This window comes from Barbus barbus, assembly GCF_936440315.1.
Source record: "Barbus barbus genome assembly, chromosome: 24".
Classification (NCBI taxonomy): domain Eukaryota; kingdom Metazoa; phylum Chordata; class Actinopteri; order Cypriniformes; family Cyprinidae; genus Barbus; species Barbus barbus.
The window spans coordinates 1,675,720-1,819,898 of NC_136752.1; the positions used below are offsets into that span (position 1 = coordinate 1,675,720).

The 144,179-nt window shown below is 39.6% G+C and overlaps 1 protein-coding gene across 9 annotated transcripts; it reads left to right on the plus strand.

Annotated features, from left to right (window-relative positions):
* The first annotated feature begins 8,952 nt into the window (after positions 1-8,952).
* Positions 8,953-113,046, plus strand: LOC306844069 (protein 4.1-like). Of its 9 annotated transcripts, XM_079375931.1 has the most exons (24): positions 8,953-9,111; positions 48,424-48,562; positions 52,043-52,432; positions 54,103-54,318; positions 63,721-63,825; positions 65,141-65,183; positions 68,816-68,891; positions 68,986-69,204; positions 70,870-70,957; positions 73,501-73,653; positions 73,737-73,834; positions 80,215-80,387; positions 85,988-86,073; positions 90,553-90,627; positions 90,749-90,778; positions 91,447-91,506; positions 93,700-93,858; positions 97,257-97,310; positions 98,465-99,022; positions 99,878-100,006; positions 102,949-103,047; positions 104,528-104,608; positions 106,382-106,493; positions 112,052-113,034. In XM_079375931.1, exons 2-23 carry the CDS (start codon positions 48,437-48,439, stop codon positions 106,484-106,486), a joined length of 3,123 nt encoding a protein of 1,040 aa, XP_079232057.1. In that variant the 5' UTR covers positions 8,953-9,111; positions 48,424-48,436; the 3' UTR covers positions 106,487-106,493; positions 112,052-113,034. The 9 variants fall into 9 exon arrangements, with proteins under 9 accessions (XP_079232057.1, XP_079232058.1, XP_079232059.1 ...); XM_079375932.1 differs by lacking the exon at positions 97,257-97,310 and having other exon boundaries at positions 112,052-113,045; XM_079375933.1 differs by lacking the exon at positions 97,257-97,310 and having other exon boundaries at positions 80,215-80,357; positions 112,052-113,045.
* Positions 113,047-144,179: the final 31,133 nt, after the last annotated feature.

Sequence of the window (144,179 nt, forward strand, 5' to 3'; positions counted from 1 at the left end):
ATCTTTGTGTCTTGAATTGATTTTTTTGTTCTTTGTATCCAGCACTTCCTTCAGTCCACACTGAGGCCTTTATCTCCAAACACAATTCAGTCAAAACCGTCAGCCTATAGTCAAAACATGACGCAGACAAAGGAAAAGATTTGCCTCACAATCCAGTGATTATCATGCTATTGAATATACTTCTTCTTCTTCAACTCACCAACAATATATGTTCAAAGAGACAAACAGACCCATACAGAAGTTTAATATGACATATACTGCTCTATATCAAGAGTGATATTTCCATATATTTGACCTATAAGGAGATACAGTGGGTACGGAAAGTATTCAGACCCCCTTCAATTTTTCACTCTTTGTTATATTGCAGCCATTTGCTAAAATCATTTAAGTTCATTTTTTTTCCTCATTAATGTACACACAGCACCCCATATTGACAGAAAAACACAGAATTGTTGACATTTTTGCAGATTTATTAAAAAAGAAAAACTGAAATATTTTTGACATTTTTTTGGAAAAGTGTGTGAAAAATTGTGTTTTATGTTCAGTCACAATATATATAAAAAAAATCTGTATCTGTATGCCTTTTGTAGTTAATTATATATAATCAACATGTATAAATATATAATCAACATGATTTAGGATGGATATACATGTACATGCCATATATGTCCAAAAATGTTTTACACATAAACATACATATTTGGATGGGCTGGATATATATGTTCAATTCAATTCAACTTAATTTGTATATAGCTTTTCACGATGCAAATTGTTGCAAAGCAGCTTTACAGAATATGAAAGTTTCTACATTATATTTATTAATAACTTATCAGTGGTCTCAAGTTGATGTCCATATGGCAGAAATGTACAGTAAAAATCAGGCAGTTAGTTAATGTCATGTAATCAAATTATACGATTATATAAATATATGTTAATATATGAAATTGTTCCAATGTAGAAAAAGGTTTCATATATGTTTTAACTTCATGACAATATAATTCATAATGCATGTGCATTACATTTGTGTTTGGGGAACAACAAAACAGAACAAGCAGAACAAGACAAAGCCAAAGTTGAAATCATGCTGTGAAAGCCTCGGTGAGCGATCCTTTTTACTTTCACGAATGCTTTGGGAAGAAACGCACACTGTATGAGTTTGCACACATATTCTGATAACGCAGCTATTGTTTGCAGTGCTGTAGAGTGGCTGTGTTCTGCTTCTCTCTCACACCCTCGTTTGTGTTGTGTAACACTAGACCCCTGCTTGGGTTTCAGGCCGTGGTGGGCGAGCACGACGATCCGGGCCAGGTTCACACAGCAAACAGGTGTAAAGCAAGGACCGGTTCTCCGACCCGTTCGTCCGGGTGACACCGACGTTTGCTCCCTGATGTTTACCTGAGAACCTTCAGCCTGGAGTTTGAGGTGAGCACCGGGGGCCTGTTTAATGGGGTCAGGGCTTCAGTTACACACTATTCTCTCTTATCAATGTACTGCTGGCTGTATAACAAAGCAAGAAAACCTTTTTCACTTCCAACAACCAGCGTAATTACAAAGCTCTGGTTTCACGGATGCCGTTTTGTCAGAGTTGTGCTGAACAAATATTTAAAGAATGACTCAATCGTCATGTGACATGCTAACCGCAATACTGTATGGCCTTTATTTTCATGCCTTCACAGCGCATCATGTTTTTAGTTCTGTGGAAATAACCAGGGTGCTTTCTGAAACATAATCTCTATTTTCACACCCTCATTACAATTCTGTGTACTTTAATTTTGTTCCTTGGAAAACAAAAGGAGAGTTTTTGAATAATCAGCTAATGCGCAGGACTGTTAGAATGCAAACAGTCATTTTTTATTGTAAACAAAAGTCATGCAGTAACTCTGTGTGTTAAAGAGGATGATTTAAAGTTCCTCCGTAATCATATTTCCTTTGTTTTGTCCTCTTTTGGAGCTTGTCATTGTATTGGAAGAGCAGCCTGAACATTCTGCAAAATTTCTCCTTTTGTGTTTAATTGAAAAAAAAAGGCCGTTATTATGAATCATTGTCTGTCTATACATTTTTATTTCATTTTTAGTACATCAAGTTAAACTAAATGAAAATGAAAATGTTGCTTTGGCTGAAAAGTTTTTTATATTTTATTTAATTTCAATTAACAAAAAATGTTTTGTAATGGTTTTCATTTTAGTTAACTATTATAACGGAGTATATATTTAAATGTTACCACATACTGTTTGTTCTAATATTAATAAATATAATACATAAAATAAATATTAGTGCTGTAAAACGATTAATCGCAATTAATCGCATCCAAAAAAGTTTTTGTTTACATAATATATGTATGTGTGCTGTGTATATTTATTATGTATTTATAAATTCACACACTTTTTGTATGCGATTAATCCTTTGACAGCACTAATAAATAATATTAAATAATCACTTACGATGAAGGAATTTGAAGTAAAAATAGTGCTATAAAAGCTTCTGTATGTGAATATACTGTATATTGATACAAACACACACACATCAGCATTATTTTAGAATCATTGAAATACTATTATAGTTTTTAATATTCAATTCATTTTTTACTTTTCTATTCACAGTATATATATATATATATATATATATATATATATATATATATATATAAACACGTGTGTGTGTGTAATATATATATAATATATATGTGTATAAATATGTAAAACAAAATTACACACACGTGTATATATACACACACACATACACATACATACAGTGGTGTGAAAAAGTGTTGGCCCCCTTCCTGATTTTTTATTTTATTGCATGTTTGTCACACTTTAATGTTTCAGATCATCAAACAAATTTAAATATTAATCAAAGATAACACAAGTAAACACAACATGCAGTTTTTAAATGAAGGGTTTTTTATGAAGGGAAAACAAAATCCAAACCCACATGGCCCTGTGTGAAAAAGTGTTTGCCCCCGCCCCCGCCCCTGTTAAAACATACCTGTGGTTTATTACACCTGAGTTCAGTTTCTCTAGCCACACCCAGGCCTGATTACTGCCACACCTGTTTGCAATCAAGAAATCACTTAAATAGGACCTGCCTGACAAAGTGAAGTAGACCAAAAGATCCTCAAAAGCTACACATCATGTTGAGATACAAAGAAATTCAGGAACAAATGAGAAAGAAAGTAATTGAGCTCTATCAGTCTGGAAAAGGTTATAAAGCCATTTCTAAAGATTTTGGGACTCCAGCGAACCACAGTGAGAGCCATTATCCACAAATGGAGAAAACATGGAACAGTGGTGAACCTTCCCAGGAGTGGCCGGCCGACCAAAATTACCCCAAGAGCACAGCGACGACTCATCCAAGACCCCACAACAACATCTAAAGAACTGCAGCCACATTGGAGGGTTTTCGAGCATGAACCGCCTTTTTAAGGTCATGCCACAGCATCTCAATAGGATTCAGGTCAGGACTTTGACTAGGCCACACACCTTCCAAAAAGTTCAACTTTTGTCTCGTCAGTCCACAGAGTATTTTCCCAAAAGTCTTGGATTCTTTTTGCTCCGCAGCGGTTTTCTTCTTGGAACTCTGCCATGCAGGCCATTTTTGCCCAGCCTCTTTCTTATAGTGGAGTCATGAACAACACTGACCTTAACTGAGGCAAGTGAGGCCTGCAGTTCTTTAGATGTTGTTGTGGGGTCTTGGATGAGTCGCCGCTGCGCTCTTGGGGTAATTTTGGTCAGCCGGCCACTTCTGGGAAGGTTCACCACTGTTCCATGTTTTCTCCATTTGTGGATGATGGCTCTCACTGTGGTTCGCTGGAGTCCCAAAGCTTTAGAAATGGCTTTATAACCTTTTCCAGACTGATAGATCTCAATTACTTTCCTTCTCATTTTTTCTGAATTTCTTTGGATCTCAACATGATGTGTAGCTTTTGAGGATCTTTTGGTCTACTTCACCTCTTCTTCTGTAAATTTTATTGGCAGCTTGCAATCATTGTGCATTACCGCCATCTACTGGGCTGAGGTGTGACCACATTGGGACGTCATCATTCTTAAAAAAAAATAAAACTAATCATTAACATCCTACAGGATCAAGGCCCAAGCTTCAGCTGTCGCTGCGTGTTCAGCTCCTCCAGCTTCCACCTTGAGCTCCTCAACCCCCAGGAAGAAAAAAAAAAAAAATTACTAAATTCTACTTGCTAGTTGGGTTTCTTTAATAAATGTTATAACCGCCCTAACTGTAGACTGTGTGCTGGTTATACTCAATACATTTCCCATTGTTAAATCTTTCTTTACCGCTCTCTTCATTTATTTATTTATTTTTTTTTTTCCCTTTCTCTGGTGTATTGTGTACAATCTAAAAGTATGTGTTTTACATTTTCTATTACTCCACAATTTGTGCATAATCCAGTCTGATGTTTCCCTATAATATGTAATCCACTATTTAAACGTGTATGTCGCATCCTCAGTCTGCTAAACCATGTTTCCTCCTGCCTTTCCAATCCACTGATTTTACTAGCTGTCACCTCTTTGTGTATTTTATACAAATGTCTGCCTTTTACCTCCTTATCCCATCTCTCCTGCCACATTCTGTTAATTTTGTCCTTAATAATACTTTTAATTTCTGACCTGCTTAATTTGATCTCCAGTTCAACCAGTTCTGATGTAACAGCTTCCTTCACCAGCATGTCTGCCTTCCCGTTCCCCTCCACTCCCTTGTGTGCAGGAACCCATAGAAACACTACGCTTATGCTCTGTTGATTATTTTTAAAAATGAGTTGATTAATTTCATCTAATAGATACTGTCTACATATAGACTTTCCACTCTGAATGCATGCTAGTGAGGACATTGAGTCTGAACAGATGATCAGCTTATTGGGTTTTACTTCTTCCACCCATTGTAAAGCCAGAATTATTGCTAACATTTCTGCTGTAAAAATGGCCAAATGGTCTGTCCTTTTTTTAATATTAACATTATACTTTAAAATGTGGACTGCAACCCCTGTTTTCCCAGTCTGATCTTTTGATGCGTCTGTGAAAATCTGAACTGTGTCATCATAATTTATGTCAATATATTGCTGAACTTTTTGATATATCCCTGATTTAATTATATTCTTAACTTCCAAATCTACCCTGGGAGAATAAAACATCCATGGTGGGATTGTTGGTGTACTAACAGTTTTGCAACACGCAATGCTGTCAGTTTCCATATCCTTTGCCTGCCTATTCCCATGCCACCCAAAACTGCATGATGGGCGCCCATACTCCCAGCAATCTAATAACACCTGCTTTGTGGGGTGTGTTTCTTCATGACCTTGCAGATTTGTCCAGTAAGACATGGATAGTTTTAATCGCCTTAGGTCTAAAGGCATTTCTCCTACTTCTATTTGTGTCTACTTCACTTTGTCAGGCAGGTCCTATTTAAGTGATTTCTTGATTGCAAACAGGTGTGGCAGTAATCAGGCCTGGGTGTGGCTAGAGAAACTGAACTCAGGTGTGATAAACCACAGTTATGTTTTAACAGGGGCGGGGGCGGGGGCAAACACTTTTTCACACAGGGCCATGTGGGTTTGGATTTTGTTTTCCCTTCATAAAAAAACCCTTCATTTAAAAACTGCATGTTGTGTTTACTTGTTATCTTTGATTAATATTTAAATTTGTTTGATAATCTGAAACATTAAAGTGTGACAAACATGCAATAAAATAAAAAATCAGGAAGGGGGCCAACACTTTTTCACACCACTGTATGTATGTGTATGTGTCCCTGCAGCATAAAAGCAGTCATAAGTAGCACAGATATATTTGTAGCAATAGCCAAAAATACATTGTATGGGTCAAAATTATACATTTTTCTTTTATGCCAAAAATCATTAGAATATTAAGTAAAAATCATGTTCCATGAAGATATTTAGTAAATGTCTTACCGTAAATATATCAAAACTTAATTTTTGATTAGTAATATGCATTGCTAAGAACTTCATTTGAACAACTTTAAAGGAGATTTTCTCAATATTTAGATTTTTTTGCTCCCTCAGATTCCAGATTTTCAAATAGTTGTATCTCATCCAAATATTGTCCTATCATAACAAACCATACATCAATGGAAAGATTATATATTTAGCTTCTTTAAGATGATGTACAAATCTCATTTTCGAAAATTGACACTTAAGACACTTAAGGTCCAGGGGCACATATAATACACACACACACGTTCAATATACTGTATGCCCTAATATTTATAGAATAATTGTTGTAATATTATTATTAATTGCTCTCCACGTGTCAGTGGCGTAATGGCTGAAGGTGCATGTGTTTATGTGTGTGCCTGCGTGTGTGTCCAAGGCCAAACTTAGCATCAAGAGGCTTTGAAAGCATCAGAGTCACTGTATCCTCTCTCCATCACAAATCCCTTTTACAGTTAACACTGTCCACTGGCATTGGTCAGCTGTCACATCAACAACACGCTATTTACACCCTGCAGGTATTAGCCGAGTTTGCTCCAAAGCGTTATTAGTTGTGCGGTGAGCGTCAGAGTGACTCCTCGCTCAGCCGTCAGGCTCAGGAGCATTATTTTGTTGGATATCTGTGGGCCAGGTGCAGGACTGTGATAAAGCTGTAGCTGTAATCCGTTCTGAAATCTGTACAGTCATGCTCTGGGGTTTCAGCAGGAGCGTCAGCACTCTCGGGCGGAAGGAGAAGTTTTAAATGCGGAAGAAGAGCTTCCAGGCTGAATCAGGCAGAGCTATATCAGGATAATCGATTTCTTCCAGGTCATCAGAGTCATCTCAGCTGGACAGACTGCTGGAGATCACTGGTACACAGGTACACACGCTCTGCTCATGTGCTCCTGCTGCTGCTCTCGCTTATAAATATACACAAAATATGAGTAAGCCTGCCCTAAAACTCTCTTTGCTCTTTCTTTCCATAAACCACACTAAATGCGGATGGATTATGACCGTATTCTCTTCTGGACATCTGTTCATCTTCCGGTGAGTGGAAAGTTTTGTTCTGACACGCACTACAAGTCTAGAGTTTATGTTTCTCATCATCATAAAACCTTCTGATCTGTGGGTTTCTTCCTAAATGCTTGAAAATTAGTTCTGTAGACAAATGCAGTTGCGATTTTCTTTACAAAACTAACATTTTAGTGGTGAAGGAGAAGCATCATGAAGTGCTCATGAAGCTGGTAGATGAACGCCGATGCTCAAAGTTTTCATTTGAGTCACGTGTTTGGATCACAGCATCGTTCCCAGACGTGCATCCGTGTGTCCAAACTCTGGACCGGTGCTGTATGCCGTCACTGTAATATCAGAATGTAAAGTTGCATTGGCTTTCTGATTGTGGAATATAAAATGTGTGTTTGAACAGCTTAAAGTCCGTGTGAACTGGAAGTAGCAGTTGCCTTTACCTCAGCATTGTGACGTGCTTCCATATGAAATGGAATATTGAATAGAGGGCAGAGCTTGATTTTTTATTAACTTGCATGGATTAATTGTTCACCACAAGACTAGTGATGTGCGCCAACAGAGTAAATCTGGTTCATTTTGATTTTATGCTGACTTTCAATCAGATATACAGCACACAGTGATGTTGGATAATGTTTTTTTTTCATTAGTTGTTTTGTTTTGGATAGTTTTGGAGGTTAACACACAGTACTGGTACATTATGTTTGTGGTCAGTGGTCATGTTCAGGTAGTGTTTCTCATCTTTAACTCCTGGCATGATAGTCTCACAGATCCTGACCTTGACCTTTACTTCAGGTTACAGTGAAGCACTTTAGCTAAGAAAATCCTTCGTTTATAAAATATGATGGTTAATTTGATGATGCTTTCAGCTGTCCATACACAGATTTCTTCAAATCTTCCACTAAAACCACTGCAGAAATTGCAAAAATAGCCTGCAGATTCCATCTGGACACACTAACGGCCTTACGAAAATGCCAAAATACCATAGTTATTAGCAGATGCTAAAACTCACAGGGCCAGGGAGAACATTTTTATGAGTGGGCCCCGTTTGCCAGCACCTGGAGAGCAAGTTAGACCAGGCAGAAGTTCTCCTAATGATAACCCTTTACGGACCTTTTTCACATTTCTGGGATTGTCAGAAGTGGAAGTAGTCATAGTTGGTAAACTACTATAGTGATGAATGCAAACTACAACAATATAATATATACATTTTGTGTGTTCTCATTTGCACCAATAGCAAAAGAAAATTCCATGATAGCATTTCAATGACTTTCCCAAAGAAGAAAATGATTATGAATATGGAAAGATTAATTACATTAATCAGAAGAGAGAAAGATTTCAAATTTACCATCGCTGCCTCCGCTGTGTTAACTAGTTTTCTGTAATTTAATGCCAAGGTAAGAAAACACAAAGTATAGGGTTATGAATGGACATTATTTTTTTTAATGAAAATCTAAAATAAAAAGTAATTTACAGTGTTAATAACTGTAGAAACGCATCATCACCCTCTGTGAAAATGAAAGGGTCCAATACTATAAATATGCATGCTATTTACACCATAGGCATTAAAGAAATTAAACAGAAGGGTTTTTATTCAGTTTGGACGAGATTCCATGTTTAATCTGTGTTTATTTTACAGTTACAACAACTACATGGTAAATTCAAAACTGTATAACAACTGTACAAATACAAAAAAAAAAGTTACCTCAGTGCTCAAATGAATAACTTGAGCTGTGAAATTTGTTAGGCAGTTTTCTTTACCTAGTTTTCTTCTCGTGTGGCTTTAATCATATCCGCTAGTGTGCGCTGTTTCTCTTAAACGGTCTTCGCCGTGTTTGCTTTTGACCGCAGTTCTGTAGTCAACATCCTTATTATAAACTACTGTCAGAGCCCTCCAATAGAAAGCCAGAATTTCGAACAGGCAGCGCGTCCCACCAATGACATCTCGAGTTCGATATCCGCCAGCCAATCAGCGACGCAGAGGCGGGCTTCGGCGGGATCGTAGAGGGGAGGCTTCGCATGTTTCACTACGTTGGCTTTTCTCCCAGAAAGATTTCGCGGTGGGAATTTCAATTTTACATTTCTGCGGCGGTCAGAGGCTCTTTAACCGGACACCACATCCTCAAATTTCGCTGAGCGCGTCTAGACTGAAAAAGGTACGGCGATTTTGTCTGTTTTTAATCATATGAGCAGTGTTGTGTGTATCTTCGCTATAGGTGATTCCGCAAGGAGCTGATTGAGGAGAACTTTATGATGAGCCGTTAGTCTGATGTCACATCTGTCAAAAGATAACGGCGATAGGTGCGATATTAATCCTGGATTTGCTTCTTTCTGGCGGGCAGTGTCTCGAATGAATCGTGTAATGATGATTTACAGCCTGTCGTGGGTTATTCCCACTGGCGCTGTGTGATGCTCGTTAAATGTGTGTGTTGTGTATGTGACACATGGACAGGTTCTCTGTAACCCAGCCAAATCCCATATGGCGTCTTTATGTAACGTTAACGATATAATCTCCAGTCGTGATGTTTACACCGATCACTGCTGTCTGTTTGCTTTAACAGCTCTTTACCCGCCTGAACTCGACCTGATTCACTCATCTGGATGTGACGCTGCGTAACATCAGCCCATTTCAAGCGACTGGAGGCCGTTAAAATCATCTTAACGTGTTTGTGTTTGCCGTTAAAATTCAGTGGCACGTGGCTGGCGCGAGCTCACAGCCCTCTGTGTGTGTGTGTGATCACCTTTACACGCCCCAGTACATCGCTGCGTGTCGTCCTTTGACGGGTTTTGGTCTGGTGTCGTTTTTAACGCGCGTAAAACGCAATAAAATTGTGGACGACGCGGCGCCATCTTCTGCAGCGCTGCGAGCGTTTTTCTGACGCCAGAGCGTCAGTCCAGATGTGCTCGTGTTACGTCACACACTGCGAGCGACGCGACGAAAACTTCCTTTTATTCGCGTCGCATGCACGCACGCTTCAAAGCCTATTGTTATTTTTTCTCTAACGTTACGCTAAAAATTTAGTTGCTGCAAACCTGTTAGTAATAATTTTGCCATCATAGCATTGGAGATTTTTAAAAATCGCAAAAATGCTGGAACGCGCCAAAAATGTCTTGATTTTCAGTTTCCGGTTATTTTATTCTGATGGCTTCATACTCCGTTTAAAGCTGTGGCAGGCTTACACGAGTTAAAAACAATAAAGATAGGAACTGTAGAATTTTGGCAGACACTATGAACAACCTGGCATTTTTTTGAAGGCCAGTTATAATTTATTAGTTTGTTGACACTTTACCGAAGTGATTAAACGGATAGTTTCACCCAGAAATTAAAAGTCTGTCATATTTCCTCACCCTCATATTATTTCAAACCTGTATGAATTTTACATCCCACTTTATATTAAGTGGCCTTAACTACTATGTACTTACATGTAGTACAATGCACTTATCGTGTACATACATGTTTTTACATTGTACTTATATTCTAAAAAAATCTTGCGTGTAGTTACATCTGTAATTAATTACATTCATAATTACACTGTTGACTCATCCCTTACACCTTAACCCACCCTTAAACCAACCCATACTACCAAACCTGTCCTTAACCTTACCCGTATCCCACCTCAATAGCAGCAAACGTGTGTTGCGATGCAATATGAGCGCAATACGTACATTATTTTATGATGTAAGTACATAGTAGTTAAGGCCAACTGTGACCGAATCTTATTTCTGCTGAACACAAAAGAAGACATTTTGATTAATGTTAGTAACCAAACAACAACTTGTCCACACTGACTTCTAAAACACATTTTTTCCATACTATGGAAGTCAATGGGTACCATCAACTGTTTGGTTTCCCCTGAGTCGTTGAAATATCTTTTTTATGTTTAACAGAAGAAAGAAACAATGTAAATGATGACAGAAATGTATTTTTGGGTGAGCTATCCCTTTTAAGGCCAGTGATTTTTGTCAGCCGAACCCTTTTGATTGAAAATATGTCCTTGAAGTCCCACTGAGATCATAAGTACTCTGTTGTTGATTAACGACATGCAGGTAAACCAATACGATATTTCGTATTTTTCAGTACGTGTTTGTTTTCACTTTATTATTAAAATAAATTATTTTAATATAAACGTTTGATCGAATTAATCATTATATTTTCTTTGATCTAGCTCTGTTTTGTGCACCAAATCATAATGCAGTGCACGTTTGTGTTGCTGGATGCAGCCCTGGATTTTAAGGGAAAATCCACTGCGATGTCAAACAGAGACTGCATTGTATACAGAGTGATACAACAGATACTCTTATCATACCGTACACGCAGTACTGTATGAAACACTTCTCAAAGTACATTTGATGGTGTGATGCAGAGTGAGCACAGACTGTTTTTTCCTGTGTGAACCACACTGCTGTTGTAAGGCTTATTTAATGCATGTATCGTGGAGTGAAGTAGATTTATCAGCATGCATGTGATGAAGTAGCAAATATTTGCATTTGTAAGTGTGGATCATGTGATGTGTGTAAGTGCTAACATTTGAGAAGAAACAGCTATTATAAAGAGTCGGTGCATGGTTTCATTCCCATTGAACTGTCGTAGGATTTCAGGGCTTGTTTTGACAATGCCAAACAATACGTCATGTGAAACGCGGCGCCCCTCCCTGCTGCGGCCGCTTAAAGCCGTCGCCAGCGCTGCAGGGATTAGCGTGTGCTCGAGTGTCAGGGTTTTGGTGGAGTATGGATCTCTATTGGATGAGCTGTGAAGGTTTTACTTCCAATTGGATGGTTTTCTGCTGGTCACTGAGTCCACCGGTGTAGCTTTATCCCCAGACCATCTGTCAGATCCGTGCAGCGTCTCTATCAGTGCACAACACAAACAGACAGCATCGGGATAATTTCACATCATCTTTACTTGTGTGTCATAAGTGCAGCATGATTTAAGTGTGAAAATCATTCACTGTTTTTGTTTGTTAGCTTGTGTTTTGAATTTCTGAACAAGAGGTCTTATTTGACCCATGTACGGTTGTTCACTGCATATATATAATTGAAGTTAGTTGTTGTTACCACCCTTATTACTTTGGGTTTCACTCCGTTACACACAGTATCATGTTCTTTGGATTGACACACATGCTGCTTTGTTTTGGTCTCCCACATGTCACCCTGTAACACAAACTTATAGTTTCATCAGCGCATCACTCAAGCTGTTTTCATCCAAATTTATGTAAAACATTTAGCATTTCTGTGCCATGAGTTTATTTCTTGATGGGAATAGATTTGGAGAAATGTAGCATTCCATCACTTGCTCACCAATGGAATGGGTGCCGTCAGAAAATGCTGGTGAAGTGACGGTTTTAAACTGTTGTTTCCGGCTAAAATACGAGTCTATAATCCATCTTCCTCCAGTGAAAAAGTGCATCTCCTGTTGTCTCTCGCATCAAAATCCAGCCTCATATTAGTTTAGAGCTGTTTTGTCTTGTAAACGCTGCTTGATCTGCAGATTTCTCTCCTGATTCAGACCAGAACACTTTTCACTGGAGGAAGTGTTATTATGGATTATGAACTCGTATTTTTAGTTAAAAACATCTTAATGATGGATTTGTCTCAGCTTTTGTCTTCTCCAGATGTTAACTGATGGACTGGAGTGGTGTGGATTATTGTGATGTTTTTATCAGCTGTTTGGACTCTCATTCTGACGGCACCCATTCACTGCAGAGCATCCATTGCTGAGACACTGATGCAGAGACACATTTCTGCAAACCTGATGAAGAAACACACTCATCTAGGCCTACATCTCGGATGGCCTTGAGGGTGTGGTCATTTTCAGCAGATTTTCATTTTCGTGTAAACTATCCCTTTAATATACAGATATTTTCGGGAGTTGGCTTGAAATGGTCAGGTGACCGCAGCGAGTCATGGTTAGCAGGCAGTAGTTGGAGTCGTGGGTGTTTGTGGCCGTGATCTTGCAGTGCTCTGGGTCTCTGGGGTGAGCTTCAGCAGGAGTGAGTTGTTTTCCTGACGGTCCCTGTGGAACTGCAGTCTCTGCGTTACAGCTGACATCATCCTTTGAATAATCATTAACTCGATACCGTTCACCGTGTCAAAGACAGAAGCAGCGCTGCAGAGGTACACGCCTGACACAAACATCATAAACTAGAGCCCTGGGATTCCTGCAACGTCAGCTCAGTCACATTAGCCATTTTCTATATAGTACGGACTGTCATAGAATTTGGCAAGAATTGTACATTCATCAAATGGTGACATAAACTAGTGTGTATGATTATTAAAGCGCTGCAGTGTAAATGTGAAGTCTGCGTGTTGTGTGTGTCTCAGTTTGCTCCACTGAACTGAAACACGTGACTCTCGTCTGCTTCTCACTATATGAACACATCAACTTCAGAGTCACTTCACCTTCATTTTCACCATTTCGTTTGAAAAACATTTTCATCAGAAACTCAAGGCTCTTCACTTCAACCCACCAAATGATCACATATCTTTTTCCATTCAAAACTACTGTATAAACCTCTGTTTTGCAGCATTTTGTTTGCCAAAAAATAGGAATGTAACTATTCACTCAACTCATGATTCAATTCACCATTTAAATTATTTTTTAACAAAATGAGATTTAAGACAAATGATAAATTAAATGTGTCTTTATTATTTCTTGGACAAAATGCTGCACGTTTCTTTGTGAAATATAACACTATAATAGTATATTAATAGCTGGTTTTGATTGCTTCTATTCTCCTCATTTGTAAGTCACTTTGGATAAAAGTGTCTCTTTCCATTTAAATTGAGAGGCAACCACTGCATTTTAATCATGATCCAAACAAAGATGCATTCATATAAACTCCTACCCCTAATTGAATCACGATTTGTTTAGCATCTTCTCAAGCGATTTGAATCGTCACATATTTGAATCGATTTTCAACCGGCTCGCCATTAATTGTTACATCCCTACCAAAAAATGAAAGTAATTTCATTTGATTTAGATTTTAAAAGATTAATTAAATCTTTTAAATGTTATATGCATTCAATGGACTACTTACACTGAGCCTCGTGACGCACTTCCGTTTTGAAATATTACGGCTCAGTTATTTCTGGTTATGTATATTTTCAGTGTGCTGTAATCATCTAGTTGACTTAAACGCCTAATAAAATGAGTTTGCGGGATGATTTCAAAATCAGACAGAAGAAGACATTCTGATGATTACTGTGTGCTGAATTTTCCAAGTTTTTTTAATCCAACATAACCCGATGTTTCTGAGAAAGCGTTGGCTGTTAATCACACGTGATTGTTTCAGCGCCGGGTGTCAGTGCTCTGAACTAGTGGCCTAAACGCGGCGCTGCAGTGAGGTCTGATGAATGAGATCTGAATGAATCTTTATTTATCTGTATGTTAGTCACTATTCTGTGTCATCATTTCACTGTATTCCAAAATATGAATATTCAAAGTAGTCGCACTGTCAACGTGTTACTGTTAAAAATGATTTAAATGCTTAACATCATTAAATAAGGCAGTTACCGTACATTCATTCAGCCGTTTTAAACACTGGAATAAGCAGCAGGGGCTCTGAATAAGAGCATCACAAACAGTAACAAAAACAAATTAGCCATGCTTTTACTACAAATAAAACACAAATTAACTCAGATTTTACTACACTGACCATAGTTTAACTATGATGGGCTATTTAAAGTAAAAGTGTTGTTATACAAATGGAAAAAAACATGGCACTTTTACTAAAGTAAAACCATGGTTAATTTTCGTAAGGGTGTTTATCAGTCAAATTAATTTAAAACCGTACATTCAACAGGTATGAAATATGATCAGTTCATGAGAAGACGAGCGCTGATGCGGCAGGTTAGTGGGGAAATAGCCTATCATTTTATTTTATTATTCAGAATGCACATTTGGAAGGGAAATATATTTATAGGAATATTTCAGCAGGTTGAAGATAATTTTTTAAAGAAATAACACCCCTAAAATGTAGTAATAATCTGCGTTCTCATGAGAAACTGTCTGTATGTAGCTGCGCTGAACGCTAACCGGAGACTCCCAAGCCGTAATAAGTAGAACGCGGAGGTAGTTGTGCAAGTAGTCCATTGATTTTCTCTGTTTTTGATAATTTGTATAAATCATATAACACAGTCAAGAGAGATTAAAACAGAAAGCAGACATTTCAACTGATTAGACACCCATTTTAATTAATTATCATTTAATTAAACCTTTAAAAAAAAGAAAGAAAAGCAATTTTGGCTAATAAATAAGACTGATTTCAAAGTGCCATAATAAACCACCATTTTTATAGCAAACTTTAAAACTGAAACGTTTTAATAGCAGGCTGTTGGCCACTTTAAAAGATCAAGGCAGTGCCTCCTCTCTCACATCACTGCACTGAAGCGTTCTGCTGTTGTTTAATACCGTGGGTGGAAATGGGGACAGGTCTGAGGGTGCGTTTCCTGTCGGAGCGCCTCTGACTGTGCCCTCCTAATTCTGGGGCATGCTGGGACAGCGATTGCTTAACCATTCGGAAGGGTTGTGGGAATATCTGTGTGAGAGCTACTGGACCTCAGAGACACCGGCGTTACATCATGCAGCAAGACTTCAGTCCTCTTCAAGTCTCACCAAACCAGTGGATCTCGTATGAAGTAAATGGTTTCTGGTTTTGAATTGTGTTACGGGTATCTACTGGTAAATGTCATTACTGCAGCATCCCGTAAACTCATAAACAGTGGTTTGCGTGAGAGCTGATGAGCCGTCTGAATGACATTTCCAGCTCACTCAGCAACAGTAAGACCATACGAGAGCGGATCAGCTATTCCTTTCAGACTGATTAGAAGGAGAGTGGAGGAACGGCCCGGGGTTTGGCCTATTCCCAAGCGTAGTTAAAAACGGCTTATCCGCAGGGCGCCAATTTAGAGAGCCAACCTTTCACCTGAAGCCCAAAAGAAGAAGTCATTTGGATAAAATGCGCTGCTCTTCAAATCACGGTGCTTGATAGCAGTCGAAACAGCGGCTTGCTCATGTCCTGTAGAGCACTGCTGAATTTGTCTTGCAAATCTGTCTCTATGGGGAGCGTTAGCCAACTATAGGTGCAATTGTTACTAACCAGTAACTGATTACATGCAATCTTGATTATGATTATTACATTATTAAATGCTCATAATCGGACTAGTTTCTAGTTACTGGAATACATTATATGTTATGTTATGACAGAAAGAAACATGAACATATTTTGAGCTTGCATTAACCACAAACCTTGTTTTGAGTGTTTAACCAAAACTCATTCAAAACCCATCAACACTGGAACTGCAGCTTCAAATGCTACTTGTTTCTGGGAATTGACCTACAAAACCCCATCATTCCTGCAGCTCTCTCCAGAGCAGTGATAACAGGATGATCGTAGTATGTGTGTTCAGATCTGCACACCTACATCTGTTCTCCATCATTGATTTCAGCAGGCTCTTGTGTGTAGGGATGCAACGATACCATTTTTTTCAGAACTGATCTGATCCTGAAAATTCTGAGTATCTGGCGATACGATACAGCACACATAAAAAAAAAACAGTGTTGAATTTCTATACTTCTGTGTGTTGACCTGATCATTATTATTTTGTGTTAAACACAATCTGCTAAATATAGACAACTTGGTTTTAATGAAAAATAACAACTGAAAATAATAAATAATCATAATCGATGACAAAGATAATATTATAAACTAGGTTAGTGGATAATTCAGCAGCAAAAGATACTCCGGTAAAAACATAAAAGTTAGAAGTGTAGGACTAAATCTGGTAAAATTATACACATTGCTCTTGTTGCAAAATACATTTCATGAAAAACAATTAAATACATTTATATATAAATATATACTATAACATTAAAATACATTTTTTAAAATGTATAGCACAGTAATGGAGGCAGCAACATATGATATATAAGATGAGCAAGAAAGACTATTAATAATCTTTCATTGCACAAAAGTATTATAATACAAAGGCTCCAATAGAGCGCGTCTCAAAGCGCTTGTGTGCATCCCGTGTCAGAATGATGCATTGAAGCAGCACAGAGTCACAACGCTCTGCATAGCAAAGGGAAAAGATATGCGTAGTGCATTATATATCTGTGCCATAGTTTGAGCCTTTTCTTTTAACAGTTTTACATCTCAGTTATCGATAGGACTGGGTATCGTTCAAAAATTTCCGATACCGATACCTTGAGTTCGATACCGGTTCCTGAACGATACTTTTTTCGATACCAGTTTTATGAAATCAGTTTTAGTAAGATTACATTATCTCAAAAAACTATTTTTTAATGTTGATATTTATACAGACTCAAAGCCTCATCTCCTGAGCCACTGCACAAAGGAACAAAATATATCCAACACAGTAAATAAATAATTTTAATAAAGTTCAAATAGTTTTCAGTTTACACATCTGTTAGGCTACGTTTACATTAGTGCGTGTTCATTTTAAAACACATCATCATTTCTAGGTTGTTAAAGACTTCAAGAAATTTAAAATCTTCATCCACTTTCATAAGTGGGTGTTTTATTTTCTTTCACCATATGTTTTATTGTTATTAAATTCTGGTGTAGTATGTCTAATTATTTGAATGCATAAAAACAACTTAGTTTATTCAAATTTATTCTTAAAATAGTCTTATGAAAGGTTTTATTTTTCCTCAGAAATTCTGTGTTCTGTATCTGGTTTTCAAATGAAGACATAAAACATTAATTTAATTGATCTTTAAATTATTGAAAATCAAAGTTTATTTATTTTGGCAAACAAAGGGAGTTTACTATTAAAATTAAAACATGGAATAACTTGTGTGATCATTACTAAAAAAAAATAATAATAAAGTTTTAATAATTGTAATAGTAGCCTAGTATTAGCAGTATGTACTGTCTGCTGAACAATATTAATATATTTCTGCCGCAGTGTCTTCCAAGTTAAACCGCACTTTTATTTTGACAGGTTGCCTGGAATACCTTTACAGTTCTGTGTGTATATGATATGAGTTAGTTTTACTCGAATCAAACGGTAAAATGCTCATGAAGTGACTCTCACAGCAGTTCTGGAGATGTTGTTCATGTGTTTATGTCCTCATTTAGAGAGACGGCAGATGCTGAAATCACCGCGAGCTTCAGTCTGTGTGTAGTAAACAAACTGTGCGATATAAAGAGCGGACTGCTCCATACGCTTTCGAAACGCTCTCGCGGATGTCAAACACTGATCGATCAGCGCCGCGCCGCTTCTAGTCAAACACACCTAGTGCTGCAGGATTATTGGCTCACTGACGGTGATTAACCCCTTAGGTAGGGCTGTGCAATTAATCGAATTTCGATTTCGGGTCTCAACGATCACAAAAATGGTGTAATCGAAAAAAAAACGATTATTCACTTTTTTTTTTAAAGTTATTTTGACCTGCGTTCTGACGCGCGCGCGCCCATCTGCACTTTCGCCCTTCCAGAAGCCCGAACTCTCTCACTCTATACTGTCAGCGAAGAAGTTGCGTATGTGGTATCTGATCGCATTTAAAAATCAGCGCGAGTGAAGATGGCAGAAAAAGAGCAGACAGAGACACTGGATGCTGAGGAAGACCCACTGAAGTGGTGGAAGGAATCTCAGAGAATCTTCCCACGTCTTTCCAACCTGGCAAGGAAATATCTTTGTATTCCAGCCACAAGTTCTTCATCAGAGCGAGTCTTTAGCACTAGCGGAAATATTGTCTCCTGCTTGCGTTCATCACTGAAACCAGATCATGTGAATAGGCTGGTGTTTCTGGCTAAAAACCTTTAAGGTTTAGATCTGTAACCCTATCAGCATTTTGGCCATGTTGAGACATGTTTACATAGGCTAAAGTTGAAGTTAAACATATTTGCTGTTAGTTCTGAGCGATAGTGTGCCAGCCTTAAAATATTCTTGGACTGAGTTACTGACCGGAATTTTATTGTTAATTATGTTTAAAATGTAGAATGTTGTAAAATGTTGTTTTGCATTTTTCAGTTTGTTAAGGCACATACGTGAGCAAATTTATTTTGGACTAATTTATTTATTATTTTATTTACTATTTATATTTTATTTATTACTTGTTTTCAAAAGATTGTGGAAGTGCACTACATTGTTGATCTTGTTTGCCTTTATCTGTTTTATCTGTCTTAATCTGTTTTAAGGAGAATTCACTGTTCTGTTCAATAAATGCAACATATTTCCAAAGTCAATGAGTAATCGTGTAAAATAATCGTGATTTCAATCATGACCAAAATAATCGTGATTATGATTTTTTCCATAATCGAGCAGACCTACCCTTAGGTATCGAAATTTGGTACCGAACGACAAGACGTTTTTCGATACTCGGTGGTATCGAGGCAATTCGGTCGGTGCCTAAAAAGTATCGAACTCAATACCCAGCCCTAGTTATCGAGCACTCTTTAAGAGATTTTCTTTGTCTTGACTGTCATTACTGAATGCGACACACAGTTTGAATGTTGAATGGAGGATGACAGACAGCTGCAGCTTTCAAAGAAGAGTTTACATACTTGGGTTATAATGCAACTTAGCAGTTCTAAATTCACATTAAACCACGGCTTCATGGGTTTTTTGCTCTAATTTATGTTTGGTTTTGTGCTGGTTTTGGTATATTTTGCATGCTAGTGATAGTAATCGATCCCTTGACGTGATTGGTTATTGGTTGGTGACGTAGCAAACCGAGGGCTGTTTCATACTGTGTTTCTGGGTCAGCCTTTAGGATACTACAGTTTTAAGGAGAAAATACTCCGCAATGGTGTTGATTAATGGACTGGCACACGGTTTGTCTACAAACATATTAAAAACACCACATAGACAAATAAACAACATAAGAAACCTTGATTTTCACTACAGGGGGACTTTAATTATGAACACACTGGTTTGTAGTGCAAGCAGTTTTATCGTTTACTGCACTTTGTTATTCTTCTCGTTATTTCTCTACGGTGGCTTATGAACCGGAAGTCTCGCACATTCACAGAAAATGGCTTACTTCCATGTTGAAGAATAAGGTGGATACATTCTATGGTTGTACCTGCATGAATAGTGACTTGACGTGTATTTTTGGTTGAGTAGTGTAGACGGAGATGGTTTCTGAAACGCAGCAGAAACACTAGTGTAGACGAGGATCGATTTCATTCTAAACACCGTTTTAAAACGAAAACGCACTAGTGTAAATGAGGCCTGACTATCAGATCGATGCAAACTCTCTGTGAGAGCGCACTGCAGGACCTTCTGCACACTGATCACTGTGCAAACAGCATCTCCGAGAGTCCTCCTGAATCATGGAGATTATGACAGTCTTCATAGTGTTTTCCAGTCACGTGAGCTTCCCTCGCTCTGATCAGGGTCTCGTCTCTGGCTCTTCATTGCAGTGAATGCTAATTGGTCCTGTTCCCGCTGATGCTGTTGAGTGCCATCTTTGGCAGCGATCTAGCCGGCGGTCTGCTGTCTCCTCTCCGGTTCAGCTCTGTAGGTGAGCGCTGACACAGAGCTGGTCAGGACACACTCTCTGTGAATGAGGCATTGTCCGCCGGGATTTAATGGGCCACTCCAACTCCTGACAGCAGGAGGAGCGACTGAATGAGGGGACGAGATGAGATGAGAGACAGAGAGGAGGAGCGGATCGGACTGACACACTTCCTGTTTTATAACAGGACACGACAATACTTTATTTAGCGTTTATTTTATTTACAACTTGCATCTAGTAATTATGAATAACAGAACCGTTAAACGAGTCCATTTAAAAGACAGTGAACTAATAAAGTCGGAGAGTCTAGTGCTTCTGTTCAGTGCTGTGAAAATAAAAGTCCTGCTTACAACACTCTTTTTGGCAGAAAAGAAATCGCATTGTGCAATGCCAAATTGCCAAATATGGGCTGATTGTTTTTTTTTGGTCTACAATTAGTTGAGTCAGTGTTGTTGTCGTGATGCTCCAGCAAACAGATCACAGAGTCGAGGCCTGTTCACACTAGGGGTGTGCACGAATAGTCAAACATTCGAATATTCGGTCTGTAATTATTATTCGAACAATAAAAACACTTCGAATTTTACTGTGTGTTAATTTGCTGGCCGTAAATGCAGGGAATCCATGATAAATCCTAAGCAGTTATAACTACATGCACTGGGTGGCGCTGTGGAGCGTGTTAAGTTGATGGCATTTGATCACAGAACGTCGTCATCTGCCTCGCGAAGTTTGGATTTACTTTGATCTAAATGATCTTACTAAATGTAATTACTTCTGATCAAATGAATTAGTGAAACTGATTTATCATGATATCACCACCACAATGAGAAATCATGAAATCCAAACACAGTGGACTGAGGAAAGACAGCTGTCCATCACTGCATTCACGACTGCAGGTGAGCGCAGCTGTACTCCGATTGAGCCGAGAAGAGAGCGCATCTGATTTGAAATTATCTTCAGACTAGGGCTGTGAGCTTTTTAAATTTTGTTCTAAATATTATATTCTAAAGTTACTGTTTTCCAAGTGCATGTCATTTCATGTGATTTGGGAGTGAGTGTCACATTCGATTGCTAGTATCTGCAGGATGGCTGCTTCACATAGCACTGAGATTGGACACATTTAAGTCTCCTGTGTGGGAACACTTTGGTTTTCCAGTGCAGTACAGGAATGGAATTCGTGTCGTAGACAAAGCGCACACAATCTGTCGTAACTGTTTCACAAAACTCTCTTATACGACAGGAAACTCGTCATGGTGCGTTCACACCAGATGCGAATGAAGCGCTAAGCGCAGGTGATTTACATGTTAAGTCAATGCAAAGACGCGATTAGACATCCTGTGGCGCGATTCGCATAACGTGTGATTCGCGCGAATCACGCAAGTTGAAAAATCTGAACTTTGGCAGATATTCGCGCCGCGTTAACCAATCAGGAGCTTGCTCTAGTAGTGACGTGATTACGAGCAGAGGCAGAAATCCGAAACAACAATAGAGGACAAAATCATCATCCTGTATGTGGATACCCGGAGCTGTACGATAGACCAAAGATTACCTGTTAGATTAACCAAAACAAATTATATCTTATGTTTATCCACTACAGAGACATCAGAGCCAGCGGCAAATGTCAGAAGGACTAGCCGAGGTTATGCTCCTCTCTTCGGGATACATGAGCACGAGCGCCCGGTGATCGCCTGGAGCTCACGGCTCCGAAATCGGCGAAGCACATTTTCAAATAGGCGCTGTTTTTATAAATAAACCGCAGATTTGAGGTTTAAACAACTACATTCTCGGCTGAAATACACGCATCCAGTGTTTCCATAGCACATAAAGTACAGCTACCCTCTCAACAAAATCCATGCCAGCCATTTCTCAACGAGACTGGAGCCACCTGCAGAAGCCCCTCCCATGACACGAATTCGCGTCTGAAGTGAATTTCCCGCTCGAATGAAGCGAGTAAACTCAAAATGTTCAAGCGTCCAACTACACGCGAATAGCGTGATTTATTCACGCAAGTCGCGTCTGGTGTGAACGCACTGTAATATGCAAGCGCATCTCAGGAGACATCACCCCAACATTGATATAAGCGGCACACGTAAGAAGCCTCAAAAACAGGAAACTTTTCCTACTGCCTTTAGAAGCTAACTCCGACCGTGCTCAAACAAGTACAAAAGCAATAGGTGTTTTCATAGCGCTAGATATGCGGCCGTTTTCCGTTGTTGAGAACGACGGATTCACACATTTGCTAAGTGTGTTGGAGCCAAGATACCTATTATAGAGCCGACCGCATTTCAGTCAGAATGTGCTGCATGATGGTGTTTTAGAAAAAGATCTTAAAACTTAATTGAACTTCCAAATGTTTCTTAGAGTGGACAAGCCAGTGTTTATTTTTGACTAGAGTACATTGGAGTTTATTTATTTCATTTTAGTTTACTTCAGGGAAGCTGACTTCACTAAAGAGACAAATGTTTTATTCTGACTAGTCTACATTGGAGGTATTTATTTCATTTTTGTTTACTCCGGTATGCTGACTGCACTAAAAATGTGAAGCCAAAGTTAATAAAGAAAAAGTTAAGTCAAGTTATTGTTATTATTGAGTTAAGTGAATCTATTGTTCCTTAGCATTGCTGGTAAGATGACATGATCCCTACCCCCACAGCAAACCGAACCGTGGCTCCAAAACCGTGAACCGAACCGAACCGAACCGTGTCACTGGTGTATCGTTACAACCCTACTTCAGACATATATAAAGTTTTCTCGAGGGAGAGTGGTTTAACACAAAACGCTAAGAAGCTGTTAGCACACGTTATCTTTGTCAGCACGTTTTTATCAGACTGAGGAAAAAACTTTCATCCTAGCATGTGGATATTATTGTTTCTCTCAGAATTAATATGTGAAACAATTTTAACACCATAAATATAGGCTGACTCGAGTACATGTAGCCTACATTCTGCTTGATTTTTCCGTTTGCTCTGCTTGATCTTGAATGCTTTTTTTAATGTATGTTTTGTTGTTGTTGTTTACACGTTTTCAACCAAAATCAAACCTTGCGAAATAACTTAACGTTGTTGTAGAACATTGTTGTGTCAAAAAAAAAAAAATCATATCAGTTGACCAGTAAATAATATATAGTCGCTGTCGGGGGGGAATCCTTGCATCTCCAAAACCATTATTTTTCAGAAAATACAAAAAACTGCATATTTTTTGAGTTATTAAACATTGTATCGTTAAAGTTGGTATTATACCTTATATTGCTATCATATACTGTTGTGTACCAACATTTAACACAACAGTTCCCCAAAATCATGTTTAATCAGAGATACAAGATTTATGACTTGTCATTGATAAGAGTGGTACGGACACAGACGTCGCTGCTGCCAGCAGTGTTCATCAAAGTCTGCGGTCACGTTGAGCCTTTTGACAAGAGACAAGGCTTTAAGAGCTAACCAAAGCTAATGACTGTGGATACATACATCTTCCTAAACTCTATTTTAAAGGTTTAAGAGCTATAAGTGATGCAATACAAAAAAACGATGAGCTGACTAGGCTGCCTAATGGGTGGAAATGAGCCTAATCTGCTCGCAAATTTACCTTCGTGGCTCACAGGCTTCCATCTGCACCAAAGCATTACAGCTATCGATTTTTAACAAAACAGGCCTACTCCAATGTATCTAACCTAACTATCTTCACTCGTTATTGTCTAAAAAACAGACAGAGTTATCCAAAGATAGGCTTACTTGGAGCCAGTAGACAGCCCTTTTTTCTCCCATAAATAAAAACGGATCGAGACAAAATATAATATATAAACTCTTATTATATAATTCATATAACTGAATCATCAATAGCCAGTGTTTTGAGGATATTTACCTCAGAGGACGTGTTGCTCGACGATGATTCGTTGCGACTTTCAATCTTGAGGAGACATAATGCCGCGAGGCTCCCGCGGAGTGAAGAAGAGGTGGAGTTACGAGACTTCTCAGACAATTGAAGTGTCCAATGGAGTTAAGAGATTTGCTCTCAAGATATTTTCAACACTTTAGATTGGTTAATCATTTGTAAAAATAACAGACCCACGTGGAGACTGACCAATAGCATCGATTTGTGAAAAAATATGAAATTGACAGAATTTGGACATCAGCGACGATATAATAGAGTTGTTGATTTGCTTCAGGTGCCTATTCTTTTGATTTCTGTCATGTTTATATTAAACAGGAGAAAATCCTGAAGATTTCAGATGTCATGTAGACACAGATGTCTTGAGTTGTTGTTGTTTTGAGAGTGAGCTGGTTTATTTCTGCAGCTCCGTTTGGTGATGTTGGTGTGGCAGAAATGAGTGCTGTGTGTTTGTGGACTGAGCCGGATGTCTGCAGTAAAGCCGAGCTCACGTTTACCCCGGTGATGGGTTGCTGAGGGGATGTGTGTGCACCTGTGTGGCAGTGAAGCCCTCCCAGTGAGACCAGTTCGTTCCGCCCGCTGCACTAACGAGAGACTCGAGACGAGCACAATAGTCATTCAGAGCAGAGCAAACAGCACGTCTCAATCCATGCTCTACATGCGTGCGTGTCATCTCTTTGTCTGATTTCCTCCTGGTCAGGGCTGATCTGGCCTCTATATGAACAGCTTTATTCTGCTCTTCCTCTCTCAGTTCCCAGTCCACACACGCAAACCATATTTATTTATTTATTTATTACTGTAAATACTGTGTACTGCATGTTAAGATTAGAGAGAAAGACAAGAAAAAACATGATATTTTCAGCTTGTCAAACTTGATCACGAGAATCAAATCTTTTTTGTTGTTTTGTTTGTTTGATGTTTGATTCAGTGATTTTTGAGTCAAACCCAGCAGCTTTCTGTTGGTGAATTTGCAAGAGTGACTCAAATATATCAAACATTTTTCATCCTCGTGTAAAATTCCCAGTCATGAGAATTCAGATTTCGCCTGTGAAATTTCACCAAACTTCAGTAAATATGGATGCACCTTGCAGTATGTAATATTGACAGCAGCTGAAATGGGTATTGCAGTCCAAATTCAAAATATTGTTTGTCCCGCCCCCTCCTCAGACGCGACACTCATGCGGGTTGCCAGATTGAGGAAACGCAACTGCCTTATGCTGGAAGTTGATGAGTTGATTTATCCGTGTGAATCCTGAAGCTTTTTAGATCATGTAGTCTCTGGGACCGCTGACCCAGTTCGTTTACTGACTTCAATGGCTGCAGTACGCTGTGTTTTCCACCAACTTAGCAACCCGGGGTAAATTGGCATTGGGCGAAGTCCCACAAACCAAAACAAAAAGAGACATTCCGACACAAAACACACATTTCAAAGCAGAATAAGTGGCAAGAAACAAGTATGCGATCTTAGCGTGTTTCCTAAATACCTGCAGATATATTATGGTGTTTTTATGCAAACAAATTACACACAGCAGCTGTAAGACATCTCTGCTGTTAGTGAAAGCTGAAGCGTGTCATCTAGGGCTGGGTATCGTTCAAAAATTTTCGATACCGATACCTTGAGTTGGATACCGGTTCCTGAACGATACTTTTTTCGATATCAGTTTTATGAAATCAGTTTTAATAAAATTACATTATCTCAAAAAACTATTTTTTAATGTTGATATTTATACAGACTCAAAGCCTCATCTCCTGAGCCACTGCACAAAGGAACTAAATATATCCAACACAATAAATAAATAATTTTAATAAAGTTCAAATAGTTTTCAATTTACACATCTGTTAGGCTACGTTTACATTAGTGCGTGTTCATTTTAAAACACATCATCATTTCTAGGTTGTTAAAGACTTCAAGAAATTTTAAATCTTCATCCACTTTCATAAGTGGGTGTTTTATTTTCTTTCACCATATGTTTTATTGTTATTAAATTCTGGTGTAGTATGTCTAATTATTTGAATGCATAAAAACAACTTAGTTTATTTAAATTTATTCTTAAAATAGCCTTATGAATTTTTTTATTTTTCCTCAGAAATTCTGTGTTCTGTATCTGGTTTTCAAATGAAGACATAAACTTTGATTTTCAATAATTTAAAGATAAATTAAATTAATGTTTTATTTATTTTGGCAAACAAAGGGGGGTTACTATTATAATTAAAACATGGAATAACTGTTGTGTGATCATTACTAAAAAAAAAAAAAGAAGAGTTTTAATAATTTTAATAGTAGCCTAGTAGTAGCAGTATGTACTGTCTGCTGAACAATATTAATATATTTCTGCCGCAGTGTCTTCCAAGTTAAACCGAACTTTTATTTTGACGGGTTGCCTGGAATACCTTTACAGTTCTGTGTGTATATGATATGACGTTAGTTTTACTCGAATCAAACGGTAAAATGCTCATGAAGTGACTCTCACAGCAGTTCTGGAGATGTTGTTCATGTGTTTATGTCCTCATTTAGAGAGGCGGCAGACGCTGAAATGTCACGCGAGCTTCAGTCTGTGTGTAGTAAACAAACTGTGCGATATAAAGAGCGGACTGCTCCGTGCGCTTTCGAAACGCTCTCGCGGAGGTCAAACACTGATCGATCAGCGCCGCGCCGCTTCTAGTCAAACACACCTAGTGCTGCAGGATTATTGGCTCACTGACGGTGATTAACCCCTTAAGTATCGAAATTTGGTACCGAACGACAAGACGTTTTTCGATACTCGGTGGTATCGAGGCAATTCGGTCGGTGCCTAAAAAGTATCGAACTCGATACCCAGCCCTAGTGTCATCAAACAGAATTACATAATGACAGTTTTGGAGCACGTTTACAGATCTGAATTGTGTTTGTTGGCTCGGGAGTGACACACAGGAGTTTCTCTCTCTCTCTCTCTCTCTCTCTCTCAGTCTTTGTCTGTTTCATAATGTGATTGATGCTATGTTGGTCTCCTCTGTGATCTCCTGATGTTGGAATCAGATGGAAACCGGTTTTTTTTTCAGCACCCAAAACACAAGGCCGTGTGGGACAGATGGCAGCACAGATTACATAAAGCTTTGTGTTTTCAAGCGTTTGCTCACGAGACATTTTTCCACTTAAACCTCATTAACAAGTGTCTGTATGTCTTAATTAGGAACGGGTGGATGATGAACAAATCTGAGCTCTACTGGTAGTAGATTTCTTGAAAATAAAAAGTGTTTGCAGATGAATTAATATGCAACATGGAGGGCTTTAGTGTGCTTAAACTCTGAGAATCTCCCTGTCGTGCATCAGATGGGTGTCTTTGAGCTGAGCTCTGTCATATCTGATCTCTGTGCTCTTCCTGATGCACATCTTCAGCTGATGGGTTCGTCAGCGTTGAAACTGTGTGAAAGTTAAAAGCATTTTTTTTTTTTTTACAGAATTTTGATTCATTTTTGGATTCCATTTCAAAACTCCCGTTTCTCTCCAAGATACTGGAGAAAGTTGTATTCTCAACTGCACTCATTTTTAAATTTACATGGTCTCCATGACATATTTCAGTCTGGTTTTAAATCCCTACACAGCACATAGACAGCCCTGTTGAAAGTTTTTAATGATTTGCTTCTTGCCACTGACTCGGGTGACCATGCTGTTCTTATGCTCCTAGATCTCACAGCTGCATTTGACTCTAGACCATAACACCTTGATCTCTCGTATGGAGCATTGCGTCGGCATTAAGGGTACTGTGTTTGAGTGGTTTTGATCATATTTGTCTGGCAGAATCTTTTCTGTTCGCCTTGGAATTTATGTCCTCTTCTGCATGTTTATCATGTGGGGTCCCCCAGGGCTTCGTTTGGAGGCCTATTGTCTTTATATATACTTCCTCTAGGATCCATTTTCAGGAAGTATAATATTTTGTTTCGTTGCTATGCACATGATGCACAATTATATCTAACATTGAAACAAAAACATCCGAATTCTGTAGATAAACAGATTAATTTGGTAATTAAATCTTTTTTTTTTTTTTTTTTCAGCTAAGGCAACTCTCTAAGATTAAATCTTTTCTGTCTTTTAAAGATTTTGAAAGAATTATACACATTTTTATTTCATCGCGTCTTGACTACTTTAATGGACTTTATGTAGGCATTAGTCAGGCCTCCCTCACCAAACTGCAGATGGTTCAGAATGCTGCAGCTCGTTTGCTAATGGGAACATATTACTCCCATTGTGGCCTCTCTTCATTGGCTTCCTGTTCGTTGTAGAATTGATTTTAAAATTTTAATCTTAGTTTTTAAATCATTAAATGGTCTGGCACCGACATATCTCTCAGACTCAATACAGACATATGCTCTGCCAAGGGGTCTTGGTTCCGCTGACCATTTATAGTTAGTTGTCCCTCATGTAAGGCTGAAGAGCAGGGATGACCGTATGTTTGCAGTGGCGGGCTATAGACTTTGGAATAATCTGCCTTTACATGTTAGAAAGGCCCAAACACTTATTGTTTTTAAGTCTATCTTAAAAACCTACTTTTATAGTCTGGCGTTTAACATGGTGTGAGAGCTGCTATTTCATTTTGTTTTATTTTATGTTATTCTATAATATTTTTTACTTTATTTTATTTGTGATATTGTCTTGTTCATGCTTGTACAGCACTTTGGCTAAGACTTGTTGTTTCTAAAAGGTGCTTTATAAATAAACTTTGACTTGACTTGCTTTAAAACACGATCAAGTTCAGTGCGTCCGGTTTCTGCTGTCAGTTTGCCCAGAACTGATCTGAGCTGTGTGCCTCTGGACTCATGTTGTTCCTTGTGTTTGAATGATGGTCCAGTCCTCTGTGGATCCACGTGTGTCCCTGCACAGGCCTCGGGTCCGCCTCGGATGGGTGGGAATGCCATGATGTCATGTCAGATACCAGTTACATCCAAACAGCTGGAAGTGTTCGGCCGCTGATCTCACGCTGGAGCAGCTCGAGTGCTGATGTCATGATGTATGGAGATCGTGTGTGTGTGTGTGTGTGTGTGTGTGTTTATATCGGTCTTCCTCTCATTGATCAGCTCAAGATGTCCGCTGAGATCAGTCCAGCTGTCGGCTGCAGTCTCTAAGTATACCTCACTCTTCACTAGAGCCGTGTGAAGCAGTTCAGGGGGGTAAAATTTCAACAATACAAGTCCTTGAACGAAAGCAACAGAAGTGTCACTAAACTTTGGATCTAAGCCCAGTTTAATAATGTTTCTCCATAAAGAGAAATGCGTGGTCTAGGGCTGGACGGTATATTGAGTTTGTACGATATATCGATATATTTTTTATAAGTGATATGGTATGAAGCAATACCGTCAATATTGATATACAGTAGTTTGATATGAAGACATTTGAAAAAATATCTAAGGAGGAGACAGACTGAGCTGCTGCAGAGAAAGTGCATAATACAATTTGTTCTAAACATGTGACAAGCTTTATATGAAGGGCTTTAAAAAAACTCTTAAGATATAGTAGCCTATAGTAGGGTTGTAACGATATACCGGTATGATGGTCTATCGCGGTTTGATCGTACACGGTTATCATACCGTAAACATTAGCATATCTACGGTTAAAAAAAAAAATAAAAAAATAAATATATATATATATTTAATAATCTCACCCACGTATATGCAATTTATTTCGGCTGCTTCACTCTGCTGAAATGACAGAGATTGTATCTAATCTCCATCCCCTGCCAAAAAAAAAAGTTTAAATTTGCAGTATAGGAATACTTTGGATATTAAAAATAAAAAAACACGAATGTGGGGTTGTCCTTGAGGATTTGCAAAATATGTGAACGCAAAGTGGCTGCAAAAGCAGGCAATACATACAACATGTTCGCTCATATTCACAGTATCCCTCCGTGCAGATAAAGGTATGTCGCATTTATAACACGTTATAAGGCCGTATAATATCTGTGATGCAGAGGAATCCCAGAGCAGTCGTGAACATGGGATTTACAGTATAATGTTAACGAGGCTGCTGGCACTTTAAACACGCAATCTGACGGATGGATAAATCAAAAGTAGATATGAGTGGTGCCGTTTTATCTACTACATACTGAAGTATGCATGCATGACACTAATGGTGTTTTCAGCATCTACAGAAACATGAACATCAGCAGAGCTGCTCTGAGAGAAAAACAGCTTTATTTGAGAAAAACCATCAAATACACTAAACTCAAAGATCTGATACAGCCCGTCAAAATACAAGTTCAATTTAACTTGAAGTCCTGACAGAAATAAATTAGCATTGTACAATGTACTTAAGTTATGACAACAATAATATTCTTTATAATAATTAATTTAAACATTATTTTTAAGGAATGTCATGTTTGTCCATGTTTTAACTTAGAATACCTCTGTTGTGCAGCACTTTGCCAAAAATAAAAGTTGTTAAATTTTCATCTGATAACATTTTAAAACATTAATTAAAATGTTAAAGTGTGATATAGATATACATAAGGCTTATGGCTTTATTTTGTATTTAATTTTTTTCCTCAGAAGGGAGGCTTACTTTCATTAAAATGATTTCAAGTTTGTTGCAATAAAGGATTTGTTCTCTCAAATAACTTGTTCTTATTCTTTTAAGAGTCAGTGTTACTGATAAGAATTATTGTTTAATATATACCGTGCAACCGTGATATTTTCTGAGACGATTATCATATCTCATACCGTTACAACCCTGGCCTATAGCCTAGTTTATAGTTTGAGTTTAAAGCGGCTCTGACAGAAAGGCTGCTTGTGCCGCTGTTTCATGTGTTTGAGATCTGCTGTTTTCCTAAATGCATAACTTACATTTCACAGGTATATTCTCCATCTGTAAATGTTAGAAAGCCATGGAAATATTTCCATTTTTCTGTCAGAAGTGCATGAGCTTTTGCTTTGAGACTTCATTTACCCCACCGAGCGCATGTGTGCCAAACAGACAGCGCAATGAAATAAAGCGCAATAACCCTAAAATATACATTTTGCTGAAATATTTGTAGTTGGACAATAAATGTGACACATGTAGAATTTTAAACCTAGAAGAATGTGTATTTGTATGATAGCACTAACTGTAAAGTGTAATGGGGTCATCAAAATGGCCTTTTTACTCAATTAGTCTGTGCTTTTTTTTATTACTTTCATTTCTAATTTAGTAAATTTAACTTCTGCTTTAAAAACATTGTTTTTGTTTTTAGATTGCAATGTTACAGTGTTAGAGTGAAATGTGATTTTAACCCTTTTTTGCACATAATATTAGGGCTGTGTATTGGCAAGAATCTGGGGATACGATACGTATCACGATGCAGGGGTTGCCATACGATATATTGCGATACTGTAAGCAAGGCGATATATTGGGATATTTCTTATTTTAGGAATAGGATATATATTTTTTAGGAAAGCTGACATTAAGAACACACCACCATATGCAAACCTTAGCAAAAAATAAATAAATAAAAATAGTTTAACCAGAACACACTGGGCTCTGCATTTGCAATAATCAGTCCCTGTAACACTCAACATTACTGAAGCACTTTTTGTGCAGGACGAGTAAAGCGGGAAATATTCAAGTGCTTGCATGATTCTTTAGTTAAATGCATGTATAAAATGTATTTTATAAAAACAAAAATATATATTTATAGACTCTACTTTAAAGGTTCACAGTTTAAGTTTACAATTGTGACATGCAATGTCATAAGATTTGATCTGAACAAAAAATGACATCTGCTTAATATCAGTGAAAAATAAAGTGCTTGCAGGATTCCTAAAGAAAACAAAACAAGTGTAAAACAATCAAATAAATACAGATGCTAAACTATATCAGAACTTGTCACCTTGGATTTCACAGGTTTTTCAGTTTGTGTTTATGTTCCGCGTGGAATCGTTGAGACCGCCTCAACTGCACAAAACACCCCTGAATTAGGAGAGAAAGCTGCAGCCGCGTGGTGACTCTACCGCCCGCCGCGCAAAGACTCTTCAACACGGGACGCGGCAAGCGGCAGAACCGATGTTGCGCTCGCGCCGCGGTCCCGGGGCGGACATTACCACAAAAGCCCAAATGGTGCCACACTTCAGCTTTGTACACCGAAACGAGAGCTGGAACAATTCTTTCATCCTCCATTACTGGCAGCGAACTATATTAACGCTAACATTAGTGGAGTGCCCTGATGCTAGTGTTTCATGTCACTGTTTAAGTTCAGAGACTAGCGGTCGGGATATGAACTCAAAACGAAACAACTGCCATGAATCTTCTATGATTTTTAATTTTTTTTAAATATCGATATTCCGTTTTGGAGAATCGATACAGTATCGCCAAACAAAATATCGCGATACTCACGTGTATCGATATTTTCTTACACCCCTACATAATATATGTCTACATGTCACTTTATTTGTTTAATCCAAACACAAAATACAGAGATAGACCGCAAGTCAGCCCAAAAATACAGAGATATGAATGTTTGCTCATATCGCCCAGCCCTAGTGTGGTCACACATTCTGCTCTGTGCTTTGAATCCAGCAGGACAACATTTCTTGTTTCCTCTGTCACATTGGATGGATTTTTTTCCACTGAGCTCATTGCACTGCCGTTTTCGGGTCACTGTCCTGGGAAAAATGTCATTGCTTCCTTTTTTTTCTCTCTCGCTTTTTGGCAGTGATGGCTATAAAGGCAGTCTTCATGGGCATCTCACTAGGTTTTGGAATGTAAACCACATGAAACTGCATTTGCTGCATATTTAGCCCCTCTAATGTCTAGAAGCCCCAAATATGATGATTATGATGATGATTGGGGGCAAAACATGCCCCTGCACAACTGAACTACATCTGTTACGATTGTTGTGGTTAAAGTGTAACAATTTAAATGTTAATGTCATATTAAATATTAATAGAAAGGTTCATTTCTGACCCTGATGTTAGTCCAGTAAACCTATAAAAACAGATTTGATTTGTATTTCTTACAATCTAAAATCTAGGGCTGTCAGCAGAATGAAGACAGTCTGATTGCTGAGTGGTTTTCAGACAGTAGAATGAAATCATAATATCAGATTCAGTATTAAAAATCATTGCATGTAACATTATATAATTCATATCTTGAACTTTCTCTGCAAATGTTTGATATGATGCAGTGATTCTCCTGATGGCAGTGTGTTGGAGCTGCAGGTGGTGTTTGATGAGAGATTGTGAAACACACTGTGTATAATGTGCTGGTGAGCCACACACACAGATGTGCAGGTGTGTGTCGCGCAGAGGTCGTAGGACACTTGCTCCACAAATGCACTTGTTTAAACGCGTCATGAATAATTCATTACTCGCCGGAGTGGAGTGTATTCAGGGATGTTTCCAGTTTATTTAAAACTCTTAAATGAGGGCAATTTGTTCCAGCCCAGCGGGTGCGATTGCACGAATTCAGTGTGTGTGTGTGTGTGTGTGTTCAGTGCTTCCCTCTCGCTTTGACCTTCTTTATTGCTGCTGAGTTGACATGACACAAACTGCATGCGTAACCAGGAACTGCCCGTCTCCGTAGCAACCCTGAGCCCTGGCAACTGGAAGGGGCAGCAGACAAGGAGAAAAAAAAGAAGACATGAAAAACAGTTTGTCTCTGAACTGTCAAACACTGACCTTAGAGTCAGAAATGGCTGATGTTTAAAGAGAGGCTCATTTAACCTGCTGAATGTGAATGTCTAGTTGTGTGGCAAATGACGCACTGAACACTAGTGATCAGCCACAACGTTACAAGCATTTGCATTATAATGTGCTGCCAAAACCGCTCTGAAGCATCAGTGTCTCAGCAATGGATGCTCTGCAGTGGATGGGTGCCGTCAGAATTTACCTATCGGTAAGCCCCGCTCCCCGTGCAACTGATACTCGACTGCCATTGGCTAGTCTGCGTTCAAAGGGAGGGGCTTACCGATAGGTCAATTAGAGTCCAAAAAGTTGATAAACACATCACAATAATCCTCAAGTAATCCACAGCACTCCAGGCCATCAGTTAGCATCTTGAGAAGACAAAAGCTGAAACACATCCAGCAAATAAGACATTTTTTAACTCAAATACCATGGAGTTCATAATCCATATTCACTCTTCCTCCAGTGAAAAAGTGCATCTCCTGTTGTCTCTCGCATCAAAATCCAGCCATACGTTAGTTTAGAGCTGTTTTGTCTTGTAAACGCTGCTTGATCTGCAGATTTCTCTCCTGATTCAGACCAGAACACTTTTTCACTGGAGGAAGTGTTATTATGGATTATGGACTCTTAGTTAATATCTTAGTTAAAAACATCATAATGATGGATTTGTTTCTTACAAACAGAGCTTTTGACTTCACAAGACAATAACCGATGCAGTCAATAAATGCAGTCTTTTTTTCTTCTTTTTTATGTAATTTCCTTTAAGACTTTTGTATGTAAATAAGCTGTCATAATTAGCTTACCTCTGTTTTTTTAAAGTCAACATGAAGTTCACTAACCAGTGTACATTATTGTAAAACCTCTTCAGTTTTTCATCAGCCTGTCTGCTGACATCATGAGGGCTGAGTCTGAGACTATTAACCAATAATATCACAGTCTGCTTTAATAATCCAGTCAAATCCTGATGGATGAGCTCATGAATACTGCCAGGGTTTGTGTTGGAGTCACTAGCAGTCTTGTGTAAGCTGATTTACACATCCTTGAACACACACACACTAGTGATTGTGGTTATGAATGAGTTACACACACACACAGTCACACACAGCACAGAATATGTGCTCACATTCCTCTCTCCAGTGTCCTGCAGCCTGAGTTTATTTCCTCATGAGTGTGTGTGAGTGCTGACCCAAGCCATCTGTCCCTGATGTGTGTGTGTGTGTGTGCGCGTGTTTTTGTGACACATGAGGACAACATTTTTTAGAATGACATGGGTATGACAAAGAGAAGGTGATTTATGAGGACATTTCCCCATGTCCCCATATTTCAAAAAGCTTATAAATCATCCAGAATGAGTTTTTTTTTGAGAAAGTAAAAATGCAGAAAGTTTCCTGTAAGGGGTAGGTTTAGGTGTAGGATTGGCGATAGAAAACACGTTTTGTACTGTATAAAAACCATTACGCCTATGGAATGTCCCCCACAATTCACAAAAACAAACCTGTGTGTGTTAACGTGCTGGAATCACTTTTTGCAGTTGAAAGCATGTACATACTTGGCTGAATGTCACTTCACTTCACACCTTATAAACAAATATGCTAACTATTCTTTTTACAAAGGCTTGTTAATAAGGCTTCATATTAGTAAACAATATTGCCCAATTAAACTCATTTCATAATTGAAGAGCTTTACAGAGGCTATTGGACAGAACTGAATGAGCTGTCTTTAAATGAACAATGATATTTAGTCAGTTGCACTAATTGGAAAGAGTGATATATTAGTTACACTAAGTGCAAATAATGATCAATTCTACAATAGCAGCATTTTCTTTAGCAACAGGTGTGTAAATAGTAGTTAGGTGGCAGATATTTATACTTCAGTACTGTAGTACATTATAAAACAGTATGCAATAACATATTGAGTGCAAATTATCATGAATTATCATTATTTGATGAACGCCACTTTATTGGGACAAAAACAAACCTACAGCTAAGCACACTGTATTATTTATGAGGCGTTTAATCTCCACTTTTCAAATATTTACTTAATTTTTTATTGAAAATAAATGCCTTTCTGGTCTGGTATAGAAAAGCCGAAATGGAACTCGTATCGCTCGCATCAGCAGCAGCTTGCATCTTTTACTCTCAGCGCCACTCAAATTCAAATTCAAAAGCACTAATAATCATGCAACACATGTAACTCAGTGGCAGAGTGTAGTGAATGTAGTTTTCTGAAGAGCCTGTCTCATGTTTCACGGGCTGTCTCGTCGTTAGATTCAGATGAGAGAGGTTTAGTGTGTTTGAAATGAAACTGCTGGAGTCTTTCAGATCGTGAACGAAACACAAGCTCTCGCTGCATCTGTCTGAGAGCTGTCAATCAACCAGCAGACGAGTGTGCTGCTCTTCACGCTGTTTGCATTATTACTAAATGATGCTCCGAGGTACTTGGACGGTGAAAGTATTGTTCATTGCATTTTCATAATGTTTTTTGGCCACATGATGTGTGGATGTATGATTATGACAGTCAACATTGTGCAGGTCTCATCTAGGTTCTTTCAAACTCATCTGAAGTCCAGACTCAGATGTCAGGTCCTCATACAGTATCAAGTCCTAATTTTAGTGACTGGAAATTAAGATAAAAGAAGTTTGCATCCTTCGTTGATGAAAGATGCAAACCTTGTAACAAGGTTACAAAGAAGTTTGTTGTATCTTGTGACCATTGAAATGGATAAAAGTTCTCTAGTGCATCAATTAGTTATGAACAACTTATCAACAAATTAACAAATGTTTATAGAGATTTTTTTTTTAATGTCAACCAATGACAAAAAAAAAAAAAAAAACATGTCAAGGCTTTAGTAATATTTGAAATATTACAGTAATCATGAAGTCATCCTGACGGCAGCGCTCTCTAATGTGTGTTTGCTCACATGCAGAGACAGACACGCTGCTGTGTGCTTATCATGAGAAATGTTTGCTTTCAGAGCTTTAGTCACACACAAATATGAGATCCAGTGCTTTAGATGTCATTCAGACCGTGTCACACAATAGATGCCAAAGCAGGACACCTGCACAGATCTCACACACACACACACACACGCTCACACTCACACTCATGTTTGTTTTTGTGAACTGTAGGGACTCTCCATATGCGTAATGGTTTTCATACTGTACAAACTGTATTTTCTATTGCCCTACACCTAAACCTACCCCTTACAGGAAACTTGCTGCATTTTTACTTTCTCAGAAAACTCATTCTGGATGATTTGTAAGCTTTTTGAACAATGGGGACATGGGGAAATGTCCTCATAAATCACCTTCTCCTTGTAATACCTATGTCATATCCATGTCATTATACAAATTTATGTCCTCATTAGAGATCGACCGATATATCGATTTACCGATATTTTTCCCGATATTTAAGCATTTTTCCATAATCGAATATCGGTTTTGTAATATCAGATTCCCCGATAAACACTGCCATCTTGTGGACGTTTTCAGAATTGCGCGCAGGATCGCAATTGCAGCGCATCTGAGGGGAGAGGAGACAGCAACGGCGTGCAGGTACTTGATTTGCTGTAGTTAGTAAACTATTTAATATTACAGGCATTAATGCACAAATCAGATGTATTACATAAATGCCTGATATATAGTTTAAATGCAACTTGGCTCTAAGAAATATGATAAATAAGATACTCTGTCAAGCCCTGTCCCTATAAAGATAGGCTATAACTTTGCCTGAAATAACACAGCCATGAATTAGCACATGGTGGAAATAAAAGCGCTGAATTTAATTCTCTCTGTGGTCTATTAGTCTCGTGAAGTCGGAGTCACATAGATAATCCGTCAAGTCCTCTCCCAATAAAGATGTAACTTTGCATGAATTAAATAATACAGCCATGAATGATTGCATGTTGGAAAGAAAAGCATTGAATGTAATTCTCTCTCTGTTGTCTATATGCTCATCATTAGTCTCGTGAAGCCGCTTTCATATTGCAGTTCACTCAGCGGTTGATGCTCAAGAAATGCTCAGCACGGCCACCGCATGTAACTTAACAATATTCACTTTTTTGAAGCACCCTAAATTGTATTAACACTTACTATATAACCATTATTTAGTTTATAAACATCTAAATTAATACAACTCTATGGAAATTAATTATTTATTATCTCTGCGATCGATCGCAGTTTGCCTATATTTCTGTGTAAAGGCATAGATAAACCGCGCTGTCAGCAGCATAATTTAGAGCATGCCAGTTGAGAAATGCAATAAAATACAATGCTTGTTATATTCCAATATTCCAGAGAATATTATTCCGTGAATTAACATTATCCAGTGAATTATTCTTCACTCTTTATCCTATTAAACAGCTTATAAACCTACTAAAACTGTAGTTAAAAATGAAGTTGATATGACTCCTTTCCTTTATTTTCTCCATTTGAAGACATTAGACTTTCTATGTTCATTTTGCTTACTGCTAATATTAGTGTTGCTGCTAAAGCTTTTTATAAATAAAATGTTTTTTTATTGTTGTAATACGAAGATTAAATTGAACATGACAGGGCTCTAGACTGCGACCAAAATGGTAATTGTTTGCGAGTTAAAATTTGACATGGTCGCATTTGTACGAGTGCCAGGTCTGCGCTACTCCAAAGCGTCTGCTTCATACAGCGCGCGCTGCCAGCCGCAGCACATTATAGCAGGAGTCAGATTTCACTGATCACGTGAAGAGAGGAGCTTTCAGCACGAGCGCTTCGTGGGTAGAGCCTGGTTTATACTCGCCGCGTCAGCACGAGCGTGAAGGTGCGCGTCGCGGATGGAGCGCAACGGATGGATTTGTTTTCAAACTAAAGTAAAAGACCGCTTCTTAAACCAGAGAAGGTGAACGTGGTGGTATTCTTGTAGAAAAAACATGCAAGTCCTGTCAGCTACAGCCAGTTTAGTTTTACTTTTCTTTTTGTTTTCGTTTTGACAAGCTTGTTATCTTTGCTGTTTACCTCAGGTTATGCTGCTTTCCTTAATTAAAAAAATATATATATATATTTTAATAGTTATTTGCTTCCTCAGAGTTTGCTAAACATTCTGTAATATACTAGGTATATAGTACAGCATGTGGTGTGTCCTGTGCCATGCCTGGTCTTATTCGTTTTTGTTGATAAATGTTATGTAAGAGTTTGTCATTGTCAACGTACTGTTTTATTGTTGTTGCGCTTTTTAATTAAGAATAACAATGAATCCATCTTTTGTTTTAGTCTTAAAAAGTTAAAGGTGTATAGATAAGCAAAACAGACAATGATCTTTTCTTGTAAAATGTGACACCAAGATCGCAAATTTGAAAGTAAAAAGCGCACGAAAAAAGGAATTCCTGTTCACAAAATATAAATCACAAATAATACAGATGAAAAAGAACGAGTTGAATGTTGAAAACTTTCGTTACCATATAACTATAAACTATGATAAAAGTTCATCAGCATGCATTGATTAATCAAATGTTGTGGCAAAAACAAAAAACAAATTGCAACCAAATTATGTGCTCGTGCGCAAAAGTGAGATCAGTGGGAAGAATGAGTCTAGAGCCCTGCATGAAAGACTGCTAATTCTCAAAACATTTTTTGTTAAGATGACTGAAAGGAGGTAAAACCAAAGTGAAGTATGGACTTACTTCACGCAGTCATTTATTTACTTTATAACAGTAAATAAATATCGGTTCTGCATATCGGTTATCGGGCACATAGACATGCAAATAATTGGTATCGGTTATAAAAAATCAATATCGGTCGATCACTAGTCCTCATATGTCACACACAGACATACACACACACTGATAACCATTAGAAGAGGGCTGGGCTATATGGGCAAAAATATTATTATAAAATATTATTTTTTTCCATATCAATATTATCACAATATTCATTTCCCATTAACAGGGAAGGAAATGCTTTTCCTTCCAAAAGATCAAAATGGTCGCATTTCACTGATCACATGAAGAGACGCTTTCAGCGCGAGCGCAAAGGTGTAGAGCCTGGTTTATACTCGCTGCGCCAGCACGCAGCGGACGGAGCGCAACAGAGGATTTGCTTTTCAAACTAAAATGAAAGACCGCTTCTTAAACCAGAGAAAGTGAACATGTTGATATTCTAGTTTCAGTGTGTATTTGACAGTAGTTTTTCTCAAAGTAAACAGTGTAAATCTGCTGAGGTGTCTCAGAGCAGCTCTGGAGGTGAAGTTCATGTCCTCATACAGTGAGACGAGTGTCACGTGTGTACGAGTTTGTGTAGTAGATGAAACTTTCACACAGAGAACATACACTCATCACACATGCACTGACCGCTGCTGTCACATTTATTTCTGCTGATAGATTAATGCATGTGGAGTAAAAATGACCAGAGCTTCTCATCGTTATCAGCATAAATTGTATTGTGATCTAAAATTATATTGCTTATGTCTCCCCTTTTCAGCTGTTACTGCTCTCAGAATATCAACATCAATACTCGCATGTGGCATGTTTGAGACTGACAGACAGATGGGTGGTTTTGTGTGGCTCTGGATCCTGATTAGTTTTGACAGCTTGTGTTGATTGTCATCTGCAAGCATTGCAATTTGGGGATTAGTGTGTTAGGACACACACACACACAGACGGTCAATCCATCCGTCTTGGTCCTCATTCAAGATTCAGTCATAAATTATGATGATGATGATCCTTGTCTATATGAGGTTTCTGAAGGAAGTCAGCGGAGGTGCTGAGAGGAAGTGAATGTTCTGTGCTATTAAATAATCAGCTTTATTGTCCTGCAGTGGGTTTGTGAGTGAAAGAGGTAAACGTGCTGTGACACATAAGGATGCACCAAATGTTCAGCAACAAATGATAAGCGAAAAGACCAAATAAATTGACGTGACACAATCAAATAGAGGAGCACACTAATGCAGCAAACATGTGGGCAGTGTGGAAGCATTTAAATGTGTCCAAAAAAGATGCAAAAATCATTACAAGCACCAACCACGAGAGACCGTTTATCACTGCATCGCATGTCTCTGATGAGAAGAAAAAGGGGTGGTTGTTGCTGGTTACTGTATGATGATTGAAATGGCCTTAAACAATTAAATAAACTACAGAATGTTGTTTTCTAAAAAACACATGTATTCTTCTGACAGCGACGCCCGAGGAAAATCTGCGCTGAAACAGTGTTACTCGTCAGCTGCTCAGTAACATTTTTATGCATTTTTAAAATAAAATAACAGGGTTTCCGCGGGGTCTTAAAAGTCTTAAATTTAGTTGTATCAAATTTAAGGCCTTAAAAAGTATTAAATTGTACAAGAAAGTCTTAATTATGATTTCTGGAGGTCTTAAATTGGGAAACGGATAGTCCAGATTTGCGATATGGCTGAATGTGACGATTAAACTTCAAAAGGCTATGATTTCATGAAATAAATATAAGCGCTGCAAGTTCAGAGTCCGGTGCTGCACTGCTTTGTGTTCTGTCTTTACCGGGAAACATATATTTCAAACCTGCTGGCAGAGAATGGATCAGTTAACACAGGTTAAACTAGTGCACGTATGAGTTTCACTGCATGATTCAGTCTATTAAAATACATTTAAAATGATCACGTAATTTAAGATATGGGGGCAGAAAATGTATAGCCTATATTTATATAATTTCATATATAGTTAATATCACACGAAGAGTGCCATTTTTTTTCTCCAAAAATCAGCATCATTACAAATGTGATATTGATTTTATGCAACAGTTCAGTAAACAAGAAGTTAATGTTAAGAGACTTCCGTTTTAGACACCATATTTCCTGCCTTTGCTCTATTTCTACAACAGAAATAATTCCAAACACAGTCACAGCACTGTTTTGCGTATCTGAGCAACATGACGGTGTTTTGTTTCGTTGAATGAATCAATCAATCAATCTCAGCATGCTTTAATTTTGTGTCGCTAGTGGTTTGCGTCAATAAACGTAAAATGTCATTGGTCTGCGCTCAACTTTAATTACTAAAACGGAAACTAAACTGTATAAAAACTATAGGATAGAAAACTGTTCACAAAATTAAAAACATAAACTAAAATTAACCAAATATTTTAAAAATAAAAAAGAAACAAATTTATAGCGAAAATTGAAAGCAATATTATTTTAAAAATGAATTTAAAAATGCAAAACTGTAATAACCCTGACACGAACATCTTTCATTGGAGGAAGGGGATCCGCTGAGAGGATCGGAATTCGGAGGGTCCGGATCCGGACCGGGTTTGTTCAGATTAAGCCCTGAGTACTAATAGCTGTGCACACACCAGCTGTTTTGAGCTGCTCACTGGGAATTCTCCCAAATCTTCCCATGGCCACTTCAGGCTTGTACACTTAATTTGCGTTTGCAGCTATACTAGTGGTTATTTATTTATTATTATTATTTATTTATTTTTTTACGTTGGATCATCCAAATGCTCTCTAGCAAGCTTCAGACGGGCCGGACATGTACTGGCTTAAGCAGGGGGACACGTCTGGCACTGCAGGAGTTGAGTCCCTGGCGGCGTAGTGTGTTACTGATGGTAGCCTTTGTTACTTTGGTCCCAGCTCTCTGCAGGTCATTCACTAGGTCCCGCCGTGTGGTTCTGGGATTTTTGCTCAGCGTTCTTGTGATCATTTTGACCCCACGGGGTGAGATCTTGTGTGGAGCCCCAGATCGAGGGAGATTATCAGTGGTCTTGTATGTCTTCCATTTTCTAATAATTACTCCCACAGTTGATTTCTTCACACCAAGCTGCTTGCCTATTGCAGATTCAGTCTTCCCAGCCTGGTGCAGGTCTACAATTTTGTTTCTGGTGTCCTTCGACAGCTCTTTGGTCTTGGCCATAGTGGAGTTTGGAGCGTGACTGTTTGAGGTTGTGGACAGGTGTCTTTTATACTGATAACGAGTTCAAACAGGTGCCATTAATACAGGTAACGAGTGGAGGACAGAGGAGCCTCTTAAAGAAGAAGTTACAGGTCTGTGAGAGCCAGAAATCTTGCTTGTTTGTAGGTGACCAAATACTTATTTTACAGAGGAATTTACCAATTAATTCATTAAAAATCCTACAATGTGATTTCCTGGATTCTTTCCCCCCATTCTGTCTCTCATAGTTGAAGTGTACCTATGATGAAAATTACAGGCCTCTCTCATCTTCTTAAGTGGGAGAACTTGCACAATTGGTGGCTGACTAAATACTTTTTTGCCCAACTGTATGCTTTGACCCAGTGGCTGCTCCTGCACACACACACTCATGTCACACGTGTGTTTGATGATGATGTCACGCATGTCTTCTCTCTCTCCCAGCGTGTTTGCTCTGCTTGCGTCAGTGGTTTTCCCCTGGCCGAGGGTCAGCTGGACGTCTCTTTGCTGTGTGTTGTAACAGCTGTGTGCTCTCAGAAACTCCCACAATTCCTCCGGTTCTTCTCTTTCAGCCCATCTTGAGGGAACGTTGCGCTCATGAGCGTCCTGATGAACCTGAGATGTGTGTGAGATTGATTTGAGAACACATGTGCAGTGGATCTTATTCAGGAGAGTGCCGTGTTTCATTCTTGGCCGGAATGAAAACGAGGCTGTGAGGGACTGAAGTACAGCAAGTTCAGTGGACGTGAGTGTTGTTTAACAACATGCCAAAACAAAAACCTCTTAAAAACAGTGTTAAGAGTTGTTAAAATGCCATGTGATCTAGGACTGAGTTTTCATTTGTGTAGCATTGGTTCCGGTGTAGATCCTGACTCAGGCCTGCACTGACATTTATAGTGTTGAGTCAGTGGCTCAGGACGGGATCTGCAGATGTTTTCACACACTGACCTGCAGATTTCTGTGTCGTGGTTTTGACGTGGAGGATGTGAGTTATTGACCGGTTTCAGTGTTGCTGATTACATCGAGCCAGCAACTGATTGGTCTGTCAGCTGCTGCTGATGTTCCTGCAGTGCATCGTGGGTCGTCTCATGAGCGCTGCATTGAGTGTGTTTGTTCAGCTTGTGTTGTGTGTCAGTGGAGCTCAGACACACACACACACACTCAGTAATGTGTGTTTGCTCATGGTGGGGTTTGATGGCTGACTTTTTTCAACATGAAAGAGTGTTTTGATGCTTTTCATTCTTCACTGATTCTCTGTCTCTCACAGTCTCAGACTCCCCCACACGATGACAGATATCATTTTTTTTATGACTTTGTAGTTTACACATGCACACACACACACACACACACACCAAGTGTGTCTCACATGTCATGAAAAGTGAAGCTGCGGGCTCTTTGATCGCCCCCTGGTGGCTGGCTGCAGTACAGGTCATAAACCCCGCCCTCTTCATGTAAACGAATGTGACTTGATTCATAACAAAAAAATTAATTACACTTCCAATACAATTTTCCAAAATATGATTTTGGTCATTTAAGGTAGTTGTTATCCCGCTGATATATGTTCAATTGTTCGTTTTTGTGGTAAGTTTGATTTTAGCTAGTAATCTGATGCTATAAAAATGTTGTTATGATTGATTGGGTCAGCGGGAGTCTGGGCGGGCGTTTGGTTCCGCGGCTCCACCTCACGACTCTACTGTGCAGACTCTGGCTCCAAACTATAATAATAATATTAATAATTCATTACATTTATATAGCGCTTTTCTAAGCACTCAAAGCGCTCTACATTGTGAGGGGTGGTGTCTCCTCAACCAGCACCAGTGTGCAGCATCCACCTGGATGATGCGACGGCAGCCATAGTGCGCCAGAACGCCCACCACACACCAGCTTACTGGTGGAGAGGAGACAGAGTGATGAAGCCAATCAGTGTAAGGGGATGATTAGGAGGCCATGATGGTCAGAGACCAATGGGAAATTTGGCCAGGATGCCGAGGTCACACCTCTACTCTTTTCGAAAGACATCCTGGGATTTTTAGTGACCACAGAGAGTCAGGACCTCGGTTTAACGTCTCATCCGAAAGACGGTGCTTTTTGACAGTATAGTGTCCCCGTCACTATACTGGGGCGTTAGGACCCACACAGACCGAAGGGTGAGCACCCCCTGCTGGCCTCACTAACACCTCTTCCAACAGCAACCTAGTTTTCCCAGGAGGTCTCCCATCCAGGTACTGACCAGCTCAACCCTGCTTAGCTTCAGTGGGCAACCAGTCTTGGGCTACAGGGTGATATGGCTAAACTAATCTCTACTGCGCAGACTCTGGCTCCAAACTAATCTCTACTGCGCAGACTCTGGCTCCAAACTAATCTCTACTGCGCAGACTCGGGCTCCAAACTAATCTCTACTGCGCAGACTCGGGCTCCGAACTAATCTCTACTGCGCAGACTCTGGCTCCAAACTAATCTCTACTGCGCAGACTCTGGCTCCAAACTAATCTCTACTGCGCAGACTCTGGCTCTGAACTAATCTCTACTGCGCAGACTCGGGCTCCGAACTAATCTCTACTGCGCAGACTCGGGCTCCAAACTAATCTCTACTGCGCAGACTCTGGCTCCAAACTAATCTCTACTGCGCAGACTCTGGCTCCAAACTAATCTCTACTGCGCAGACTCTGGCTCCAAACTAATCTCTACTGCGCAGACTCTGGCTCCAAACTAATCTCTACTGCGCAGACTCTGGCTCCAAACTAATCTCTACTGCGCAGACTCGGGCTCTAAACTAATCTCTACTGCGCAGACTCTGGCTCCAAACTAATCTCTACTGCGCAGACTCGGGCTCCAAACTAATCTCTAGACATTTTATTTTCCAAAATTTCCATTTTCATTTTTCTAGATTGCATATAATGGTGTACTTAAATTAAGTAGTCAAAATGTATCTCATCCACTTTTTTCAAACAAAATGCTGCACAACAAATTTACTGTTTAAATGAAAAGATATGTAAAAAGTGTATTCCTTTTATTATTCCTTTTATTAGTAATAATAATAATAATATTACTACTACTGCTGCTACTTAGAGAAGTATATGCTACTGTACAGTAATAATATTTGTGTGATTATTTCTTTAAGTCACAGTATATGAAGCTGCAGCCCTCATTCACACAGAGACACTCAGGACAGCTGGACTTCATATTCAGTAGCAGTGTATTTGAGCTTTAATATTCACAGACACTAGTCCATATCGCCAGACTCCATGACATTCCATGCTGTATTGTGAATTCCATTCTGGATTCTAGACTGGATTCCATTCGTGTTTTCTGTATTGTGGAAATCATAGGGCCCTGGTCATACAGACACACATTTTCTGTCATATCCAATATGAAATACAGCTGAACCAGATATATGCATTCTAACGATCATAACAATCACACATCGGGGATCTGGAAATAAACACCTGTTTCTAACAAGGAGATTCATCAGCATTAGCTGGTATGTTTTTCTTGTTTGGCTGTCTTCATCATTAGTTTACAGTCACGGTTGTATGTATTGGTAAATGATGATATTAACTAAGATTAATTAATGCTTAAGAGATTATTTTGATTGTTCATGCTTACTAATGTAGTTAACTAATGTTAACAAATGCAGACTTATTATAAAGTGTTACTACTTCATTTTCTACATCATTCAAAAGTCTGGGAAGTCTGGGTATGTATGTACAGTTGAAGTCAAAAGTTTACATACACCTTGCAGAATCTGCAAAAATGTTTATTATTTTTCCAAAATAAGAGGGATCATACAAAATGCATGTTATTATTTATTTAGTACTGACCTGAATACAGCTTTCCCACGGGTCATGGAATTTCTGGAATATCATGGAATTTTAAAAGGTTTATTCCAGACATTGAAAGTCAGGGAATTTTATATATTTTTTGTCCGGGATTTTTGTTGGTCAACTCCATTCAGTACTTGCGCGCTGTGAGCTGTGTAAACAGCGTGTACAGACAGCAGCGTCTCGGACGCGCGCGAGCCCTGAATTGAGTTTCTCACAGCATCTTTCTTGCGCCTGAATGGACAAATATATACAAAAGTATAAAAATGCCCGTCTTGGCAAGTAACTTTGTAGCTTTAACAATGATTAATCTATATTTAATTAGTCTGTAAACGGCCATTAACAGAGGCCAGAGATGCTGAAGACGGGCGCAAAGAGGAGAAAATACCATATCAGGCAGAACAAGATTCAAAATGTGCGAAATATAGGAATCCTAAACATTGAATTTTATTTGAATGTGTTTCTGAGGGGAACTGGTTGTTTTCAGAAAAGTTTACACGGCGTTTTCTTTTCATCTTGCCTCTGTATAAAGCATTTAAATGAGTGTTAATACGCGCAGCACTGCTGTGTTTATAGTGGTAACCAAGGAAACGCTGTATCACTGTTCCATAAGCGCCACCTGCTGTCACAGAGTGACATTGTGTCTCATTCAGCCCGTCTGCTGTTCCTGTTTCACGTAGCATCATTTCACAAAGATAAAGTCACACCATTCTGTTTCTTCAGATTTTGAAATTATGCAGTCTAAAATAAATTAAAAACATTGCATTTTTTTTTTTTTTTGATTGATTCATGATTAAAATGCAGTGGTTGCCTTGCCACTAATTTCAAATGGCAATGCAAAATCAAGCTGCAACACAGTGAAGAATATGCAAATGTTATTTTAGAAGTAATTATTCAATTTCTGTACCTGAACACCTACAAACATAACTTAAGCAAAAATTAATTTCTATCTTTGTGCTATATATTTAATTTAGCTATTACTTGCAATTTGTTCAATTGTTCTTATTTATCTTTAATGATGTTTGAACTTTATATTAGATACTGAACTTATACTTTTTTTTTTTGCTGTGGTATTAACATTGAAATCGAGATTTGTAAAAAAAAATTGGTATCTAAAATATTGGTGTCATAAGTTTATTTATTAGAATACAAAAATCAAAGTTGATAACAGCAACTATTTTATTTTATTGATTTATTTTTTGTGGCAAGGCTAGTGAAAATATTAACAGGGCAAGTAATAATTTTAACCACTGAAAAAATCCTTAGCATTGAGCCCTGGGCTATTTTTTCAGCGCCATCTTATTCCCTTCCCGCTGTCAACTGGCTATCACGATGTCAAATGCAGTCACCAGGCCACCAGGCTGTACCGGTTAACAAAAGCAAATATGCCAGAAAATGAACATTTTTGGGAGCTTTGTACGGTGACCGAGAGATCTCAACACATTGCAAATAGAAAAAACGCCTGCAAATTAAGAAAACAACTTTCGTCAATTTGACAACATGCACGCTGCAAATGCTCACAACACAACCAAACAAAGAAACACACTGCATATAAAATGTATTTGGTTGTATTGTGAGCATTTGCAGTGTTTCTTTATTTGTTTGTGTTGTGATGTACTATATGAAAACGTATTGTAGCAGTTGGCTTTTTATTATTAGTAACTGAAAAGCAACTGCTATTAAACTTTTCTTGCATTTTATTGTGTGTGGAAGGTGTACTGAGTCTCAGTGTGTTTATCTGAGATGATGAACTCTTTAAAGACTGGCGTGTTGTATGTGTTTCTGTTAGTGTGCCGGGCGTGATGACGACAGAGGTGGGATCAGAGACAGATGTGAAGAAGGAACCGGAGAAGGTTGCTGAAGTCCAGCAGCAGACAGACCAGCCTGACAAACCCGCTGACAGCGCTGCCTCGGCCGACCAACCACAGGTAGGGCTGATGTCAATGCATGCTCTCTAATCAGCCAGAGCAATGCTACACATTGATGTATGGTTTGTTAGGATAGGACAATATTTGTCTGAGATGCAACTATTTGAAAATCTGGAATCTGAGGGAGCAAAAAAATCTAAATATTGAGAAAATCTCCTTTAAAGTTGTTCAAATGAAGTTCTTAGCAATGAATATTACTAATCAAAAATGAAGTTTTGATATATTTACGGTAAGAAATGTACAAAATATCTTCATGGAACATGATCTTAATATCCTAATGATTTTTTGTCATAAAAGAGAAATGTATAATTTTGACCCATACAATGTATTGTTGGCTATTGCTACAAACAGACCTGTGTTACTCATGACTAGGGCTGGGTATCGAGTTCGATACTTTTTAGGCACCGACCGAATTGCCTCGATACCACCGAGTATCGAAAAATGTCTTGTCGTTCGGTACCAAATTTCGGTACCTAAGGGGTTAATCTCATCACCGTCAGTGAGCCAATAATCCTGCAGCACTAGGTGTGTTTGACTAGAAGTGACGCTGTGCTGATAGATCAGTGTTTGACCTCCGCGAGAGCGTTTCGAAAGCGCTCGCGTGACGCTCGCGGTCATTTCAGCGTCTGCCGCCTAACTAAATGAGGACATAAACACATGAACAACATCTGCTCTGAAAGTCACTTCGTGAGCATTTTACCGTTTGATTGGAGTAAAACTAGCGTCATATCATATACACACAGAACTGTAAAGGTATTCCAGGCAACCCGTCAAAATAAAAGTTCTGTTTAACTTGGAAGACACTGCGGCAGAAATATATTAATATTGTTCAGCAGACAGTACATACTGCTACTACTAGGCTACTATTAAAATTATTAAAACTTTATTATTATTTTTTTTTAGTAATGATCACACAAGTTATTCCATGTTTTAATTTTAATAGTAAACTCCCTTTGTTTGCCAAAATAAATAAACTTTGATTTTCAATAATTTAAAGATAAATTAAATTAATGTTTTATGTCTTCATTTGAAAACCAGATACAGAACACAGAATTTCTGAGGAAAAATAAAACCTTTCATAAGACTATTTTAAGAATAAATTTAAATAAACTAAGTTGTTTTTATGCATTCAAATAATTAGACATACTACACCAGAATTTAATAACAATAAAACATATGGTGAAAGAAAATAAAACACCCACTTATGAAAGTGGATGAAGATTTAAAATTTCTTGAAGTCTTTAACAACCTAGAAATGATGATGTGTTTTAAAATGAACACGCACTAATGTAAACGTAGCCTAACAGATGTGTAAACTGAAAACTATTTGAACTTTATAAAAATTATTTATTTATTGTGTTGGATATATTTAGTTCCTTTGTGCAGTGGCTCAGGAGATGAGGCTTTGAGTCTGTATAAATATCAACAAGCTAAAAAAAATTAGTTTTTTGAGATAATGTAATCTTATTAAAACTGATTTCATAAAACTGGTATCGAAAAAAGTATCGTTCAGGAACCGGTATCGAACTCAAGGTATCGGTATCGGTATCGAAAAATTTTGAACGATACCCAGCCCTACTCATGACTGCTTTTGTGCTCCAGGGTCACATTTTGGCAATCAGGTACTGTACTGTACTGCACGATTCAGTTTTTTCCAAGGAAAGAAATCTCTGAACCAATCAGTGCCCCCTTACCCATTATCCAGGTTCCCTCACTGCCCCCCATCAAATAAAACAGTCTAATTGTCTTCACTGAATATTAAAGTTGATCATTATCTTGTGTTTATAATGAGGACTGTTATTATATTTACAGCAGTGTTTCCCAACCTTTTTTTAGCCACGGCACAGTTTTGATTTCACAGAGTAAAAAAATCCCACGGCAAACCACTAAGCAAAAATTGCACAAACATGCATCTAGGGTTGGGCGCTATGACAGTATATTTAATTACCGCAAAATAAAATGTCAACCGTAACAGATTTTTTAAGTTTAATCTATACCGCGAAATGCAAATGAGTGGGCGTGGTTAACTCAGAAGCAGTGCGCGTTGTCAAAGAAACATGGAGAAAGACGAAGGATCAGGAGGATCCACAAAGGATTCAATTTTCTAAAAAACAAAAAGTGCTGTAATAACGTGATATTGTCATAACAAAGATGCAGCAGTTTAGAGCAGCGCACAGGCTCACAACAGTGATAGCGTTATGAATTAAGCTTTCCTGACTACAACAGTTCAAATATCAATGTCGTAACGAATAGAGAGAGCCTGAAATAATGTATAGTTATCGGCATCTTTCCACCTGTTGTGTGTAGAGTTAATTTTTACACGAGAATCTAATTCAGCGTGGACACACAAGAGGTTGCCGTGGTAATGAACAACCTGCCTGTTAAAGCGAATGTACCTCTGTATCAAAATGACTAAATATTGAGAATGCAACAGCCCGTATTATATTTTTAAACTGTAAATGATTGGACACTGATCGGAACCAGCTGATAACCTCTGATTCGACACGCCTCTCGGCTTGATGCTTAAAGTTCTACTGAAGTGCCTTGAAAAACACAGCGTTGACGTCAGTTTAACTGAAACAGGAAGACAGGGCGGGACATACTGTATCAAGCAGCCCCGCCCCCTTTTTAAATAGCCAATAGCGTAAATCCCAAAAACCCAATGGAAATCATATTTACACTGTCTGATTCGTTCCCTATTCCCTATAAAGTGGACACGCAAGTACAGCGTATTGCCATTCACCGTACAGAAAATACAAATCCTGTGAACAAGTGACCGATCTCAGCCGTAGCTTCAGCATCTGTTTATAGTGTAGGGAGCGGGCGCTTCGCATTCTAGAGAGCATTTGGTCATGATGAAGTATGAGGTGACGTCAAAAACATCGTTGATCCATTTTGTCGGAAGTGACGAAAGGTTGCCAGATTCCAAGAAACAAATTTAAACTAGTATTTAGACATAACTAGCATTCATAAATGGTATTCTACAAAATTTAAATAAATGCAATTTATTGTGAATAGAATTTTTCGATATATCAAATATTTAGATATTATAAACTGATTGAAATAAAAAATTAACGACATGTAAAAATAATTCAGAAACACCTTATTTAAAGTTTAATTGACCAATAAGTTTAATTTAATTGACTATAAGTTTATGGACATTTTACATGCTGTATTATTGGCATCTTAAAGCAGCGATCTTATTATCAAATACAGCGAAGAGCAACAAAACCTCATTTATAGTTTGCATAATTTCATAACACAACTGACAGAATTTGAAAGCTGAGACTTCTTCATATCAGAGGTAACAAGGCACAAAGCCTATCGTGATTTGGGTGGGATGTGCACTAGACATAAAGCTTTGTTCACACATCAGCAGAGAACAGCATACATTTATTCTTGGAATTTAAGACTCGATATCGGTTCATCAAAATGAGAACCGATTAAAGTCCAGGATTGTGCATGTTTCCTCCTGAGCAGGAGGAGAGCCAGAGCGCCGAGGCCAAGAGCGATCAGGAAGCGGCTGCGTCCCCGGAGCCCAGCAGTCCTCCTGCTGTCGGTGGCCAGAAGAAAGACAAGGGCATCTCCCGCTTCCTGCCTCCATGGCTTAAACGACAGAAATCACAGAGCCAAGACAAGCCCGGCGAGAGCACAGCGCCGCCCAAGCAGGAGAGCGTGGAGGCTGTGAAGGAAGAGCACGAGGAGACGAGCCAGCCGAAAGAGGAGGCAGACGGAGGAGGGGCAGCGGCCGCCAGCACAGAGCAGACAGAGGAGGTGGAGGAGGTGAGAGAGGAGAGCAGAGCAGAGGACGTGCAGGTGGAGGAGAAGGAGAAAGAGGAGGAGAAGTCTATCGGCAGTGCTGACACACAGGTGAGACAAACATGGACGAGTACGTCTGGGTATATACACTATTATACACAGACACAGAAAGTATGTACACTTTTTTAAAAGAAATTAATGCTTTTGTTCAAGGATGCATTAAATTGATTGAAAGTGACAGTAAAGACCTTTCTGTTTTGTCAAAGAATCCTGAAAGAAATGAACCACAAAAATAAAAAAATAAAAAACTGTTCATCATTGATAATAATCAGAAATGTTTCTTGAGCAGCAAATCAGCATATTAGAATGATTATTAGATATTAGATTAACATATATTTAATTGTAATAATATTTCACAATATGACTGTTTTTACTGTATTTTTGATCAATCAAAGCAACCTTGGTGAGCAAAAGAGACGACTTTCAGATGCATTACAAGTCTTGCCGACCCCATTCTCTTGAGTGGCAGCATGTGAGCGATTTGCTTGAACTCAGGAGACATGTGACTAAATCTTGGACTGAATCAAATGAATTCATTTCACACTGCTGGATAGGGTGCAGTGTTTATTTTCACTCTTTTTGTCTTTTGACAAATATATCATTTAAATTTAGTTTGTATTTTGTCATGTCATGTTCATTCATTTTAATCTTTCACTCTGACCTAATTTTAGTTTTAAAAGGACATTTTATGTCAAAATGCTAAATTAAGCCAATTTTTAAACCAAAGATTTTTATCAGTTTTTATCAATATTTTATTAAAAGAAAAAAACACTTGCAGCTCACTGTTATTGGATTTTTTTTAAACAATTTCACTACTTTTAGATGTTTTATTTTTCAGAAACGTTGATGCATTATAATAAAGCAGTGTTTTATTCTTGTCATATTTTCATATATTCAACATATTTGAATTGAAATCAATAATTATCATCCTGATGTGCATGCAGTGCTTCTTTTCATGGGATGAATTCAAGGCAAACAGCCCAGTGCACTTTGTCATAAAGGGTTGTGTTTGAACAGATGTAGTGCCGTCACACCCTTAACCCTACTCAGCTCACCTGATTCAGCTCGCTCTCTCTCTGATTTCACTGCACTTGTAATTGTAAACATGCCATCAAATACATTTAAAGGTCTTCCTGCAGTTTTCTGCCAAAATAAAGGCGTGAGGGTTTAACTCCTGCAAGTGATGAAATTAAATCATAGGCATTGTGTTAAAAACAAAGGAAAAATAATCAATATACTTTTTATGAAGTATTCACATGTCTTAGAATTTACCTTTTAAAAATTGCATTGAATATCAGTATTTTGCAAGGTATTGTGTTGAAGTTAGAAATTCCAGTATCATGCACACTAGCGTGAGCTCATGGTCTTCCCTACACTGCTGCAGTGCTGAGACGCACCGGAGCTCGTCTGCATATCTGCTGGTTAAGCTGATTGCTCACTTCCTGCAGCAGCTTATGGTGTTCACTGCAGATCGTTCAGGCATCATCACCTCAGAAAAACCTGCATGTGATGGGACTGTAATCCAGATTCAGATCAGCTCGCGCTCATGATGCTGTCAAAATAAACGCTTCCTTACGCCACACGCTTCAGCCAAAACCCATCAGTCCATTCCTTCAGCATCCGCCCAGTGACATCATCTAGCAGCCATCCGCTCAACTGGAAAACACGAGAGCGCGCATGTGTGTGTGTTAAACCTAAACTGTGTGTGTGTGTGTCTGCAGCCTGTGAGAGAGGAGAAAGAGGGTGAATCGGAGGTGAAGGAGAGCGAGGAGAAGGAGAAAGAGGAGGAGAAGAAAGAGGAGGAGAAGAAAGAGGAAGAGCAAGTGATCCCGCAGGAGACGAGTTTGCTGTCAACACTCAAACTCAACAAGAAGATGAAGATGGTGGTGTGTCACGTGACCCTGCTGGACGGCAGCCAGTTCTCCTGTGAGGTGGAGGTAAGACACATCCATCCATCCATCTGTCTGTGGATGTTAGCGGCTGGATGTTGTAGTCGTTCTACTTCACAACAAATGAGCTGGTAACTTGCATGAGGTGGATGGATGTTAAAGTCCACATCACAATCTAGTCTGGTTCCATTTCCTGTCCTAATTCATGTTAGTGGTCTGATTGTGATCAGCTGTCTGTCAGTGGTTGTGCTGTGTGTACGCTTTCAGTCATCATGTTGACCATAGGTGTGGGGTCAGATGACGGGTCATTCAGTTTAAAGCTCTACTCCAATCTTTCTGTGTTTCACTGCTATTTATTTTATGATAATTTAGGGTCTTAAGCCTGCTGTGTAGATGGAGATGTGTATGTGTTGGTTGGATTTGTCTATATAGTCTGATAATCATTGCAGCTGAGATCTGTTATGCCCAGCAGCATCAGCTCCACAGCAACACGACCTTATAACTGTATCTGTCAGCAGTGTAGATGTAGTCGCTGTTAATGAAGGCTGTGTGGATGCTCTGTGTGTCGTGTCACCAGCACCATCCTGATCTGTTTCTTGTGGATATATGGACCCTTCAGTGGATGATATATGATATATGGACCCTCAACTAGATATTCACTGCATAAAGTAAATGCATTATATATAATAAAATGTATTTATAATATATACATTATATATATAATTTGAAACATTTACTGTATAATTAAAAATTCATAATTATAAAATGAAATCAGGAGGAGTGTAATCGGAGCCGTTATTGGATCAGTCATTGTGATGAGAGGAGCGTTCAGATGTGTGCGATGACCTCTGACCCCGCAGTGATCTGGTGGGTGTGTTAAGATTTTTGTAGGTCAGATTATTGGGGCTGTGTCAACACCCCCAAGAGGTTAAACCCTCACTGTCTGCTGTTGCTGCTGGGATGTGGACACGTGGGATTCATGCACACACACACACTTTAAAAAAACTTCAACACACCGAGGTTGCATTGGTTAGTGAAATGTTGACTGATACTGATGTGTATTTGAGTGTAACAGGGTTATTTTTTATTCATTATTTTTTGTTTTGTTACTTTTTAAATACTTGAAATAAAGTAAATATCAAAAACAGTAAACAAAAACCAAACCGTAAACTGGCAATCACTCACATCATTAACACAACCTTTCACACTGGTATTTTTCCCTCAGCATTTAAACAACCTCAGATAACCCCACTACTTAAGAAAACAACTCTTAACCCAGCACTTTTAGAAAACTACAGACCGGTAGGCCTTCTTCCATTCAGTGCAAAAACACTTGAACGATTTGCTTAACCAAGTCTCTGCCTTTTTCTCACAGAACAGCCTCCTGGATAGCAACCAGTCTGGCTTCTGAAGTGGACATACAACAGACACTGCCATGCTCTCAGTTGTTGAAGCCCTAAGACTGGCTTAGAGCAGCTTCCAAATCTTCAATACTTATCTTGCTGGATCTGTCCACTGCTTTTGACACGGTTAACCACCAGATCCTCCTGTCAACCCTATTGGCAAAGGGCATCTCAGGAACCGCACTCCAGTGGTTTCAGTCTTACATCTCAGATAGGTCCTTCAAGGTATCTTGGAGAGGTGTGGTGTCCAAGTCACAACATCTAACTACTGGGGTGCCTCAGGGCTCAGTTCTTGGACCACTTCTCTTCTCTGTCTACGTGGCATCACTAGGCTCTTTCATTCAGAAACATGGCTTTTCATATCACTGCTGCTATGCTGTTGACACTCAACTCTACCTCTCATTCCATCCTGATGATCCGACGATAGCTACTCGCATCTCAGCATGTCTAACAGACATTTCTTGCTGGATGCAGGACCATTGCCTTCAACTCAACCTGTCTAAGGCAGAACTGCTTGTGGTTCCATCAAACTCATCACTTCATCACAATTTCACCATCTAATTAGGCACATCAACCATAACTCCTACAAACACAGCCAGAAACCTTGGAGTTATGACTGATGATCAGCTGACTTTCTCAGACCACATTGCTAAAACGGCCCGGTCCTGCAGATTTGCTTTATTTGACATCAAGAAGATCAGTCTCTTTCTTTTGTAATGTGCTTCACAACTCCTTGTTCAAGCTCTTGTTCTGTCCAGGCTGGACTATTGCAATGCTCTCTTGGCAAGACTTCCAGCCAGTTCTGTCAAACCTCTGCAAATAATTTGGCAGCAAGAGTAGTCTTTAACGAGCCGAAAAGAGTCACACCTCTGTTTATCAATTTGCACTGGCTACCAATAGCTGCTTGCATAAAATTCAAGGCATTGATGTTTGCCTACAAAACCACCACTGGTTCTACACCCCTTTCCCTAAATTCACTACTTCATACTTATGTGCCCTCCAGAAGCTTGCCTTCTGCAAGTGAACAACACATTTTAGTGCCATCCCAAAGAGACCACATTGCAATGTAGCTTATTGTCTGATGCCATATTAGATAAGGGTATTTGGTCTTAATATTACAGCGGCCTAATATACATGCTGTTGTCTGTGGCATTATTGTTAATCAAACAACAAAAGACAAAGAGAAAATTATATAGAAATGTATATATTTTTAGTTATTTTTGCTGGAAATAACAAGAGCAGTGAATGATTTTCTTTTCTCTTTGTCTTTTGTGGTTTGATTAACAAAAATAACACTGACAGCAGCAGGTACTTTAAGCTGCAATGCACTGATCTCCTATCCTGACACATGTTTTTCCCCCCATCTTTCTCTTTCTTAACCGACTTTGTGTATATGAAAACATACACAAAGATAGGAATTTGGGAATTGTGAATGTGCAGAACAAAAACACTGGCTTTGAAAACTCAGCCTCTGATTGTCTATTGCTTTCATGTGCTCAACAGACATGTCTGTGATTGGCTACAACACTCAATGCTTTAGAAATACACTGTACACACGCTGTAAATGGAAACCTTCACACAGTGCCAGATGTCTTCACAGAACACCGATACATACCGGAGCATTTAAAAGCATGATAGGTTCATAAAATTTTTCATTATTAGACATTTTAGTTAATGATTTGAAATAATTAGAAGATATTAGAAAATTACATCTATTTATCTGTTGTCAGAGGCTGAAGTGAAAATCAATGCAGGTGAGTGTTGGGATATGATTGATGGTTTGGGCTCTCATTACGGGCCGCTCTGTGAGCTCTGAACAGCCTCGGCTTTGTCCCGTAACCGGAAAGTGCTGAGGCATCGCTAAGCTCTATTGTCCTGGTGTATTCATGCATGAGACGGTGGCATGTTTGCTCAGAGATGAGCGCCACTGTCTCCGGGTCGCTCGCAGCTTCACACAAAGCATTCCAGACGTGACGCTTTATGGGGACGGTGGGGACAATGAGGGCTCTCAGGACTGCTCAACGACCCCGCCTGGATGTTAGGAGCGCTGCCACACCATATTTTTGTGTTTCTGTCCTGATGGCATATTAGATTCTTGTCTCTCTGGAGAGCGAATAGACGATTGACAGGAACTCTCAGCCAATCAGAGCGCAGTGACCTATATACGCATATGGCGTTATGTTTTTAATGCTGTAAATGTAGAGATCCTGTCACTGCGTGTGTTTTCATGGAAGCATTGTTTTTTTTGTTTTTCTTCATAGCGGTGCGTTATATTGAGTAATATGGCCATCATGAGGAGATGGGGGCTCTCTGAGGCCTCAGCTGTGTTTGACGCTAATGCTTCAAGGCGTTCATTCACAGTCACGCTCTGTGGTTTCTCCTGTTCGTCATCAATCCTGCATAAACCCTGCTCAAACATCCCATCAGTGATTCTCTACGAATTTATTCATGGTATTATTGAGTCTGCAGTTAGAGTTCCTTCTTTTGTTCTCTTTCATCATCTTTCTTTCATCATGTTCTTTTAGGCTTTGGCTGTCATTCATTCATGTACTCTCTCTGATCCTTTAGTTTCTTTTCTTTCTCATAGTCCTAGTCTTTTCTGCTCATTCATGTCTCTCTGAGCATGTGATCTTATTGCTACTTTAGGCAATGCATCCTTCACTTCTGTACATGAGTAACAGCAGGGCATACAGCTCCTCCCTAAGACTTGAGTACCTGACCATTTATCTGTTAAGCCTATAAAGCCTACTGAATCAAAGCCTTTGATACACAATGTACTCCACTCCCTCTGTCGTCTGATTGATAGTTTGTATTTTTTTTTTTTTTATCCAGTGAAATCACTTTTAGTGTAATTGTAGAAGCATCCAGCTTCAGCTGCTGCTTCTCGTGTCAAATCTGGACTGATTTTTCTCAAGTAAACGTCAGAATAACTGCAGTCATATTTCCAGATGAACTCTTACTGGACTGAAGCAGCTCAGCTTTACTTGATTCTCCAGACATTCATTTTTTAGAAATGTCAATGAGTCTCAAATCTGATCATCAGGATCTTTTGAGGAACATTTGTTTGTTCATCTCTCAATCATCATTAGATTGTATTGCATTAACAGACTAAGCATTTAGATTTTCTCCCAACTGTTTACATTCACTTAAGACTGAACTGACTGCTTAGTTTCGATGAATACTCACCAAGAAATGCATTTTGACATAACTCTGAATTTGACTGTTCAGTGCATGTGCTTCCAAATTGAGTTTTTATTGTCCCCAGGAGAGTATTATGCTTTTATTAGCTTCTTTTAATATCACACATCTCCTGCACTTTATTTCCATGTTCATCCATACATCTTCATCATCCTAGTTGTCACTGTTTAATGGCTAGCAGCACTTTACTGTGGTGAAATCATCACCACACAGTCACTTCCTTTACTCTGGATCGGGATCATCTGACATTCGTGCTCTCCTCGTGTGTGTGTGTGTGTTGTGCAACACAAGTGATGTTTCTGCTCTGGTTTGTTGTGCTCAGAGCCGTTGTGCCGACACCATAGATGCACGTCTCCACCCATGAGCTCCTGTGGCTTTCTGTGGCCATCGACACGTTATCATCGTGCTGTGTGTGATACTCTAGGGTTTCTTAACCTAATGCACTTCACTAATGCAGGAACAGCCACTATCGATCCACTGCAAACTCAAATCCATTAGCTGTGTGTGTTTGTGTGTGTGTTGAAGCAGCATCTGTAGCGTTCACGGAGCGTAACGTCTGATCTCTCATCAGTAAATCTGTTGTGAGTGAACGCTGGGATTAGTTTGTGTAATTGCACCCATAACAGCAGCTTATGGTGTTCTGTGTGTCGTGTCATAACCAGACAGATTAAGACGCTCTCTCTGTTTTTGTTTATGTGCGTGTAGTTGATATGAGTCTTAAACTGACACCTGGCACGGATGCAGCATCAGATGCTGTTGTCTGTCATTCCTAATTTATCCCAAGAAAAAGAAGTGTCTGACAACAGGGAGTTTAGTGAGAGCTAGACACGTGAACATCCGCTCCATGTAGGGGAAAACGCTCTTTTGTAATCATGTTTACAGTACAGTGTGATAAAATCCTATTCACAACTCAACACTTCTTTACTGAAACCAAACTGAAAAACACAATCACAACAAACCTAACAGCCAAAACATGATCATTTAAACATACTGTCCAATTCTTAAAGGTACAAATGGTTTAAATGTCACGATCATGTTCATCTTTTTCCAGTCTACTGCATATTAAATTACTGATAAATCTTCCAGTTTGGGGATCTTTCACTCAAAAGGACTGAATCAAATCATTTAAAATAATAGCATTGCACTAAAAATCATCCTTATCTGTCAATTTGACTGAATGAGATGTACATTTCCTGTCATGCTCTAATTTTATCCATCAGAAAAATAATGTAATACTTGGTATTGCAATGCGACATTATCACAAGCAGTTGTTTTAGGTTCATTTTTATTTTTATTTCTGTTCTAACAGTAAGACAACAGATACTGCACTCTCAAATAGAGCTGCAACAACTAATCGATAAAATCGCTTATTATCGATAATGAAAATAATCGACAACGATTCTCATTATCGATTAGTGGGGTCTGCCCACAGTGCACAACCAACTTCAGCCGGTCGTGTCAAATTACAGCACTGAATAACGCATTACTATGGAAGAAAGGCATCTAAAATATTGGCGGAAACAGAATGAGATGCTGCGGGAGAAGTATGTGATCCAAACTGCTCAAAACATGAGAAATATTTATTTTAAGATTTAAGCTAATGCTTTAGCGTAAAGGCTTGCCCTGTCAGGTGCTGTGACAGATGCGTGTTCGTTCTCAGCATAAAAGCTTTCAGTTTACGGTCATATCCTTACCTGTAAATGTCACAAATTCACGCAAGCATTTCCATTTTTGCATAAAGGTCCATACTGATAGTAAAGTTTTACTGAATGAGCGCCGGCGCGTGAACGCACATCAGACAGATGAAACTCTTTCATTGTGCTGAAATATCTGTTGTTGAACGTTAAATTATGGTTTAAAAGTCAACATGTAGCACATGTATTTTATGAGAGTAGGACCTGTAAGTGGTTATAGCGTGTAATTCTGAATATAAATATCAGACGCTTCATAACCGCCTTTTACAGGATAAAGAAATGACAGTGAGAGGTGATTGTGATCAAAGGGAACGTGTGTTCCTGCAGAACATTACTCTTACCTGTTGGTTAACACTGGGTTTATCTTTTATTCGTCCTTATTACCGTATATTTATTATTGTTTTCATTTTTAATGTAGAGATTTAAACTATATTCACTATACAGTGCCTAACACATTAAAACAAATGTATGTAAGGTTTGTGCCACTGCTGCTCTAAACTAACAGTATTGGTGATTACCAAAATCAGTTTTTAGCTTTCTGTATTGGTTAGTCCTCGAATATGCATAAGCTCTTTAGTAACAGTAGTTGGCTGTTTCTTGTGCTATAATATAATTATTGCTGTTATCTATTAAAAAAAGGCAGAAAAAAGTCAATCACTTAATTTTTTTTTCAGATACCCAATTACAATCAAAAAGTACATAATACCACCAAGAATGCAAGCTGTTATGAAAGGCATAGGAGGACATTTTTGTTATTGTGAATAAATACTAGCCTACTTAGTTTGTAATTTGCCCAATAAATGACAATAACATTTTTAGATTTAAACAATTTTTTGACAGATTCCCAAAATATTTGTCTTCTCTTTATTATGACAGGTGGTCTAATAAATTGTTAAGCACTGTTTTCATAGCATTCAGTTGACACATTTGTTTGAAGGACATTAGGCAGAATGTTGAAGTGTTTTTTTTGTTTAGTTTTTTTTGTCAATAAACGAAAAAAATGAAAATTTGGCTTTTTTTATCCGATTAATTGAAAAATAATCGGTCAACTAATCGATTATCAAAATAATCATTAGTTGCAGCCCTACTCTCAAAGTCTACTTTCCCAGTTAAATGAAGAAATCATACAGATAATTCACTGGAATACAACAAAAATCTCTCATTTTCTCCCCAAATTCACATTTTCCCTTTTGATCCCAGTGTTACTGGAATGTGTCTAAACCAGAGAAAGACAGTTTATCTGTCAAAAAGACAGAAAGTGCTTTGGCATATCCATCAATATTCCAGATGAAGATGGAACATTTTTCATTCACACAACATACATACATGATACATAATATGTGACCCTGCAGCACAAAAGCAGTCTTAAGTCGCTGGGGTATATTTATAGCAATAGCCAACAATACATTGTATGGGTCAAAGTTATACATTTCTCTTTTATGCCAAAAATTATTATGATATTAAGTAAAGATCATGTTCCATGAAGATATTTTGTTAATTTCCTACCATAAATATATCAAAACTTAATTTTTGATTAGTAATATGCATTGCTAAGAACTTCATTTGAACAACTTTAAAGGAGATTTTCTCAATATTTAGATTTTTTTGCACCCTCAGATTCCAGATTTTCAAATAGTTGCATCTCAGACAAATATTGTCCTATCATAACAAACCATACATCAATGGAAAGATTATTTATTCAGGTGATATATAAATCTCAATTTAAAAAAATTGACCCTTATGACTGGTTTTGTGACATATAGGCTAATATAACATATATCACTACAGTCAAATTTAATATTGCTGCAAAAGAGCTTTTGGGGTTGATGATGTGTGCAAAGCATCATGGGGCGTGAGACAGAGGTGGATGGATAACTACATTTAACCCTCTGGGGTCGACAAACGCAAGCGCGTTTTGGTGCATTTATTTTGAAAGCCCCGAAAGGAACTTAAATTACTCAGTGAGTTTTAATCGTACAGATAAGAGTAATACATCAGTCGAATCTGTAAAGGATCTACTTTTATTTATATTCACACATAATAACAACAAACTTTGTAATTCTATAAAATAAAGAAAACAAACCGGGTGCTCTCTGTCTTCTCCGTATCCAGGAACTGCTTTTAGAAACGGTCACTAAAATGAAGTGTAACTCAGCAAATACTCAACACAGAGACATGGGAGTTATAGCTATAAAAACCTTGAAGTGTCCACTTTTAAATGAAGTAAGTGATCAAAAACAAATATTCTGTGATAAAGTAATCCGTATAAAACCAACACGATGTTCAGTCTTTCCCGTCTAACTCATTATCTCTAATGCGATCCCGCCTCCTCGCGGCTCGCGCTGTTCATATGTAAATCATCTACATAGATGCTGCTAACATATTATTGTAGCCCAGTTTGTGCTGTTTACAGTGTTATTAGACTTTAGCCATTTATATGTTTATAAGCAACTGAAAAAAGCACAAATGTCAGGGCATATCGAAACTTCTCCAGGCCCCCAAAACACCCTCAGACCCCAGAGGGTTAAGTTTTTTTTGTTTTTTTTTTTGCAAAAATCCACGACTGATTAAAAACTGTGCATAAACACTTGAGTGTAAGGGGTGTCTGGAGCAGACAGATGAATGCAGCGCTGTTCTCCGTCTTCAGATGTTCCTCCGTGACTAATGCTGGAAGCTCCTGGTGTCTGGAGAGGAGCTCTCTGAGGAAGAGAGACGCTGTTGAGCTCGAACCAGCCTCTCATTCCTCAGGAGTCACACACACTCACTCACGCTGACCGCTTCAGCCGACTGTCTGCCGGGGTCCGGCGGCTCCAATAGGCCCATTATGACCCGGCGTCTGTGAGCGACCCAGACTCCACGCAGTCACCATTCAGACTCGCTCCAGTGCCAGCGCTGGCATTTACAAGAATTCTTTACATACCAGCCAAAAATCACACTTCTGTCCTCATTTATTCACCATTATGGTCTTTCTTCCATAGAATTTAAAAAACAAAAAAGTCCCATTGTTTTTTTTGTCTATACAATGAAAGTTTTGTTTGTTTTGGCCCCCATTACAGGATTGGAATTACATGAGAGCATGAGAGTGAGTAAATTATGACAGAATGGTCTGTGTGAGTGAAGTGTGTTCATCTCTTTCTTCTTCATTGTCTCTTCAGAAACGGGCGAAAGGCCAGTACCTGTTTTTTCAAGTCTGCGATCACCTGAATCTGTTGGAGAAGGATTACTTCAGCTTGAGCTTTAAAGACAACGCTGAGCAGAGGGTGAGTTCACTCATGAGAAACATCACACAGCACACACTGACGTTATCCATGCCGTGTGTTCGTGTTCATGTTCAGTGCATGAGCTGATAGAGTGAATAAGAGCATCTGCAGAACTCCAGAAACAACGAAACACATCTGAACGCCATCGTAACAGCAGTCTGTGTGACTCACAGGCTGTATTGGAATGTTTTGTGAGGAACAGAGCCAAGTTTAAATGGTTGTCTATCCTGTAAGATCACACTGTCACTGGCTCTCCTCCAGAACACTGATGCCAAACAAACACTGATACTGACTCGCTGAGCTCGAGCCCAAGACCACGCTGTGACCATCAGCAGATCACTCACATCAGTCTTTGTATTGCTGTTGGTGGTGAAGCATGAAGTTGATGAGAAAAGCGTGAGGCGTACTTTAGAGGTGCATCATGGGATTGGCCAGGCATGTTGTTTTTCTTTTTCTGTGAGTGGATTCTGATATCAATCATTCAGTGCAGCTGATTGAGCCAGTAATCGAGGCCATATGTTTGAGACACATCTTTGAGTCACTTTAGTTGCGCCCTATGAAAAAATCTGTTTCATTTTTCTTATTCCTTCTAACCCCCCCCCCCCCCCCCCCCCCCCATTCTGTGGTTTAATTCAATTTTAATATTCAGAAATGGTGTTTAATCAATTAAATTCATAAAACCTATTTAATAAAGTAGCTTTACATTTTTAAAATTTATTAATTTATCAACATTTTAATAAGAAATTCTGTTGCATGTTTTTGTTTGTGATTGAATGTGTTTTTTGTGATTTAATACAAATTTATTCCCAAAAATTACTAACAATTTAATTAATATTTACAAATGTAATCAAATAAAATTTGAACAATTAATTTTTTGGGGGGAAACAAAGTACATTTTTTACAGTTTTAATAAACTGTATTATTGTTATTATATTATTTAATATTCACAGACATTAGTCTATGTGATGATTTAATAAAGTTTACAGCACTTTTGATTTATTAGTCCAGAATTTGCCAAATTAAATGATATTCCACCTTTTACAGTAAAATGCATTTTTATTACTGGATTCTGCTTTTTCTGCATTAATACAAAGCAAAGTGCACAGTATTGTGTAATAATGCAAACAGCAAAGAAGTGTAAATGAAAAATGGGTTGAAATGCAATCACAAAGTATCTGAATCCACGGTCAAGTTGAGGTGAATGTAATGAGACAGACTCGTTTTGACTCGAGGTAGCGATGTGTTTGAGGACGGAGCTCAGGAGGCTGTGTTCAGGGCAGCAGTTTGACTGACTCTCTGTGTTTCTGTGTTGCAGTGCTGGCTGGACCCCACCAAGGAAATCAAGCGGCAGACCCGCAGTACGTGCTGTCTCTTTCTCTTCATGTGGTGGTCTGGGTGGGTTTGAGTAACTGACAGTATGACGGACTCTCTGGCTCGGTCGTCCTCACACACATCTGGAATAGCTGGAATTATCAGAGCGCTGTAGTGACGCACGCAGCACAGGGTGGAGTGAGAGCAGATTCCTCATTCACACCACACAAACACAATCAAAACCATCAACAAAACACTGATGCCTGCTGTCAGCTCACTGCTTCATGATTCTGAGGTGTCATCTTCACAATGATGTGTGACGTGTATCATATTTGATGCATCAGACTTTTTTTGAAGCCCAAACTGAGCAAAAATATGTGGTTTGCTGCCGATGGTGATATTTATGTGATGATGAAATTCTGTTGCTTGTAATGTAAATCAATGAGATCTAAATATCAGTGGTCACTCTATATCTCCAGTAATATGTCTCAGTAAGATGAGATTGAAGTGATCCAAACATATAATGCAATGCTGATTGAGAGATGAAGAAATAAACGCTCCTCAGAAGATGTGAGATGAAGATCATTCCTCCGCTGAGGAACAGAGAAAGTAAAGCTCCTCAGAAGATCCTGATGATCAGATTTGAGACGCACTGATTTTTCTACAAAATGATTGATGGAGAATCAAGTAAAGCTGAGCTGCTTCAGTCCAGTAAGAGTTCATCTGGAGATATGACTGCAGTTATTCTGACCTTTACTTGAGAAAAATCAGTCAGGATTTGACACGAGAAGCAGCAGCTGAAGATAAAACTCTAAACTATCAGTAGCTTTACAGGGTGACCGTCTGCTTTTATAGCACCTGACTGCGGGTGAATGAGTGAGTGTGCTGAACACTTCCTGTTCACTCTGAAGTGTGCCATTGTTTGACATGCAGTCAGGTGCTGTATATATGAGACACACACACAGGTGAATCAGACGTCTTATCTGCTGTTAAGTCTCTGCATCTGTAGAGCGTCTGGAGGAGAGCTGAAAATAGAAAAACAGGACAGACTGAAAGAGAGAGGAAACACACAAGAGCAGCTCAAAATGGCAGCTGTGTCCTCGTTTCCAGAAACTCGCTGAAAGAATGAGGTTGTCTTTGCTGCGCTGCGTCCTGACCTCTGACCCCGAGTCAGTGCACAGCACAGTGACCTGAACTAAAGTTCACTGCACCATTCCACTCATTCTGCCATGTGCTTTATGTCTGTATAGTGAGTGAGCTCATGGATTATGTTCACCTCATTTCCTTCCACCGACTCGACAGAGCATCACAGGGAGCGTCCAGAGTTTCTGTCTCACTTCTGGACGATCGTTGCCTCATTCATAGCTGACTTTGTGAGTGCTGTCATTCAGCTTATTGTACAGAGCTTTGGTTCAGCCCCACCAGTTCCAGATCAGTCATTACTGGTTCATGAGAGAAATGAGATGTGTTTTCAGTGAAGCTTGAATAAGGAAATTGTCAAAAATATAAACAGGAGCCACTACCTTAGATCCAATAACAAAGCAGCATTCATTGAAGTGATTCATGTTTGATCATGACATAATCACTGACTGAAGATCTTACTGGAAAACAGCCTAAATATAAAATAAGCAGGGTTATTATAGTAAAACCATGAAAAATATCACCTGAAATTAAATGAATGTTAACTGAAATAAAAAAAAGTATTTTGTTTCAACTAGTTGTTAATGCATCACTTTCATTTAGTTTAACTCGATGTACTAAAGTAATAAAAACAGAAATTAAATTTGATAATAGCTATACAGAAATTTAAAAACAAACTAAAAATCTTACTTAATCTTAAAAATTAAATAGAAAATATCATAAGAAACTAATTCAGAATATTAATAAATACTAAAAACTAAAATAACTCATCTGTCTATCTAATCTTCCTTCATTTCTCAGATGAATTTCTCAATCATGCTTCGATATCAGCATGGACTGACCATGTGACGTAATCTCGCTGTCCTCAAAAACTACACAGTGAGCCACTGACTCAACAAACTACCTTCATCCTGGTGTTGACATCAGTGTTTAATACACCTTGTTTTTCCTGTAAGAGCAGGCGCGGACATTTGTAAATGTAATGTCTCTGACTTCCGGTGTCATTCGCTTCCAAGTCAAGTCAGCTTTATTTATATAGCACTTTTAACAATACAGATTGTGTCAAAGCACTTAACAGTATCAAATTGGAGGATAGAGTGTCAGTAATGTATAAAAATAAGATTAAACACTCAATTTTCAGTTAAAGGCATTTCATTATTGAATACAGTGATGTCATTGTCTAGCTCAGTTTAGTTTGAATAGTATCTGTGAAATCAAGTGTCCCCAACTGAGCAAGCCAGAGGCGACAGCGGCTAGGAACCAAAACTCCCCTCTGTGACAGAATGAAGAGTTATTTATAGTTATTTATTATTATTCTAGTTATTTATAGCTGTACAAAAAGCTTGTTTTACTGCTTGATATTGCAAACTGGTGTGTCTTACCATATTTTTTAACGTATTAAAGTATGAACACACAGGTTTGTGGTGCAAACACTTTTACTATTTACTACACTTTGTTATTCTTCTCATTATTTCCCTACAGCGGCTAATGAACCGGAAGTCTCGCACATTCACAGAAAACAGCTTACTTCTGCCTTAAAATAAGATACTGTGAATTATTGATGCCAAAAACAGTCTCAATGTCCAATGAAGAGTCACTAATCTAAATCAAGTCTAATTCATCATTCAGTACGTTCACATGGACAACAATAATCCGATTTTAACACGATCAAGACAATACTCTCATTAAGAATCTACCATGTAAACAGAGATATTTTGATTACCTTAATCCGTCATACTTGAAGTAAATCGAATTAAAACATGTGCCCCTGGTTTCACAGACGAGGCTTAAGCCTAGTCCTAGACTAAAATGTAAGTCTGAGCTGTTTCAACTGAAATAAACTTGCTCTGACTGATCATAAAATATATCAGTGCCTTTGTTTTGTCTCAAGATGCTCACCAGTAATGTTTTTTTCTAAGAAATAAAAAAATAACAATAATAAAATCAAGAGCCAGATCACTTAAACTGTTAAGACTGGCTATCAGCATCAGGTAAGATTACTCACCTTCATTTCTGCACTCAATTACATAATGTTTTAATTACATATGTACCTTTATGAAAATTAAACATGGGTTTACTACAAATAAAAAAAGTTAAACTAAAGCAACCACACATTAACCATAGTTTTGCTATACTACTAGCCATATAGCTTCACCATGGTATTTGTAGTAAAACTGTGGTTATACTATCAATCTGAATGACTATACACAATGCAACTCTGCGGCACCTGATGTCCAAAACAGACCCTAATAAACACAGAGATGTTAGTCCCATCCGAATTGGTACAAGACAATCACAGACGTCAGGTGATAAGGATCGAAACGCAAACGTAGTTCAGAAAACTAGTCTCGTCCGAATAGGGCTAAAGTCAACCGCCACAAATGGGAAATATTGGTAATGTACATTGAAATATCGGAAATGTGTTTAACAATCATACCACCGTTATTGAAACAAAATTGCGATTATATGTTGACACTGAATTATTGTCCAGCGCTATGTTTAATCCACTCTCATTCTCTTTCTGTTTGTTTTGCATCAGACTCTCAGTGGCAGTTTGCGTTCAGTGTGAAGTTTTACCCTCTGGACCCGTCGCAGCTGACGGAGGACATCACGAGGTACAGAAGCTGGTCTCCTCCGCTGGCCGCTCTGAAAGGCTGCAGGTGTCGGTGGGACTGTGGTGGCTCATGGCTTCTCTCCTGGTCTCTGCAGGTATCTGCTGTGCCTCCAGCTGAGGCAGGACATCGCCTCGGGCCGGCTGCCCTGCTCCTTCGTCACACACGCTCTGCTAGGCTCCTACACCGTGCAGGCGGAGCTCGGGGACCACGACCCCGAGGAGCATCGTCTGGACTACATCTCAGACTTCCAGTTCGCCCCAAACCAGACCAAGGAGCTGGAGGAGAAGGTGGTGGAGCTGCACAAGTCCCACAGGTCTGACAGCAGGCATCCTCAACAAATCTAATGCCATGAAGTCTTATAGTATTACAGAAGTCTTCATAGTCGTTTTAAGAGGTATTAGATTTAAGGACAGAAAAACGGGAATTGCAATACAGCTAATGTGATGATTAAAGTTCAAATGGGCTATGATTTCATGAAATAAATGTGAGCGCTGCATATTCAAAGATGTCAACTTTGAACTTCAAATGATTCTGCAGGCCTGCAGTTTCAGAGCAGTTTGCATTCAGTTGTGCCAGGTGTTTGCTTATGATCTGCTGTTGATTAATTATGATGGGGTTTACTTTATGATGTTGTAATGTGTTGAAGATGGTTGTAAGATACATTTGATCTGCTTCATCTGTTTGAATGAGCTGGCAGTAACACACATACATTTCAAAATACGAGTCCCTGTATATTTCAGGCTTGTTTATTATTAAACGTCTCACATTATGCATTTTCTTTATGGATCTTATGTTTGTAGTTACAGAATAGACTATATTTGTCATTTACGTGTACCTCATCATAGGAAGAAAATACTAAGAACATTATTTGACATTTAATATGTAGATTTCACTACAAAATAATCAGTTTATTCACTTTTTTTAATTGTAGTATTATTATTGTTATATCTAAAAATCCAATATTACTCAACCGATATTTTGTATGTAATGATACAAAATATAATTCATGATAATGATAATGACATGGTAATGTCACTAGCAGTACACCATTTTCAATGCATGTATATATTGAATAAAAATGTCTTGAGATCAATTTTGTAGTTACCTTGTTTTGCGGGTGAATATATGCTGCAGCCTGTTTAATATTTTGTTTTTGCATCAATATTTTTTTGAGTGTTCTATAGGGACAGTATTAGTCTGTGCAGGTCTTTAAAAACTTTGCAGGCTGTGCATTTTAAATAATAACTGGGAGCGGATTGATTGTGACATCACTAGTGGCATCATGTTCCTGCTTGGCAGCTCTGATCCAATTAGCCATATGAGCCTCAAATCTGGCTCGACAGCAGGAATGTTCTTCCAAGTGTCGCTCTGGAGTCATGAGATGCAGGGAGTAAAGTGCTTCTTTCTGTTTGAGTCACTCAGCCAGACACATGTGAGGCTCACTAGTGATCTTATGATTTCAGTTCCTACATTAAAAGAGCTGAAGGAAGTCGTGGCCTAATGGTTAGAGAGTCGGACTCGTAATCGAAAGGTTGCGAGTTCGAGCCCCCGGCCGGCAGGGATTGTAGGTGGGGGGAGGGAATGTCCAGCGCTCTCTCCACCCTCAATACCACGACTGAGGTGCCCTTGAGCAAGGCACCGAACCCCCAACTGCTCCCCGGGCGCTGCAGCATGGCTGCCCACTGCTCCGGGTGTGTGTTCACGGTGTGTGTGTGTGTGTGCGTGTGTGCATTTGTTCACTACTCACTGCTGTGTGTGTGCACTTGGATGGGTTAAACGCAGAGCACCAATTTCGAGTATGGGTCACCATACTTGACAATACGTCACGACTTTACTTTACTTTACTTTGAAGCGCTCCTCATCAAACTCCAGTCCTCATGATGATCAGAGGATTATCGGTGCTGCTAATCTGCTGTGACCGGCTCAGTGCTGATGTGTCCTGATAACACCTGTCTCATTTCTCCACCTGCTCTTTCAGGGGAATGACTCCAGCCCAGGCAGACGCCCAGTTTCTGGAAAATGCCAAGAAGCTGTCCATGTATGGCGTAGACCTGCATCACGCCAAGGTAGATCATCTCCAGACTGTCTCTCGTGGAAGTGTGCAGATTCATTTTTCAGGGAGACTCTACATTCATCAGTCCGTTGCTGTTTTTGGTCACTAGCAGTCCACATAAAGCACACATTTGGATACATGCGTGGATCAGCCATCGTAGTTGAACACCATTACTGTTAGATCTGTGATCTGCTGAGCTCTAGACCCGACGAGAGCAGCGGAGGCACAGCTTCAGCTGAACAAACACTCAGATAGTGACTTGGGGAAAAATATTCTGTTGCCATATTTAAAGCCTCGCAGGAATATCAGCTCTCCGGCTCTTTTCCCAGTGGGGCTGATAGCAGTTTCTAGTCCAAACTGTGCGTCTGTCCCTCTCGTGTGTCTCTGCCTCTCTGCAAACTGAAGGTGAAGCTTGTGATACTCAGTTAGCACAGCGTTTTTTCTTCAGAGTCTCATTACCTTTAAGGACTGACACATGGTGCTGTATTAGTCAGAGTTTTTATACTTAACTAAAATTAATAAAACACTTTCGTTACTTTAAATAAACTTTAACTGAATATATAAAACCATACATTTAAAATGAAAACAGAAAATATAAAAATGAAATTAATTTAAATAAAATAAATAGTGCTGTCAAACGATTAATTGCAATTAATCGCATCCTTAAAAGTTTTTGTTTACATAATATGTGTACTGTGTATATTTATTATGTATATGTAAATACACACACATGTATGTGTATATTTAATAAAAATGTTACGTTTATATATTAAATATATTTATATATCATAATTTACATGTAAATATTTTCAAAATATATGGTGAGCATTATGTATACAGATATATAAATATACACCGTACACACACATATATTATGTAAACAAAAACTTATTTTAATTTGACAGCACTAAAAATAAACTGAAACTGAAATAAAACATAACTTGATTTTTATATGTAATTTTATTTCGTCCTTTTCTTTTTTATTTAGTTTAACTTGATATACTAAAATAACTGAAATAAAAATAATTCAAACTCGTTAGACATATTTGGAAAAAAACTAGTAAAATATTACTAAAATGTAAAATAATGTAAATATTAATAAAAAAAATCTTATAGTTTCTCAATGATACTAAAATAACACTGCTATTAGTCTGGTTATGTCTGTCTGTATAAAAACACTTTTGATGAAATATGCAGGGATGCTGTAAATGTTATATCACTCTTTATGCCTGTATAATGTTTACACTAAGGTTGTGTGCAGCATAGGTTTGTTTTTTAAATTGCTCACATTTTCAGCACATATTTATGATCAAGAAAATGTCACAATGCAAAAAACATCTAGATGTTCCTCAACATAGATCTCGTTGTGTTTGACGTGGTTTTGTGCCGTGAGTCTCTCTGCAGGCTGAGGCTCATCCGCTCTCCTCCAGGGGTCAGAGTTCACTGGAGACCTGCGGCTTTAAGCACTTACTGATGCGCTGATGTGTGAGAGATCAGCGGGAGCTGTGCTCGTGTTAAAAGCCTCTCGTGGCGACACATAGTCTGAGTTCAATCTGTTATCGGTGCTATTGATTCCTCCCAGAGCTCTACGGTTAACACAGACGGATCAATAATCAGTGCTCCACGGCCCGAAAGATCCATTTAGGACGTTACATAAACGCATTCAGATAAGTGCTGGAGTGGCGGCAGTGAACGCATCATGGATGCCGTTAATAATTATATTAAGTCTCTGAAAGAGTGATTTCTAGTTACTGTGGGTAACGGCGGGTGTCAGTTTCTTCTCTGAAAGGGAACGCTGACCTGCTTTACCCCCAGTGTTACTGTAGAACTGAGCAACGAGTCCAAATTATTGGAGAAATGTCAGTAATAACAATCAGTATATGAGCAATCCTTTAAAACATATTAAACCAGTGGTTCCTGAAGCTCTCGGAGCAAAACACAACACAGTCCAATCTAATCATTCTCACACACAATCAGGGTTTTATTTTATTTTCACATGACCGAAAGTATCCCAATACTATCCACATCTGAAACGCGTCTTAATTTGAAAATTGAATTGAAAAATGAATTATTTGCATGTTACGTGCACTTAACTATAGTCTTAACAATAAATTATGCATCATCATCACAAGCAACTAACACTATACCAAACCCTAACCCCATTATAAGTACATTTATTCACTAATATTACTCAGTACTTTGTCTTATACTGTAAAAATGTCACCTTATCATAAAGTGTAACCTGTACTGTGTTGAAAAGGCAGAAAAATTAAATGTTGGACAAAAATGACAGTGAAAAACAATATACAATATATTGAGCAACCCTAATAAAATTAATAGGAGTCTACAGTATATATATGTGTGTGTGGGTTTGTTAATGCAGGTGTCTCAGAAATCTGCAAGTGGCTGCCTTTATTTTTCTAATAGTTATTCAGATTAATTGTTTTTATTGATCTACTCCTGACATAAAGCACAGATGTGAGTGTGAGCAGATCTTGTGCTGAAGCTGGATCTGAATGTCTTCGGTTAAACACTGTATTTCCTCTCTTTTCCCAGGACTCTGAGGGAGTGGATATCATGCTGGGAGTGTGTGCAAACGGTTTGCTAATCTATAAGGATCGTCTGCGGATAAACCGCTTTGCTTGGCCCAAAATCCTCAAGATCTCCTACAAACGCAGTAACTTCTACATCAAGATCAGGCCAGGAGAGGTACGACCCGAGGAAAACGCATCTGAGGCTGATGGCAATCACTGTGTCAGTAATACTGAGAATGTTATTTATATGTGTGTCAGACCGAGCAGTTCGAGAGCACCGTCGGCTTCAAGCTGCCCAACCACCGGGCCGCCAAGAGAGTTTGGAAAGTCTGTGTTGAGCACCACACCTTCTTCAGGTAAACATATCAGCAATACAGTATATGATGAGTTGAGAGGCTTCAGGTGGGCGCAGCCTCACAGGACCTGAATCCGTCCTGGAGAATGAGCTGTGTGTGTGTGTGTGTGTGTGTGTGTGCGCGTGCGTTTCTGTGATGTATGAGGACACACATTTGTATAATGACATGGGAATGACATAGTTATTACAAGGAGAAGGTGATTTATGAGGACATTTCCCCATGTCCCCATATTTCAAAAAGATTCTAAATCATACAAAATTAGTTTTTTTTTTTTTTGAGAAAGTAAAAATGCTGAAAGTTTCCTGTAAGGGGTAGGTTTAGGTGTAGGGCAATAGAAAATACGGTTTGTACAGTATAAAAACCATTACGCCTATGGGATGTCCCCACAATTCACAAAAACAAACGTGTGAGTGTGTGTGAGGGAGCATGAAGGTGGCTGGACATGAACAGGTTGTCGTCTTCTCTTATGTCATGTGTGCGGTCAGTGTAGTGTATGTGAAGCGCAGTGAGGTGTGTGTGAGTGTGTGAGTGTGACACACTTAACCTCACGTGACTTCAGATGCACTGCTGCTCACAATAAGCTGCTCTCTTTTGTGTCCTGTCATATTTTATATTCTATTCTGCTTGGTTTAGTGATTTATTTATTTTTTATTTAAAGTTTTCATTTAGCCAAAAACCAAACATTTAAATTAAACATTAGGCAGTTTTTATATTGACTTTTTAATTATGTAATTATGCTTCTTCTCCAATTTATTGTAGAAATAAAACATTTAAGCAATGGTTGTAAAAATAACTTGTTTTCATGACAGATTTATTCAAACACACATTAAACAAGACATTAAATACATAATTTTTTTTCTAGCTGATTTTTGAGTTTATGGTCATTGAACGTCTTTTCTGAGGCTGTTTTATTGCCATCTTTTTTGCGCGGTTGAAACACTAACTGATTACACAAGACATGCTTGATTTCAGTAAGTTGTTGTGTTTCTGATGTTAATTCATGTTTATTTGCTGCTGTAACTAGTAGTAAATAGGAAGAGATGATCGATTCACTTGCAGCTTGAACTGATGCATGTCATGTCTGTCATGACACATCAAAGTACATCAAAATTTAGTTATAAAATTGACAGAATTTTAATCTCAGACTTCATCTTAATATCAGAGCCCAAAGCTTATTGTGATTATTGACTGGCAGATGTGCTACACAATGTTTAGTGGAGTTTTGTTCATGCATAAGCAGAAAACAGCATCAACTGAAAGATCTTTGTTCATCAAAGTGAGAATCAATTAAAATTGAGAAACTGATTGTCAACCAGCGAAAGCATCCCTCAGCTGACGTGTTCCCTTGTTGTAGTTTATCCACAGTGTGCATGACACTGACACTCTCAAAACATGACATCAGAGAAACACTAATTAAACGTCACTGCTTTCTAAAGTTTATATTTTTTTTGCACCTGTTTTACCCGAATATTTTTGGTGCAGTTAACACTACAGGGTCGTTGAATGCTTGAATCTCATTGGTTGACGAATGTTCAAAGGTGTGCAATTATTTTCAGACTAAACGACTAACAAGTAGTTCCATACATTACATAATCCATATCACTTCGACAAATGATTTGTCATTTCAAAGGTCCTTACACTCTAAAACAGCAAAAGAACCACAATTCCACAATGACACTGACCAAGTAAACAATATAGTAAACAATAGGATAAAAACAAATTATTTCCATGTTTTTGCCACAAAATTAGGTTTTATTATGTATAGAAAGCAACTTCTCTCTCCCACTCAAACACAGTACGGACATGATTATTTTATCAGTAAAATAGTTTAGCAAGTTAAAAGCTACGTCATTATTCACTAGCAATGTAACAGCGGCACTGTTCTTGAAGCAGATAAACTAACAGGTTCACTATTAGTAGAGACGCTGCTGCCAAACACTGTTGAGCACATCATTGAGCTCTATGCTGTGAGGAGCAATGTGATGTATTACAGAACACGAGAATCAGAGAGCCAGAGCATTTACCTGTCTGTCTTCATTTCAGTGGGCATGATGGGATGATTTGTATGCTGGTCTGTAACTCAAACACACTGACTGCAGTCTGGAGCTGCTGTGATTTTGGCACAGATAATTCACACACACACACACACACACACACACACACACACACACACATCAAACTCTCAAACACATGCTGATGCACTTTGTCTGAGTCAACCTTCCTCCTTTTCCTCAGTTTATAACACTTTGTTCTCAGAGTGCTTTTCTTCTTACTGACACGTTATGCATCTGTTCTGTCTTCAAACTCCCACCAACACCTGAGGAGGAGAACAGGACAGACTTGAAGGAATGTTCTGGATAATTGTCAACTAAACTGGAGATGCTGATCATCTGGGACATGCTGTCCTTAATTTGGACTCGTCCATCACTGTGTGCAAAAGATGGGAAATGTTTAACGCTCATGCACTTCTAACAGCAGTAGGGATGCAGTGGTTAGGACATTTTGACCTGATATGATACCAGTTTTAACCTGTTAGCCTGCACCAGAGCGACCTCGCACTGAACGCTCTTTGTTTGCATGTGTCATTGTTTTCTAATAGAATAAATGAAACGGGACAAAGTTAATCTTGTCAAACTCTATATCATTCTGAGGGTCTAAGCCTCAAGCATCGACGACAGATCGCTGTTTTTCGATGGAAAGCTTATAAGGAATGAGTGGCACAAATTTGCTACATTTGTGTAAGCAGTACACATCCAAACACGCAGAGTAAAAAAGCCGTACGTACCTTTATCATTGTAATAACGAGCCACAAACGCGTCCACTGCTGAAATCCCAGTTTAGTTAGAGAGGTAAGGGTCCACAGAAAAACATCCCAGCGAGCACTTTTAGTCCAGCGAAACAATAACGTTGTAATAAGGATGAATATTCCTTTGTTTACGTTTCATTTCTTCAGAGAGTTATTGTTCGCGTCCGTTATGGAATAAATTACGCTCAAAAACAGCGTCTTGGTGGTAAAAAAACAAAACGATTTTGTAGAATACGGTCTTACAAACATAATGAGACCGTCTACGGAAAAAAAAGTCTCAGAAAAGCGGAATATAGATTATTTGAATTTGGCGCTCCCTCCTGCCGGCAGTGACGCTTCTGTGACGCACGCTGTCATCTGAGCGGGGCATAACTTAGCGATCTGCTTTATCCATAAAAAACTGTTTTTTTTTTCTTCTACATTTTTTATATGTGTGTGTGTGTATTGTGTGGGGAATGTGGCCGTGTCTGCATGATTATAATCTGTATGGACGCACATCAGCGTGTTTATTAGCGACTCTATGACGGCTATCATTGTGATTCATTGATCAGCTATTATTGATTATATGGCCCATCTGTTTGATTATAATCTGAATGGAAGCACATCAGCGTGTGTTTACTGACTCTATGACCATGTCTGGCAATATCACTTCACGTCTGGCAGTGATATTTATCATTGTAATAACGAATAACGAAGAATACTTCAGTATACATACTATATACAAAGCATTTTTTTCTATTTTTTTTCCTTTTTTATTACTCAAATAATTATTTTTGTATTTTTTAGTGCTCAAATAAATCTGTCTATTATTTTATAATTGAAAAACTATGCAGGAACATGTATAATGACTAAAATAGCTTGTATAATTCTGCAATCCATTTGGTGGTTATTTTTCCTCAAACAGGGGGGTGGGGGGACTATAAATAGTTTCAGAAAAAATATTGCAGGAATCTCATTTTTCATGGTATCTTCTTCAAATTTGAAATATGAACTGATGAGACACATGGCTTTCGATCCATTACTTTTCTGGATTGCTCCAGGACTTATTTCATGTATTTGTATATGAAATAAAAAAACATTCAGTGTGGAAAAATATTTTTCAAGGCACGTCAGTGTCTATAACTTTTTATCTTTTTGAGCATTATCAACTCTGGATGATAGATAGTAAAGCCCAGAGTCTCTTCTTTCCAAAGATACCTAATTTGTTTGTGTAAGCACACTTTGTCACAAACTGTTACCATTTTAATTCAGGTAGGTTATTTTCACCTGCGAGGCCCTAAATGGGCTTGAAGGTTAAAGTGTTAATGAATAAAGTTGTCGGTCATTACAGATTCCTGTACTTTATCACTTTTGCCAATGTAAACATTTGTCACAGATTGTTTTGCTTGTAACTGAATGCAATTCATTGACGTAATGATTCAGTGATCTCAATCAACATTATCAATAGCTCTTTATTTTAGTCCCGATCTGCATGTATATACTAGGGATGTGCAGCGGAGCCATTATTTGTATCTGTATTTGTATCTGTGACAATCTCAGAATTATTTGTATCTGTATCTGTATTCGGATGGATCCGGAAGTGGGCGTGGGTTAAACCGGAAGTTCGTCAAATTACATGGAAATACCATTTTAAAAGCAAATCTGTTTGATTCGTAGTTTTCATTTAACAAATATGCATTGTATAGGCTAACTAAAGAAAGTATTATTTTTTATTATAATTATGACTTTGTAAATATGTTCTATTTAAAACTACAGAAAATGTTGATCAAAAGAGAACAATAACTTTATTCTTGTTTTCCAGTGAAACTTTGTGTACAATTTACGAGTATTTTATCAACAGAGCACAACAAATTATTTGGACCCTCCAAAAGCCTTAACCAAACATCGCTTTTCTTCGTCTTGTATAATTAAATGTTATTAAATTAAATGCATTTCTCTCTAAAGGCACATCTAATGAGGAGATGGGAGTCAGGATCATCATCTTCATCTTTGCGACACTGACACAGAAAACACTTGTTTATTAGTAGATTCAAATATCTTCTTACTATTCCGCCCGGACACATTGATGGTAATTGCTTCTGCTGGGGCTTTACGGAAAGCTTTATTGCGTGTATTTGAAGCAGAACTCTTCATCTGCTGATGGCTCTCTGCTGCTGCGGGACTCTAAACACCGTCGAGCCGCTCTCAGTCGCGGCATGCTCTCGTGTTGTTTCCAGCGCGGCAATTTTTTCATCACTAAATGATGGATGTCTAAAATATAAAAATAAGGAGAAGCCTAAAACAGGCCCGAGGCCCGGCCCGCGTCTGAACTATGATGTGAATATTGGCCGAAGCCCTTAGAATCGTCCTATCCCCCCCCCCTTACGGCGCCCCTGCTGAGGAGACCACATTCGTTAGACAAACGCAATGATCTGCATGATATTATCTGTATGAAACTGTGTCAAACTATCAAAGCAGTAGCCATTATTATTGCACAAATCTTAACAATCGCAGACTCACTAATGCAGTGCTGTTCCAGCAAACATGTGATTGTGTCTGCCGAATATGTTTTTCTGTTATTCGGATGAATTCGTTATTCGTTTTGAAGCCATTATCCGTGCCTTTCCGAACAAGGTATTCGGCTTCGGGCACACCCCTAGTATATACTATGTACAGTACTTATTATAGTGTTTACAAAAAACTGGGTATTAACTAGGTACTAATTCTGAACCTACCCGTAAACCTAAACGTAGTTACCTTACATTATGCAGTACTTTTATTATTACAGTACATGTACTGTAAAATGACATTATCTACTGAATCTATCAGCCCCACGTTACAAGACCAACACATGAAAGAAAAGTCATACTAAACCTGCATGAGCTAATATATCTTTATATTATATATTTACATTTAGCCATTTAGCAGACGCTTTTATCCAAAGTGACTTACAAATGAGGACATGAGAAGCCATCAAAACCAACTAAAGAGCAACAGCATGCAAGTGCTATGACAAGTCTTGGTTAGCCTAACGCAGTACACACAGAAAGTGTTTTTTTAGAAAACGAGGTAGATAGAATATAGAAAAAAGAAACCTAGTGTGTTTTTTTTTTTTTTTTTTTTTTTTTTTAGAAGAAACAAGTAGATAGAATAGAAAAAAGAAAGTAGTGTTAGTTTTACAAGAAAAGTTAGAGAATAAATATGCAATTGATAGAGGGTCAAATAGGTGTTTTTTTTGTTTTTTATTTTTAATTAAAAGAAGACAGATAGATAAAATATAATTAGAATAGAGAGTGCTAGAGTTAGAGGGTCAAATAAAGATGGAAGAGATGTGTTTTAGCTGTTTCTTGAAGATTGATTGGGCAGGTCATTCCACCATTCGTTATATTTCTAATATATAATATTTTTTTTTTAGCAATAAAACCCCTTTACCAGCTGTCAGTTGTCTTTTCTGTCACATCTAATATCGGTAATAGATCACGTCACGACTTGATGATTTGGAAAGAAAGACGTAATGGACATCCGAGCACAAGTAGATACCATCTGTGTGTGTAGTGTGTGTCCTCTGAGCGCTGCTGTCTGTCTCTGTTCACAGGTTGGTTTCTCCTGAACAGCCCACCAAGACCAAGTTCCTGACTCTGGGCTCCAAGTTCCGCTACAGCGGCAGAACGCAGACGCAGACGCGACAGGCCAGCTCCCTCATCGACCGGCCCGCACCCTACTTCCAGCGCACCTCCAGTAAACGCATCTCTCGCAGTCTTGATGGAGGTATCGCACCTCATTTGCTCTGTCTGTGTGTCACAGTAACACTAGCTCTTGTTTCTAGCTGAAGTATGAGTTCTGCATTACTATATGAAACGGTTCTACATGACATCCCCATTCATCGGTCAAGTCTGTGTGGTTGTGTCAGGCTGATCAGAACAACATTCATGTGAAATCCACGTTTTCTTGACATGTGACATTTAATTGAAATTGGAAATATGAGCTGGAAATTTATCTCTCTATTTTCCCCCAAGTCTTGATGATATATAATACTTTTAAAATTTTAAAAGGTGATTTATTTATTTATTTATTTTTGTCCCAGACAACAGTTATTGTTACAAAGTACATACACATTTTTCAGGACTAGTTGTTTAAAAAAAATCTAGACATACTGTAGTAATCTCTTACTGTTTTTTTACAGAATAACCAAACTAAAAAGTAACATTTAAAATCATTTTGAAGTAAAGGTACCACTGTACCAATGCAACAATATGAAATATAAAAATCTGAAAATTATACAAAGTGCAATCTTCCTTACCAGAAAGCTGTGCTTGTTGCGACAAAACGTTTTGTATTCAATCTTGCATTTAAATCCAGTTGCCAGTCCTTTGCAGTAAGTAGCTAGTAGCATGAAAAATAAGACAAAGCGAGAAAGGAGCGTTCCCTTTAAAATCACTTCATTATAATCAGTGAGTATCTTTTTTACTATGCGTTTGTGTTGTTAGTTGAGACATGCTAAACCAAAGCCTCTAGTGTTTGCCTCCAGACTGATTAAAACATCTGATTGGTGTTCAACAGAAATGTCTGTAATTGCTATAATGGTCAATGTAGTTGTAAAAAGGAAACCGCATATACAGGAGTTTGAAAGCAATGGTCATAGTTGTGAAATTAAAAAGCTGTGTGTGTGTGTGTGTGTGTGTGTTCGCTTGCCACTGCCCTTACACAAACACACACAGGAAGTCTTATCTGCTCCCACAAACTCTTTGGTCTCCAGTCAGTGTCGGCACTTAGAAAGGCACTGAGGCACAGCGCCTGTTTTTTTCAGTACCGCATGCCCAAATCTCATCTGTACCCTCAGAGGAGCAGAAAACAAGCGTGACAGAAAACAAGCAGCAGGCGTGATTCAGCGTGTTTGTCAGTGAACTCTTCCCCGGGCCGTGAGCTTCCAAGCTATGAACTCTTTATCTGCAGGAAATCTCCCAGCGGTGAATGAGGCCATTCAGCTGAGGTCTCTCTCTCTCTGTGTGTGTGTGTGTGTGTGTGCTCGCGTTTTTTGTGACAAATGAGGACATAAATGTGTATAATGACACCGGTATGACACAGGTATTACAAAGTGAAGGTGACTTATGAGGACATTGCCCCATGTCCCCACTTTTCAAAACACTCATAAATCATACAGAGTGAGGTTTTTTGGGGAAAGTAGAAATGCACAGTCTCCTGTGAGGCTAAGTTTAGGGGTAGGGCAATAGCACACACAGTTTGTTCAGTATAAAAACCATTACGCCTATGGAGAGTCCCCACTTTTCACAAAAACAAACGTGTGTGTGTGTACTAGTTTAACCTACATTATAAAGGTCCAAATGTCCTTACTAGGATGGTAAAGCTGAAATCAGCTGCAGCAGTCCCCACGAAGAAGACAGATTAATAAACACTAAATAATTCATATGTAAAAATGCAGATGGGTTTCTTTGAGGTCAGTTTCAGAGTTAAACTCCGGCCCCACCGTCATTTTGCTTTTCTTAATGATATAAAAACAGCTTAATTCAGTTGGACAATGGACGCTTGAACTCTAAACTGAAAGCGCGTGCTCCATACAGACTTAAAGCATGATGAATGACCGCTCCATGACCTGCAGTGAGTAAATCACCGCTCATGTGAACGGGGCTTCAGCATTTATTATGCTTGTTGTTCACTTCTGGTTTGTCATGTTTGTTTCTCTCTGTATGAATGAACCCCGGTTTGTTTATCTGCGGTTTGTCCATAGCTGCTGTTCTCCTGATATGTTTTCGGCTGAGGGGTGATCTTGTGTTGTATTGTTGTGTCCGTGTGCATGCATTGTCCCGGCTCTCTGCCGTGGACAGACACAGGAAATGAGGGACATCTGCTTCCTGTCTGTGGAGCGAGCAGGAGAGATGAGCTCAGAGGAAATGAGGGTTTTATAGGCAGAGCAGAATGAAGCACAGACAGCATCAGCGTCTGGCTGCTATATGTGTTCATGATAAACGCAGCTGATCAGGGTCAGAGCAGAGCACACTCCACAAACAAAACACTGCATAAAAATATCGAAAAAATGCAATTGATACAAGCATTTATGGACTTCAGGAGTCATTTTATGACTTCAGGAGTCATAAAATGCCGTTTCAGATTTTTATATTACATTTATAAAGGTCAGTTTTCCCACCAAAAAAGGTCCAATATTTGTAAAAAAAAAAAAAAAAAAAAAATTCCATCCTCATTTTTGCTCTTTGGGGAAAGAAAAGCTTAATTTTAAGGGGCGTTTCCTCTTGCAGAAACATTGCTGTGATTGGCTAGCTTTGACACACTAGCCACGCCCTCCTTTACAGCATGTCTGTGTTTTGATGCTCACGGTGGCAAGCGCTGTGATGTTTGAGTCCCAGAGAGAAGATGCAACAGTCTGTTTTCAGTGTGGGAACTGCTTTTGCTTGCTTCATTTTCAGTATATAGCCTAGTTTTTGAAGTACTGTAGTTACTTGTGTTACAAAAGATGCTGCAGCTTAAGTAGGTTTGAGGAACTGTTGTTTCTCATTCATTTGCCAAAGGTTAAACTTTTGTTTTGGTTGCAGCTTTCGTGCTTGCTGTTTTAATAGTGTTAAATGCTGGTTTACCAACAATGTCTGAGTTTGACGGCCTTACTCAACATCTTTATCCAGCAGCAGTATGATCTAATGATTGATGGACAGATATAGTCGTTCAGAACAGACAATGATGACACATGTTAAGGGGGCGTGTCGAGAAGAAATTGTGACATCACCATTCTCTTGATTTCAAATCCAGATGTTTTAGAAGGGCAGAAAACAGAGTTTTGAAACTTGTGGCATGTTTTTACTGTAAAGTAACCTCTTATGTGTGTGTCAACATCAAGAACATGTTGGTTCTTGGTTCATCATGATTCCTTTAAAACTGGGGGAAGAGTGAATTATTTTCTGCTGATCAGCATCACGCAGCACACGCTGTGGAGCTTCAATATTATAAACTCAGAACATTCCTTTAAGAAGTGGTTTGGTCAACATTCTGAGCGATTAGGCTAAAGATAGCTTCAGCTCTGGTCACTACTGAGCAGTGTCTCTCTTCTGCCCCGAGTCTTTCCAGCAGTGAGCATGGTGGTTTATGTTTGTGTGATGTGATGCTGGAGAATCAAACAGAGTCGGAGGTGTTTTCTGTTTTCGGGGTTGTGTATTGGCGCGTCTAACCCTTTCATTTTTTACTGGTTAGCACGTGGTCAGCATTCACCTCGTTTAGAGGGCAGTGTGTTCATGCTCTCAGGCTGAATTGTGCTTCAATAATCCATCATAACACAAAATACATCATCCCTGTGAGCCGGGACGTAAAACTCATGCTCCGCATCAATTCATGCACAGCCGGTATGAAAGCTTCTGAGAATCTGCTTTCCCAGCTCCTCTCCATTAAAATGACCCCGTTTTTCCTCCTGCTGGGAATCCAGTCACGGGTCGTGGTGTTTTAACGATGTTGCGGTCGCCCCCTGGTGGATGCATGGGGAACTGTGTGTGGCCCAGTTCTGCTACAGCGTGACATGATGAAACGGACGTCCCAGCAGCGCAGGCTACATTAGCCTACTTTCACACTGCTCAAAGCAGGTTATGCCGATGCCGAGCGGGAGGAGCGCTCACATGTTCCTCCTTAGTACCGTCTGATCCATTATTCACAGGTTCCTAATGGAGAGCAGTGCTGTGAATCTCACGGGTTATACTGCATGTTTGAGTGTTAGTACTCTACATTACTCTATATTCAGAAGTGTGGACTGTAGTGCTCATCTGGTTTACTAGAACACACTCCTATAAGAATGCTTACATAAACCATATCCAGATTGTGTGTGTGTGTGTGTGTGTGTGCACCTGGTATTCATCACGTCCTGGGGACCAAATGTCCCCACAAGGATAGTAATACCAGTAAATCTTAATCTTGTGGGGACATTTTTTGGTCCCCATGAGGAAACAAGCTTATAAATCATACAGCATAAAGTTTTTTGAAAATCTAAAAATGCAGCATGTTTCCTGTGAGGGCTAAGTTTAGGTGTAGGGTTGGTGTAGGGCAATAGCACATACAGATTGTACAGTATAAAAACCATTACGCCTATGGGATGTCCCCATAAAACATGGAAACCCAACATGTGTGTGTGTGTGTGTGTGTGAGAGTGATATCTTTGGATGTAAATGTCATTTGACCTCGGGGGCTTCAGAATCCCAGCTAAGGTTTGGGCTGTGTTTGGAATGAAATACTGGCTTACTGCATACTACCATGTTTATTTTTTTAGTACACTGCCATTCAGAAGTTTGGGATCAGTAAGATTTTATGTTTTTTAATTGAGTCTCTTATGCTCATCAAGGCTGTATTTATTTGATCTAAAAATACAGAAACAACTGTAATATTGTGAAATATTATTGCAATTTCTAATAACGTTTTTTTATGTAATTAACATACTTTAAAATATAATTTATTTCTGTGATCAAAGCTGTATTTTCAGCATCATTACTTCAGTCTTCAGAGTCACATGATCCTTCAGAAATCATTCTAATATACTGATTTATTATCAGTGTTGAAACTGTTCTGCTGCTTCATATTTCTATGGACCTGTGATACTTTTTTCAGGATTCTTTGAATAAAAAGTTAATCGTCTAAGCAGTAACAGATGTTTTGTTTACAGATAACAGTCATGTAACTGATGTGAGCAGCATTTTCTCTGGTTCATATGATCACAAAACTTGCTCCTCTACCACAAATGAATTGACATCTGAATGCATGATTTTTATCACTGAGTGCCACGCTGATGTATTTTTATAGACGTCCTCATGAGAAAAACAGTTCAGGTGTAAATAGGGCTTGAGTTTGAGCAGTAGAGAGCAGATTTGTGAGTGTCTTGGGAGCATCGGTTAGAATTATTTATTATTTTCAGTACAAAATGTATGCCATCCTGTTGTAGCTGAGGTGTTTATGATTTTTAATAAACATTATGATTTTTTAAAATCCAAACATTTAATGAAAAATATGCATGTTTGGCCATACAGTGGTGTCTGAGATCACGGTTTCTACTGTAGATTCTTTTCTAGTTGAATTCAAAATTTGTCACCAATCAAAGAATTGACCAACGTAACAGTTTGAGAGAAATATTGAATTGAAAAATAAACATGAATTTGAGAATGCCTTTCGTACTTACATTTGTTTAGTCACTTGGAAATAGTGTAAAACTACATTTTAAAATCCCACAACTGTTCACTTTAAATGAAAATAAAACATGTCAGATTTGCTAAGTGGTTTCTGACATGAACTGTTTACAGATATGAACATAAGGACTACCGGCTAACTGTCTCTGTGTGTGTGTGTGTGTGTGTGTGTGTGTGTGGCGGCAGCTCCTGTGGTGAACGTGAGTGATTACAGTCAAGCTGCAGGCGCTGGAGAGAACGGCCCGGCTCTGGAGCTCAACTCTGACTCTAAGGTGAGAAAGACCCTCTTCATCACAGTCCTCATCTCTACAGGAAGTGCTCTGGAACAATAACTAGCTATTACCCCTGCTCAGATGTTAAACGTACAGATGCTTGAAAATACTACTTTTAGTGTTTAATCTTTCCCCCATTTTTTTGTATTGATTCTGGTTTGATTTGTTGAAATGATAACTCAAGCTAAGCCTAGAATGATGCTGCGTAAATGTTTTGTAATACACTGGGATCGTCCTCTGTTTGGAGACACATACATACACGGCTCACACGGTCCGGTTCTTGAACAATACCCGGAGAAACCTCCATCCCCAGCTGACCTGTACGCTTCGAGTCGGTCTGCCACCCTGACGTGACATTTCTCCGTCCGTCAAAGGCCTGTATTCATGGCGTCCGTGAGCCCTGAAGGAGCGCTGGCATTCCTGCTGTAACCTACAGCTCTCACATGAAGAGAGTCTTTCACAGGCGCCCCACACGCAAGCCAATGGAGGATGTTAGCGCTTTGAGAACTTCATCCTGTCTGTGTAACTGCCCTCAAACGCACACAAGCCAGCTTTGTGACAATAACAGTGTTATCTAGCCTGTTATTGCCTGTTTCCATGGCGACCGACATTGCACCCCTCTGCTCGTCACCGGCCTGTTCGTTAGATATGATGTAGGTCCAGCCCACTGAAGAGCTCCTGATTGAGTTATGCTCATTTAGGACACTGGAATCCAGACAGATGCCTCTGTGTTTCTCTCAGGGCGTTTTCACACTTGGTTCACTTTCTCTCCACCAGCGGTTTGTTCACCTGTGTAGCTTCTGCCACAGTTGTAAAGCAAGTGACTCAAAGAATAAATCACATCTAGAGGTCGATCAATAGTGGATTTTACCGATACTGATAGCTAGGTTGGACCACACTGGCCGATACAGATTAATCAACTGATACATTTTAAAATGGCTACTGAATGAAAACAATACCGAACCATAATTTGTAAATTAATAAAAAATATTAATATTAATCATTAGTTAGCTTATAGTTTATTAACTGTTAACAGAAGAAACTTTAAAACTGCATTAGTAATGGTAAATATTGAAATGAACACACTCTAATGAGGAACAGTACTTAAACAGCTTTCATTCATCTTAATGTTACAAATGGACTCTTATTTTAAAGTGTTACATTTCCTGCTTAAAGATGATCATCTTTAACTATCTGCACAAAGTCCATAGCATTGAAATTACTGGCATATGAATATTGTATGTATACTCACACTTTATTTGATTCTGTTTAGAACACTTAATTAACTAACAAAATATGTTAGCCACACGCAAGTTTACTTCAAGAATGAACAATGTGACAGATGAGTTTGGCGTTTAAAAAAAGAGCAAACGAAAAGATAAAGCTCTATCTATATTACAGCTCTCTATAGAAAGCATACAGACTTTATTAGAGCCACAGAAAGACAGTTCTCTGAAAAATGCACAATACACAATTTTACAGCCTAGATTGATTTGGGACAAATATAATGTAATTAATGGAGAACTATGTGAATGCACTCTGTTCCAACAATCAACTATCGGTGCCGATTAATCGGTAAAACTGATACATCGGTCGACCTCTAATCACATAATTACTTCTGCAGCTCACTTGTTCGAATTAGGCCAGATTACTTTTATACCGACTGAGCTGTACTAGAGTTCACATGAACCAGACCCAAAAAGACTTGAATGTGGTTCCCAACCAAAACAGTTGAATTCTGACAGCTTGTGATGTCATAATGCCATTAGTTTTACTAACAAAACTTAGCACAGATGAGCACAGTGGACTTGCAAAAGATGCATCAAATGCAAGCTGCTCACTAAAGGCTGTTTCTGTGGCGATGAGCAGCTTTATATGTGTTTCACATTCTACAATACAGACTGTTTCACATTAATAAACCGCAAAATAACAGTGTTACTGTTTTAAAATTGATCAATTATCATTCAAATTCAGCTGTGAAACAGCTCTACAGAAGAAAATAGTGTCATTCAGCTCAATTTAGATTCAGTGTTAGTGGCAATGCAGTATAGTGCAACTGCGCTGTATGTCGGTGCGCTGCCCACAAGGCTGTTGGCGCCGACAATATTTTTATACTAAAGTAATGCACTGTCAATAGTTGCTTACTTCCACAAATTTGTCCAGATTGCTTTTAAATCAACAGTGAGCCGTACCTCAGACGCTCTTAAGGCCCGTTCACACCAAGAACGATAACTATAAAGATAATGATATTAGTGTTCACACCAGCGATATCGTCTGTTTATTCTAAGCGCACGCTCGTCTGCCGCTTTAAATTCTCCAGCTCATTATAGCAGGATTGTTTCTGATTGGGTGTTAATGTTTTTATCGTTCGTCGGCTGCAAAAAAAATGTTTCTGAAAGTGATTCCAAAGATATTGTTTCTCTGTGCGTTTATCGTTATAGTTGTGGTGTGGCCTCTGCTATTCTTTAATATTGAGAACAATTTTTAGAACGATATCTTTATCTTTATAGTTATCGTGCTTTGTGTGAACGAGCCTTTACACTCTCATTGAGAATTGCTTTCACGGCCTCTGAAGAAACCGAATCGAGATCGATTGGACTCCACAGCCTGGTGTGAAAACGCCCTCCTCTCTCCCCCTGAGCTTCTGCACCAACACTCTGCTAGCTTATGTTGTCTAACGCTTGCCCACACACACACTAGCACACCCCTAAATATTAGAGTCTTTCCTAATGTGTCATCCCTCACCCTCCAACCTCGACTCGGCTCACTGACTAATGTTGTGTTTCTCTCTCCCCTTCTCTTTCCCCGCGCACTCCACCATGTCTTTTTGCCATGCACATTCCTCTTCCGTTGCATTTTGTCGTTGCACCCACACAGTCTCTCTTCATGTTCCCATTCTCCCCATCCTCCTCCACCCTCTCCTCCCTGCCGCACACCCTCGACACCATCTCTGAGCTGGACGTGTTGTCTGACATCTCCGAGGACGAGCCCGACCTCCGCCTGGAGCCTGACCTCCACTTCGAGCCAGACTCTGAGCCTGTGAGCTGGCCGGCCGAAGACTCCAGCAGCGGCGAGGGTGCGTCCGAAGAGCCCCGCTCCGCCTTGCCCCGGCTGGGTCTGTCCGTGCTCCGCTTCTGCAGGGGTCTGTGTCTGCCCTGGCTTCTGGATGAGGACGGCTGCATCAGTCTGCCCTGTCTGCCGGAGGACTGCGCCGCTCTGCTGCTCCCCGCCGGACTGCACCGTCACCTGCCCCTCTCCTCCACTTCCCTCCTGCCCTCCTTCCTGCTCATCTTCGCCGTCTTCCTCTCCGCCTGCCAGTCGGTGGCGCTGTCTCTGTTGCTGGCGCTGCCTCTAGCCCTGTCCCTGTGCTATCTGGAGCCGAAAACACTGGCGCGCTTAAGGCCGGCGGAGGTCACGCCTGAGACGAGCGTTCCAGAGGAAATGCAGTGTGACCCCGCCGCCTAAACTGACCCCTGACCTCCCCGTTCCTTCCTCCCTGTCTGCCTACCTCCTAATCGCTACTGTGTGCATTTTGTCGCTGTTTGCCTCTATAGCTCTTTCTCCCACTCCACCTTCCAGTGCCAGATTTTCAGTGTGAAATGCAGATTAGTCCTTGCGCTCAGATTGTAGCTGTGTAAATCAGCAGCATTCCAGTGGGACTCTATTTATAGTCCACATCCTGTCTGAAAAAACTCTTTCCCCACGTTTTATTATACCCGAACCACTCGGCCAGCTTTAAAGGGGTCATATGACGATGATAAAAATAACATTATTATGTGTATTTGGTTTAATGCAGTGTTTACGCGGTTTAAGGTTCAAAAACATTATTTTCCACATACATTATTGTTTCTCCTCTCTGCCCTGTATTTCTGAAACACGTTGATTTTTACAAAGCTCTTCGTTCTGAAAAGCACGGTGTGCTCTGATTGGCCAGCTATCCAGTGAGTTGTGATTGGCCGAATGCCTCAAGCGTGTGACGGAAATGTTACGCCCCTTGCCATATTTGGAAACATGCAAAAGTTACGCCTTCTTTCTTTGCGTAAACATTTGGGCAGTGTTATGCAAATCTTCCCACACAGTAACGTAGATTTGTGGGGCGTTTGAATGAGGCGTTTTAGGAAGGCGTAGACGAGTCTTAACTTTTATAAAGAATCTGTCTTTGGGTTTGAGACTTTAGTCTTTGCAACTTTACAGATTTTATATATGCACGAACAGCTTGTAACACTCCAAAGAGAAAGGAAAACTTGAAATTGCATCATATGACCCCTTTAATCTTACAGTAAACAGCAGATTTATATATATAGAGTTCATTATAGTCCTTCAGGTATTTTATAAGAGTCTCAAACAGAAAAGCTGCATCTCACTCAGACCTGTCCCAGAGCTCAGGGCTCGCTCCTTATCACTTTGATTGGGGATTCAGGCCTTCCCATCATCCATTTCACCTTTTCAGACTATTTTGTCCATTATTCCACCAATTAGAGTCCACAGGTGGAGGTCATGGAGAAGCCAAACGCGGATGCAGCCACATCCATCACCTCTGAAACGGCCTTTGAGGTCTGCTAACCTTCCCAGCATGCATCTGTAATCACATTCATGTAATTAGCACACAGTCCAGAGGTATTGTAGGACATGTTTTGAACTAATCTTCATCTTTTATCTCCGACGGCATGAACAGACGGATGGCGCTGGTGCTCCTGAGAGAAAGGTCTTTCACTTTTGTTTGAGATGCAAATTGGTGTAATTCACTGTCTTTAATTTCATGTTTTTGTCCAATTGAAAGTGATGGGTTCTTGCATCATGCTTGTTTGATGTGGAATCTTGGCTTTCTTTGCTGTGGTGATGGTTGATTGTTTTTATTTGCTGTTATCCTGTGCTTGTTCTGTAATTTAACTGCAAATTAGGCTCAAATCACGTGAGCTCTCTGGATTAATTTGCTGATTTACTGGCTAAGCAGTGCTAGATTGATTGACTTGTGATCAAATGCTGATTTGCCTGTTGGTTGGTTGCTTCCAAGAACCCTGATACAGATCAGGAAATCAGTAGTGTCATATATGAACCGAACTGGATCAGCCTACAGTCACATCAGAAAGTCTGAGAGCACATTAGTGCTCTAGTGAATATGAGATTGAAGATCAATTTAAAACTGGAAGCTGCTGGCTTAAATTCAAGAACGTTTTCAGTTCAACACTCATATTGATATGCTGATAATATAATTTGCAATGAAAATTGCTCATTAGAAGCATTTTCGCTGGTGCTCTCAGACTTTCATTTACCATTATGCAACATCAGAGAAGTTAATCAGATTTGACTCCAGTTCATTACCATCTGTCTTTTTCCTTTTTGTTCAAATGTGTTCTCATTTTTAATCCACAGAGCAAGTTGAGAGTGCAGGGGGAAAATATATATGTCAGACATAGCAATTTAATGTTGGAGGTTCGTATGTCATCTGTAATCAATGAAAAAGAAACAAAGAAAGAGCAAAAGCATAATGGATGGTGGACGTGTGTCCCCTCTCTGGCTACTGTCCTGGGCTGCCTCTCACTCTTCCTCTCTCAGGCTTTGTGTGCATGCATTAGTGTGTGTGTGTGTGTGTGTGTGTGCTGCATGTTAAAGCGGGTGCATGTCTGCGGGTGAAATGAATGTATGTGATAACGTTTGTGTAAATGTTGTGTGGGAATGGTTCTCATAACAACACTAATAGTATTTCCCTAACCAGACAGGTGACTTTCTGCTTCGGTTGTGGTGATTGTTTACGTTTGATTTTATAACTAAATGGATTTACTCATCCTGGGGTGACCCTGTAAGTGCCAAAGACACCCGGCTCCCAAGCCCTGAGACAGACACAGACTGGATTTGGTTTGTGGTTTCCAGGAAAATGTGGCCTAAATGTCAGTGTGTAAAGCTGAAGTGTGTGATCGCTGTCACCAGACACTAGTAGTAAATAGTGCATTTTTCATTCCTTTTGGCACATGATGAGTCAAAAAAGAGGTCCTGATAAAAAGCAAACGGATCAACCACAGTGCCAGCGTACTGATGTCTTAGTATTCTCTACGTGTTAAAATGGAACAAGAGAAAGACTCTCTTCAGCTTTAGATGAGTGTGCACTCAGTGTCTGGTGTCTCAGCAGCAGTTGTGTGTCTTTGGCTCTGAAGCAGGGTCTCACTGCACCGCTCCAGTCCTCAGTGTGTAAACAAGTCCTGCCTCACTGCTCCCCACAGACGCTGACCTCTGACCTGTCACCTGACCCTCGTAATCCCACCAGTTCACCAGAACCAAACCTATACTGGGATTGCCAGGGTCCTTCAGATGTGGAAGACTGATTGATCTTATTCAGGATGATGACCGTAGGGTTTGCTTATTTCACTGGATATGATTGAAAATGAGTGAATGAGGGACAGATGTACAGTCGGAGCAATAGTACTGTTTTAAGGCCCTGAGCTCATTTATAGCATCTACAATTTGTTGACTGAAAATGGGTCTTTCCACAAAAGTTCTGCAGTGTTCTGTCAGCTGGACTATGAACACCTGGATGTACAAGATTCTGTTATACTTAATACAAAATAGTTTTTCGTTAAAAAAGTTAAATGAAGTTAAAGTAAGTTTGAAATACCTGAGCAACCGTATACTGCTTGCGATTAGTTTTCTGAAAAGTCTACAGTGGCAAACTATTCAAAACCACCAAAACAAACTCCAAATGAACTTTGGTTTAGCCAGATTCGTTTAGAAATGATGTTACACCCATCAGAACTGAAGAACGAATGTGTGATGTCATTTCAAAGTTTGTTTTGGTGGTTGGAAACAGTTCACCGACAAAAACATTAGGGATGCACGATATTAGATTTTTTTCTGATATCCGATATGCCAATATTTTTCAAATCATTTTGGCAGATTACCTATATTTATTTCCCTGTATTGAAACACCACCAAGTCTCTCCTGTGCAGAAATTATAAACAAATTATTTTAAATTTTGGTTAGTTTTGAGCAAAAACTTATTTGTTATGAGTAATAAATTTTATTCAAGTTCTCTTTTTAATGAGAGTACATTGAAAGCCTTGAAAATAACTAATAAAATCAATCTCTGTGGGTTTTTTTTCTCTCAGACAGATGCAGTTGGAACCTTAACCTTTTATTTGTGGATTTAACATTAATAGGCGGTCTAATAGACCAGATTTTGTTTGTAACGATACTCATTTGTTCTTCATTTTCACGAGTATATCAGGGCCTTACCAGTGTGTATTTCTGTCCCTCACAACCTCGTTTTGTTTTGTGTCAAATTACTACAAAAGCAATAACGCTGGACATCATTAGTTCTTGAAAGATGTTCCAGAACCTGACAGCCCTGGTACAAATCTAGCGAGCTTTCTAGCGGCCTACTGCCGAACATCATGAGTGCACACAAAATATTTCGGTGTCCAAAACCCTTTTGGAGTCGCTCTCGTGTCAGAAGTGAGTCTATGCTGTCAGAGAGCCGCTGGGTCTTTGAGCGGAGCTCTTAGCATCGTCGTCCGCTGGGGTGCGTCAGGCAAGCAGTGAGGTTCGACTCTAACGTGGTTCAGCTCTCTCCATGACTAATGTTCTGGTTGTTGGTTGTCCCTTTGTCCTCCCCTGCCTGCCTCTTGGATAAGGACTTGGATAAGACCCAGGAGGATGTGTTGAAACATCAGGCTAGCATTAGCGAGCTAAAGCGCAGTTTTATGGAGGCTACGCCCGAGCCCAGGCCCAGTCAGTGGGACAAGCGCCTGACGGGCAGCCCTGCCACCTCCCTGCGCCTGCAGGCTCAAGGGGTACGTGTGCTTCTGCTCGGGATTCGGACGCCGCCTCAGAGGCTCTGCATGCCCCTCCTGCTCTGCTCTGCTGAGAAGCTGGTGTACTCTGGCTGTTTTCTGTTTTACGGTGGGACAGTTGGGAAAATATTGCGTAAATAAGTGTCTTCTAATATTCCATTGAATAAGGGGAATAATGATTCACTTATTTTTCTCAATGCATCATTTACCAATCCTTCCGATGCACATATGTGACCCTGCAGCACAAAAGCAGTCTGAAGTCGCTGGAGTATATTTGTAGCAATAGCCAACAATACATTGTATGGGTCAAAATTATCCATTTTTTTATGCCAAAAATCATTAGTATATTAGTAATATTCATGTTCCATGAAGATATTTTGTAAATGTCCTACTGTAAATATATCAAAACTTAATTTTTGATTAGTAATATGCATTGCTAAGAACTTGATTTGAACAACTTTAAAGGAGATTTTCTCAATATTTAGATTTTTTTGCTCCCTCAGATTCCAGATTTTCAAATAGTTGTATCTCAGACAAATATCATCCTATCCTAACAAACCATACATCAAACCTCAATTCCAATGAGGTTGAAATTTGGCTGAAATTTTTATGACTGGTTTTGTGGTCCACGGTCACATATATTGATCTTAAAACCTGGATTTTTGAATTGTGACCCGTTTGTTTCAGTCTTAAAAAAAAAAAAAAAAAAATCTGAAGTATGGAATAGATTGCAAGGTGTTTTCAGCTCTAAAAAATATTTTATCAGAACATTACACTCTTTGTTCTATTCTGAGTAGCCCAATCCAATTTAACGCTTTTTTTTTTATTTTTTATTATTGCTTAAAATCAGAAGCATTTATATCTACTGTATGAATGCACTTAGAAAAACCCGGAATCAAATCATTATTCGAAATTAAATTGAATCTCTTTGTGAATCTGATTGCATTGGTCTGAATTTGCAAAAATTATTCCTGAATTGAGTTGAAAACTTATGAATCATGAGTAGTCATTCAACTTGCTGTAGGGTTTTCCAAAAAAAAAAAAAAAATCATGTGCTTGAGCAAAACAAAATCATTTTTGCACAAAATCTGATTTTATTCCTGTTTTGAAACGACATCTTGACAAACACATTTGGGCCGTTCGTTCTTTCCCCACTGTTATGACTAGAAAGGGCTGCTCAGACGGCTGTCCGTGGAGGAAAATGAGCGACTTCAGTGCCTCTGAGATGCCTCCCTAACACCTGTCACTCTAATGCACTATTGTCTGCTTCAGTCTAAGTAGATTTAAGAAGACGACCCATAATCCCAACTGTCTCACACACACGCACGCCTCCTGTCCTCTACACTAGCCAATGGCGGGGCAGTACTCAATCTGATTGGTGCATCCGTTCACTCTGATTGGCTCTTTGAGTTCTGTTGTTCATGCTGTACGTTTGCTCATTCTGTCCTTTGGTTTCCTCACTGCTCGTGAATATTTTGCGTTTTCTAGCAGAATGCTTCTCTCATTGTTTAGGTTTGCTAAGTTGCAGTCACTTTGCCTCTTTCTTTTTCTGTTTATTTGTATATGTTTTAAAGTTCCTCTCTTATCAGTCAGTGTAAATGATCAGCTCCTGCCAAAGACTATATTGCACATTTTTGCACGTGTTGCTTGTGTTTGTGAGTGATTTTTGCATTTTATTTGCACCCGTTTCACATTCTTGATGCCGTCACACGTTGAACACTGTTTCTGGGTTACAAACACTGTTGTTCGCACACATGCCCCTCTGCTCTGTTCATGTTGAAATGCTTTACTGCTATTCCTGTAGTGTGTGTGCATGTTGTATTAGTAGATGTTCTCTGCTCACTGAAGTGCTTTTGTGTTTCTCTCTCTCTTGTTTCTTCTGTTTCTGTGTCTGTTGTTGTCCCTGCACCTGCTCGTTTCATGTCTTGCCCTGTGCACAACCCCTGTAGAGTTTGGAAGAGGAGCTCACCTCTCTCTTTCTGAGCAAGGCGTGCTTTTCTGGGCTGGCTGGCTCCTGCAGTACCGCTGCTGCTCCAGCAGAGGCCAGTCAAGTCTCAGCTCAGCCCGAGGTGCCTTTACCGCTTCTGTCTGTCTCTTCATCTGGCCTGATCTGGCTTTCTGTCTTCATGCAACTGCTTACGGCTTTATATTCTCTGCCACCACATGTCTGCACCACTTTAAAGCAAACCAAGTTCATGCTCAGATCTGGCAGTCGGCATTGATCCAGCCCTCGCTGATGTGTGAAGAAGCACCGTGTGTGTGTGTGTGTGTGTGTGTGTGTGTGTGTGTGTGTGTGTGTGTGCATATAGAAATCATGTACTACTGTTCAAATGTTTGGGGTTGGTAAGGTTTTTTTTTTTTTTGTGGAGAAAAGTCTTTAAGATTTCGAAGGCTGCATTTATTTAATTAAAAATACAGTAAAAATTGTGAAATATTATTACGAGTTAAAAGCTATTTTCTGTGTAAATATGTATCTATAATTTATTTCTGTGATGCGCAGCTGTATTTTCTTCATCATTACTGCAGTCTTCAGTGTCACATGATCTTCAGAAATCGTTCTAATATACTGATTTACTGCTCAACAAACATTTCTGAATATTATCAATGTTGAACACAGTTGTGCTGCACTATACTTTTGTGGAAACTGTGATACATTTAATTTTTTAGGATTCTTTGATGAATAGAATGTTCAAAAGAACAGCATTTATTTGAAATAGAAATATTTTGTAACATTAAAAATGTCTTTACTGTCACTTTTGATGAATTGAATGCATCCTCACTGAATAGTATTTGATTTTAAAAAATACTAATGACCTTTTGAACAGTAGTCTATAGATACTAACTATGTAAACAGTAATTATTTCTTATATATCTAACAGCAGTTCAGAAATGGACAACAAAAGTAATTAAATGTACAATAAAGCCATCAAAATAAATCAAAACACGGTTATAATGTCATTATATGCCACAATATGAATGAGACTTGAGAGCAACAGCTCTATTTCTACAGCCATACATCAGTACACAGCTCTGTGTCTGAATCACACACACATGAGAACAGCTCTAGAGGGCGCTTCACTGCCAGACTGGTCATAGACATCCAGTAACAACATAATTAGCTATTCATTTCCATCTCTGCCGTCTTGTTTGAAACTTCTTGTTTTGTGTGTTTGTGATGGTTCTGTTCACCAGCATCACTGCTGACTGCTGTCCCATCCACCGTCTCAAACCCGTTAACTCTCTTTACTCCTGCTGTCTTGGGTCATCCGATCACTAGCGGTCAGTTGAGACACATCTCAAATGCATCTCCTGTGATCGGGTCACACAGGCAGGTCTCGTCCCGTGAAGGACTCCTCTGAGAGTGTGTGTTTGAGTGACTGTCCTATGATTACCTCCAGGTTCCACAGAAAACCCCTCCCTGTCCCGGGACGGACAGCAGAGACGCCAACAAGGTGGTCCATTGTCCTCGCTCAGCCTAACACCTAACATCACCTGAGCAAACACACACCTAACACTGCACACACATCTCATCCTTTTTCCATTGCAGACATGATTCCAGCCCTCTCCTCTCCATCTTCACCAGATTGATCATCCATCTGTTTGTCCATGCATTCATTCATCTTTCAGCTTATGATCATCTCTCTTTCTCGTTATGTTGATTGTATGTGTGTGTGTGTGTGTGGTGTTGCAGTGTTTATGGACCGCAGTCAGAGGAGATGCCATGTTTGGTTCAGCACAAATGAGAGCAATGCTGTGAGCGGCAGATGTACAGTGTGTTCAATCTGATGCTTACTCAGTCGTTTTATCGTGTTTTCAAGAAAATATCTAAATTTCCTTACAAGAAGGCACATTTAATTGAGAGACGAATGTGTATGGTAATACAGATGCCCTGTCTGGTGTTTGCCACTTGAGAGCGCATGCACACTGAATCCATCTCGAGCCTTAGTGTATCCCATCATGCATCATGTTCTGAAAATACATCGTGAGAGTTTATGATGCAAGTTAAATATTAATAATAATGAGATAATACAAATCATTTGGTAGTAGAACAAAGTGTTGCATGTTTTATTGGTGCAAAGATGAGTATATTTCTTTTGTACAACAGTTGCAACTGCGTTTATCACTTAATTAGATGCACCACAAAGTAAATTGTCATCTGTTATAGGTACTACTGAACAGACATTTAGAAGTTTATTTTAAAATGCAAAGTACTGAAACTAAAAATGAAGCCCTGTAAACACTTGTATTGTAATTGTGTCCTGTCAGGTAATGAAAAGTTCGATGCACTTGTGGTCTTCATTCTCACTTGGACACTTGGGCCAAATACAGGAAATACATCATATAAGTAGTCAAGTGCAAAGACTGCTATTGTGGGTATTTGGACAGGGCAAGTAATAGGGATTGCTCACAACTAAAGAAGACTACGGCAAAACTGCACTGATTGAACAGACTGTACATCTCTACGTCACAGCCTTGTTTTTATGACATTGACTTTGACTAAGGTCTGCAGGAAGCTTGTTTCCTTCAGTTTTTGTTCTGTGGTCATGGTTTATGTTCTTTGCTTTTCTCTCCATCCCTCGTGTGTTTGTGTGCTTGTCTGGTGTAGAGCGCAGAGGTCAATCCCGAAGTCAACGGCCAGCCAGAGGTCATAGAGGTCGTGGAAGAGACCGTTGTCATCGAGGAAGTCATCAAAGCCAAACCCAAAAGCCCCGCCCCTGAGGCACCGGTTACCGTGGAGACGGAGTTCAAGGAGGAGAGGAGTTTATCATCGGACAGTGAGAGCGAAGAGGAGGCGGAGTACCACGCTCAGCCACCCAGCACGAGCGTCTCCACCCAGCAGATCAAAGAAGAGCCCGAGGAGGAACAGGAGGCGGTGCTTACTCAACAAGCCCCGCCCTCTGCGATAGAGGCACAGCCATCCGCAGAAGCAGCTGAGCCCAGCCCTGCGGCCGAGGAAGAGGGAGCAGCGCAGCCTCATGAGGAAGAGCGTACAGACGAGCCGCTGGTGACGCCGGATGAAGCTCCCAATGGACACGCCACCCAAGATGAAGCCCCGCCCACTCCCCATACTGCTGCCGCGGAGGAGGAGGAGCCTCACATCGTGAACGGCAGCGCCTCTCGCGTGGAAACGGAGCACCTGCCGCAGGTTATTTGTTGTTCGGAGGTAATTTACATCCTGAGCTGAGACGGCCGCCTACGCTTCCCCTGCACCGCCACTCTTCTCCTCATCTCCTCTTCCATTTCCCACTCCTTCCTCTTCCTGGATGAAGATCCTGCTTTATCTGCGCACAGGCTGAAACCTCTCTCTAGCCTGTTTTAAAGGAAGCGATTACAGTATAAATGAAAGCGTCTTAATGTTTGTCATTCCATCCTCTCGCCTTTAAGTTGATTTTTTTATTCCATCCTACTCGGCTACACACACACACACACATGTGTGTGTATATATATATATATATATAAACACAATATTCTGAGTCATTGCATGCGGGGGCTTGTATCTTGTGCACTGCATGTCGTGTATCGTTGCATGGGGCTTTGTGGTGCATGTTTTATCATAATTATGTGATAAGAGCGTTTACATTGATTCTTCACTTTGCTAGTAGAGAGAGAGAGAGTAATGCTACTGAAATGATTTGATTGCACAGATAAATAGCACACATCTTAAGTATTGATAGAAATAATAGCGCAGTATAGTGATGTCTGATATCATATCCACACAGCGCTGTGTTTTTATGCTTTTGCATGTGTGTGTTGTCCTGTAAACACTGCCAAAGATCACAGGAACCAAAACTGCACTAATGTACCGTTACACGGACTTTTGGAATCTTATTGGCTTTTATTTCGGTTTTGTAGGCTGCATGCGTTATACCAAAGAGGTCTAGTTTATAGTGGTGTTTCTTTGAACTGCATGAGCTTCCTCTCTGTGTTGTGCTGTGTAGCAGTGGTTTTGTGTTTGTGGCATCAGACCGGACACCTCTTGTACGTGTGCCTCACACTGACGGCCTCTGTCTCTCCGTAGCCTCCTGTTGTGAAGACTGAGATGGTTACGATTTCAGACACGTTTGCTGCTCAGAAGACGGAGATATCCACTAAGGAGGTTCCCATCGTTCATACGGAAACCAAGACCATCACGTACGAGGCCGCCCAGGTGAGAGGGGTTTCTTAACTGAAATTGTAGGAATCACATATGCTCAGGTCAGGAGTCACTTCACTGAATCTGTAATCATATATTAGTGCTGTCAAAAACCATTTCATATTAAAGCGAGAATGAAACTGCGTGCATGCAATGTCGTGGTCAGTTAAGTCGTGAAGTTACCAAAAAGGCCATTAAAGCTGCCTTAAAACATGCATGCATGTAATATGTTATATATGAGTCACATTTAAGAAGATGTTTCTGATCTGGTTTTCAAATCTGTCCTGGAGCAGCCCAGCACTGTCTCCCTCATCTAACACACCCGATTCAACTCACCAGTTCATTACTAGAGACTTTAAGACCTGAAGTGGGTCAGAAAGGTGAAGAGAGTTGAGAGAAAATATGATGCGTGTCAGATCTGCGTCACGTTCAGCAGCGGCAGCTCTTACAGTAATAGCAGGCAAATAACCTAATAACCAGCTACTGCTGATGTCTGTTCATCAAAGAACAAAAGAGGAAATCGGTAACTTTTATAGCTTTAGGGATTCATCTGTATTTAATTTAGAATTTAGTGTTTGATAACTTCAATTTCTGTTTATTTCTGCTGAAGGGCACAGATAAATATGACATTTATTATAATGGGTTTATGTGAAGATTGTTTTAAGTTCCCTTAAATTAGAAGTTTTTTAAAAAAAGTCTAATAAATGTTAAAATTGATAGCTCTCAATAATACTGCAATGTTGAATGCTATAGTCAATGGTTAAATATCAGGGGAAGAACAAAGACAGCAGTAGTATCGGTATCAATGATAGTGGCCTGTCTTTATGTTGTTTGTACATTAATTTGAAGATTTAAGGTGAAATTATTACAATATAAAATAAATATTTAAAAACTTTAATGTTAGATGGGATTAATCAGGATTAATTTCAGAAAAAAATGTGCAATTAATAGGTCATCAAATTGACAGCACTAATATGTATGTGTATATATATGTACATATATACATACTTATATACAGGTGCTGGTCATAATATTAGAATATCATGAAAAAGTAGATTTATTTCAGTAATACCATTCAAAAAGTGAAACTTGTATATTAGATTCATTCATTACACACAGACTGATATATTTCAAATGTTTATTTCCTTTAATTTTGATGATTATAACTGACAACTAATGAAAGTCCCAAATTCAGTATCTCAGAAAATTAGAATATCAATTAAGACCAATGCAAAAAAAAAATGATTTTTAGAAATGTTGGCCAACTGAAAAGTATGAACATGAAAAGTATGAGCATGTACAGCACTCAATATTTAGTTGGGGCTCCTTTGGCCTGGATTACTGCAGCAATGCGGCGTGGCATGGAGTCGATCAGTCTGTGGCACTGCTCTGGTGTTATGAGAGCGCATGTTGCTCTGATAGTGGCCTTCAGCTCTTCTGAATTGTTGGGTCTGGCGTATTGCATCTTCCTCTTCACAATACCCCATAGGTTTTCTATGGGGTTAAGGTCAGGCGAGTTTGCTGGCCAATCAAGAACAGGGATACCATGGTCCTTAAACCAGGTACTGGTAGCTTTGGCAGTGTGTGCAGGTGCCAAGTCCTGTTGGAAAATGAAATCTGCATCTCCATAAAGTTGGTCAGCAGCAGGAAGCATGAAGTGCTCTAAAACTTCCTGGTAGACGGCTGCGTTGACCTTGGACCTCAGAAAACAGAATGGATCAACACCAGCAGATGACATGGCACTCCAAACCATCAATGACTGTGGAAACTTTACACTGGACCTCAAGCAACGTGGATTATGTGCCTCTCCTCTCTTCCTACAGACTCTGGGACCTTGATTTCCAAAGGAAATGCTAAATTTACTTTCATCAGAGAACATAACTTTGGACCACTCAGCAGCAGTCCAGTCAAGACGCTTCTGACGCGGTCTCTTGTTCAAGAGTGGCTTGACACAAGGAATGCGACAGCTGAAACCCATGTCTTGCATACGTCTGTGCGTGGTGGTTCTTGAAGCACTGACTCCAGCTGCAGTCCACTCTTTGTGAATCTCCCCCACATTTTTGAATGGGTTTTGTTTCACAATCCTCTCCAGGGTGCGGTTATCCTTATTGCTTGTACACTTTTTTTCTACCACATCTTGTCCTTCCCTTCGCCTCTCTATTAATATGCTTGGACACAGAGCTCTGTGCACAGCCAGCCTCTTTAGCAATGACCTTTTGTGTCTTGCCCTCCTTGTGCAAGGTGTCAATGGTCATCTTTTGGACAACTGTCAAGTCAGCAGTCTTCCCCATGATTGTGTAGCCTACAGAACTAGACTGAGAGACCATTTAAAGGCTTTTGCAGGTGTTTTGAGTTAATTAGCTGATTAGAGTGTGGCACCAGGGGTCTTCAATATTGAACATTTTCACAATATTCTAATTTTATAAGATACTGAATTTGGGACTTTCATTTGTTGTCAGTTATAATCAAAATTAAAGGAAATAAACATTTGAAATATATCAGTCTGTGTGTAATGAATGAATCTAATATACAAGTTTCACTTTTTGAATGGTATTACTGAAATAAATCAACTTTTTCATGATATTCTAATTTTATGACCAGCACCTGTATATGTATATATATATATATATATATATATATACAGTATATATATCTGACTATCTGTATATATATCTCACTATATATGTGTATGTGTGTATTCTCTGATAAAAATACATTCCCTCATGAGGTAGCTTTAATGCGGCTGTGTTTTGTCAGTATCTTGTAGTTTAGCTCACTACTTTTTCAAAAGAGCGTTGAAATGCTGTGAAACTAAATCCTGTCAAGATGCTGATAATTTTGACATCGCTTCACCAACATTGACTAAAACGGTCGGCATTAATGCAGACTCACGCAGCTGTGTTGCCGTCAGAGTGCTGAGAGTGTTTGTGTTTGTTTGTTCTGTCTGTGATTGACAGCTGGATGGTAATGGAGACGGGGAACCAGGCGTGCTGATGACAGCTCAAACCATCACCTCCGAATCGCTCTGCACCACCACCACCACACACATCACGAAGGTAACACACACACACACACCCACACCCACACACATCATGAAGGTAACGCACACACACACACACACATCACGAAGGGAACACACACACACACACACCCACACACATCACGAAGGTAACACACACACACACACACACACACCCACACACATCACGAAGGTAACACACACACACCCACACACATCACGAAGGTAACACACACACACACACACCCACACACATCACGAAGGTAACACACACACACCCACACACATCACGAAGGTAACACACACACACACACCCACACACATCACGAAGGTAACACACACACACACACCCACACACATCACGAAGGTAACACACACACACCCACACACATCACGAAGGTAACACACACACACACACCCACACACATCACGAAGGTAACACACACACACACCCACACACATCACGAAGGTAACACACACACACACCCACACACATCACGAAGGTAACACACACACACACTCCCACACACATCATGAAGGTAACACACACACACACTCCCACACACATCATGAAGGTAACACACACACACACTCCCACACACATCATGAAGGTAACACACACCCACACACATCACGAAGGTAACACACACACACACCCACACACATCACGAAGGTAACACACACACCCACACACATCACGAAGGTAACACACACCCACACACATCACGAAGGTAACACACACACACACCCACACACATCACGAAGGTAACACACACACACCCACACACATCACGAAGGTAACACACACACACACCCACACACATCACGAAGGTAACACACACACTCCCACACACATCATGAAGGTAACACACACACACACTCCCACACACATCATGAAGGTAACACACACACACACTCCCACACACATCATGAAGGTAACACACACACTCCCACACACATCATGAAGGTAACACACACACACACTCCCACACACATCACGAAGGTAACACACACACACCCACACACATCATGAAGGTAACACACACGCCGCTGGCTGTGACATTTGGGCTGATAAGAGAGGTTATGAGATGAATGATCCTGTTCAGGATGTAGGCTATTAGCTGACATTGACAGGTGCAGCGCCAACAAAGTTCTTCATTTGTTTTTGTTCTCCTTGAGCATGTTCCTGTGTATTTTAATGCCAGAAGGGAGTTTAATGCAGGACCAGTGTTTAAAGACAACATCAATTCAAAACTCTATTTACACTGAAAATGTTTGGTGTAGGATTTACTTTGAAAACTTGAATTTTCACTCTGAAATTGCTGGTAAATTTGACAAATAATTACAAGGAAATGGCAAGTAACATTGAATTAAATGTGAAATTTTGATATAGAAAGACTTAAATAGTATTTTAATGCAAAAACCTACACCAAAATTTTAAAGTTGCAAATAAAGTGCTGTCCTGTACCTCTGTTCAGTGCAGTTCTCATCATGTCTGTGTCTCTAATGATTGACAGACACTAAAGGGTGGGCTATCAGAAACTCGCATTGAGAAGCGCATCGTCATCACAGGAGACTCTGACATTGATCACGATCAGGTGAGATACACACACACACACACAACTGCCGTCTGTGTACATATATAAAGCCAGATGCACACTCCTTGGTTGAGTCGGTTTTTGGACATCGTAGCAGTTTTCTTTGGTCTGATCGCTCAGTGTGACACATCAGTCAACAAATTCCCTCTTTTGCCCAGATGCTTCTGACTTAATTTAATCTATCTACACATTTGCTTAAACTTGCTTTGGTGTGTGTGGCATCAGTGAGGATGTCAGAACAATATCTGATTGATTCATAATAAAGTAAATCTATTTAACAGCAGCATTCAAGTAAGAAATTGAATAATCAAATGTGAAAACAAACCCTACGTAATCTTCACTGTATAGATTAAATGTACATTGAGTTTAATTGAATCTACTAAAGCAGTGAGTGTGTTTTATTCTTCACATTAACAATACAGACAGCAGCAGGTTTATTAGGCTGCTGTCACTTTTGGCACTTTTCCACAGCATGGTACGGTTCAGTACGGCTCACTTTTGGGGGGTTTTCCACTGGGTACAGTACCTGGTACCTGGTACTTTTTTTAGTACCACCTCGGCCGAGGTTCCAAGCGAGCCGTTCCGTTACCAAGACATGACGTTTAAACTCTGCTGATCACTGATTGGCCGGAGAAAACCGTCACTGCCTGCGCCATTCAACTTGTGGTACTTGTGCTAAATTTAAATCAGCACAGCCAGTGGAGGATTGAACACAACTGTTTTGAATGAGCGCACCTTTTTTAAACAACCAAAAAATGTCTGTTTCGTTGTCTGAGGAAGTACAGACTGTCCTCTCGTTGATAGCCGAGGAGCGGATCCAGCAAGAGCTTAATGGAGCGACGCGGAATGAAAAAGTTTTGCAGGAGTCACGGCAGTAGAGGTGGCACAACTATAACGACACGTGAATAATCCCGCCCACTCTAAAGCGGTACTAAACTGCAGTGGAAACGCAAACCGAGCCGCTCTGAGCCGAGCCGAGCCGAGTCGTACCACGCAGTGGAAAAGCGCTTGTAAAGACCGAATGCAGTGATCTAGTATATTCACACACATCTGATTTGCCTTCTTTTTTATTGATTTATTTCCACTTAAGACAGAGAAACTGTTTATGTAATCTTTGTGTTTTTGACAGTTGAAGTGCAATATTACACGAAAGAAAACTCACATGCTATGTTAACAAAATAGTTTGAAAGTTTAAACTGGCAAAGTTTAAAAAAAATGCAATAAACTTTTGTGATAACTAAAGTCAGTCAGTCTCTCAGTAAAGCCAGATTGTGAAGACGTTTTAATCATTCCCAATCTAATATCATTTACAGTCTGACCTAAAATACGGCTGATTTCTTGCATTTTTTTTTCGTAGCGTTTATTGAGTATCTCACTGGGTTGATATTGTACGAGCAGAAGTGGTAAAGTTGAGACAGTCACACACTGCAGCTGTGATTGTAGTGTGGAGGAGCTCATGATCCTCAGCCGCAGGACGACACGCGCTCGTTTTAGCCGTGAGGTATTTCTGTCCGTCTGTGTCGTATGACGCACTCATGCACGCAGCTTCTGATAGGTCGGGAGCATGCGCACAGGTTACCATAGCGATGTGACATTTGCTCTCCTCTCAGACTGAGAGCTGTTCATACAGATCCCAGCATCAGTTGTTCACATGCATGTATGTTTCCAATCATCCGTTTGCGTTCAGTTGCTTGTGTTTTCATTCTTGTGTTGGGTTGTTCATTTTTTCCTTTAAATCTTTTGTTTGTGTTGGTTTACTGTGGGCGGGCTCAGGCATTGGCCCAGGCTATAAAGGAGGCCAAAGAGCAGCACCCTGACATGTCTGTCACTCGTGTGGTGGTCCACAAAGAGACGGAGCTCGCCGAGGATGACGACTGAAGGACAGGTAAGCACATGGCAACAAGCGCCACTCTTGACGACCGGCTCCTCCTGCTCCGGCCCGGCTCCTCCTCCTTCACTGGGAGCCTGTCGCTTCTCTCCTTTTGTTTGTTCTTTTTCTTGTATTCATCTCTCCTTTTGTGTTTGTCTCTTTCTTTTCTCTGTCCTGGGTCTGCTCAGTGTGTTTCTCATGTTAAAGCAGTGCGCATTCACACTCATTTGTGCTGAACTGGACTCTTATTTTATGGGATCCTCGTGCACCTTTGAATTAAATGTATGATCTCTACATGGGGGGAAAAAAAGAAAATAGTAGTATTATCATATGATTATGTTAAATCCCTAACTTTCATTATCCTTGCAATATAAAACACATAGTGGTGTTTTTGCTAATCACTGCTGCTTAATGAAATGATTAGACAAATATTAGTATTTATTATAAATATAGCTGCATGCAGCAATTAAGGGGGCAAGCACAACAGAGGCAACATGAGGAGCTAAGCAAGCATGGCAGCAGTGTTGATTTTGGCAGCCATTTGTACTTGTACATTATTCTGTGATGTTTTGTAGTATAAACAGTGTGAGTAGTGTGTTCACACTGAAGATTCCAGTAATGAAGTATGGGAAGTTGGCCACTTCATGCACTCAACTGTTGCAGTTTTAATTACGTAGCGAAGAGGGGGGGCTATCAGACTCTGATTATGAATGACAAAATAACCTTATAAAATTCATATACTAAATGGTTGAGTACATAGTGCATAAGTCAACCTTGTCCCGTTTTTGCTTAGTCAAGTTTTAGTCGACGAAGTGTTGAGCATTTTAGTCAATGAAATCCAAGTCACATTTTCTTCATGCTGTATAATGGTTAAACTGATAATAAAAAAAATAGCTCAAAATTGTAATCGTAATGATAGTTGTCATTTGAGAAATTTACTTCAATAGAATGTCAACTCATACACGGTTTATTTTACATCATCTAGTGTACTGATTTATTATAGGCTATTTATTATATCAATTAATTTCAAAGACTTATGCATGCTTTCTGTCTACATTATGAAAACTGGTAAACCAAACGAAAAATATTATCCTAATAGCAATTCCAATAATTCCAAATTGCAATAGCCTATTTCTCTATTAAAACGAGCGGTTGAGTAAGAGCATCTATTCAGCGACCACAATAGCAAACAATACAGTTGAGATCTCATGACAGAAGACAGACTGGCTGAGTGACGCTTGCATTTAGATCACTACACTCCAGCTTGTTTTCCGTGTTTGCAAATCATCGTCGGCGGCACTTCCGCAATGAAGAGCGAGCGTTTGTGCATGGTTGCCAGATTGCAAAACAAATGAGCAAATACTGGGCATATGTACCCTTGCAACAGATAAGCTCTGATTCTGGGGTTTGAACTCTGGCACACAAGCATAGTAGAGGTCGCGTACAGCAGTCCACAATAATATTTGTCTCCTTTTTTGATGAAAATAAAATACATTTTGGTAGTACATTTTCGTCTTGTCTTTTATCGTCAACAAAATTGCATGTTGATGATATAGTCAGTTATTGTTTATTGACCTTATTGTCATCTCGTCTTCGTCTCGTATTAGTCATGGTAAAATAGCTCAACAATGAACAATTTTCATCATAGTTTTCGTTAACGAAATTAACACTACCAGTCACATGATAATAGGCTAAACTAATATAAAGCTATCAGCATTTTTTTGTTTACATTTCATTATAATGTTTGACCACAAGGTGGTGCTGGCCTGAAACGTTTTGAGTACCTTCAGGGCATGGTGGCAATGGCACATACATAGTTTTGTAATGACACACCAATGCATTTGTAGCATTTTATGTCAAAGTTTAAAATGGCCGTTCAGAAGTTGAGGAGAAATAGCTGTTTTTCATGTCTCCTGACCACTAATTGGCGCTGTGCTGAAACTGTGCAGTACTCACAAGTCTTGCTTGTCATAACACACCAAATTTGATCTCAATATGCTAAAGCACGGAGGATAAATAGCCTCAAGTTCGTTTTGGTTTGCTCTTTGTTGAGAACGGTTTAACTAATCAACTTGAATTCCACACATTTTTCTCACTGTGGTCTAAAAATGATCTGATTTAATTTTTTGTGAAAATCAGAGCAACAGTCGAGGAGGAGTTTGGAAAGGTTTTAAAAATGTTTCAAAAAATGTTTTTAGCCATTTGGTTCAAAGGTTATTAGCATAAATGTAAAGTGCAAATTTGGACAGTTGGTGGTGCTAGAGGTTAGAGTTAGAGACTCAAATTTGCTGTGGTTAATATTCAGACTTCACAAGTGTTTAATAACCTTATAAGCATCCTAGACAGAGAGTGCCTGATGTCACTCTGTGTGCAGTGTAGGTGGCATCATTGACTTTAAGGCAGCTAGATGTGTTGTGTTTTCGTGATTCTGTCGTGTCCATCGGCAGTGCTTGTTCCAGGACCTCATTATGAACAGATGCAGCGCTGAGAGGAAGTGCTTTAGAGCCCATATGAGCGTGACCTCCACCCCAGCAAACAATGAGCTCCTCTGAGAGATTAAAGGCGCTTCTCAGCGCTTCCCTCCGGATGTGTCAACAGTGGGCGACTGTGTTGTATTGGGATTAGAAATATCACAGCTCTGCCACTGCTCACAGGCCAGGACATCTGCAGGATATGTATTCAAATCTAGAGCCCGGCTGACTGTACTCGATACCAGCCGAGGAGGACGGCGAGAGACGAGCGCTGCGTTTACAGGGTTTCATCAGTGATACAGTACATCATGTTGAGTTTGACTGTGTGAAGCTTCATCATGGTAAATGCCGTGGAGGAGAAGTGTTAGCACCGCTGTTGAATGTCCAAACGTTCCCGCCTCTCTTCAAACGACAGCTAGATTTGAGTGCAGGATCAATTTTCAAGAACTAAAATCTTTATGTGCTGTTTGCACACTGTTTTTGAGGACTAGTCTAAGAAGAGGGGTGAGATCATTAACTCAGTCTAGCACATGGCATGATTTGTGTCATGTGACCTTATATATTAAAAAAGGGCCTTATCAGGGAAAATAAGCATGAGCAAATATATTCAGCAACAACATAACAAATTTGACCCTGGGCCACAAAACCAACCATAAGTGTCAATTTTTCAAAACATCATCTGAAAACTGAATAAATAATCTTTCCATTGATGTATGGTTTGTTATGATCGGACAATATTTGTCTGAGATACAACTATTTGAAAATCTGGAATCTGAGGGAGCAAAAAAATTTAAATATTGAGAAAATCTCCTTTAAAGTTGTTCAAATGAAGTTCTTAGCAATGCATATTACTAATCAGAAATGAAGTTTTGATATATTTACGGTAGGATAATTTACAAAATATCTTCATGGAACATGATCTTTACTTAATATCCTAATGATTTTTGGCATAAAATAAAAATGTATAATTTTGACCCAAACAATGTATTGTTGGCTATTACAAATATACCCCAGCGACTTCAGACTGCTTTTGTGCTGCAGGGTCACACATGTATTATCAGTGAAAAGAATCATGGAAATGATTTGGCTGAAGTGTTTATGAAATGAAAGCCATCTGTGGTGTAAAGTGTGTCAGGTGCTTTGGGATAAGTATCTTCTAATGATCTGAATATTTCATGTTCTGCTGGCTGCTTTATGAAAATGAAATACTTTAAGAAAATAATACTTTAGGTCACTGCATTAGCTAATAGAATGGATGTCAAGTGATTACAACTTTGAATCTGTTTGCATGTTTGCTGATTATAGAGCTGGGCGATAAATTAATTTCATCGATTAACTCGAATGTGTAGTTTATGTCGACTTGTTTGAATGAAAATGAAAAAAAAAAAAGACATACTACAGAACTCCAATAAATAGGAGATAAATATCAATACTTTCTCTCGCAGTTATATCATTAGGTAATCATAATTGTGGGCATCATGGAGCCGCTATTATGCATGGCATTGAAACTGCTTTTGAATGCACGATGGCTTTTTAGTTTCCCTTTCGAGATTGGCGATCGCACGTACTCTGTCTTTACTATGGAGCGGCAGTGGCCTACTTACCACACATTTTACAAGATTAGATGTTTGTCATGGTGCTCATGAGCTGCAAATCATTCGTCATCGTCCTCGGTCATCTCTCCTTACTCTATGTGGTAGGCTAAGTGAAATGTGATGTTCTGTAATGCAGTGTTTCCCATACATTGGTTTATTTGTGGCGGCCTGCCACAATATCAAAACTGACCGCCACAAATCGTTTTTTTTTTTTTTAAAAAAGCTTTGACTTCGTTGAATAAGCAAGCGCTGCACGTTTCAGAATTGAATCACGGGGCGGGTGTCTTTATATCACTGCATTTCTGAAGGAAACCGACTGTTTTGGATGTCATTTTCGTTTCATCTTGTATAATGTCTGATAAAGCAGCGTTTGTGAGCAGAGCTAATTTGTGTACAGCGTTACCGGGGAAACCGCTATTTCTCCTGCTCTACAAGCGCCTCCTGCTGGCAGAGAATTAATTTGCATATATGCAGCCACAAATAAAGTCCAAGTCTGTGGGAAACACTGGTAATATAACAGGCAACCGTTAGCAATCGTTACTTGTTTCCTGTGCCTTTCTGAATACTGAATATTTGTTTTACTGATAAGTGTTTTAAAGCACTTTGTGACTCCTTGTCTGTGAAAGGTGCTATATAAATACATTTTATTTACTTAATTCAAATTATTAAATGGATGCCACCTTATTGGGACAGCAAAGCCCTCCCTACACCTACCCTAACCCTACCCAATACTTTATTTTCAACTTTTTGATTATTTCCTTAATTTTTATTGAAAATAAACGCCTTTCTGATGCTATATGAAATTTGTAAAGGGAGAAAAAAAGTTTGGTATAAGGCAGGATCGAACTCGGGTCAATCGCATCAAAAAGCATAGGCCTACGCCTTACCATCTACACCACTGAAATTTATGCTATATGAGCGTCTTTTTGTTGACTAACTCAATCGCACGTTGGTGGGCGGAGTTAGTGTAAATAGCCTTTGCCAACAAGGCGGGCTGTAAAGACACTCCGTAAAGTTAGAACTTGTTTTGAACAATTTCTTTGTCATCTGCAGATTGATTTTAAGTAGGGGGGAAAAACTATTTAAATTGTAAATCGGATTTTTTGTGAAAAAATTAGGGATTTTCTTTTCAGGCAATATCGCCCAGCCCTAGCTGATTAGTTATTCTAATTAAATTAATCACTCATTTGACACCCCCCTTAAGATTAAAGTCATTGCATTGAAGAAGACGTTACAAAAATGTAGCTTTAAAAAGAAAAGTTGATTCAATATTGCATAAATTAAAATTATTAAAAAATGAAGAAAAAAATCAGACTCTAAATATGAAAATAAATCCTCCATTAGGTGGCAGCAGAAGCCACTCAGGAGTGAGTCATTGAATCATTCATTCAACCGATTTGTTCAAATGACTGTGACTGTATTTGTGAATCTGAGTTAGTGCCCCACTCTCCTCATGACTCTGATTTGAGAGGTCTGTGTAGTAACGTGTTTGCTTTGTCTTTCGCAGAGCTGAAGTGCGGCTCAGAGTTCATCCGTTCATCTGGCGAAGGACGTGTGGAGGAGAGAAGAGCGGCTCTGATCCTATACAGAAACACATCTTCATCTTCTGTCATTCAAACCAGAACCACTTAGCTAACATTTGTAGCATTTTATTTTTTTAGTCTTCGTTTTATCTCTTTCCCTCAAAAGATCGTCTTTACCATTTCTGAAGACCAGATTTATGTTATTTTTATTGTTAAGTAGTAATTCACATTCCTAGTTCATGAGGAGTAATGGAGTACTGTGTAGTAATATTAGGAGGAGCGTGTGAGCATATGAAGATGAAGTTGAGGGGGTGGGATGACGATGGGGGCGGAGCTAAAGATGGACAGGCTTTGCTGATGTCACAGTGTGTTTGTAAGGGACCAGCACAGGATGATTTTCATTGGTGGACGGCAGTGCCAATCATTCCTCTATGCAGTCAAACGCAAACATTCCACCGAGGAGAGGACAAGCGGCTTCTACCTCTCTCAGCAACAAGACAAACGCAAAAAAACCCATTCACCATGAAACCTAGGCAGCTCTTTGGAAACTTTCTCATCTCCAGCCATTTTCTGGCACCAATATTCAGATATATATTTGTAGAAACCTGTTGGGTTTTTTTTTCTCTTTGTTTTAAATCAGATGATTTTGGACGAGGTCACTCTGTTTGCCCTATTAAATCTTTTTAATTTGTTTCAGAAACTTTTGATTAAATGAACAAATGAGATTGAACTGCCAGCGCTGATGTTTCTAGCGGCCGAGCGAGGCCCGTGCTCCCTGCTCTCTCTCTCTCTCTCTCTCTCCCTGCTCCCTTCTGCTCCATCAGCCCTGTGTATAGCAGTTAATGGTAGAATTGACTCTCTCTTTCTTTTTTTAAGCAGCTTTGGATGATCTGTCATGTTTTTATGCCCCACCCGACCCATTGTGTAACACTCTTCCAATTAAAGTTTGTTTATTCTCTAATAATCCTGAGACTGCTTGATCTTCAGTGATTGGCTGTGTTTTTATTCATTGCACTCAGGTCTGAAATTCAAGGTGCTTTCAGTAGATGTGTAGCTAGCATTAGCATCAGTGTTCTTCATGTATTATCAGTACCAGTGCCGTTAGACGCTGCACTGCCATCTATTGACGTGGATCAGCATGATTGTCTTGGATTAGGCAGATATTAGTGAGTTTTAGAGAGTGCTCTACACAACAGTGAACTTCTTTACCTGTCCAACACAAAAGAAGCAACGTGGGCATCACCGAGGGAGGTGACCTGTCCCATACACGTTTAATTTAGGACCATTGAGCACCCCCCCCCCCCCCCCCCCCCCCCTTAAGTGTCCCATTTGACCCGTACTTACCATATAATTAAAACAGTGTGTATATGAAATGAAAGTGGTCTTGATCTTATGTGAGTGTGCACCATTCAGATGACTCTACACAAAAACACTGTTTGTTTGTTTATTTATTAATGCCTAAAGTGTAAAAAACAAACAAACTGCTGAATGCATGTTTAATGCATGCCAAGCTCCAAATGCATGCACAAAAAGACCGGTCCATAAAATACAGTGACTTACAGAAATATCTATTTGGCTGGAAGCTGAAAAAAAGGCAGGATACTAATGATAGTCCACTTCAACAACAACAAACATTGCAATATTCATTTATATACGATTCATCTCCATTCTGAGTTTCATATTTTCAGTTTTCTGGAGATTCTCCACCATTTTTATTCATTTTAAAAGTAATACCGAAGTTCTCCGAGGCTGTTTTTAGTTCAGTCAGTCAGTCAGCAATCAGAATAAGCTGTGAAATAATACAAAGACCTTGGTAGTTTCGTGATGTCTGAGCTTGCGAGCTGGTTTTTGTGTCCTAGCTAGTGTGACGCATCCTCTTCAAGTTCATCCTGCTGTGTGACTCCAACAGGAGATGCTTATTCTTTATGGTTTTGCTCATTTATCCTGGTCAGGTTGAAGCCTAAAATTCCCATTTCTGATGTAGAGGAGGAGGATACTGTAAAGGGCATAAATGATTTTGCATTCATAAGAGTTGGTACAGTGATGTGTGATCAGTACAGCCGTAAACAAAGAGGCTTGATATATTTGATATTCATTACAAACACTACACACTTCCGGAGATGAAGCTTCACCAGTGACATGAGACCGCATGGAAACGCTTTTCTTTCTAAATATAATATGCATGTGTCTCAAGACTTCCACAGTCTGCTTTTTGGGGAGAGGTGGAGGCTCGAGTTGTGCTTCTCGTTGGTCTCTGATGTGATCTGGACGCTCTTCATCCACTGTGTGTTTTATGCTCGTGTCGTCTGCTCTGTCCGCGGCGTGGCCCGTAACACAGATGAAGGGCCGTTCGCCGAGGGTCTGGTGTCACGGCCAGCTCGTCCTCTGCTGGAAGATAGAAGGGAGTCTGATGAACAGCAGCACAAACTCTCTCTCATCATGGCCTGGAGTCTCTGACCTCTTTCATCTGCTCTGTGACAGACACCAGAAGCTCTGACTCTCAGCTTCTCATCTGCAGTCTGTGTTTTACTGAAGGGATCGAGACCTGAAAATAAAAATCCTGTCATCATTTACTCGACCAAACCTAAATGAGTTTCTTCTGTTGAACACAAAAGATGTTTTGATGTAACCAAACAGTTGCTGGTAGCCTTAGTTTATGACTTCCATAGTATGAAGAAAATAAATGCTATGGAAGTCAATGGCTACCGTCAGCTGTTTGGTTACCAGCATTCTTCAAACTATCTTCTTTTGTGTTCAACAGAAGAAAGATACTCATACAGGCTTGAAACAACATGAGGGTGACTGAATGACAGGATTTTCATTTTTGGGTGAACTATCTTTTTAACCTTTGCAAACTAAACACAGAAGCGAATGGTAAATCTTAAATCAGACTGATTCTTTGGAGAAATCCTCTTTATGTGTCAAACATACTAACATTGCCTTGCAGTCTGAAAGCTCAGCTAACTCATTAGCATCTTATCAATCAGCATCTTTAATACATCGGCATTAAAACACACATTTGTTGAATTTCTGATATTTGATGGCTTTCATTCTTCATTTCCTGTTCCAACACACTAAATGACTAATTACTAAATTAAGTTAGAGGGATGAAAAACACCCATTTGTTAAATCAAGCTGAAAAGGTTTGTGTCAGTGTGTGTTGTGTAATTTATTCTGCTGGTTTCTTAAGTTGATGGTGATGATGATGCAGTGATAACATGATGAACTGATGTTAGTGCTGCTACCAAGACTGGGATGGTTTAACATCCGTTATGACAAAAAAGATTGTAAGATCGAATCTTAAAATATGTAATCAAAATTACTTCATTAAAGTATCTAGCTGAAGCTTTTAAGCTTCTCAGTATATTTTAGTAAGTACACTTTTGACCTATTGCACATAAATATAGTGTAGGTCCTACAGTATGTGGACTTTTAAATAACTCATTATTTATTATTATTGACATTCATACTGTTATGGTGAGAATATACAGTATATACACATATACTACTATTCAAAAAGTTTTTTTTTAATTATTATTCCTGGAAGAAATGTATACTTTTATTCAGCAAGGATGCATTAAATTGATCACAAATGACAGTAAAACATTATGTTGCTAAAGAAAGTTTCTATTCATCAAAGAGTAGTAAAAAATCAAATGTATCTCAGTTTCCATAAATATATTGAGCAGCACAACTGTGTTCAACATGGATAATAATCAGAAATGTTTGTTGAGCAGTAAATCAGTATATTATTATGATTTCTGAAGATCATGTGACACTGAAGACTGCAGTAATGATGCTGAAAATACAGCTGCAGATCACAGAAATAAATTACAGTTTAACACATATTCACACAGAAAACAGCTGATTTAAATTGTATTAATATTTCACAATTTTACTATATTTTTGATCAAATAAATTCAGCCTTTAAAAATGTCTTCCTGAACTTTTGAATGGTAATGTATATGTTCCCCTGCTGCGTCTCATGGCTAGAGTGAGTAGATTAATGGGTGTCTTACTCTCTCTGAGTTTCCAGCCGAGGAGAGCGATGAGCAGCAGCAGGAGAGCCGTCACGGGGAAGAAGACTCCCGTCCACAGAAACCATCCCGGGACCTCGCTCAGAAACACCACTGCGGTGGACATCAGCTCGGCCCTGCAGCTGGACTTTGGGCTCTGAGGCAAAGCTGAAACCCGTGATGATTTAGAGGGATTTACGGCAGCTGGTTAATGCTTCACTGACTGACCTCTGAACTTCTCTCTCTGTGTTTTCTGTTGTTATCAGAACAAATCACATCAACAGAGAGGACAAACACACGAATGCATGTCAGAAGTAGTGAACACGGAGGTTCAGTGCTGCTAATGGAGGAAGATCTGTGCTTTCTGTCTCTGAAACCTGTCAGTATAACACAGAGTTAGGATTTGATTTCTTTTGGAAAACAGATGATTAGTGATAGGAGAACTGGAAAAGAAATCTAAAGAAAAGCACTTTAACTCACGCTTTATAGCTCTTCAGAAGCAAAATGAGGGAATCACTGAAACTCAAGTCATTACTGACTGATTATCAATTCTCACAAACATTGAAAATATGAGAATTCATACAAGTTTTGAAGTTTCAAAACTGTTTTTTTGTGTGACGACATACAATATGCCTGTTTTGAATAGTATGTATTGAAATGGCATGAAGGACCATAGGAAAGATGTTTAGAGAGATGTTAACTTGTTTTTCAGTGTGTTTCTCACACAAAGCAACATTTGTGACCAAAACCAGTCATAAGTGTCATTTTTTTTAAATTGAGAGTTTTGCATCATCTGGAAGCTGAATAAATAATCTTTCCATTGATGTATGGTTTGTTATGATAGGACAATATTTGTCTGAGATACAACTATTAGAAAATCTGGAATCTGAGGGTGCAAAAAAATCTAAATATTGAGAAAATCATCTTTAAAGTTGTTCAAATGAAGTTCTTAGCAATGCATATTACTAATCAAAAATGAAGTTTTGATATATTTACGGTAGGAAATTTACAAAATATCTTCATGGAACATGATCTTTACTTAATATCCTAATGATTTTTGTCATAAAAGAGAAATGTATAATTGTGACCCATACAATGTATTGTTGGCTATTGCTACAAATATACCTGTGCTACTCATGACTGCTTCTGTGCTGCAGGGACACATATAACTTAAGAAGACTTCAAGTCCAGTGCATCAGTGCTGTATGACCTTTCATCTGCACATAATCATCACCAAAATAAGCTTGTCCATGTAATTTATTTTAAATCCTACTTGCAGCCTCTCAGTAGGACAGTCTCACACTGGACCTGAGTGAAAGCAGCGTTCAGGTCATCCTGACACGAGCTGAAGAGCTGGAAGTTGTGAGGTGTTTTCTGTTTTTTCTCTGTAGACACTGTGTCTTGAGTTATTGAAATGAGCAGCTCATGACAGGCATTTTCACGAAGATTAAAAGCCTTTATCATGTCTGTGGTTTGTGCTCCTGACGGCTTCATTTACATACGCTGGCATTTGATAAAGAAACCCAATGCATCTTTGATCTCCTGCTTGTCTCCTGCTCTCTCTCTGTCTCTCCTGTTTCTTTCTTTTCTCTGTAGAGATCACTGTTTTTTCTCCTGTGTTGATCACTGTGTTTGATTACACAGCCCAGACAATCTGATTAAATCAATTGCTTTTTATATTTAGACTGTAACACTACTTTACTCTCGGTTTGTTTTTCTCCTAAATTGGATTTGCTTTGCTTTCTGATGCACTTACTAAAATTGGAGGTTGAAGTTAAAGCCAAAAATGGCCCTCTAATGGACTCACAGAAAAAAAGAAAGAAAAAAAAAATGTGTCCTTAAAGGGTAATTTTATGTTTCCTTGACCTCTCTTTTATTTAACTCTATAAAGTCTACTGTATCGCATCTGATACATACATTTCTAAATGATCGACACGATCAAAACTTTGCTGATAAACTTGTCGCACACAATCTTCTGCATGTCTTCTGTCGTCTGATTATAGTTTAGACTGTGTTTTTGTACAAGCGTTCAGCTTCAGCTGCTGCTTCTCGTGTCAAATCTTGACTGATTTTTCTCAAGTAAAGGTCAGAATAACTGCAGTCATATCTCCAGATGAACTCTTACTGGACTGAAGCAGCTCAGCTTTACTTGATTCTCCATCAATCATTTTCTAGAAAAATCAGTGCGTCTCAAATCTTCAAATCTACAATTTTTATCTCCATATTCTCACTTTATCACACTATATGAGCCATAAAAGCCTGATGGATCAAATATGATACGCATATTTTTAGATTAAAAAAATTTGTCTAAGGTTCAGTAAAGTGGTCCATCTCCCAAAAAAATTAAAATTCTGGCTATTATTTCCCATATCAGGCTGTACAGGATTAAAGAAATTGACTACAAGTACTGTAAATGAATCTGAAGCCCCAAAAGTATTTCGTTGAAACTAGTCTCTCACAACAGAATGAACATGTGACTGTTCACTTTCAAACACAAAGCTGCAGCATAAAAAGAGCTTTACTGCAGAACAATGGCAAGGAAACCAGTCTTTCTGTAGTCCAGTTCTTTTTAGTGAATCAGTGTAATCAGATTCATGAACACATGGACTGTGTTTGAATCAGTTTGAAACACGGGACGCTCACTCTAGACTTCATGCATGCAGATTTATTTGGCATACTGCCTTTCTTAAAAACATACAATTTATCCCTGAGATGCGACAAACGGGTGTTTGTGTTGATTTAATTTAGCTTTGTGCTTTAGCAGTAACACGTAGCCTTGTTTGCCAGATTTGATGAGCTCCATCTATGTGTGTTAATCACAGTATATATGTCAATATAAGCCTAAACTGAATCTGTTCATCATATAAAGCAGACATGTCTCTTCAGGAGAGTTGGATTCGATTCATATGTATTGCTTTTACAATATCTTGAAGCATCAAAGTTTTGCGTGACTTTAAGTGGACTTTCAATGGAGAGACAGAAATCTCTCAGATTTCATAAAAAATATCTTCATGTGTTCCAAAGATGAACCAAAATCATGGATTTGAAACAATATGAGGGAGAATAAATGATGACAGTGTTTTCATTTTAAAGTAGACTATGACAGTAACAGAATCAGTCATGACCCCGGATTTAGATAATTACCATATTTTGAATCACATTTCTAATTCAGTATTTGAATGAAATAACTGAAGGAAATGGTTAAAAAGAAGGTAGAGTAGATGTGTTTTATGTGTTTGTCTCTGGTGTACTCTGCTGAAGTCGCTGGCTTCTCTTCATCATCTTTTCTCCAGACTGGAAGAGGATTTGAGCTTCAGACTGAAATATACTGAGACCTGCGTCCATGCTTCTGAACTCAGCGATTCATCAGTCAAGACAGGAGGACGCGTTAATGAGCGATGCTTTCCGCTGCTGGAATTTGACTCCAAATTACAAAATGAAACTTCTGGTTGCCAAACACAAGAAGAGTTTCATAACCGCCAAAGGAGGTCGTTTATCTCACTGATGGCACTGCGTTCATTCACCCTAACCATCTCTAATGTCAGAAAATGAACTAATTATTAAAGTGCACAGACGACAGGTTTAGTGTTTATTTGCTACTTTCTCACGCTTTCACTGATTTAATTGCTTGATAGTTTGAAATGATCTTTTCATTACAGGTCTGAACTGAACAGAGTTTCACCAATTAGACCATTTATTTTACACAATCACACTCATTATAAACGAGCAGCGTGCTCCAGTTATGCTGTTTTCAGAGGTGAATCTGAGGAAATGCACCCTGTCTTCAGTCTGTACATTTATTAATGTCTAAAGTAACGGTTAGAAGTCTCCTGCAATGGCTATTTGTCATTATAATGACAATTTATTTGCATATTTTGATTGCACATTCATGCTAACGCTTCATTATCAATGACAACAGTAATGATTTTTTATTCTCTGTTTGACCTCTGCTTTCTTCTCTGGCCATCAGTCATCTTTCTTCCCTTTGCTTCTGCAGGAGTGAGTTCTCTTTCTTTTCCTTTATTTTCATCACTACTTCATTAGTGGTTTCCTCCTCAGCTTCCACAGATCAAATACTAAAGTAAGTATTGCAGACAAAAAATGTCAAATAAGGTGCCATTGGCTCCTATAAGAAGAAAAACTTAAGCACCACATAAGAATGAACTTACATTTTAATTTTTTTTAACACTTTCAGTCATCCTGTCATGTGTGTACTGTACGTCTGCTCTTTTACAGCAGTTTCTTCTGTCTTGTAGATGAGAACTGAAATTCACTTAAAATGGGATCTGAAAGTCTTTTTGAACTTTGAGTGTGCTTCTGAATGTAGTGAGGGTTCTCTAGCCTTAATACACATCTTTTACCGTTTCACACATTTATTGCATTAAAGCATTGGTGTTGTGTAGTGTACATTTAAAGGTGGAAGAGAATGTATTGTAGTGTAGTGTAGTTGTGTAGTGTACATTTAAAGGTGGAAGAGAATGTATTGTAGTGTAGTGTAGTTGTGTAGTGTCACGTCATTGTGGTTTATGTGCTAGAGCTCAGGCACACTGCACACAGACGAACACACACTGTAAAAACAAAAACAAACAAAAAAACGGTAAATAGACTGACAGCAGGGCTTCCAGACATATTCCGTGAAATTACCGAAAATAAACATTTCACAAAATTACAAGCAAAATATATCCAAATATTCCAGAGGAATATCCAAAGACGTATAAACAAACAAACAGACAAGATACCAGCGTGAAGCGGCAGCACAAACGTGCCAGCGTTCTCACACCGGAAGTGACATAGTAATGCTTTTACCTTGGGTTTTACGATATACCTTTATACATTTACAATGACACTTTATCCAAAGCAACATACAAAGTACCAGTTAGTCTAACACAGTAGACATAGCAGGGTTTTTTATAAACGGAAAGAGTTAGTATTAAAGGGATAGTTCACCAAAAAAAGAAAATTGCCCTATGATTTACTCACCCTCAAACCATCCTCCTCGGTGTGTAGTATATGACTTTCTTCTTTCAGATGAACACAATCCGAGTTATATCAATAAACATCCTGGATCTTCCAGGCTTTGTATTGGCAGTGAATGGCTGCCATGAGTTTGAAGCTCAAAAAAGTGCATCCATCCTTCATAAACATACTCCATAAGGCTCCAGGGATTAATAAAGGCGAAGCATATTTTACACTTTATAAAAAAAAAAAAAAAAAAATCGCTCTCGGTGAAACACTACATGACATACAAAGCTATATCCTACATCGAGCAAGTTATGCTTAAGTCAAATCTGTATGGCTATTTGACCTGAAAGTTAGTTATTTTACTTTATAAAGTGTAAAATATGCTTTGCTTCAGAAGGCCTTTAAAAAACCCACTGGAGCCATGTTGAGTACATTTATGATGAATGGATGCACTTTTCTGAGCTTCAAAGTCATGGCAGCCATTCACTGCCATTATAAAGCCTGGAAGAGCCCAGATGTGTATTCATATAACTCCGATTGTGTTTGTCTGAAAGAAGAACGTCATATACACATACGATGGCTTCGTGGGGTCGTTTTCATTTTTGGGTGATCTATCCCTTTAATGGGTCAAGTGTTCATGAAAAAAAAGAGCATTTTTAGCCATTTCTAGAAAATGGACAGAGTTAGGCACTTTATTACAACAGCAACAAATGGTCAAAGTAAAGGTCTGTGAAAGTGAATTTATACCTCCTTGGGATGTGATGTAAGCGGCTACTAGCAACCAGTGCAAAGTGATGAGGTGAGTGACATGCACTCTCTTCAGCTCGTTAAAGACCACTCTCAGTGCCACATGCTGGATTAGTCGCAAAGGCTTGATAGTACATGCTAGAAGATCTGCCAAGAGAACAGTTCAATAGTCCAGTCTGGAGAGAACAAGAGCTTGGACAAGGAGTTCTGTAGCATGCCCCGTAAGGAAGGGTATGATCTTCTTAATGCTGTACAGGGCAAATCTGCAGGATCAGGCCAGTGCAATGTGGTCAGTGAAGTTTATATGTGTCAACTGTAACATTGAGGTTGGGTTGACTGAAAACTTGCGCAATTCTGTCTTGGCCAGGTTGAGTTGATGGTCGTTCAACATCCAGCAAGACATTTCTGTCCAGGAGGCAGAGATGCGACCGTCATCCATCGGAACATCCAGCTGGAATGAAAGGGAGAGATGTGTGTCATTGCAATAGCAGTAATATGAAAAGCCATGTTTCTGAATGAAAGAGCCATTGTCATGACATGGAGAGTAGAACTGTTCCAAGCACTGAGCCCTGAGGCACACCAGAAACAAGATGTTGTGACACCCTGAAGGACCTACCTGAGAGTTAAGACTTGAACTATTGTAGTGTGGTTCATGAGAAAGACTAGTTGCTGTCCAGGAGGATGTTCTGTGTGAGAAAGCAGAGGTTGAACATGACTCATTCATTTTTATTAAATTAATACAATTGTTCTGATGTTTAAGTGTTTTAGTGATACAATGTTTGTTTTCATATGAAAAGTTTCTGTGAGGACATGTGCATTCCAACCAGGACTCATCTATTCTACAACAATGACAAACCATGGTTCACTGCCAAACTCAGACAGCTCCGTCAGGCCAAAGAAGATGCTCACAGAAAGGGGGATAAAGTATTGTACAAACAGGCCAAATACACACTGGAAAAGGAGATCAGAGTGGCAAAGAGGAATTATTCTGACAAGCTCAGGAACAAATTCTCTTCCAGTGATCCGGCTTCAGTGTGGTTAGGATTGAAGGACATCACCAGCTACAAAACACCACCCCCCAGCACTCTGGAGAATCAACACCTGGCAGACGACTTAAACGAGTTCTTTTGTCGTTTTTAAACGATCACCCCACACCCGCCCAGAACACCCCTCCACACAACCATTCACACCTCCAGCAACCCCTCTCTCCCCCACACCTACAATTCAAATCAGCGAAGACGATGTGTGCCAGGTCTTCAGGAAAAACAAAAGAAGGAAAGCACCTGGTCCAGATGGTGTGTCACCAGCCTGCCTAAAAATCTGTGCTGAGCAGCTGGCCCCCATCTTCACACAGATCTTCAATAGATCACTGGAGCTGTGTGAAGTCCCCTCATGCTTCAAACGCTCCACCATCATCCCCGTTCCAAAGAAACACAAAATTACTGGACTTAATGACTACAGACCTGTGGCCCTAACGTCTGTAGCCATGAAATCATTCGAAAAACTGGTTCTGGCTCATCTGAAGGACATCACTGGACCCTTACTGGACCCCCTGCAGTTTGCCTACAGAGCAAACAGGTCTGTGGATGATGCAGTCAACATGGGACTGCACTTCATCCTGCAGCATCTGGACAGACCAGGGACTTATGTGAGGATCCTGTTTGTGGACTTCAGCTCTGCTTTTAACACCATAATCCCGGAAACCCTCCAAATTAAACTAACTCAGCTCTCCGTCCCCACCTCCGTCTGCCAGTGGATCAACAGCTTCCTGACAGACAGACAGCAGTTAGTAAAGCTTGGCAAATTCACATCCAGCACTCGAACCATCAGCACTGGAACTCCTCAGGGCTGCGTACTCTCCCCACTGCTCTTCTCCCTCTACACCAACGACTGCACATCTAAAGACCCCTCTGTCAAGCTCCTGAAGTTTGCAGACGAAACCACACTGATCGGCCTCATCCAGGATGGTGACGAGTCTGCTTACAGACAGGAGGTTAAGGAGCTGGCTGTCTGGTGCAGTCTCAACAACCTGGAGCTTAACACGCTCAAAACTGTGGAGATGATCGTGGACTTCAGGAGAAACCCCCCTGCTCTCCCCCCACTCACCATCATGAACAGCACTGTGACTGCAGTGGAGTCATTCAGATTCCTGGGCACCACCATCTCTCAGGACCTGAAGTGGGATATTCACATTGACTCCATTGTCAGGAAGGCCCAGCAGAGGTTGTACTTTCTTCGCCAGCTGAGGAAGTTCAACCTGCCACAGGACTTACTGAAACAGTTCTACTCTGCCATCATTGAATCCATCCTCTGCACCTCAATAACTGTCTGGTTCAGCTCAGCTACCAAATCTGACCTCAGAAGACTACGGAGGGTAGTCCGGACTGCTGAGCGAATCATTGGTACAACCCTCCCCACTCTCCAAGAACTGTACTTTTCCAGAGTGAGCAAAAAGGCTGGTAAAATCACTCTGGACCCCTCACATCCAGCACACAACCTCTTTGAACTTTTACCATCTGGTCGACGCTACAGAGCTCTGAGCACCAGAACGACCAGACACAGGAACAGTTTCTTCCCTCAGTCAATACATCTCATGAACACTCAATAAATAAGCGTAGAACACACAACTAATACATTATCCATTCACCACACTCACTTATTTTATTTTTATTTTCTCATTTCTAATTTGCACATACTTGACCTGTACATACATAGTCGCCTATATTATATATTATATATTGTGTATTTTTAATTTTTAATTTTTTTGCTGCTTTGTACACTGGTTATTGGCTATTTCTTGTTATTTTGTTTTATTATCTGTGTCCTGTCCTGTTACTGTCTTTCTGTTGCACTGTGGAGCTTCTGTCACTACAACAAATTCCTTGTATGTGTAAACATACTTGGCCAATAAAGCTCATTCTGATTCTGATTCTGATTCTGATTCTGAAAAAATAACAAAGGAGAAATTATTTTTAACTCTAGGCCCAAATTACATGTTTTTATGGTCCCAGTTAACCCAAAAATGTATGTAAACATTCAAAAATGTTCACTATCAATGGCGATACCTTGACTTTGATTCTGGTTCCTGATTCGGTCAGCACCTAAAAAGTACGTAAATCGATACCCACCCTACCCAAAGATGAAGGTTTTACTCACCCCAATGCCTTCCAAGATGTTTTTCTTTCTTCAAATCACTTTTGGATTTTTTTTTTTTTTTAGAAAGTTGTCCAATATCTGTTAAGGCATAAAATGCATCCGAGTGGGTGTCCCAACATTTTGATTATCCAAACATTTTATGTAGAAAGCATAAAGGTAACTCATATGGTTTGAGTTAATGAAACAAAGCACTACGGTTTAACTATACACTTTTGATTCTGCTTAAAATGACAATGATTTTATATAATTACATAATGCAGATTTCTTTAAAAGTGCTTCCCCTCATACAATTAAATTCACAAACATCTTTTCATGCAGCTGTTTTACACTGATTTTGGTTTTAAATGGTCCTTGGTTTATTTATTTACCCCTTATTACATAGGAACTGAAAATTATACACAAAGAAGAACCATTTAAAAAAGAAAAACAGCTGCATGAAAAGAAAATACAGATTTTTTTGTATTATCATATGGCATGAGAAGACTTGTCTATGCTGATTACAGATTTAAATATTAATAATAATAAAAGTTGACTTGTTCCACACCTGAATTGCCATGCTTATATGCTGTAGATTTCCACAGTCTTTCCACACGAACTAAAACAAAAACAAAAAAACAAATTTTTTAATACTATGTATGTACACTGAGACAATGATCTGGATGTGATGTTTGATGTTTGCTAAATGTGATTTTAGCTAAATTTAGAAAGTAAATTTACATTATTTACTTTGACTTAGCTGCATCATATTACTACCTAGGGGTGTAAATGTCCAGGATAGATGGAATTTTCATAATCAACGATCCAATATGTAATGGCAGTTTACTCGCAACTTCAGGCCTCAAGATGTATGTTTCACTTTTCATCAGAACACAAAGATGATATCAGTTATTATTACATATAAGATTAACATAGGCACTAATACATGCATAATATAAGCATAGGTGAGCAAATGCTCCCAGAATGTGAATGCAATGCTTTTTAATTGCAAATTAAGACAGTGACAATGGTGGACCAACTTCTATACTTCTTAATAAAATATACGTTACTATGTATGCATGTACAGGAGAATATGAAAGGCGAAAAACGCCTACCTCGCGATACCACATTATCTTTGAATAATGTGGAGGAAGAGGAAGAGGAAGGAAGATGGCGGCGCGATCGATCGCTGCGGCTGCTCCGGGTCCCAAAGACGGTGCTTTTATGTCGTTTAATGTCGTCTGTTCGTCTCCAAATAGTGTCAGTTTACCGCTAACTCTTAAGGAAATCACCCCAGAATTCATCTATGATCGCCAAAGTCTTTTGGATATCAGCAACGCTTACGAACACCAACTCTCGCCGGCGGCTACTGAGAAGCTACGAGGCCTTTGTTTACTGCTGGAGCCGGACCTCGAGACCGCGGCCTCGCCTACTGACGCTACCCGCACAAGGCAGCGTCGCAAGCGGTGTGAGAGAGGACGGAAGCGCGGTAAGCGCGGAGGTATACGAGCTAGGCTAAGAGCTAACCCCTCAAGACCGGCTCTTCCAACACTCATGCTCTCAAACGTTCACTCTCTGGAAAACAAACTGGACTTAATTCAACTCAGTCGATCTACACAGCATGAGGCAAGGGACTGTTGCGTGTTTGTTTTCACCGAAACATGGCTAAACGACAACATGCCGGACTCCGCCATTCAATTGCACGGGCTATCCAACTTCCTAGCGGACAGAGATTCATCACTGTCTGGTAAGACACGCGGAGGTGGCTTGTGTGTGTATATCAACAAAGACTGGTGTAACAATGCTGCGGTATTATCAAAACACTGTTCATCGCTGGTGGAGCTTATGGTTGTGAAGTGTCGACCGTTCTATCTGCCGCGGGAGTTCACGGCCATTGTTATCGTTGCGGTTTACATCCCCCCATGTGCAAACGCTAAGGACGCGCTTCGTGAACTGTATAGCGCCATCAGTGAACATCAAACAAAAAACCCTGAAGGCTTTTTCATCATAGCCGGTGACTTCAACCACGCAAACTTAAAGACAGTTTTGCCAAAGTTCTACCAACATGTGAACTTTGCAACAAGGGGAAACAACACACTGGACTTTGTTTACACAACAGTAAAGAACTCTTACAAGGCTGAACCCCGCCCCCACCTCGGGTACTCCGACCACTTCACTCTTATGCTAATCCCAGCATATAGACCACTTCTCAAACTCACCAAACCGGTTGAAAAGCAGATCACAGTATGGCCAGACAATGCCACCTCAGCACTGCAGAACTGCTTCCAGGACACAGACTGGAACATGTTTAAAGAGGCAGCCACCTACAACAACCACACAGACCTGAATGAGTACACTGAAACTGTGACTGCTTACATCAAAAAGTGCACTGATGATGTGACAGTCACCAAGACCATCACCACACGTGCAAACCAGAAGCCATGGATGACAGCAGAGGTTCGTGGGCTGCTAAAGACCAGAGAAGAAGCATTCAGATCAGGAGATAAAGCAGCCCTCAAAACAGCAAGAGCCAATCTGTCCTGTGGCATCAAAAAAGCAAAACGGTCATATGCCCAAAAAATCAACAACCACTTCACAGACAGCAGAGACACACGGAGCCTGTGGCAAGCCATTCAGACCATCACTGACTACAAGCCCCCGCCACAGGCCTGTGATGAGGACACATCCCTCCCCGATGCACTCAACCACTTTTATTCACGGTTTGAAATGCAGAATGACACACCTGCACAAAAACTGCCCACACCTCCCAACGACCGGGCACTCTGTCTGTCTCCAGCCGACGTAATTAAGAATTATTATTAGAATCGAAAATGATCTAGGATTAACCCACGCAAGGCTGCGGGTCCTGACAACATACCTGGCCGTGTTCTGAGAGACTGTGCTGCACAGCTGACAGATGTCCTAACAGATATCTTCAACACCTCGCTGAGTCAGGCAGTCATCCCCACGTGTTTCAAATCCACAACAATCATACCGGTACCAAAGAAATCACCTGTGTCCTGTCTCAATGACTACCGTCCCATAGCACTGACTCCAATCATGATGAAGTGCTTTGAGAGGCTAGTCATGCATAACATCAAAACCAGCCTCCCCAACACACTCGACCCGCTCCAGTTTGCATACCGTCCAAACCGCTCTACGGACGATGCAATTTCCTCCACCCTCCACCTGGCTCTTACCCACCTAGAAAATAAAGACTCCTATGTTAGAATGCTGTTCATTGACTTCAGCTCGGCATTCAACACAATAATCCCACAACAGCTCATAAATAAGCTAAACCTGCTGGGCCTTAACAATTCCCTTTGTAACTGGATCCTGGACTTTCTAACTGGAAGACCTCAGTCAGTCCGTGTCGGCAACAACACCTCGAGCACTACAACACTGAGCACAGGTGCCCCAAACAAGGCTGTGTGCTTAGCCCGCTGCTCTTCACACTGCTGACCCACGACTGCACTGCCAAGTTCAGCTCCAACCACATCATCAAGTTTGCTGATGACACAACAGTGGTAGGTCTCATCAGCAACAACGATGAAACGCACTACAGAGAGGAAGTGGCACAGCTGGCTGAATGGTGTGGCACAAACAATCTGTCCCTCAATGTGGAGAAGACAAAGGAGGTTGTGGTGGACTTCAGAAGAAACTCCGTTGACCATCCCCCACTGACCATCGACAGCTCGACTGTGGAGAGAGTCAGCAGCACTAAATTCCTGGGGGTGCACATCACAGAGGATCTCACCTGGACCACCAACACCATGTCACTCTCCAAAAAGGCACAACAGCGCCTACACTTTCTCCGCCGGCTGAAAAGAGCAAGTCTCCCTCCACCCATCCTCACCACATTCTACAGAGGCACCATTGAGAGTGTGCTGACCAGCTGCATCACTGTCTGGTACGGGAACTGCAGTGCTGCTGACCGCAAGACCCTCCAGCGGACAGTGAACACAGCTGCAAAGATCATCGGTGCCCCTCTCCCCTCCATCCTGGACATCTTCCTTACACGATGCTCCAGCAAAACCAACAGCATCGTGAAGGACTCCACCCATCCTTCCCACAGTCTCTTCCAGCTCCTACCATCAGGAAGATGGTACCGGAGCATCAGAGCCCGCTCCGCCAGACTGCTCAACAGCTGTGAGAGCCCTGAACTCAAACCACGCCGCCCCCCTCTGAAACCCCATGCAAACCCCTACCTCCTGAACATGGACCACCCCCCACCCCAAACCTTACCACACCAAAGAAAAACTGTATGGAACTTTAATTTTTTTAAATTTATTTTATTCTTATTTTTCTTTACACTATGGACACTCTCCTCTATGTGCACTATGGACACTTTACACTATGGACACTTACACTTTACACTATGTGCACTATGGACACTTACACACACTGCTGCGTGTGCACAATCTCACAAAAGACTCAGCAATATATGTATGTTTACATGCTCATGCACTACAAATCATCCTGCACTGTTCCCCAACCAGCTGCTGACTCAAATGTCTCTCTTTGCACATGTACAGTATTTGTGAAGCATTCGTATAGTTTGTATTTTTTATCTTCTATTTTTTAGTTTGTATAGGGTAATATTTATGTGAAGCATTCGTATAGTTGTATTTTTTATCCTTTATTCTTTTAGTTTGTATAGGGTAAATACTTATATATAGTATACTTATAGTTAAATCTGTCAGTAGGTTAGTAGTGTATAGGTTTATAGTATTTTTTACTTCATTGTTGTATGTCTGTATTTATGTAGCACCGTGGTCCTACGAGACACGACATTTCGTTCCACTGTATGTCCCCACATGTAGCGGAATGACTTGAACTTGAACTTGAACCACATTGCGTTCATATTCGTAATCAATAAGGTGTAGAGTTTGTAGGGTTTAAGAGTTTTAAAAACTGACCAGTACTTCCAGATGAGCAAAGACTTTATACTCTCGAACGGACTTTGATATGAATAAGTTTATTAAAGCTTGTTTTGAGTCTTTTGAGGTCAACTGATCTTGCTCACAAAGTGAAAATTACAATGTATGACACTAAACCCCACTAAACTGTGACAATGTGCACTTATCAGGATCAACATTTTTTTTTTTACTGATAGAATTTGATAACAATTTACAAGTCACTTTAATACTTATATTTGTTGAGTAACATGGCAAGAGAAGATTCAGTTAAACAAAAACTGGAAATTCCTGTAGAATATTTGCATAAATCTTGAATCAATATAATATATAGAATTATGCCTATTGATAAGAGGAAACTATTCTACTGTTATCTACTCTTATTAATCTGACTGTGTGTAGTAACTGTGTGTTAAGGACTGCAGTGAGCCTAGAACAGAGTAAACTATTTAAAGCTTGAAAAACACTCATATATGGAGAGAATCTGTTCAGGACCTAGAAATACATACATGACAGCTATTGATCATCCTTCAAGAACTCATACACTGCCCTCCAAAAGTTTGGAAACACCCCTGGCAAAGTGTGGTTTTGGACGATATCAGCATAAATCCTTATCATTTTTTGGTGCAAATACATTTAAGTAACTTGATATTATCATTGAAGACCAGCAATAAAACATAATAATGGTAATATATACATGTCAAAGTCAGACATGCCCCTTTGCCAGCTGTGATGCCTGGTTACTGGTTTAAACTTGGCCCAGGTTATTAAAAGATTTTTGGGTCAGCACACTTTAATACTGTAGCTTCAACAATTGATTGCCAATTCAAAGTCAATGTTTGAATAAACTGACAGCTCGGATGCCCAGATGTTGCAGAGCTGTAATAGCTGCTAATGCTGGATATTTTGATGAATCGAAAATAAATGTTTTTTCTATGTATAAACTGTTTATGTAATAAAATATGTTATCGTAGTTTGTGTTGTCCCTTATCAGTGCAAAATTATCACAAATTAAAAAGGATTCATGCCAATATTGTCCTAAACCCCACTTTTCTAGGGTGTTTCCAAACTTTTGGAGGGCAGTGTATATGGTAAAAGATTCCTGTCCCAAAATACAATGGTGCATATATGGAATGCTGTGTGAACAACCACAGGATGTGTATATGTCGTGGGGAAGTCGTGGCCTAATGGTTAGAGAGTCGGACTCGTAATCCAAAGGTTGTGGGTTCGAGTCTCAGGCCGGCAGGGATTGTAGGTGGGGGGAGTGACTGTCCAGCGCTCTCTCCACCCTCAATACCACGACTGAGGTGCCCTTGAGCAAGGCACCGAACCCCCAACTGCTCCACCGGCGCCGCAGCATAAATGGCTGCCCACTGCTCCGTGTGTGTGTTCACGGTGTGTGTGTGTTCACTGCTGTGTGTGTGCACGTTGGATGGGTTAAATGCAGAGTATGTCACTTCACTTCACTTCACATATGTGTGTTTGAGACGAGACTCTGGAGTGGTGTTCGAAAATTACTCGGCCTTTTGTTAACTTGTTAAGAAAGGTCTATCTGGCTTCAAAACCTCCTCAGAGCAATTCATTTTGAACGAACAATTCTACAACATCCCTCAGTGTGAGAATATTCAGTATTGTTCTTAGACAAATATTCTTCAGGACTGAAATAAAGAAAACTATTTATATTCAAAGTGATAAAAATGTATAAAATTTCATGCCAAGCATAATCTGTAACATTATCTTCATTAACAATTTGATTCCATTATGACCTCATTTTATGGCTATTTTAGACAAAATGATGTAGAGATAATGGCTCATTATGTACTAAAAAAAACCCTCATGAAAAGCATAATTGTAGCTTTCTCTGAATAAATATTTATTAGAGGGGGTTAAGGGATGAAGTATTTTCTTTTGCTGGAGGCACTGGGTTTGCTGCCAAATGAGAGAAAAAACGAGATTTGACTGTAATTAGCGGCCACTGTCCCCCTATAAATGGAAATTTCATCAAGGCCTATTTGGAAAACTGCCTCATCCTTCAAACAAACAAAAAGCATGCATGCTAACGCAGTTGCCAGCAGTCAGAATTGAATGACGTCTATTTTTCCACATTCAAGTCATTATGATAATTAGCCGTGGGTCAGAACCATTTAAGCCAAACAGAAAGCCCATCTGAATATTAGGATATAAACATGCTCTGTATAAACCAGTTCATTTCCCTCTATTAACACTTATGAAACAAGGCATCCAAATAAAATCCTGCACAAATGAACACTGCAGCTGTAATTACTGAAAAAATTATTAACAGGACAGATGGGACTTTTGTTTTGTCCTCTCTTGTTGATTCTTATACTCCCATTTAGCTTTTCTTACAATTGTATTTTCCCTCATCTTTGCAATGTCTAATTGTTTTCTTTGTTTAGGTTTCCTTCCACTTATAGGAATGTAAATTTCACAGTATTAAGTTAATGAGTTGGCTTGACATATACTATCATTGACCAATATATTTGTAATTGTTTTCTAACGCTGTATCCTTCAGTCTATGCTGACCTATTGTGCCATACCTTTTTTTACTGATTGGAAATACTGTATGGCAGTGTTGCCAAGTCCACGGTTTTCACACAGAATTAGGCTATTTTAAAACTGTTGCTGTGGGTTGTTTTTCATGTCTGCAGGTTAAAAAATTTTTTTACCAGGGGAACCCCACCAAAAACATTTGTATTTTACCCCCCGGAACATGATTTTTACTGGGGGACCCCCTCGAAATGCGATTGTGCTAGTTTTGGGCTAGTTTTGAGTAGCAATTGGGTGGATTTTGTTGTGAAAACCCGGCAACCCTGCTATATGGTTTTCCCTGGCTGATAACCAAAAATTCCCCCAAAATCCCAGTCAGACAATTTGACCTGTTTTCATTTTCAAATACATATTTTTTATTTGACCAGAGTTCTTGTGGGGATATGAATTTACTGAAGGTAGCAGTGTAGCAGGTTTTCAACAGCGATGTTAGCTTGTCGGTCTTCAGGAATCTTAACCCTTGTAAGGCTCCTAGCTTCTCCCTAGTTTCTCCATAGCTTCTCCCTGTAAGACAGAACTTTATACCTAAAGGCAAATGGCTAGAAACAATAGATACTGTTAGGACCTCCCGCTGGAGATACTGCAATCTACAAGTTCCCGAAGAGTATTGTTCTTTTGTTATTCTAAATGTATGGACCATTTGGCACCTTTACATACAGTTGCTGTTGATTGCATCTGGGACACAATCACAATGTAAATGCATCTGACTAAAATTACACATACTTTTTCAAAGGAGACCTGAAACAGACAGGCCATAGGCATGGCAGGGGGATGCAGTGTCTTATTCCCTCTCGAGGAACCATGTTACATGTGTAAACCGAGGCATTAACCTTCAAGGGAACTTGCACTGCATCCTCTAGTAGACATTATGGAGAAAGAAATACCCACTATGCCATGCTGCAGGGCATGCCTGTCCACCTGGTGAGGGAGCACCAAAAGAAGTAGGCAAGCATAAACTGATTCAAAAAGGGACACGCCAGTGATGCTCCGGACAGCTAAAACAGCTTAAGGGGAAATGGGGAATCCTACCAACGCTAATATTTAGCCAAGTTGGAAACAGCTGTTCCTAAAGACAATGAGGAGAGAAGATCTTATCAAAGCAAACCATACTCAACACAAAACTGAATAGGGAGCCTAAAAAGAGACTCAACCTATAACCATAGGGGGACCATCTACTTAAAAACCTATAATCATAAGGGAAACAGCCCAAACCAAAGAGCAGTTCGCCAAAGGGAAACTATCCTCAGACAGATGTCATCTCTGAAGAGGCTGCTATAGGTGGACCGCTCAACTTACTACCCTCCAGTACAGGGGAGGCAGCCCGACCTAGCTCATATTACAAGAAGGGAGCAAGGAACCCTCACTTCAACTGCATCTCACTTTAACCTACAAAAAGGGAAAGCTATCAAAGGAAACCATTCTAAACAGGTCTTTATCTTTAATAAGCTTCCACCTACATATAGAGACTCTATGAGAGCTCAACCTAAGGAACCAAAAAGAGGACCACCCACTTAAAGCAGCCCAACCTCTACATGCAGACCGAACAGAGGGAGCAATGAACCCTACTTCAATGTCAGCATACTTTAGTGAGGCACTTCTTGCTCCACCCGGCCAAAGAGCAGCTTGTCAAAGGGAACTGTCCTCAGACAGCTATCAACTTTGATGTAACAGGTGGGCCGCTGTAAATACACCGGAGGCATGCTAAGAGATGCTGCTAAGAAGAGAGCAAGGAACCCTACTTAAAATCCAAAATGGCATCTTGCTACTATATTCATAAAAATTTATAGCCATCAAAGGAAACCATTCTTTAACAGGTATATCTTTGATTAACCTCCGCTTAAGAGAGGGAGCGAAGATCCCTAAGTCGTTTGCTTATGAGGAGGGACATTCCGCTCAGAGACTGCAAGTACCAATGAGAACTGTCCTCAAACAGCCCCCAAGACACAGAGGGACATCTTTGGACAGCTCTTTGGTCTTGGCCATGGTGGAGAGTATGGAATCTGATTGATTGATTGCTTCTGTGGACAGGCGTCTATTATACAGGTAACAAACTGAGATTAGGAGCACTCCCTTAAAGAGAGTGCTCCTAATCTCACCATTTTTACTATGTCACCTTTTATTTATATAGCGCTTTTAACAATACAGATTGTGTCAAAGCAACTTTACAGAATCAAATAGGAAAATATTGTGTCAATAATGTAAAATGACAAGATTAAACAATAAATTTTAAGTTAAAGGCATTTCATTATTGAATTCAGTAATGTCATCGTCCATCTCAGTTCAGTTTAAATAGTATCTGTGCAATCAAGTTGACGATATCGCTGGAAATGAAGTGTCCCCAACTAAGCAAACCAGAGGCGACAGCAAGGAACCAAAACTCCGTCGGTGACAGAATCGAGAAAAAAAATCTTGGGAGAAACCAGGCTCAGTCGGGGGGCCAGTTCTCCTCTGGCCAGACGAAACCAGCAGTTAAATTCCAACTGTAGCAAAGTCAGATTGTGCTGAGGACTCATCTGGTTCCCTATGTCTTGTCCCGATGGCCGTCTAGGTGACAAGGTCTTCACTAGGGATCTGTCTCTGGGGCTCATCTAGTTGTCGTGATCTCCGCTGACGTTCAGGACTGTAGAGGTCATCTCTAGGTGTTGTTCTACCATCTGATCTGGGTACCGACTGGATCCGGGTGACTGCAGTGACCATCTGATCTGGATACGGACTGGATCCGATGGCTACGGTGACCTCGGAATAAAAAAGAAACAGACTAATATTAGCGTAGATGCCATTCTTCTTAAGATGTAACAAGTACATCGGGTCTTATGGGAAGTGTTCCCGGTTCCGATTGACCTAACTGATGCAGCCTAACAATCCTTTAATGGATTTGAATATTAGAAGCGCATTAGTGTGTTATGTGTATGCCAGGTTAAAGAGATGGGTCTTTAATCTAGATTTAAACTGACAGAGTGTGTCTGCCTCCCGTTAGTGACTTTGATATTCTAGGTATTACAACCCGAATTCTGGAAATGTTGGGATGTTTTTTAAATTGGACTAAAATGAAAACTAAAAGACTTTCAAATCACATGAGCCTATATTTTATTCACAATAGAACATAACAACATAACAATGTAACATAACAAATGTCACTCCTAAATCCACTCCAGCCGCAAATAGATCGAGGAAAGCCCCGAAATCGCCTCGCTCGACACCACCATTGTCCCGCTAAAGACCCAGGCTCTCCGCAAGCGTCGGGTCTCTGCAGCAGGCCTTAAACGAGCCTAGGACCCGCCCCAGTTCTCATTGCAGCAAAAGCCTCACTCGCTTCCTGCTTCGGCTCAGCCTTCACCGCAGCTCTACCGGCAGCATCGCAGCATGCAGCCGGGCCTCTAGCTTCTGTTTCTAGATGCTAGCATGAGGCAGCCTCCGCTTGCAACACAAGCCCACACATCTCAGTCTTTTTCCTGCCGCTACTAATAACCCCTTTTGTCCTTTTCAGCAGCTTCCAGCTCCAGTGGCAGACACTAGCGTGAGGCTACCTCCATTAGCAGAGCAGGCTACACAAGTTTTTCCGGACTCCCTTCCTGTGGCCCTGTGCCTCCGCTTGCAACACAGACCCACACATCTTTTTCTCATACTCCCCTTTTCTCTAACGCTTCTATCAGTTTCCCAATAGGCCATAATCATTTGTATAAAGTATCAAAAGTAAGTTACATATGGTTTTGTCAAACTTAATATAATGTATTAAACAATATCATGCACATACGCATTACACCAAAGCCTACAGAGGGCTCCAATAGCTAGACAATTGTCTATATCGGTGGTTCTCGGGCTTGTCCTGGGGGCCCCCGGCCGCTGCGCGTTTTTCTCTCTCACGGGTGTGTTAAGTGGGCTGCATGCGGAGTGTGCTGTGGCTTGGGGTCCCTGGGATGAGTTGGGAACCACTGGTCTATATGCCACCGTGCGATCTTATCCTCGTTCGGCTAAAAGATCCATTCAAATGTTCACCTAATCTCTAACATTTGGCAATTTCTTTATGACATAAACGCCACATCAGTCGTAAATTGAATATGGACGTCAATAGTTGCCATTTTTTTAAATTCTTTATTACGTTCAGCCATTTCGCTGAAATAATCTGTTCAGCTTTCCCCTATAGGCGGCGCAAATTAAACGAGGGTTCATGATCAGCTCTTCGTTGACCGCCGTCTCAACATTAGCCCATTGGAGTGGCTGATAGGAAATTCTGGGGTAAGAAACACCTAATTAATTTGTCAGCTCCGCATAACTACGCGTTTCCGCATAAACACTTCGATTCCCCTCGACAAATTCTCTCCCAATAGTAGGACATTGATCATGCAATCCATGATAAATCATGGGTCTTAGCACCTGGCTGGCAAAAGTCGACATCACCTGCCTATCCATTCAGATTCATGGCACTTATTTGGGGTACACTAGCACAGGGAATTCTATTTTATTGTACACTTAACCTTTGGACGCAAGCAGCACCAAGATTTTCGGATGTGTTATCAGAAACGGCTTATTGGATTTGTCTCACAATCATGCAAGTAATCATCGTAGCATCTACTCCTTTTAGGCGACTCAAATTATCCTGAGTATTGAACTCCCTGTCAGATGCTGCAAGAGCGCTCCCGGTGGAGCAATAAGTTTCTATGTCGACTACCGGCGAGGCTCGCCCATCCGATGCCGTGAGTAGTGAACTCTCGTTGGATGCAACCTCGCTTTTCCGTCCGACCACTGGCGAAGCTTACACGTCCAATGCCACAAGTGCAGAGCCTGCAAGTGAGGCTCATCCATTTGATGTCGTGAGTCTTGATCTCCCGTCGGATGTCGCGAGAGCGTCCTTGCCGGGCGTCCCAAACTCTTATCTACCAAGTCGATAGGACTCACTCATCCGAAGGAGTATTGTGCTCTAGTCAGAGGCTTCAAGGGCCCTCTCGGCCAGACTCGGCCTCTCCTCTGTACAGAACCTTAGCAGGGGCTGACGGCCAGAAGAGCATGATTATAATCTGTATGGACGGACATCAGCGTGTTTATTACCGACTCTATCATTGTGATTCATTGATCAGCTATTATTGATTATATGGCCCATCTGTATGATTATCATCTGAATGGAAGCACATCAGCGTGTGATTACTGACTGTATGACCATGTCTGCCAATATCACTTCATGTCTGGCAATCAGAATACTTCAGTATACATACTATATACAAAGCATTCTTTTTCTATTTTTTTTCCTTTTTTATTACTCAAATAATTATTTTTGTATTTTTTAGTGCTCAAATAAATCTGTCTATTATTTTATAATTGAAAAACTACGCAGGAACATGTATAATGACTAAAATAGCTTGTATAATTCTGCAATCCATTTGGTGGTTATTTTTCCTCAAACAGGGGGGTGGGGGGACTATAAATAGTTTCAGAAAAAATATTGCAGGAATCTCATTTTTCATGGTATCTTCTTCAAATTTGAAATATAAACTCATGAGACACATGGCTTTCAACCCATTACTTTTCTGGATTGCTCCGGGACTTCATGTATTTGTATATGAAATAAAAAAACATTCAGCGTGGAAAAATATTTTTCAAGGCACGTCAGTGTGTATAACTTTTTATCTTTTTGAGCATTATCAACTCTGGATGATGGATAGTAAAGCCGAGAGTGTCTTCTTTCCAAAGATACCTAATTTGTGTGTGTAGCATACTTTGTCACGAACTGTTACCATTTTAATTTAGGTAGGTTATTTTCACCTATGAGGCCCACAATGGGGGCGAAGGTTAACAGGTTAATATCATTAAGTCTTTTAAGAGAACAATTTCCTGGAAACGGTGTGCAACGGGGTTTGAGATGCGTCTTTTCTTGTTTGGTGGGTGTCTCAAAAATGTCAGCCCAATCAGCAGCAACATGTATATAAACCACGCGATATTAAAGAGACATCTTGCACAATGGATCCAAGTGAAGTCATTTAATATGTTTCCGCTGCAGCTCGGTATGCGCAACAATTGAAGATATTAGAAGACATGTTTGTCGTAAGAGTTTTATAGTAACATAGCATATCAACATGATGATGATGAACAGCATTTTAGTTGGCGCACCACCTGAGTTTTTTTCTCCCATTTCTACCAGTGATGCTTGATTCGAATTCCCACGTCTGCTGCCTGCACAGATATCAACAGCGCAACTGGGTTGTATGTTGCTAGATTGAGCGCACAAATGGGTTGATATTTGTGTGATGTATCGATTGTGTTAGTAGGATTGCGTTTCATACAAGTTTGTGTTAAACACACTGTGACTTATATTCCAAATCAACTGTATACTGCATTTAATGTTAAATACATCAAATATGGGCAAAGCTGTTACATGTCTTTGTAGTCAGTTTGTAGTCTTTGTTGATTAGTATTAGGCCCTGTACACTTGGTATTAAGATGTGTTTTGGTTGATCGGATCACAAGTGGACAATGAAGACACATATGTGTTTACACCTGTCGTTTTAATTAGTCTCTTCTGTCCACTTTCGATTCAGATTACCCCCCGTGGTGCTGATTACGTCAAGAGGATGGGCGGATCCCTCTGTCGGCATCAAAACACGAGCGGAGGGCTAAAGTTATCGTGCACTAATATTACGTCTGCTTGTACTTACTGCTGTTGTTTCTTTTCGTGTTATCAGAAAATAATACTTCTGATTCGGCCCGTTAAGTTTAAATCCCATCTGATAAGCACATGTCCTTGTATGTCTCGCAATGATTCCATGTGTATTAGATCAGTAGGCGGAGAGTAGGCAGTCTTTTGTGGCTGCTTGAACGCATTCGACCACTACGAAAGCAATCCGGTCAAATGCGTTTTCGACTACCTCTGGAAGTGGTTGAAAGTGGATGAGCTCAAAACGTTTCACACCCCGTTTACACCTGTATTTAGCATTGTCCACTTGTAATCCGATCGACCAAAACGCAATTTAATACCAATTGTAAACAGGGCCTTATTGTTCCGGGTGTGTCTTATCTTTTTTACCTCAGGGAGCTTGGGTTCCCACTTCAGCCTGCACCATCTTGGCCCTCGGACCTGTTGCAAGACAGACGAGACTGGCCTCCAGTGTGGGGGAGTCACAACTGATGTCGGTGTGGGTGGCCTCAGCACTCTAAAGACTGGTGGTCCTTCCACTGTCTGGAGGTAAGACCTTAACTGTCAGTTTTACTTGTTTATCTGTTTATCTGTTAAAAGTTAACAGGCCCATTGTTTAGCAATACCATCAGCACATTATTTTAAACGTTAAGCAACAAAGTCTTGAAGACCAGATTTCACAAGAAAAATACTTAAAATTTCATTGCACTTGAAATAATAATCTGATATAATTATTTTCTCGTATTCCATTTAACTCATGCACACAATGAAAAAATGCACTGAACACTCAAAATGTTGACTGAACCGAGAATACAACATACAAAGAGAAACTTAATTTTTAGAACACTTTTAAACAATATAACATATGGCATAGACTCAATATTTCAGTCTGATAAAACATCTCAATCAAACATATTTCACAATATTTACAAAAAGTCGCTATTCAGAGATTCTCATTAATTTTTTATCAGTAATCACAAATTCAACCAACAACACCATCAACAACATCCCACATCCAGATCAGCCTCGCTGTATTTTTGAAAGATGCACAGTTCCTGCCTCGGCCAACCATGGGGCACGTACCGGTGCATTCAATTAGGGCAGGGCCATCTGTGAGATAGACAGAGAGAGAGAGAGATGCATAGGCACAACATGCGTCTCAATGTAACACCCCCACCCATAAAAGTAAAAATCCCATTTTGACAAAAACAAACATAAACAACTTTTTTTTTTCAAGTTCTAGAAAGAGCATCAGCTACAATGTTTTTGGTACGCTTCTTGTGGCATATGTCAGTGTTAAAACTCTGGACCAGTAAAGACCATCGCATTAGCCTTTGATTTGAGTTGGCCATGCGTAGGATGAAGACTAAGAGGGTGTGGTCAGTGTAAACAGTTATTGGTAGGGGACTACCACCAACATAAACCTCATATTGCTGAAAGGCAAGGAGTAATGCTAAGACCTCCTTTCAATCTTGCAACTCACAGGATGGTTGATTCCGGCTTAATTTTCTTGCAACAAGATCGCACCTGCCCCTAACGCACTGGCATCCACCTCAAGTTTGAATGGTCTTGAAAAGTCAGGGGCAGAGAGGACTGGGGAACTACACAGGAGGCCTTTGGCAGCATTGAATGCGTTATTACATTCATGACTCCAAGTGCAAGTTTTGGACATGCTCAATAAATCTGTCCTGGGGACACAACAGAGGAGACATTTTTACAAAACCCATGGTAATATTCAACCATACCAAGAAAACGGCGCAGCTGTCTTTTAGACTCGGGGATGGGGAACTTCAAAATTGCCTCAATTTTGGCATCAACAGGACGCACCTGTCCTTGGCCAACCTGCTTACCCAGATAAGTGACCACAGCTTTCCCGAATTCACATTTGTGACCCTGGACCACAAAACCAGTCTTAAGTGTAAATTTATTGAAATTGAGATTTATAAATAATCTGAAAGCAGAATAAATAAGCTTTCCATTGATGTATGGTTTGTTAGGATCAGACGATATTTGCCCGAGATACAACTATTTGAATATCTGGGAAAAAAAATTCTAAATATTGAGAAAATCACCTTTGAAGTTGTTCAAATGAAGTTCTTAGCAATGCATATTACTAATCAAAAATGAAGTTTTGATATTTACGTTAAGAAATTTACAAAATATCTTCATGGAACATGATCTTTACTTAATATCCTAATGATTTTCGGCATAAAATAAAAATTGATCATTTTGACCCATACAATGTAGTTTTGGCTATTGCTACAAATATACCCCAGTGACTTAAGACTGGTTTTGTGGTCCAGGGTCACATTTTTGTAGATTTACTGTCAAAAATGCTTTTGCCAAACGAGCAAACACCTCACGTAGGGAGTTCATGTAGTCACTCCACAAACTAGAATAAATTACCACATCATCAAGATAAGCTTTGCAGTTTGCCACACCAGATAATACTTTCTGCATCAATCTCTGAAAGGTTGCGGGAGCATTTCCCATCCCAAAAGCCATCATGGTGTATTGAAGGAAGTTATCTGGTGTTACAAATGCGGAGATATCTGAGGCATGCTGTGTAAGTGGTACCTGCCAGTAACCTTTTAATAGATCTAACTTGGTTACAAACGATGAGGCACCAACATGATCGACACAATCCTCCATCCTAGGCAACGGAAAAGAGTCTGGCTTGGTGACACGATTCACCTTTTTGTAATCTGTACAGAACCTAAAGGAACCATCCGGCTTCGGCACTAGCAGGCATGGTGAACTCCACAGACTCAAACTGGGATCCAAACTAGATCTCAAACTAGACCATGCGTAAGCAAGTGATCTACCTCTTTCCTCATCTCTTCTGTCTTCTAGGGATTAACATGATAAGGATGCTGTTTTATTGTTGAAAAGTTCATAATTTCGTTTCATGAAACAGAACATGGGTCTGGCTGGGGCTGTCTATAAAGAGAAAAGAGAACTTCTGAATAAGGGAAACAACATTTCTACGTTGAGACCGTGGAAGAGAAGACAAATGTTCTTCTCTATTTTGCAATATTTCAGAGCTGGACAGTCTAGTGGTGGACACAACTTCAGGGGCCACCAGCCCATCATCATCAGACTCAACAGCAGAGGGCAGAGGAGTAACTGTCATTACAGGTGCCACATCCGCAGAGGGTTTAAAAGACATTGTTCTACTTACATAAGATTTGAGCATGTGAACAAGACAAACACAACTTTTTTCTACACTCAGGAGTACGAATAATATAATTTGTCTCACTCAATTTCTTTTCCACCACATAAGGCCCTGAAAACCTAGCCTGCAGCACAGAAACTGGAAGTGGAAAAAGGACTAGTCTCGCGTAGCCAGACTTTCAGGCTGACGGCTGAAGGTCTGGAATAGATGGCCGCTCTCATTGGCCAAGACCCGCCCATGAGGACGTTTGACCGACATGTCAAACAACCAATCATCGTTCGTTTTGTTTAGCGTCACGTTGTGTGGTGTGGAAATTTCGCCACAATAACAAACCGGTGTGTGAAACTCGCGGATGTATTTTAAAGATTATATGCCACAAACATTAAATATTTCACATACTTTTGGAAATCCAGCGTTTAATTGACCCGGATAAGCGTTCGTCGTTACATTTGTAAACACAACGTCTTCTTAAGTGAGGGGGTTTGGCGCCACGCCATCTTTGTTTCCCGGCGGACCGAATATAAACGCGACACTTGCGTCTCCTGGAAATCCGGTTTAATTCAACCAGTCAGACGAGGACTTCGACATTCCTGAAGTGTTTCCAGAAAAGTGTGCCATATGCATCAGACGTTTAGCCAACGGTCCGTGGGCGTGACGTCTAAGGCTGAGACTAAAGAAGGACTAACAGAAAGTCTCCTGGCTGAAAACTTCGCGCTACACAGTTCTTGTCAAAATGTTTTTCATGTGAACTTGTTTTGAAGCCAAATTTGATTTCGCGATTTCCTGCACCTGATATAAGTGCTGACGCATTTGAGCCACATTATCACATACTGTCACAGGTAATTTTTTCCAATAACAACTGTTCTTTTTTACAGTTTCAGAGGCCCATGCACGGTATGCCCGAACACTAATTCGGACAGACTAAATCCCAAAGATTCCTGCACTGTCTCTCGGACAGCAAACATCAACATTGGCAGACCATAGGCGTAGCTTTATATTTGAGCTTGGGGGGCCAAACCAAGCCAGTCAGTTTGGTCAGTCAAAGTTTTAAATACATTTTAGCATTTCTGTAGTAAACATTTTTACTGTGATTACACAGAGCAGCAGCAAGCGCATGAGGTTGCCATGGCAACCAGATACATCACACGCAATTTACTTGTAAAGGCAGCATTGTCTATGTTTGCTGCGCTAGCAATAAACACATCAAAAATAATGCACTATAAACATGTTTGTCAAACGAATCGCAATGTAGACAAAGCAAATCAATGAGTGAATTACCCACTGCTTCTATTATCCGCCAAAATGCAACTTCTTACGCAAATGAGGTTGGGGAATCCATTAGTAAATTTCGTTTTATTATTAATTTATTTACAAAATAACAATTTTAAATATATTAAAATGGCTACATTATTTGCCTATTTGCTTTTGAGTTGAAAACTTTATTACTTAACAAATATTTAGTAAAATCTTTCAATTGGTAGGGGGGCAAGCTCCGCCTATGCGGCAAACCTTCATCCCAGTCCTTCCCTGTTTCCAGGCAGAATGCGCGCAGCATGGTCTTGAGAGTATGGTGGAAACGTTCAAGCGCGCCCTTAAACTCGGGATGATAGGTGCTCAAAAATTGATGTTTAACAGCCAGTTCACAGAGAACCTGGGAGAACAGTGTTGGAGGTAAAATTAGAACCTTGGTCGGTTTTAATAATTTTTGGTAGACCAAATGTAGAGCAGAATTTAATTATCTCTTTTACCGCCGCTTTAGCCTTTATAATACGCATTGGGATGGCCTCTGGGAAACGTGTGGCGGCACACATCAGAGTGAGTATGTATTGATAACCCGATTTTTTCACTTATTACGGGATCGGTTGTAGAGGAGTGAGAGGAATGTTTTGATTTGGCTTACCGTCCAGCTGACAAACGTGGCACGACCAGCAGTGATCAACAACATCAGAGTTTAGACCAGGCCAAAAAAAA

Excerpts from the sequence above, each read along its gene's own strand:
- LOC306844069 (XM_079375931.1), top strand. The coding sequence starts at position 48,437 with ATGACGACAGAGGTGGGATCAGAGACAGATGTGAAGAAGGAACCGGAG. Across the intron at positions 69,205-70,869 it reads GAGCTGCACAAGTCCCACAG|GGGAATGACTCCAGCCCAGG; the intron begins GTCTGACAGCAG and ends CTGCTCTTTCAG. Across the intron at positions 73,835-80,214 it reads GAGCACCACACCTTCTTCAG|GTTGGTTTCTCCTGAACAGC; the intron begins GTAAACATATCA and ends CTCTGTTCACAG.